Source organism: Delphinapterus leucas, chromosome 11, assembly GCF_059928025.1.
Source record: "Delphinapterus leucas isolate spDelLeu-1000000601 "Yukka" chromosome 11, BTC_Dleu_Yukka2, whole genome shotgun sequence".
Classification (NCBI taxonomy): Eukaryota; Metazoa; Chordata; class Mammalia; order Artiodactyla; family Monodontidae; genus Delphinapterus; species Delphinapterus leucas.
The window spans coordinates 84,045,692-84,189,870 of NC_143139.1; the positions used below are offsets into that span (position 1 = coordinate 84,045,692).

A 144,179-nucleotide genomic window follows, 5' to 3' on the forward strand; every position below is an offset into this window, starting at 1 on the left:
TGTTATATATCACACAGAAAAAAAGGATTAAAAATGACTTTTATTTCTCATGGAAGGAGGGAAATATTTCTGATTTAAATGAAGTGTAATATTTGAAAACAGTTTCCCCTAGGTTCTTTGTGGATTGTTTTTTCCTATTTTCCACAACAATTATTTGGCTGTGACATATATTCTTCAGCCATGTTGTGATGATCCCGGAGCTTTCTCTGCATTGGAGCATCTCCATCAGGTCTCTGGAGGCAGGACTTCTGCCTCACGGTGTCACTGAAAGGAATCAAATTCCCTCCCCTTACATATAGGGAAAGTAAGGGCTCCTGGAGATTGTATCACTGTGCCTCCAAGCTGTCCTGTTTCCTTCCAATGGAATGCTTATCTTTCTCCACCCCATGGATAAAAAAAATTAGGTCTGTGACATGATCTGGCTGAGGAAATGTGAGCGGAGGAGACACATATCTCTGTAAACAGAGATTTTAAGAGTCATTGCATGCTTTGCCATTCTCCCACTTCCCTCTGCCATGACACAAGCAATGTCCCAGACAAAGGCTGCTCCATCCACCAAGGTCCCAGCTCAGAGCACAGCTGGCCCAACTCTTACTCAGCTTGGGCTGCTACAATGAATACCAGGGACTGTGTGGCTTAAACAATAAACATTCATTCCTCATAGTTCTGGAGGCTGGGAAGTCCAAGATCAAGGTGCCGGCATATTTGATGTCTGGTGAGAGCTCTCTCCTTGGTTTGCGGATGGCTGTCTTCTGGCTGAATCCTCACATTAGAGGCAGAGAGAGAGGAGTGGGGGCGGGGGGGAAACTGCGGTCTCTTCATCCCCTTATAAGGTCACCAATTCCATCATGGGGGTGGAACCCTCATGACTTCATCTAAACTTAATTACCTCCCAAAGGCCCACCTCCAAATACCATCGCTTGGAGACTAGGGCTTCAACATATGGATTTGTTGGAGGGGGAGACACAAACATTGAGCCTATAGCAAACACAGAACACGGGCAACAAATCATCCTTTGTTGTTGTAAATCACTGAAATTTTAGACGTATTTGTTATCAAGACATAACCCAGACTATTCTGACTGATACAGAGTCCTAGCAAGGGATCCTGAAATCCCAAGCACCACATATCTCAGCAACTGTGCAGATCCTTGTGCAATATGCTCCTCGGAAGCCGCAGTGCCTCCCTTCATTTTACGTTGAAATGCACACGCACGTGTGCACACACACATGGACGTGAGGAGCCATCGCTGATAAACAGACACCACTTCTAAGTTAAGCTTTTCTGGATAAAAGAAAAAAAATAAAACCCAAGAGGAGAAAAACTTATATGAAATGACAGCCATGGATTTGATCTTGCTTAAAAACGACTCTGCTTTGAAGGGCTCATCGTGGCCCCTCTGCAACCAAGCTGAGAAATTCCGATTAAACCACACTTCTTGCTTCCACACCTGAAAATGGTCTGTGGCTACTGTGTAAAGCCAGAGTCTGCCTTTTCATCCCGGTCTATCACTTAAGACAGCTCCCTAGCACAGCTGACACACCTTGAATACCCAGTGTTCACCACCACCACATAAAAAAGCTAAGAAAGAGGGAGATTTTCATCACTGGTACCCAGAGGCAAGCTTAGCAGAGTCAAAGAGATGCTCATGGGCTTCATTTTGAACTTGCTCCAACTCCACGAGACAGCTGGCAAAACCTTGATCGAATCAAATCTTCAGAGGCTCGTGACTGTCACATTGGGGCAGAACGGAAAAGCTTTTGTTTCAGCCGAATCCAGGCCTTATCACCTCATTCTGTCACTTATATTTTCTCAGTCCACCCACAAATCCTCCAGGATTTACTGCAGATGTAGCAAGCTTGCTGGAAATAATGGTACAAGCAAAGAGGCCAGTCACCTATCGACTCCAAGCTCTGGGAAATACCAATGGGAAATGATTTCCACAAAAGGGGCGCTGGGGTGACGAATGAAGAGAGGGCTGGCTCATTGAAGATGCTCGGACTTAGACAAAGCTAACATCCTAATACCAAGCCACTAGCTTTATCTGATTACATTCGGGGCTGAGGGCTTCCCACACCCCCATTCCAGCCCTCTCCTCCCCACACACACTTTTGCATGAAAGACACAGGTTGCTTGCTTTGGTGTGTGGTGTACCATGAAATGGTAATCTAGAGAATGACTGCAGTTACATAAACCACAGTGTTTTTCTGCCCTATACACACACATACACACACACACACACACACAAAGAAAACAGTTTTCAGATCTGCAAGAAATATGTTTTTACATTGTTGACTAAAGAAAAATGTAACAGAGGCAAGTATTAAATTATGACAAAGGGGAATTAAGCCTGATTTTTTTTCCCCAGAAAGAGTCATTCTGGGGCCTTCTCTTAGACACATTTTGGACTCTGGTCAGATTTGATTTAGGAAGACGTTCAGCATAATAGCAATATCATTCTTCACCCATATGTTTGCAAAGGAAAAATGTGTTTTTATTTTCCCACTTTGACCTTCGAGCAGGCCCATTTTGGGGTAACGCCTTGCGTTCATTTCTGTTATTTTTACTCAGTGTGCTCTGACTCTAAACGGGTGGCAACGCTGGATTCCGTGCGATGCAAAACGGGCTCAGCGGCCCTCCTTAGAAAAGCCTTCAGCTCTTCAAGTGAGGAAGAATTATCCTCATGAACACTTTCTCCCGTTGTCTAATCTCCTCATTTTCACAGAAACAAAGTGAAATCTTTTTTATCTGAGTTGCAATGGACTGTTAATGCTTCCAACTGATTTAGTCAAGATGTACTGTTTCCTTCCATTTCTTTGCCGCAGTGCTTCTCCTCAAGTTTGGTAAAAAGCATAGTAAAATGGACAAACGATGAAAATTCGAGGATCATTAATACAACCCCCTAATGTCGTTTCAGGGTGAGAGGTTACCGACAGAATTTGAAATGTTGATTTTAAAAACGAACTTTCTTCAGACCGTACTCAATACATCTGTATTTTATGGAATGATGCAGCTTCAATAATTGGTAATAAGATATATTTGAATACACAGGCTGTTTACCTCACTCAGAAACGCAAAAATTCCTTATAATCCAACAGTTTCCAATTCATTCGTTCCATTAGGTGGAATGATACCCATTATATCTCCATTTAACCATTATGTGTTGTAATTTTAACATGCTCTAAGAGACATAGCGGAGAACAAAACAGACTCCACCTTCAATCTTTAATATATATATAATTCATTAAAAAGCTGTGTATGTAAGCACCTCTCCTACAAAGTTTCTATCTCTGGTCTCCATTTGTTAGCTTATGTCACACAATCCTCAGGACATAAGATTAATAAAAGATGACTTGCAAGCCAAAAAATTCTACCAGTGTCATTTATTCTTAAAATGCCCGGAATCTGATTCATACTGACGCAAGAGCCGGTACTGAGTCACAGAATTGGGACTGTTTTTCAAAGGCGAGGTCTCAGAGGGCAATCTTTGGAGAAACTCTCATTCCTAAAATTACCTCCCAGCAGATTCGAGGGGCTCAGCCTTTCACTTGTTCCCGATCATCCCTTGTGTCGCTTTTCCTCAGTTACCACTCGTATAAACATGGGATGTAAAGAAGTGTTTTCTCTCTTTTTGATTTTCAGTTTTTCTGCTCCAAACAATTTCTTTCCCAATGAGATTAAATTTTGCTTTTATCCAAGAACAGCATACACACAGTTTACTGAGATAAATATTCAATAGAACAAGTGCGTTAAAAAAAAAAACCCAGCCCCGCTCTATAAAGGCAACTCCTTCTTGGCCTATTAGCCTTTTCTTCCATATTTCTAAACGATATGCCTCCGCAGCTATGTCAATTTTGACATTTTCTATTGTCTTCCTAATTCAAAAGATGACGATCTATATAACTTTTATGTTCCTCCTACCTATCTTTCCTCTCTCGTTATTTCAAATTATAGTATTATCACAATTTTTGGTTAAATCAGTACCAAATATTCACGCCACTCTGTCTGGGTAAATGTTGTTCTTTGCCGAGTCAAGTCAGGAACTACAGTTCTATTTTTTCCCCTTGCCCAACTTCTACCTTGAGTCAACCACTTCATTTTCCAGTTGTATAATTTTCTATATTTGTGATACTCCCAAACTCACCAACTAAACTCTGAGTCCCTTCTCCATGGTCTTTCCCACAGTCAGACACTTAGGTAATTCTACCACTTCCACTTCTCACCTAGAATCTCCTTCCTCTTTTAATCTGCAGAACCGTCATCCTGAGATTTCCAAGTGCTGTTGCCTGAGAAATAAATCTCTTTGCCTCTTTTATGTGCTCTATCCCACTGCATGAATTCCATGCTTCCTCTATCACAGTTTATATACTCATCTTGGTGTTACCCTGTATGCCTAAAAAACGGTGCACTAAAAGCTGTGTGCACTAATACACCAGCTCTTTGTCAAATACACGTTTTGCAAATATTCTTCTGTCTGTAACTTGCCTCTTTTGCTTCCTTAACTGTGTCTTTTAAAGAGTATTTTTTATCCATTCATCTGATGATGGACACTTAGGTTGCTTCCATCTCCTGGCTATTGTAAATAGAGCTGCAATGAACATTTTGGTACATGACTCTTCTTGAATTATGGTTTTCTCAGGTATATGCCCAGTAGTGGGATTGCTGGGTCGTGTATGTGTGTGTGTGAGTGTGTATATTATCTGAAAATGTCTAGTAAATTAATATGTTATCCACCTACAGGCTATGCTTCCCAGCCTCTCTTGCAAGCAGGTACAAGGTTAAGTTCTCCCCAGTGGAATGTGAGTAGTAGCAATGTTTGAAAAGAGTATTTCTTGCCTTTCACTCTCTTTCTTCTTTCCCATTGGCTGACACGGTGCTGGTTGTGTCAGTTTTAACCATTAAAAGTAACATCCTGGAGGAGGCAAAGGAACAAGATAGAAGGAACTTGGGCCCCCAAAGGACCCTATGGAGCAGATTCTCCTCCTCAGCCTAGGTTGCCCACTTAGTTCTGGAAGAGTTAACGAGTGACAAATAAAGACATCAACTTCTATCTTGTTCAATCTACATAGTTTATAGAGTCTTTTTGTTACAACTCTAATTAATATAGCTACGCTTTCACCTTTCTGCTTGTTCAAGATGCATGATTCAATGGCTGCCTGGAGAGACTCAAAGGGTCTGAATAAGCACGATTCAGATATAATTAATCAGTGTGATTGGTTTTGCTTTTGTTTCAAAAATTTTTATTGTGGAGACCTTTTTTAAACTATGAAAATAACATAAGAAACCTCCATGTACTCATCATTTGGCTTCAACACATGTCGACTCAAGACGAGTCTTGCTTCCATATATCTCTTATTTATCATCCTGGACTCAGTATTATTTTGAAGCAAATTTGAAACATCCTGTCTTTCCATCTGTAAATATTTCAGCATGTCTCTAAAAATAACTATCTGTTAATAGCTCTACTGAGGTATAATTTACACAGAATAAAATTCATTCATTTTTGGTATTCAGCTTGTTGATTTTTGATCATTATTTACAGTTGTGTAAGCTCTACCACAATCAAAATAGAAAACATTTACATCACCCCCAAACGGTCCTTCATACCCTTGGTAGACAATCCTCTCCTCCATCCTTTGGCCCCAGCTGATCTGCTTTCTGTAACTATAGTTTTTCCTTTTGTGTTACATAGTCTTTTGTGGTTGACTTTTTTCACTCCACATACTGTTTTTGAGAATCACCCGTGTGACTGTGCGCATTAACAATTTAGTCTCGTTTATCACTGAAAGTGTTTACAGTATGAATGCACCAGAGTGTGTTCATCCACTCACCAGCTAATGGACATTTGGTTGTCTCCAGGCTGGGGCTTTTATGAATGATGCTGCTATGAATATTTGCACACAGTCTTTGTATGGACATAGAACTCCATTTCTCTTAGAAAATATTTAAGAATGAGATTGCCAGGTTACATGGAAAGTACACGTTTAACTTTATATGAAAATGGTCAAACTCTTTACCAAAGTGACTGTACCATTATGTATTCCTACAAACAGTATATGACAGCTTCAGATGGTCACCAGCACTTGGCATTGTCATTCTTTTTACTCTAAACATTCTGGTGAGTATACAGTGGTATTTCTTTGTTGTTGTTGTTGTAATTTAATATTTTCCTGATGACTGAGAAGCCCTGATGACAGCTTTCCTGCAATCGTGTGAAAGGTCTCTGAGCCAGAGCAAAGCAGCTAAGGCGTTCCTAGATTTCCAGACCTCAGTAACAGTGGGAAATAAAAAAATGTTTGTTTAAGCTGCCAAGTTTGGGGGATAATTTGTTACACTGTAATAGATAACTAACACACCAGTTCTTTGTCAAATACACGTTTTGCAAATATTCTTCTGTCTGTAACTTGCCTCTTTTGCTTCCTTAACTGTGTCTTTTAATGAGTAGTTTTTATCCATTCATCCGATGATGGACACTTAGGTTGCTTCCATCTCCTGGCTATTGTAAATAGAGCTGCAATGAACATTTTGGTACATGACTCTTTTTGAATTATGGTTTTCTCAGGGTATATGCCCAGTAGTGGGGTTGCTGGGTCATATGGTAGTTCTATTTGTAGTTTTTTAAGGAACCTCCATACTGCTCTCCATAGTGGCTGTGTGGCACATATATACAATGGAATATTACTCAGCCATAAAAAGAAACGAAATTGAGCTATTTGTAGTGAGGTGATGGACCTAGAGTCTGTCATACAGAGTGAAGTAAGTCAGAAAGAGAAAAACAAATACCATATGCTAACACATATATATGGAATCTAAGAAGAAAAAAAAAGGTCATGAAGAACCTGGGGTAAGATGGAAATAAAGACACAGACCTACTAGAGAATGGACTTGAGGATATGGGGAGGGAGAAGGGTTAAGCTGTGACAAAGCGAGAGAGTGGCATGGACATATATACACTACCAAACGTAAAATAGCTAGCTAGTGGGAAGCAGCCGCATAGCACAGGGAGATCAGCTCGGTGCTTTGTGATCACCTAGAGGGGTGGGATAGGGAGGGTGGGACAGAGGGAGACGCAAGAGGGAAGAGATATGGGAACATAAGTATATGTATAACTGATTCACTTTGTTATAAAGCAGAAACTAGCACACCATTGTAAAGCAATTATACTCCAATAAAGATGTTAAAAAAAAAAATGCAACATATGATCCTGGGGTGGATTCTGGGCCACACCAAAGACATTCTGGAACAACTGGGAAAATTCAAATAAGGTCTACAATTTGAATAATAACACTGTATCAATATTAATTACTTGATTTTTATCATTGTACTGTGTGTATGATGTTAACACTTGGGAAATCTGGATTAAAGGTTCATGGAAATAAAAAAAAAGTATTTTTTAAAATTTATAAAGTACATTTTATAATTGTTTTTTATGGAGTATACTTTTTACATCCTGTTTAAGAAGTTTTTGCCTATAACCCAATGTTTCTCCTATGTTTTCTTCTAGAAGTTTAATAGTTTTAGCTCTTACAACTAAGCATTTGATAAATTTTTTTTTTTTTTTTTTTGGCGGTACGCGGGCCTCTCACTGTTGTGGCCTCTCCCGTTGTGGAGCACAGGCTCCGGACGCGCAGGCTCAGCGGCCATGGCTCACGGGCCCAGCCGCTCCGCGGCATGTGGGATCTTCCTGGACCGGGGCACGAACCCGTGTCCCCTGCATCGGCAGGCAGACTCTCAACAGCTGCGCCACCAGGGAAGCCCCATTTGATTAATTTTGATTAAAGTTTGTGCACGGTGTGAGGTAAGGATGAATGTTTATTTTCTTTTTTTTTCATACAGGTAACCATTTGTTACTATTGAATATTTCTCCATGAATTCTTTGGAAACTTTGACCTTATGATGTGAATCTATTTCTGGACTCTCTATTCTGTTCCACTTATCTATACATCTGACCTTATGCCAATATAACCATGTCTTGATTATTCTAGCCTTATAGTAAGCCTTGAAACCTGGTAGTACAAGCCCTTCAACCTTGTGGTTTTTAAGACTGTTTTGGCTATTCTAAATACTTTGCTCTTCTTATGCACGTTAGAATCAGCCTATCAATTTAGTTTACTTTTAAAGCATGCTAGGATTATCATCTGGATTGCATTTCATCTATAGGCCAATTTGAGGAGAATTGCCATCCTCACAATTTTGCGTCTTCCAATCCATGGACATGATGTATCTCTCCATTTTTTAGATCTTCTTTAAATTCCCTTCGCAATGTTTTAAAGTTTTAAGCATTTAGGTAAAAGAAAAGAGTATTTGACCTGACTCTTTTTAAAACATAATTTCAATATCATTAATACCCACCAAATTTAATCAATTTTCCTTAATATAATCAACTATGCAGTGTTCATATTTGATTGTTTTATAAACTTGCTTTTCTCTTTTTACTGTTTATTTATTCAAATTTGGACTTAAAAGTGACTCCATACAATGCAGTAGTTGGTAGATTTCTTTTCTCTTTTAATTGCATGCTCTTCCTTTACCTTTCTTCTTATAATGTTTTCAGTGTTGTCAAATAAACAAGTTATTTGTCCTGTAATGTCTTAAACAGTCTGAGTTTTGCTGACTGCACCTCTCTGGTGTTTTTGACTGTGTTCCTCAGTCCTCAGTAGTACTTGGCTGACCAGATTCAGGTTCACTTCTGGCGGACAGGACAAGAGTGTCTCATGGATGGTGCTGTACACAGAACATACACAATATCTGATTGTCTTTTTGTGATGCTAGCAGCCACCAACACTCATTGCCTATATTCATTACATCATCAGGCATTAATGCTATTATTCTGTCTTCATTTATTAGCTGGAATACTTCTACATAGGAAGACATTTGGCTTTACTATCTATTTGGATAACCTGAAGCATAATTTGTGTAGGCATTCTCCTGACACTAATTGTCCCCAGAGATGCTTGTAGGTCTTTGGTAACATATTACATATGTATACGTACTCATATACTCACACACACTCACATATACATGTAAGCATCTATATAATTAAGATAACCTATAATATTTTTCATTATATGACTCAAGCTATACAAGTTTTCACCAAATCTCAAGGTAGGGTCCCAACTTAAAATGGTTAAAAGAGGGGGCCTGGCTACTCTCAAGGCAGTATTGCTCAAATAACTGAAGCACACTTAGGCTTTGCCATTGCTAGGTACTAGGCTAAGTGCTTTACAAAAGAGATCTCATTTCATCCTCTAAACAACAGCACAGTGCTATTCTCATTCCCACTTTACGGAAGAGGAAACTGGTGCACAGAGAACTACTTGCCCAAGTTCCAGTAAGTGGTGAGGCCAGGACTGGAACCCAGGAGGTCTACCTCCAGAGCCCATCTAAGACTATCTTTGCCTACAATCATACAGAATTTTTGGAAAAATCTATCTACTGAAAAGAGGTTCAGCAACTTGCCCCAAATTGACTAGTTAGAGTCCAGAAGAGATTGAATTGATTTGGGGACATGTATTTGCATGTCCAAAGGGAAGTCTGGGTGTTTAAAGCATATATGCGCCAATGTAGCAAAGCAGATGGCCTTAGTGTCAGCAAAATGGAAGCCATGCTAGGAAGACTGATCAGTACTTCCTCATCTTCCCTCAATCTTCTGTGGTTGTGCCGTCTTTAGAGACTTCTCTAGGGGCTTTAACACACTGATGTGAAAAGTCAAAGTGAAAAATCAAATAGGAAAAATGTCAAGAGGAATGTAGGGAGCTGAGACAAAAAGCTCACCAGTAAGTCTCAGATTGCTGCAGTGCTACTGGCTCATTTTTTAACAAGGATACAAGTCCCACAGCGTTCCTAGCCCCACAATGTGCACTAAAGAGCTGAGTTCTCGCCTTTGGGATTGAGTCTGGAATGGCCAACAGGACTCTGGACTGGTATCAGACCACAACATTGCATGAGTCTCAGTTTTCATGAGTCAATTTACAACACACGAGCCAATGAAAGCAGACCAGCTTATTTTTCAGTCCCGTCCGCTTGCCATGATCAGACGAAAGGACGATGATCATGATAACAATGATGGCGATAGCACTCATTAAGTACTTCCTTAACAGGGCTTGACGCTGGTCTCAGCACCCTATATATAATATCTCATTTAATACGCAGGTGACTTAAGTCACACAACTGATAAATCATATGACTTGAACTTGGACCCACATGGTTTGACTGAGGAGCCTGTATTCTGAACAACTGCACCTGAGCTGCTGTGACTGGATGCTTAGGCTTCAGAATATTAGTTCTCCCTGATATCACAGAACATAAGTGGGAAAATCACACTGTACAGTCTATTGGTACAAATCTGTGATCGCTCTCTTTTTCTTTTTGTCTTGGTGGGACTTAGGGATCACTGAAGATGTGTCATGAAGGCTTGTTGAATGACACCTAACTTTCTGAGGGAGGTACCATGGCATGTAACAATGATCTAAAGATCCCCTTTTCCAAAACACCTATAAATGCAGTTTCTACAGACTGTGTCCCTCTTCATTTCAGCGTTAACGTCTCAGTTCCTCCCACACAAAGGTCTAGTTTATCTAGCAAGGGGTGATTTACATTTAACAAAGTAGGTTGACGAGCTGTTACTGGAAAAATGTATCCAGAGTAATAAGATTGCTCATGGAAAAACATCAAAATCAAAGACACTTGCTCCCACCAACTCTTCTGAAATGCCTATCCACTCTCTCTGTAGTGTCTCTGCAAGGCTGGCCACTGGGGAGAAGGAGTCCAAGTTCATGCCTGCCACCCACGACTCCGACCTCTCAATCATCTCTCCCAGACCAAACCTTACAGAAACTGTCAAAAGAGGGTCTCTTCTCCATCGGGGGCTCCTCCATGTTCCCCAAGAATGAATCTACTATTCAAAGTTCTTCTCAACCAAAAATCTCTATACACCAAAGTCAATACTCTGCAGTGACAGTTCATTTGACTCCATAAAATGTTTCTCAATAAGTATTTATCATACAGAAGAGAAATGATCAATCTTTCTCCAGAACAAAAGGAGAAATTTCAGTGAAAGGAAGAGTGAAGGTGAAGGAAATAAACCTTTCTTGACCCTACTTGTGCCAAGACATGGTCCTAGATATTTTATTATATTAATACTAACACCAATACCAGTGTTAACACTGACAAATACCAACACTGATACTGATAATGTTGACACCAATACTCGTGCAAATACTAATACAAATACTATCTACTGATACCAATACTAATGCAAATGCTGATATTAATACTGATACTAATGAAACATTTCTCAGGTTTTAATCCACATGGAGGGATCTCCAGTAGAGTAGAACTCCTGGCTTCTTAATGTCTCCCTTACCTATTCCTCTCCGTGGAGAAGGAATGAGTGACCTAACAGATGAGTAGCAGCCACTGATCAATTAAAAGGCTGTAATCCCTAGAGATTTAGTCTTTTTTTTTCATCTCTGTCTGTCCAAGCATTGCCCACAAGAGGCAGTAATCCTGGATAAGAGTGTCTATAGAACCCAACGTCCTTCAGGTCCCATCTAAAGGCCTGCATTTGAGGGCTGGTGGTACAGAGAGCAAGTTGGCCCATTTGACGACCTAGCTATGTGACCCCTCCAACCAAGCTCTATCCACCACGAAGTTGATGTTTTCATGTCCACTCTGGAGCATGACGAAAATATCCAAGACCTGGAACACAGGACTCAAAAGAGAAATGGAAATTAGAGTTTTTGAACATGTTGGATGGGAAAAAAAAGACCGATTTGGGACTGGAACTGTCTACACTGAAAATTTCTAAATTTCGTTAAGACGACAAATATCTCAAAAGCCTCCCTCTGACAGAGGAGGTAATAAAGAGAGTCCTTCCTTCCATACAACCTGTTATGGACTGAACTGTGTCCCTCACAAATTCATATGCTGAAGTTCTAACTTTCAGTACCTCAGAATGTAACTACATTTGGAGATGAGGACTTTATAGAGATAATTAAGTTAAATGCGGTCATTAGGGAGGCCTCAGATCCAATATGACTGGTGTCCTTATAACAAGAGGAAATTTGGACTCAGACATTCATGTGCAGAGGGAAGGCCATGTGAAAGCACAAGAAGAAGACAGCCATCTGCGAGCCAAGGCGAGAGGCCTCAGGAGAAACCAACCCTGCCAATACCTTTGTTTTGAACTTCTAACCTCCAGAACTGTGAGGAAATAATTTTCTGTTGTTTAATTAAGCCACCTAGCCTTTGTACTTTGTTTATTTTGTTATGGCAGCCCTAGCAAGCTAATATACCACCTACCATGCCAAAGTGATAAAAATGCTGTTGAATTAATCTCTTGTTGGGAGAGTTCTCCCAGTTGTGTTTTAAGTTCACAGATCATGGGCTCTAAGTGACAAGCATGGACTCACTGGCATCCTGGCAGACATCAAGACATTTTTCTCTGTTTCTCCTCCTTCCCTCTGATCTGAGCCTTTGTTACGGTCGATGGCAACACTAACACTTGATTCTAGAAATGTGATTCTTCTTGAGGTTAACAGCTGCTCTTGTTTCATACTAAAAAAATAATAATAAAATGAAATCTACGCACTGTTATTTTTAATTTCCCTTGGACTTGAACTTATTCCCACAAGGGAGCAACAAAACCTCCTTAGTTGTTCCTCTGTACAGAACACTTTTCTCCAGAGCCCAGTTGTTTCAGGTTAAATGTCACTTCCTCAAAGATGCCTAGTCTGACCCCCAAGATGATATTAGGCACCTCTGTTGAACATTCTCATTACATCCTACATTTTCCTTCACGTGCCTTATGACAATGGGAGTTAAGTACTTATTACCTGTGATTACTTTTTCAAAATATTTTTATTGCAGTATAGTTGATTTATAATGTTGTCTTAATTTCTGCTGTACAGCAAAGTGAATCAGTTATACGTATACATATATGAACTCTCTTTTTAAGATTCTTTCCCCACATAGGTCATTATAGAGTATTGAGTAGAGTTCCCTGTGCTATACAGTAGGTCCTTATTAGTTATCTATTTTATATATAGTAGTGTGTATATGTCAATGTCTCTGTCCCTCCTGATACACCATAACCTTCATGAGCACATGGGCTGTGTCTATTTTCTTCTGCTTGTATCCCCAGGACCTCGCCTATTTCCCAGCACTTTGTAGGCCCTCAAGACACATTTGTTAAATGCATGAATAAACCAGTCCTACCAGATAAAGTATGTATAACTCTCATTTTCTCTTGGACTCTGTTTTATTCAAGGCTGAAAAAAATGTGGTAAGAGCTATACTTTCCTGACATCTGAAGGAAGAGTTCAGGGGGTGATTTCAATTTAGGGTGGCCAGATAACACACAGGATGCCTGGTTAAATGTGAATCTCAGATAAAAAATGAGTAATTTTTTTAGTCTAAGTATATTCAAAATATTGCATAATTATTATTTATTGTTCTGAATTTCACATGTAAGTGGGCATCCTGTGTTTTTATTTGCTAAATCCAGCAACTGTACATTCAGAGCATCTTACTAATAGGAAATAAGAAAGTAAGCCAACAAGAGACATGAAAAATACAAAGTCCTTGAGAATAGGAAGCAGGAACTCACCTTAGTATCTGTGCCACCTATTCACACACACACAGACACACACATACACCATGAGGTACCCAGCATGGTGCCTTCCACAAAAGCACCAATAATCAGTTGTTGAATTGAACTAAAGTTTTAAAATTCCAAGTGTCTCCATTCACAAAAGACCATGAAGGGCAAAATGCTACTAAAAAGAGTAAATTAAAAAATAAGTCAATAATTACATGATCCTAAAGCTGAAAGGAGGTAAGGACCACCTTTCTACTGCCTCATTCCCTGGGGGTGTGGGGGGAATTGTGGCCCAGAGTGCTTCCATGGCTTATATAAGACCTTACAATTGGCAGTGGCATATCTGGGGCTATAACCAGACCACCCTAGGTTCCCAATGCTCCTTCCACACCCCCTCACTAAAGATATTTCTGACAAAGGCAAACATTTTCTGGCATAGAAAATTCCATGTCTACCTTCTCAACCAGCTGCCTCAGCTGTGTAACCAACCAACATCCACCAAGCTATTATGCATATTCTTTAAAGAAATCCAAGTAAGAGCTTTGCCCTTTCTTAAGCTAATAAACCGTACTCTTATAGATGGGTGGAACAAAATGATAAGTCAAAAATAAATATAATTGTTCAAAAATATTTAAGGCCTTTTACATGAAACTGCTTTTCATTTATAGACACATCAGATTATACCAAAGAGCTCTTTATACATTTTTTTAAAGGGTGGCAGCTTCAGTTCAATAGTGTTAGTGAGACAATCCCTTAAGCTGTGTCAAAATGCCAGTTATCCTCGATGCCACCCAGATTTGAATAATTTAGAGAGAGACAAAACACACACAGAAAGAAGGAATCATCTTTTGACTACCGCTGCTTTTGACGAGGCTGCTTCCCCCTGCCCCCTCCCTTTTTCCTGAAGCATCTTTCTCTATCAGTGGTGACAAGTGTCAATCAAACCTTCTGTGGCTGAGGAAGGGGGAGGAATGGGCAGTGAAGCCAAGGGGAGGAGAGGGGGAAGAAACATGAAACGTTCTCAAACAATTGCTCAAGGAAGATTCCCTATCAGTGTGTGGTCTGGGGGAAAGAAGTCTTTTCCTTTTTTTGCTTCTAATCTCTAACCGACTATTTACCTCTTTTTATAAATTTGAATCTCTCTATTGCTCCAAAGGCTCCAAAACAAATCGCTGGTCAGCCAGGATTAAGCTGCTTTGTTGCCAACGATTAGCAGGTTTGCCTGTAGTTTTAACATCTTCAGCAACAGCTGAACGTCAAATGATTCAGGAAATACTGGTCTTATTTTGACCAAAGCCATATGAATGCTTGAAATATACTGGGGGAAAAGTACCACATAGAGAGGATTCCACGCTTAACGTGGACAGAATGAGAACTCTATTGACATTTGCATTTCTTTTTTTTTAATGCAGCCATGATTTTGAAAAATATTACATACCAGCAACCTCCTATCTCAAAGAAAAGTATCTAAAACATCCAGTTTACGTCCCAGACTCTAGGAGATGTTTAATTCAAACACATTTACACACAAGAACATTTACAAAAAAAAAAAAACAACAACTCATTAAATATTTTGTGGTTCAAAATCGATGTAGCATTCATTTTCTGAACACTTACTATGTGCCGGGTACTGTACTGGAATAGGAAGAAGTAAAATGAATAAAACCCACTCCCAGTTTTCAAGAATTGTCTTTTGCATTCACTTCTATACACTTTAATCACTAAAAAATCCTCAATAATATAATTATCTGAGACCCTGCTATGTTATTTACGCAGCCTTGAAGGTCAAGGACTATGCCTTCATCCTCCACATCCCCTACTACACTTCACAATTATCTTCCAAATAGCAGTTTCTCAAGGTAGCATCACGGTATAGGGAAAGGTACTAATCAAGAGTCAGAGGCTCTGGCTCTCATTGATTTTGTGTGTGGACACAGACAAACCCCTTAATCAGTAGGTCCTTTTGGCTTTCTGCATTTGTAATGAGGGAAACCCCTTTCCGTCATCTTTTACAATGCCAATGTCTGTGATTCCTTGACCTTGCGACAAGGAGACTGACTAGCAGGGTTTAAGGGTCCTTATCTGATTTTAAGCAACTTGAGGGTAGAATTTATCTCTCTCATTGAATCCCCAAGGACACAGTGTCCTGCAGTAAAGATTGACATACTTGAAATCCACACCAAGAGTCTGTGAAACAGAAAGCAACTAGGGTAGCTTAAGCAAGGTCCTAGGGCTCAAGCTATAGAAAGACCTACAGCAGACCCAACTTTATATATGGTAATTTTTGAGGCAACCAGCAGCCATCAGTGCCATGGGGCTTGCAGACAGGAGGGGATAATCTGTCAGGGGCTTCCAGGTAATAATGTACGACAGGAAGTGGGACTGGGGATGAAGGGAAGGCCACACCTTGGCAGAGCTTGAAATACTAGCTATGTAAATGAAACTTTACCCATTTCCCTTGTATATTTTGCCTGCAAGGACAAGTTCTCCCACCCCTGTGTGGATCTATTTCCTGTCCCTACCTGGATGTTCCACCTCAAATCAGGAACACAATAGTAAACTTACCTTGTGTGAGGTACAAGGAGGGGGCTAGATCAAGCCCAGGAGACTTACCTCTCCTGCTTCTCTCTCATCATTTCTCTCATCTTCTCCTGTACCACCAGTCTCCTTCTCTGCGTCATCTTCTTCCATTCAGTCTACAAACATATTCAACTTATTTTTATTCATTCATTCATAAATTGTAACTTATTTTGGATTTTATTTAAATACTATCTAGGAATAATATGTTTTTCCTTTCCCATTTTTTTTTTGCAGTATGCGGGCCTCTCACTGTTGTGGCCTCTCCTGTTGTGGAGCACAGGCTCCGGACGCACAGGCTCAGCGGCCATGGCTCACGGGCCTAGCTGCCCTGCGGCATGTGGGATCCTCCCGGACTGGGGCACGAACCCGTGTCCCCTGCATCGGCAGGCGGACTCTCAACCACTGAGCCACCAGGGAAGCCCTCCTTTCCCATTTTTATAATTTCAATTCTTTTTCTTGTCTTATTGCTCTTTCTAGAGCCTCTGATATAGAATTGATTAGAAGTGGTGATAGTAAGTATCTTTGCCTTATTTCACAGTTTAAAGGGAATGATTTTAGTGTTTCTAGGAAATGTTTATTAGATATTGCCAGGTGAAGCATATTTCTTCTAATTCCAGTTTGCTAAGAGTTGTTTTTTGTAAATGTGCTTTAATTGTATTAATTTTTCTGTATCTCTTTACATGATGAATTACAATAACAGATTTTCTAATGTTGATCCATTACATCCATTTCTGGAATAAGCTCAAATTATGTAGTTCATTTCGAATTAGCTTTGCTAATAATTTTTGTTATTTTTTATCTACATTCATGAGTGACTTATACTTAATTTTCTTCTCTCATAGTTTCCTTACCTGTTGGTATCAAGCTTACACTAGCTCCTAAAATAAGCTGGGGAGTAAAACCTTTTACTTTTTCCCTTGGGGAAAAATTTAAGATTGGGATTAGCTATTTGTTGACTATTTTCTAGAGCCTATAGAAATCATCTGGGCATGGTGTTTTTACTGTGGGAAGATTTTAAGTTATGGATATAATTTCTCTAATGGTTATAAGACTACTCAGATTTCTATATAATTTTGAGTCTACTTTGGTTATTTGTAATAATTTTCTAGGGATTTGTTTTCAAAATATTTGGTATAAAGATATTTGTAATGTTCTCTTATTATCTTTTAAATTTCTATTGTGTTTATAATTATGTCCCTGTTTTCATTCCTAATATCACTGAAGTTTTCTTCTCTAACTTCCTCTACTGATTCTGCCAGAGGCAAAAATATTGGTATTCTAAAATAATTAACTTTTAGCTCTGTTGATTTCCCTGTTCTATGTTTATTTGATTTTTCATTTATTTTTGCTGTTATATTAATGTATCAGTTTTCTTTTGTAATTTCTTTGGATTTCTTATGCTGTTCTTTTTATAACTTAAGTTAGATATTTACTTCATTAGCTTTTGGCCTTTTTTTCCCTAGATATAAGCATTCAAGGCTATGAATGTCCCTGGCTGTGTCCCACAAGTTTATAAGTAATTTTTTAATTATTCACATATTTATAGTATAATTCCCAGTATAATATCTTCTATAATTCATGAATCATTTAGATATATGCTTTAAATTTCCAAATGTATGAGTTTTTAAAAATTATCTTTTCAATATCAATCCTTAATTTAATTGTGCCTTATATACACTACTTCTTAAATTTGTTGATGCATTCTTTATGATATATGTGGTCCATCTTTATAACTTTCATGTGCTTAGTCAGTGTTCCATACTTGCCTATCAGAATAAGCTCATTAGTTTTATTCTTCAAATCTTCTATATAATTTTTGTGTTTGTTACTGTTCTAGAGAGATTGTCATGGTAAGGTTTTGTGGACTGTGGCTGTTGAGGACATGGTAAGACTGAGGAAAGAGTACTTGATATTATGCTTATATCACCCTGTGATGTGTGTGTGTGGTACATCACATCCCGCTTATTGCTTGGTGTGCTAGAAGATCACAGGTCTCTGTACAACTCTACATTTAATTTATTTTCTTGAACCTTTCCCTCAAATCTCTCATGCATTTAATACTGCTGAAACATTAGATCACTTAATTTATTTCCCTGCCATGGCTTGCCTTTGCTCCTGCTGTTCCCTCCTCTTAGAATGACCTTCCTCAACCCACATACACATATTAAAATCCCCACGTCCCTTGACACATTATATAGAAAACTCTAAAGTCTCCAACCAAAAACTATCAGACCTAAAAATGAATTCAGCAATGTTGCAGGATACAATATTAACGTACAGAAATCTGTTGTGTTTCTGTATCTAACAATGAAATATTAGAAAAAGAAATTTTTAAAAAATCCTGTTTAAAATTTCACCAAAAAGAATACCTAGGAATAAACTTGACCAAGAAGCTGAAAGACATATACTCTGAAAACTATAATACACTGATGAAGGAAACTGAAGATGATACAAAGAAATGGAAAGATATACTGTGCTCTGGAATTGGAAATATTAATATTGTTAAAATAGCCATGCTCCCCAAAGCAAACTAAAGATTTAATGCAATCCCTATCAAAACACCCAGGATATTTTTCACAGAACTAAAACAAATAATCCTAAAATTCATACAGAACCACAAAAGACCCTGAATTGCCAAAGCAATCTTGAGAAAAAGAACAAAGCTGGGGGTATAATCCTCCAAGACTTCAGACTATACTACAAAGCTACAGTAATCAAAACAGCATGGTACAGGCACAAAAACAGACACATAGATCAACGGAACAGAATGGAGAGCACAGAAATAAACCCACGCACCTATGGTCAACTAACCTAGAAGAAACGAGGCAAGAATATATACAATGAAGAAAAGACAGTTTTTTCAACAAGTGGTGCTGGGAAAACTGAAAAGCCACATGTAAAACAATGATATTAGAAATTCCCTTACATCATATACAAAAATTAACTCAAAACGCTTTAAAGACCTACATGTAAGACTGGAAAACATAAAATCCTTGAAGAGAACATAGAGCATAATTTGACATAAGCCATAGCAATATTTTTTTGGATCAGTGTCCTAAGGCAAAAGAAATAAAAGCAAAAATAAACAAATGGGGCCTAATTAAACTTAAAGCTTATGTTATGGGAGAAAATACTTGCAAATGATGTGACTAATAAGAGTTAATATCCAAATTATATAAACAGCTCTTATAATTCAATATCAAAAAACCCCCCAAACAACCCAATCAAAAACTGGGCAGAAGATCTGAATAGAAATTTTTCCAAAGAAGACATACAGATGGCTAACAGGCACATGAAAAGATGTTCAACATCACAAATTATTAGAGAAATACAAATCAAAACAATGAGATATCACCTCACACCCGTCACAATGGCTATCATCAAAAAGTCTACAAATAACAAATGCTGAAGAGGATGTAGAAAAAAAGGAACCCTTGTACATGGTGGGGATGTAAATTGGTGCAGCCGCTATGGAAAACAGTATGTAGGTTCCTCAAAAAACTAAAAATAGAACTAACATATGATCCAGCAATTCCACTCCTGGGTAGTAAATCTGGGAAAACAAAAACACTAATTCAAAAATATACATGCACCCCAATGTTTATAGCAGCACTCTTTACAATAGCCAAGACATGGAAGCAATGCCCATCAACAGAAAATTGGATTAATAAGAGGTGGTATGTATATATACAATGAAATATTACTCAGCCAGAAAAAAAGAATGAAATTATGTCATTTACAGCAATATGGATGGACCTAGAGAATATTATGCTCAGTGAAATAAGTCAGAGAGAGAAAGACAAAACCTCATGATATCACTTATACATGGGATCAAAAAATAATACAAATGAATGTATATGCAAAACAGAAACAGACTCACAGATATGGAAAACAAACTTGTGGTTACCAAAGGGGAGAGGAGGAGGGGAGGGACAAATTAGGAGTAAGGGATTAACAGATACAAACTACTATGTATAAAATATATAAGCAACAAGGCTTTACTATATAGCACAGGGAATTATAGCCATTATCTTGTAATAATTTATAATGGAGTATAATCTGAAAAAATACCGAATCAATATTCTATACACTATGTTATACACTATGCTATACACCTATCCTAATATAATGTTGCAAACCGACTATACTTTAATCAAAAATAATAAAATAAACCCCCTATGTCCTTTAAGAACCTTCTCAGACTCCTCCTTCCTGTGAACCTCTATAGCACTGACAATATTTCTCCATCATGAATTGTCCTATTTTGTATTGCATGATATATTTCGCGAACATTCTTTCTCCCACTGGATCACTAAGGAGCTTGAAGTCTAGAACTTAATCTTGGTCACTTTTGTAGCCCAACTCTACCTAGGAAGGAATCAATATGTAAATACTGAAAGAACATGCTTTCAAATGCAGGAACTTTCATGGCTATAACTTCACTAATTAAAAATCAGTTTGAAAGAATCTGTCTGCCTAAACATCATAAATGTTCTGGGATAGAGCAAACTAATTATAGGATCTGAATACACTTCCATAAATACTACTGACATTTTTGCACTAATTGTTGTGTAATTCAAGACCCAGATGTTCCAGACTTGTTGTACTAAAACAACTTGAATCAATTTGGCAGCCCATTTCACACCCCTGGCAGGCTTTGTGACAAGTCACATCACATTCCCTACTTAGTTGGATTTGTTCCCATTTTCTCCAATATGGTAACTTGAATGGCTAAAAGTAGAAGCATCAAGAGAGGCTCAATGTGAGGGTCAAGAAAACAAAAAGATACCGATTATTTTAGAAGTTGCTTTCAAATTTGAACTTTTCATGGAACTGTTAATAATTAAGATGACATTTCTTTAGACAAAATTATGTTTATAACAATTTTCAGGAGAACCTTTTTTTCTGCAGAAGTCTAGGTAGACAGGTGCACCTTTTAATAGTATTGAGGCAGTAGACGTCTGAGTACAGGGTGAGTCACAGTACCTGGGTCTAAATTCTAACTTCACCACTTAGTAGCATGGGCTCTTGAGCAAGTTATGTAACTTCCCTGTACTTCAATTTCCTCATCATTAAGGTGGCTTTAATCCTAGTACTTGTCTAATAGTATTGATGCAAGCATTAAGAGAGTTCATACACACAAAGCTTCTAGAGGAATGCCTTTCACACATGGCTAGTGAATTCCTATAATATTAATATTGTGCATGGAGATCCAGCTACAACTGCCTCTCATTTACATGACAAATCTATGTGTTTTTTTAAAAAAAAATACAGCAATGAAGAAATTCGAACTTAAAATATATATATGCACTAACTTTGGAATAATTTGTTTAAAATTCTTGCCAATTCTGGTGGTGCCTTATGTCAGCAAAGCAGTTCAGAAATGCTCCTGGTGGCCCTCGAAACAGAGTAAGAAAACTCTTTTCGGTCAAACGCAAGACAGTTTCTCTGGAAGTACCCACCTCCCAGTTGCCATTGTTGAAGGGCTTTGAGATTATACGTTATGAAATCCTGTATTTTCCAAGTGTTTTATTGCTTTTCTTCATTTTATGAACAAATGCATTTGATTTAAACATTTAAATTAACCACCACTTTGCAACAACTTAGTCAACCATTTTATGCATTTGTGAGCCGGGTCTGTATTCTAACTCCACATCTGGTTTTACCCTTTCATGTCAATGCTATTTTAGTACGGGGATTCTCAGTGTACACTGAGATAATAAATTACTGCGTCAGATTTTGCCAGATGAATAGACACTTTCAAGTACAACTGGAAACCTAGCTCCTCTAACGGCTTGAAAAATTGAACACGCCTCTAACAACACTTACCCTGAAGTCCGTGAGTTGTTGATTTGCCCCATGGGATCTGCTGGATTTTTTTTTTATCACCTGAAAGTGTCTTCTTTAATAATGGTTGAAATGTACATTTGCACTTGGATGGTATCTGTGATTATCTCAGTTCACTAAACTGCAAACCTGATTATTCTCCCAATTAAAACAGCAGTGGTTGCCTATTTCTCAGCAAGACACATGGAGCCGCGACAGGGTCTTGAATGACCAAGATTTCATTTCTTTCTCAGAATATTTTATACGATTCAGTAATCAGTAAAATTGGTTCTTCTACAATGGGCCTCCTCTGTCATTAGTGAGAATTAGCAAAGTTCTATTGCCTTAAAAAAAAAAATAAAGTGGTCTATTACTGTGAATGAACCTGCTCTTTTTTGTGTGTGAAGACTCCTTTTAATTTTAAGGAGGGCTTTCATGCTTTTGTGTTGTGAATTAAATCACCATTTCATGAGGTTTATCTTTGTCCAGGAAGGAAGAAAATCAATCTTTCATTAAATCTATGAGACCAAAAATCATGCTTACCAAAAGGGCTACAGACCTGGAAGATGCAGCACCATGTCCAATGTAGAGCGTCCAGGGACACGTCACTCCTCATCCAATGCCCACATGCTGCAAAATGTACATTATTTCTTCTAAGGAAATACCATACAATTTTTAGTTTGCAACAGGTGCACCGATGTCAATATTCCTTAAGTAGCTTGTTGGCTTGTGGGTTTGGATATATTTGGAGTTAAATCTTGTGTGCTCTGAAGTGCAACACATGCAACTTGTCCTGAGAGCAATCACACAGGCTGTAGAGTTGTTATGACAGAACCCCCACAGCAAGCATGTTAGCTGGTGTTTCCTGGTGGGCTGGACATGAATTTCAAATGTCAAGTCTTTTACAATGCTGCGTGTGCGTGCGCACGTGTGTGCATGTGTATGTGTGTGTGTGTGTAGATGTTGGGGTTTTGGGTGGAGATGAAAAGGGGGATCAAACCAAACTGAGATGGCAGACAACGCTGGTACAGTGACAAGAGCCCAGGTCCTGGAACCAGTTCCAATCCAGCTTTGTCTCTTACCCACTGTGCTCCCTTGGAAAGGTTCACTAGCTGAACCTTGGTTCCTTATTTGTAAAATGGACATGATGCTTAATTCATGTGGTAGTTGGAAGTATTCTTGATAATGTATGTGTTTATCCCACAGCAGGTGTCTCAGTTAGTTGTCACTGTGTAACAAACCAATCCAAACTCAGCAATTTCACCTGGCTTAGCTGGGCCATTCTGGTCTTGGCTGGACCCCCCAGGCATCTGCCAACAGCTCTGCCTCTGCCATTTTCAGGGTGACTTGGCTCTCCTCCTCATGCTTTCTCCACCTCCATTGTTTAGCAGAGACTTGTTCCTTTGGTAGAGGCAGGGCTACAAGAGAGCAGAAATACAGAAGGTCTCTTGAGAACTGAGCTTATAACACATAATGTTACTTCCATCATGTTCCATCGACCAAAGCAAGTCATGTGGAAAGCCTAAATTCAAGGAAAGGGGAAATAAATTCCACCTCTTGAAAAAAAGGATCTGAAAAGTTATATTGCAAAGGGCTTAGGAAGACCATTAATTGAGGCCATCAATGTAATCAATATACTACAGCAGGCATGTGATAGATTGTGACTATAGCACTAGAGAGACAAATCTAGGGAGGGGGGTGGCTACTGCTTGTTTTTGTAAATAAAATTCAATAGGGATACAGCCACACCCATTTGTTGACATTGTCTACCGTATTTTCATACTACAACAGCACAGTTAAGTACCTGCAATACAAATGACATGGCCTACAGAGTCCTACTCTCAAGTTCTTTACCAAAAAATTCTGCTCTAGAGCTTTGCTATTCCAAATGTTGTCTGTGGACCAGCAGATTTGGCATCACCTGAGAGCTTGTCAGAAATGCAGAATCTCAGGTCTACTGTATCAGAATTCACATTTTAACACGATTCCCCAGGTAATGCACAGTAACGTTTGAGCAATGCTGGGCTAGAGAGCAGCTCAACTGCTTAGACACAGTTTGAGCGTAAGGGTCCCAGTGATAGCTCTTGAAGAGACAGGCTCCAGTTGTAAAGCCCAGCAACTGTTGTTTATTTGGGAGCCAAGTTGGCTGCTACGCTAGTTCCAGGAGTTCTGTCCATCTTTGGCAGCGATTACATCCTTGATCCAGGGATACAAAGCAGCGTGGATATCCCATGAGTGCAGACTGGTGAGGATGAGGCTATGGGGTGCCCCAGTCAAATCAGCTAGTTGGGACTAGACTCTGATTTCTGGAGACCAGAAAAAGAGGGACCTGAGAATAGCTAGAAGCATGGACTGAGTCAGTGTGGTAGAAGCCAGTGCTGTAAGCTGGGTGGAGTCAAGGAGGGATAAAGGAGGCAGGCAATGCAGGGACCAGCCCTAGTTACTGCAGATGTTGGGCATGGCTGGCTGAGATCTAGAGGGCGATTGAGACTGGGCCGCTGTGCTTGCAGTTGGGACCGTGGTTGAGTCCCTGCTCTAGTTGTCTCCTTCAGCTTTTAGCTTTTTTCTCAAAAATATCTGGATAAGTGCACATGAGGGGCTTCTATGAGGCTACAAATGTGCACCCTATAAAAGTGAAATAAAATAAAACCTTCCTTGCGAATTTCTTGTGAGCACGAGTTATTTCATATAAATGCTTAAAATATCGCCTAAGGCAAACAAAATGCTTGAGAAATGCTATAGATTATTATCATCATTGTCATCAGAACAGGACCAAAACATCATCAGGGTCCCAGGCAGCTTTGAAGTGCGAATATCCTTGGCTTGCCGTGCTAAGGGACAGCCCTCACCCTCAACTACACTGCCAACTGGAACTGGAGACAAAATGCACCTGAACTTCCAATGGGATGCTGGTTGAGGTTCCAGCTCGGAGGAACTGCGGAAAGAAATCAGGAGAAGTAAAGAAGAGGCTATATTACGAGTAAATACAGCTCCAAAAACTAGGCATTCAACCCACAGTTATGGATCTTCCATCATGTGCAAAAGCCCTTATTGAGATACTTCCTTATTCAAAGTTATCTAACACCACTCGGCATTTACTATGTAACATGTTACTTAAAATAATAATCATTGTAATTATTATAAAAGAATCAACATTTACTTGGTGTTACCTTGTGCCGGGCACTAAGATAAGTCCTAAAGATGCATTTCCTATTTAGATCTCACAACAACTCTGGGTCAGATAGACCCTCAAAATGCCTTGCAGCCTCTGTGGCCCAGACACAAAGCAACCTGAACAGACGCCAACCAGAAACAACTGGTAAGACCATGCAGGGTTTAACATCACCTCTAGATGTAGCTTCTGTTATTATCACCATTAGTAAATGGAAAACTAAGACCCAGAATGAAAGACATGCCGGGAAGTCTGGGTGCCGGGTATTTGAAACGGGGCATCTAATTCCAGAGTTCTCATATCCTTACCTACAAAATCTGGAGCTCAGAAGAGTAACACATGTTCCTGAATTAACCAGAGTTGAAGGAATGGTACATCCGCCAGGTACAGTAGTAGATGGACCCTGTGTAGAGGCGTACAGCAGGAGTCTTTATTCAATGCCAGGACCACTGATTTAACAGGAATGCTAACCAGTTCCTACTTCAGGATTCACTCCAAACATAACTTTCTGCTTGCAGCCTTTCCTGAGTTTCCCCACCCTGCTCCATACACAGAACGAGAGGCACGTCTTCCTTGGTACAGGAGCACTTCGTACACAGCTCTATCAAAGCATTTCTTACATTGCATTGAAATTACATATACGTACATTTCTCCAGGAAGACAGTGAGCTCCTTGATGTCAAGGATTATAGCTTTTTGTGACTCTGTGTCTGGAGTATCTAATATAACATTTGGGACAGAGCAGATGCCTTATACATGCTGCTGAGTTGTTGAAAGAATGAATGAATGGCTGACATAACCAATTGCTCATGGTAGAATGCTGTTCTTGCATCATTCAATCATTGTGAAGAGACAAAGTCACTTAAAAAATATATCTAATAAGATTTCTATTACATTTATTTATGTATTATTTATTCACCTACTTATTATTACATTCTATTACACTTTTGGAAACAGCGATCAAATTTATTGGCAAGAAAGATTATAAAAATCATTTGTCCTCAAAATACACAATGGCATTGTTGTTTTTTTTTTTTTTATGAATTCAACATGAATACATATATTTGTCACATGAGTGGGTGTTAATCTTTCCTGATATGCAGGAGGATAAACTGGTTTACTGAAAGGATATATATATGGGGAGATATTTCCAAAATACCATTTCCAACACAGAGTTTACTTATATTTCATATACTGTTAGCTTCTTTTTTGTATTCTGAAAATTTTTTTGAAAGAATTATTTTTAAATTCTTTGGGAATTTAGTTAATGTACCAATCAATGCAGTGTGAAAAATAGAAAAGTACCTTCTGTTTTCGTTAACTAGAAACTCCTAGTTTTCTGGGGTTTTTTTTTTTGCTTTTTAATCAGTTATTTCAGAAAAAAGTTCTGAGATAAAATGTATATAAAAAAACTAGGTCCATTTCAGAAGTCTTTTATATTCTTAAAAATTTAATTTACCCTAATTATTGGATAGCAATTATATTTTAGACTCTGACAATATAAAATTAATAGTCATGTACAATGGCATTATTTTTAAATCTCTTTGAAAAACATAGATGTTTTGCTTTAAAAAATTTTTTTATTAGGTGTTTCTTCCTGTGTCCTCCTTCCCTTGTCCCAGCTTTCCCTTTCCCCACCTCTTGACATCACCCAGCACTGAGACGCCACTTCATTTATTTAGATTCCATTTTAGAGGATTAGTCACTCACCTAATGGATCTGGCCTCTCTAGCTCGGAAAGCAAACATACTGAAAAGTAAATACAACTGAACAGATCAAGCGACCACTTCCGGTGGCTGCACCTGCCATTTGGACCACTTTCCACACGCACTTTGAAAAACATCTAGCAGATTTCTCTACCTGATGAAGGTGGGGTGGGAAGAGCACTGGAACATGAGTCTGGGAATCTCGGTCCCCGCCAGGGCTTTGATCTTCAGAGCAATGTGACCGTTGGCTGATCACTTTCCTCTCTGGGTCTCACTTTCCTGGTCTTTAAAGAGAGGGTTGGACCAAGTTACCTCTAAAAGTCTTTCCCATCTTGAAATTCTATATTCACTCATTTAATAAATGTTCACTCAAGCTCCACTCTGAGTGAGGCACTCTGCATGGCATCGTGGGGACAGGCAGGTGCAGACAGCATGGCTTCTGCCTTCAGGGCTTGAAACTAACAGGAGCGTTCACACAGGATCAAAAACAAGCCTGAAACATGTGCTAAGCTATTTCTTTCAAGGCTAGTTAGCCTGTGTTATAAATCCTTTTCAAGGAATGGTCTTCATGATTAAGTCCTACAGATGTATACTTATATATTTACTTAACTAAACACCTGCTGAATCTTAAGTAATCTGGAAAGCTCTTCCAAGGACAATTAAAGATGAAAGCCAGAAGTGAGGGAAACACATTCTCTTGGTGGATGTGTTTTTTCTCGTCCTTCTCCTTCACTTGGCTCATGGAGTTGAACTACTATTCCATGTCTTAGAATTTGAATCACACAGATTCTCCAACCTCTTGACTCCAATAAGCCAACAAAGGAACTAACTGTTAACCTTCTCAGGAGCCTTCCAAATTCAGCACTGGAACTCAGCTCTGAGACCCACCTGTTCTGGGATGGGAAAATGTAAGGACACTGTAGATTGCGTTTGTGCTTAACCTAAATTTATTTCCTCTCAGTTGCGGTATGAGGTATGTCTCCAGACTTCCTAGCAGTCTTAATTTTTAAAGCAGAAACTTTAGAAAATAGCTAGGTTGTGTTTTCTACACTGATATAACCATGGCCATATCTTTTTTTACAGTAGTTTGCACAGAAAAGTTAATCAAATAGCCTATGAAATATTACTTTTAATATATTGCCATACTTTGTCTTTAAAATGTTGTTTATGACAGTTTCCAAATTGCTTCTTTTTTCTGCTAAAAAAAAAGTCTTAAAAAGTCACTAAACACCAAAATTCTAATTTCTGTGAAGTCATTTTATCCCACTAACCATCTGCTATAATAAAGCAAGCATCAGATGTGTACTCGCAAGCTATTGCCACCCTAACATCTGGAGTAGAAATACATGGCAATCAATTTGGGTTAGGTGACTAAACATCTTTTTTAAGAAATGAAAAACAATACTTTAGTAGCTACTTGGGAAAAAAACCAACATATGGAAATCCAAAGACATACCAAAAATATATTTGTGAAAATTCACTTTACAAAAAGATTCACCATAAAGTTACATTTAATACTAAATTTTTCTAATACACTGAAAGAAAGTTTATTAATATAAATTCTACTTACATCCAATTTGAGTGGCACTCATCTATTATGGAAATCATGATCTCTGGCATTATTACATTATAACACTCTTACTTTACTACTTATCATTTACTGGCATATAATCATAATTAAACTCTGGATTTCAATGGGAAATCATTAAGTCTCTGAATGTTATGAAAAATCTTACTTCATTATGTATTTGAAATTAAGTAAAGATGAGGAAATAAAATTTTTAAGAAGACAAGTAGTTGGCAAATGTCCCCGTGCTGTACATGCCCCAATCTCTGCGAAAATGTTCACAATATCTTTTGTAATCATTAAAATAATTCCAATTAGATGTTCAGGAAAAAATGCCCTGTTTTATTCAGTGTCCTACCATCTGCAATTTTAAAATCTGCCTGCAAGGCATATTAATATCATAATTACACATTTAATGATTTATCATGCCCTTCTGATAAATAGGAAATGTTTCTTTTTGTTAGCAAAACTCTAGCCACGATAAGCTTAACAGTATATTGGTAATTATTCTCAGTCACTAGATTAAATTCTATGAAAGTACTTAGGCTTGTCCCTTTTTCACAGCTATAGAGGACAAGGTGAAGTTACCAGTGTTTTGTTAGAAACATGGATGTTACCTATGGCAGTGCCAGATAAAGAAGTAAAATAAAGGCATTATAGCAGCAAGAAAGGGGTACTTTAGAGCAGAGTCTTTCAATGTTGGTTGTACAACAGAATTACCTGGGAAGATTTTAAAAATCCCATTCCATAGGCTACATTTATTCCAATTAGAGATATTGTGGGTTCATTTCCAGATCACTGCAATAAAGCAATATTTGCTTTATTGCACACGAGTTTTGGGGTTTCCCAATGCATATAAAAGTCAGGTTTAGGGCTTCCCTGGTGGCGCGGTGGTTGGGAGTCCGCCTGCCGATGCAGGGGACATGGGTTCGTGCCCTGGTCCGGGAGGATCCCACGTGCCGCGGAGTGGCTGGGCCCGTGAGCCATGGCCGCTGAGCCTGTGCGTCCAGAGCTTGTGCTCCGCAACGGGAGAGGCCACAGCAGTGAGAGGCCCGTGTACCAAAAAAAAAAAAAAAAAAAGTCAGGTTTACACTACACTGTGGTCTATTAAGTGTGCAATAGCAGTATGTTGAAAAAATGTGGGTACCTTAATTGAAAAATACTTCATTGCTAAAAAATGCTAACATCTGAGCGTTCGGTGAGTCAGAATCTTTTTGCTGGTGGAGGGTCTCGCTTCTATATTGGTGGCTGCTGACTGATCAGGGTGGTGGGTGATGAAGGCTGGGGTGGCCGTGACAATTTCTTAACATAAGACAAGAGTGAAGTTTGCCCCATCAGTTGACTCTTCTTCCATGAACAATTTCTCTGTAGCAGGCAGTGCTGTCTGATAGCTTTTTATTCACAGAACTTCTTTCAAAATTGGAGTCTTCTCAAACCCTGCCACTGCTTTATCAACTAAGTTTATGTAATATTCTAAATCTTTCGTTGTCATTTCAACAATCTTTGCAGCATCTTCACCAGGAGTAGATTCCATCCCAAGAAACCACTTTCTTTGCTCATCCATAAGAAGCAACTCCTCATCTGTTAAAGTTTTATCATGAGATTGTAGCTATTCAGTCGTATCTTTAGGCTCCACTTCTAATTCTGGTTCTCTTGCTACTTCTACCACATCTTCAGTTACTTCCTACACTGAAGTCTTGAACCCCTTAAAGTCATCCATGAGGGTTGGAATCAACTTCTTCCAAACTCCTGTTAATGTTGATATTTTGACCTTTTACCATGAATCACAGATATTCTTAATGGCACTTAGAACGGTGAATTTTTTTCCTTTCCAGCTGACTTTTAATTTACTCTACCCAGATCCATCAGAGAAATCACCATCTATGGCACCTATAGCCTTGCAAAATGTATTTCGTAAATAATAAGACCTGAAATTTGAAATCACTCATTGATCCACGGGACACAGAATGGATGTTTTATTAGCAGGCATGAAAACAACATTCATCTCATTGTACACCTCCATCAGAGCTCTTGGGTGACAGGTGTATTGTCAACGAGCAGTAATATTTTGAAGGAAATCTTTTTTTCTGAGCAGTAGATCTCAACCATGGTCTTAAAATATTCAGTAAACCATGTTGTAAATAGATGTGCTACCATTCAGGCTTTGTTGTTCCATTAATAGAACACAGGAAGAGTAGACTTAATGTAATTCTTAAGGGCCCTAAGATTTTTCAGAATGGTAAATGAACATTGGTTTCAACTTAAAGGGTCAGCCTGTCCTTTGAAACCAGGCATGATTTCTACTCTCTAGTGATGGAAGTCTTAGCTGGCACCTCCTTCCAACAGAAGGCTGTTTTGTCTACACTGAAAATCTGTTATTTATTGTAACCACCTTCATTAATTATCTTGGCTGGATCTTCCGGATAACTTGCTGAAGCTTCTACATCAGCACTTGCTGCTTCACCTTGCACTTTGATGTTATGGAGACGGCTTCTTTCCTTCAACCTCATGAACCAACCTCTGCTAGTTTCAAACTTTTCTTCTACAGCTTCCTCCCCTCTCTTAGGCTTCATAGAATTGAAAAGAATTAGGATCTTACCCTGGATTAGTCTTTGAGTTAAGGGACTGTTGTGGCTGGTTTGATCTTCCATCCAGACCACTCAAACTTTCTCCATATCGGCAGTGAAGTTGTTTCACTTTCTTGTCATGCGTGTGAACACTTTTAATTTCCTTCAAGAAATTTTCTTTACATTCACAACTTGGCTAACTGGTGCAAGAGGCCTAGCTTTTGGCTTATGTCAGCTTTCAACATGCCTTCCTCACTAAGCTTAATCATTTCTAGGTTTTGCTTTAAAGTGAGAGATGGGTGACTCTTCCTTTCACTTGAACACTTAGAGGCCATTGTAGGGTTATCCACTGGCCTGATTTCAATATTGTTGTGTCTCAGGGAAGAGGGGAGCCCAAGGAGAGGGACAGAGAGGGGAGATGGCCAGTCAGTGGAGCAGTCAGCACATACACAGCATTCATTGATTAAGTTCACTGTCTTATATGGGTGAAGTTCATGGCACCCCCAAACAATTACAATGGTAACATCGAGGATCACTGATCACAGGTCACCATAACAAATGTAATAATATTGAAAAAGCTTGAAATATTGCTCGAATTACCAAAATGGGACATAGAGACATGAAGTGAGCAAATGCTGTTGGAAAAATGGCACCGACAGACTTGCTCAACGCAGTGTTGCCACTAACCTTCAATTTATAAAAAACTCAGTATCTATGAAGCACCATAAAGTGAAGCACAATGAAGGAGGGATACCTGTAAATCAGAATCTCTGGGGGTACAGCCCAATTATCAGTATTCACTAAAGCTCCCGGAGTTGATTCCAACATGCAGCCAAGGTAAGAACTGGGGCTATAGAACAGAGAAGAGGAGGAAAGAATCTAAGCTCAGATTGTCTTCATATCTCTCATTTCCAGTAGATCACATCTATGATGTTATCAAATGAAACATTCAGCCACCTAAATTTTTTGATCTTGAAAGTTGTAGTTTCATAGCAGGCAAGGGACCCAATTGCTGGCCTGCGGGGTGTTTGGGCTGATGTCAACCTAAGAAGGGCTCTTCCAGGAAAGAGCTGATGCCCTCTGAGAAGATGAGGACTCTGCTCCAAGCACCCACACCAGAAGCATGGCACCCCCTCTGAGGTCATCGCTTAGTGTGGCTCGGTCCATGGGTAGCTTGGCTCATGTACAGACGCTTAGACAAGTGTGGGAATGGTATTCATTCCACAGACTATACAGGAATCTTCCCATACGTTTATTCTCAGCCCCTGAAGACTTGCTCTGATAACTGTCAATTCTAGTACAGTTGACCCTTGAACATTCGGGTTGGGAGGGAGGGGTGTTAGGGGCACCAACCCTCCAAATAGCCCCAATTCCAGGCATAATTTATAGTCAGCCCTCCATATATTTGGTGCCTCCTCATCTGCCATTCCGCACCAGCAGATTCAACACACCAGGGATCGTGTAGTGCTGTAGTATTTCTGAGTGAAAAAAAATCATGTATAAGTGGACCTGTGCAATTTAAATGCCTGTTGTTCAAGGGTCAACTGTATATCTCTTCACCTAAGCAATGCCTGGCATCCTATGAAAGAAGAAAATAGAAGTGAAAAATCCCTAAGTTAGTGTCAAGCCAGAATTGATCAACAACGGTGCTACAGACATGTAAAACTATACTATAAATAACTTCACACAAAATGTCCTACTTTGTTACCTTGACTCCAAGGCTATAAATGTAACTTATTTTTGACTTGGACATAACTTACTTTTCACTTTCTTTTCTGACTTCCCTCCCCATCCCCTTTCATGTCATTAACAATCTCTCCATTTACTTCTAGAGATTTATCCAGTGAGTCAGGATACACCATCTTTAAACTAATATTCCTGCTAAATAAGCAACGATCATTCCAAAATACATGGACATCTCTGTAGGTCTTTATTTGAGGTGATTTCAGAAGTTAATATATTATTTCATCTCTTAAAAGAACATATTTAATGGTAAGCAGTAAACAGAAGAAAAGAAAAAAAAGGAAAGTGGTATTATTGTATTATCCTATTTCCACCAAATGTCAGGGGAAAATGTAATCAATAAATGTCTGAAATGAATAGAATTGTTTAAGTAATCCCAGAGGATTGATAAAAAGTGTGTTTTTCAAAACTTGAACCCTACTCCAACAATATAAAAAGCGTCTAATACTATTACCTTGAGATAAGAAAAATTAATCAGAAACAGACATTGGAACACCCACCTACTAGAGAAATTTCAGCAGTGGTTATTTGTTATATAGCCTTAGGCAAGATTATTAAACTCTCTTAACTCCAGTGTTCTTACCTGTCCAATGATAATAATTTCTCAAGGACATAATTGCTTCACAGAAGAGCACAAGCTATGGAGTCAGAAAGATGTGTCATTGAATTCCACTCTGTCAAACAGTAGCTGAGCAATCATAGCCAAGTTAATTAACCTTTCTGAGCTTCACATTTTTCACGTGAAAAAAAGAGCAAAAACAATCCCTAATGTAGAGAGTTATATAAAAGGTTAATGAGATAGCATGAGTTAAGAGCCTAGTTAAATGCTGGGAGCAGTCTAAGCACTTTAAAATTGATAGAGCTGATTATTTCTCATAAAGTTGGAATCACTGCTAAAATTAGTAATTGTAAGAGCCAAATACTGAGCCCCAAATTCCTAATTTGTTCCGTAAATATTTATTGAGCCTTGATGCATAGAAGCCACTGTAGAGAAATCTATAAAAATAAACATTGCCCTCAATCAGTAATTTAGATGAGACATAGGGCACATATAAAAACAACTATTGGATCAGGCAGTATGTTGACAGCTCAGTGCCTAACATCTGCCCAGATCAAGTTCTTTAAGACAGTAGGAGTCCAGCTAGAGCAATTCGGAGACTAGAGGGAAAGTGGCGGTCTTTGAGTCGGATCTTGAAGGAGCCGCATGGGACAAAATGTGAGTGAAGGACATCCAGGTGGGACAGATGGGAATCAGTCAATAAAGCAGCCAAAATAATGGACAGAGTTTACTTAATTTGGCAATATTTTTGACACAACAGAAATGATCAGCGGTAATCCAATTGCTAACCAATCACCGTGAGCCATTCTAAAATGATCAATTTGATTTCAAGCTTACAGAGTCAGTCAAAGTAAATCCAAAATAAGCTAATATTTTAAAAGCCAAAACGTGGAAGCATTCCTTGTAACTTTAAGAAATGGTCACTTAAGAACTCCGAGGTAGAAAGATGCCATGTGATTGAGGATATCAGCTCGCTCGATATCAGATGAAATCAGTTTGTCAGTTTCTTTTAAGAGAACATAACTGGAAGTTGGAGTGATTTTACTGAGGGAAATTTCACTGGATAAACATTTGCCATACATTAACTTACCTCTTTAGCAATTAATTCTATGTTAAGAGGGCAGGATTTAAAGGATTTGGAAGAATATCAGAGTATATTCTAATGATTTTATGCCATATGACTCTGTACCATATGTGACCAAACTTAATTAAACTGATTTTTTTAAAAAGATGTCATTGTTTGCCAACAGTGTGGATATAACCCTTGGAACCTAAACATTCCAACTATTGGAAATGAAGTCATAAAAGTAGTTCAACCGTGCAAAGATTTAATATCTTTTTAAAGACATAGACCTGGGAGAAAGGGATTATCTGTTCATACAGTCAAAGTAAACAACCCATTTTTGAGCCCAACAGATGGAGGCTTTGAATCTGGGGAAGAGGAAGCAGAGAAGAATAAAAGTGCAGAGCTTAAAGTGACCACTTAGACAATGTTTTAAAAAACCTTCTTCCCTACTCAGTGTGAGCCCAGAGGCTCATTATTACAAGTGTAAGAAAACACAAAAATCCTCTGGGTCTGAAATTTCTCAGTCTATATTTTTCATTCATCAATATGTTTGCTCAAGTTTTACTATGCATAGTTAATTTTGTAAAAACTGAATTAAGTTTGATAAGACTATCATATTTTGGTAAGTCAATACGATAAGACTATCATATTTTGCTCTATTTTCAATAATTTATTTCAGTTCCTTTAATATTTTATCTTGGTAAAACTATGCTTTGCAAGAAACAAAAAAATCGTGATCTTTAAAAAAGAACCAACTATAAAATCAATATTTGATAGCAATTTCAAGTCATGACTTCTTAATTTGGTCAGATTAAGGCCTCTTTTTCACTGTAACAAGTACCATTTTCTACAACCACGAAAAAACTGTTATCAACAGTCTCATCATGCTGATATTTTGAGTTAATATTTAATCAAATGACAATGAGAAAATATATTAGAAATGTAAGTACTGAAACACAACATAACAGAGCTAGGTGACTTGCAGTTTCTCAGACTCATTCTTGCTTGAAAAGTAAAGCAAAAATTAAACATTTCATTTGTTCTAGACACCATATAACAATTTGGGCCCTGGTGAAGCAATCTGCCTAATATTCTATTCACTTAACGTCAAAGAAAATTTTATGTTATGAGCCTATAATTTATAAAATCAATATTTCTTGTACAATTCCAAAAATTAACTATTCATTATTCCATTCAGGGATAAAATGTTTGAATGCTATGAGTTTGAAATGAGAAAAGCAGAAGTGAAACTCTGACCCTCCACTTCCTATGAATAGTCCCAGGCCAGTTTGTCCTCCTGACACCCATCCCAATCCTTTTCTCCTTTCCCATGAGTTTCCCCCACTTCAAGATTAATCTAACCCATCACTTTCTCTATGGGACCTTCCCTGATTGCCTCTAGTCCAGCTGGGCCAAGCTTCTTCACCACCTGTATATATCTCTCTCTAGCAGTTGGATTTGACTATACCAGTTAGAAATGTAAAGCTTGTGTTAAAATGATCATGTAGCTATAACTGAACTAAACAAGACAGTTTAAAAGAGGAAAAATAGCTAATAGCTCTTAAGTGTTCATTGGGTTCCAGGCTCTGTGTTCAGCCCTTTCATGTGTATCATCATTCCAGTCTCCCAACAATTCTCTCTGGCATGCACTATTATTAGCCCCATCTTATAGATAAGGTGACTGAGCCTTGAAAAAATTTAAGTAATATTCCCAAGGTCATACTGCAAATAATCTGCGGTGAGAGAGCACTTCAACCCAGGTCTTTCTGACTTCAAAATCTGTTCTTTTAATTGCTATGGTGTACATTCTTTCCTTAGGGTTTTGTTTTTTTGTTTGTTTTTTTTGTTTGTTTTTGCGGTACGCGGGCCTCGCACTGTTGTGGCCTCTACCGTTGTGGAGCACAGGCTCCGGACGCACAGGCTCAGCAGCCATGGCTCACGGGCCCAGCCGCTCCGTGGCATGTGGGTTCCTCCCGGACCGGGGCGCGAACCCGTGTCCCCTGCATCGGCAGGCGGACTCTCAACCACTGTGCCACCAGGGAAGCCCTTTCCTTAGGGTTTTATCCTATGTTTAAGACCTAAAACTCCTTTGAGCTGTAAATTCAGAATTTATAAGAAGAAGTATTTATGAGAAGAAAACAACTTCGCTGTCATTTTAAAACAATGTGTTGGCTTTTCTTATCAAATGTTTAACCATTATATAATGAATTTTCAGCATACACTGCCACTGTTCATTTACATCTATGGAGATCAACATGATGATGTTTTACACTCGCTATTCAAACATCATGACCTGATATTACAGTAAGTAAACAATAAGGTACCCAAAATAATTTGATTTAAACTCTTTCTGGCAGAGTCTTCATAGCTAAATGATAATTCAAGCCAAGGCAAGGCAATTATTCATTTAAGGGCTCCATATGAACAAAGCATTTTTAAGTTGAAAATCAAATTGTCTTACAAATGTTTATATACAGACATATAAATGTTTCAGATGTACATATGTACATATTTTGATACATGTAAGGGGTCTCCTCATCCCTTTGAGAAACATAAGTATGTAAGAGTGATCTAGAAAATTTCAAAGATTAAGGAAGTCATGAAGGAGGTGAATTTTCAACTGCTTTGAGGCAACCTCTTTGGAGGCAAATATAAATGGAATGGGATTCTGGTCTGACACCCTCTAGTTGTGGGATCTTACACAAACCACTTAACTTCTTTATCTCTTAATATCTCCATCTGTGAAAATGATGTATTGAAAGAATTAAATGTAATTATGTGTGTGAAAGTGTCTAACAGTGTTCAGTACAAAGCTGACTTTAAAAAAGTTGTTCCTTTTCTCTCTTTTAACATTTTTACATGCACTTACTGAGCCCCTACTAATGTTCTAGACATGGTTCATCCCTTGGGAATACAGAGTTGGAAGACAACTGAGCCTCCAAAACAGTCCACAGTTTAGTGGATAAAAATGATCAGAAAACTTACAAATAAACACAACATACCTTGTGCTGAACCAAAATAAGCACAGACTGGAGGGAGGACCAGGTTGGGGTGGGGACTGATGGGGGGATGGGCTTAAGGGAGCCCTTTGTGGGAGCGTGATACAGTCTGGTAAATACTCGTGGAGATTGACAGTGAGGTTCTATAATTTTTTTTCTGATTTCAACCTCACAACAAACCTGCAAGTTATATATGAATATTCCCATTTTTCAGGTGATGAAACAGCAGACCCTAGAGAGTGCTTACCAATGTTTACGAGCATGAATACCAGAGAATAAATAAGGATGACAATCATATGATACCATGATTCAAAGACACAGCAAAAGGGCTTCCCCTGGTGGCGCAGTGGTTGAGAGTCTGCCTGCCGATGCAGGGGACACGGGTTCGTGCCCTGGTCCGGGAGGATCCCACGTGCCACGGATCGTCTGGGCCCGTGAGCCATGGCCGCTGAGCCTGCGCGTCCGGAGCCTGTGCTCCGCAACGGGAGAGGCCACAACAGTGAGAGGCCCGCGTACCGCAAAAAAAAAAAAAAAAAAAAAAAAAAAAAAGACACAGCAAAAGAGCGTCGTTGACTAAAACCAGCTGGGCCAGAATCTCAACATAAGTGAAGCAACAGACTAACATCAACTCTATTCCAGGCCGGAGTGACTAGATTTCTAAAGATATCAAAGGTCCTTTTGGAGGTCCTTCCTTGGAGTGGTGAAAAGTTTGGGAGTGTCCATTTTGCTAAGAAAACCTCCTCACATTATCCTGCGTCTATCATTTCCCTGGTCCAACTCAATCCAGGAGAGAAGGCAGGCACTCATAAGAGGCTGCTGAACAAATAGAGACTACCCAGTTTCAGTACAGCTCGTATTAAATAAGAGAAGAACAAACTGAAACACACAGGGTGGACAATACCCCGTGATGCAAATCGGTCGGCTTTATGTTATCATACTGAAAGACTAATATTACCTGTTCGTTAGGAAACAAAAGGCAGGGTGAATGAGCAAACCAGTCAACCTTCAGATTTTCTTGCCTTCCAGGAAAGAGTTACATATGTCAACATTGACTCAGCGGGGCTGGTTGCTATTTAGAAAGAAAGTCGTGTTACACCCACTGAGGTTTTTGTTCAAGCTCTGACAATATTCCCTATAGAACATCAGCTTCTGCATAGTTAGGGTCATAATCTGGGGTTGAGGTAAATGAAAAATTTTCCCTACTTTTACAAAAATCAAATATATCTAAATGTATGTGTGCTTAATTTTATAAAGGATTCATATTTAACTTCTTAGAATGTCAGTTTAAGAGTCTTTGAGATAAAGATGCAAAGAGGTTTACCAGCTCACAGAAAAGAAACAGGGCTTGCTTTAGACACACCACAGTTAGGGGCTCAAAGGTCACCAGGCCCTGGTTTTCCTGTCTCTCCTTTCTTCTCTTTTCCACACATCTCGCCTTCACATGCAGTAGGAAAGGCAAGGCTTTTTCCCAAGAGCACCTACCTAAGCTTCTGAGATACGATCCAATTGGTATAGATATGGACTGTACCCATCCCGGAAGAAACCAATCATTACGGCCACAGAAATGCAATATGTTGATAATTCAGGGAAGCGAGAGGCCAATAATAAATACTGTTTCTGTTCATGAAATATGGCTCAAGAGTTTTCCAAAGGAGAAAAGGGGGAGACTAAAAGCAAATCAAGCTGGTCTTCAAGGGATGTTAGGTGAGAGAGAGGGTCACCATCCCTGTAGATGTTGATTTATAGCAGATAATCACATTACTTCAATAACAAGCTATATTTATTTATTTATTTTACACTTTTTAGGTCGCGCGGCATGTGGGACCTTAGTTCCCCGACCAGGGATCGAACCCGTGCCCCCTGCATTGGGAGCACAGAGTCTTAACCACTGTTCTGCCAGGGAAGTCCCAGCAAGCTATATTTTAAAATGCTGTCTTTCCTGTTTTCTCCCGTGCTCACATGGATTCCTAATGCCCAGAATCATCTTCACAACTCATCCTGCCTTCCGCCCTTTTTACCTCAAACTTTTTCATGGTTATCTTTTCCTCTAATCACTTCTTCTCAGAGTCCTTCACCAGCTTTTTCTTCTCTGCCATTCCTTTGAGTGTGAGTGTCCTTTCAGGGCCTGCCCTGGGGATTCTTTTATCACTGTGTATATATCCCTGAATAAGTCCATCTACTTCATGGCTTCAAGCACTATTCAGATCCATATCTCAAATTCTGACCCCTCTTTGGTGCTCCCAAAAGCACCCCTTTCTTGGTCTCTTAAGTTGCATTAACCTAATATTTATCAAGCACCTGCAACATGCCATTCACTGCTTGATATGCTAGGGTAACAACAAAGCACAAGCAAGGCGTGGTTCCAGCCCTCAAAGAGTAGTCATTCTGGCATGGAGGGTAGGTGTTAAAATGAGTAATTGCAAATGTAATTAATGCTAAGAAAAGAGAAGAACAGGATAGACTGGTGGTCTCTGGACCCACACTGTGAACTGCTTACTGGATGCTTCCACCTCCATGATTTGCAATACCTCAATATCTACAGATTCTAATTCAACATATTCTCCCCAAATCATGTTCTGTACTCCATGTCACGTTAGTGAAATCACCAACTACGTAATCCCTCACACTGGCAGCTTCGTCTCTTGCCTCTCCTCTTCTCCTACCGTTCACTAAATCCTATTGGTTTTCATTTCCTGAATACCTCCTGCCATTATTGCTCTCTATGTGCTATACACTTCAATGAACTTTAGGCTCCTTGAATTTAATACACTCTCTCACATGCGATTCCTCATGCCTGGAGTCATCTTCGCAATTCATTCTGCCTTTCTCCCTTTCTACCTCCAAGACCCTTTGCATGTACCCATTAACCCACTTTTGTAGAAATAGGACTTTACTCAGTATCATGGGTCACAGTTTTCTCTATTCCCTAGCCAAAAAAACAGTGCTTGGAACACAGCAGATTATCATTAAATACAAAATGGATAAATGAATGAATACATAAATAAAGATATCTGCTGTACCATGACCTCCACTGGATTCAAGTAGTATTTTTGGTAAGCACTTCACATCAGGTTAAGACCACATGTCCACTATGCAGTATGGTGGTTTTGTATTGCATCAACTTGGCAAAGCCGGAATTACATTTCTCAGGATAGCTTTTCTATATGGTTCTGGGTTAGAGATGGTCAAAAAGGAACCTGTGGGCAGAAATGAGGCAGTAACCACTATATTCTTTTCTCTCTCTCTTTTTTTTTTTTTTTTGCGCAGGCCTCTCACCATCGCGGTCTCTCCCGCTGCGGAGCACAGGCTCCAGACGCGCAGGCTCAGAAGCCGTGGCCCACGGGCCCGGCCGCTCCGCGGCATGTGGGATCTTCCCGGACCGGGGCACGAACCCGCGTCCCCTGCACTGGCAGGCGGATTCCCAACCACTGCGCCACCAGAGAAGCCCAACCACTATATTCGTGAAGGTCATTGTGGTTAGAGGTGGTGAAACACAGTTACACAGGTATCAGCAAATTCCAGTTTGTTCGCCTCTTAACCAGTCTGCGTTCTTTTCTTTCAGACAGCTTGGTTTGCTGACCAAAGGCAAACCTAAGCCCATCACCAGACACCTGGCTTCAAACTCACCGAGCGGGCACACCGAGCTTCCAGGGTTCTCTGCAAGCTTTGATTTGTCCATGGCACCTGTGCTTTATGATGGCTGATTAGTGTCTCTGCTCTAAGCCTCCAATTCCCCTTTATAGACCTTCAAGCCCCAGCTCTTTCCACACTGTGTAGTCCATGCTTATAACTTATTCCTTAATCCATATCATTCATATAGTGTTCTGCTTTTTTAAAACAGATGTAAACTATTTATTGAATATTTGCCACCAAATATTGTTAAATACATCATCTGGCAGCATATCGCTTCCAAGTTAAAATGTCAGAAACAAATACGAATATTTACAATTCTTTTAAGGAATGTTATATGAGACATTAGACTGTAAATTTTTTGGCTTATAATTCTTAAATAAATGATAATAGCAAATAAAATCTTCAGTGCGAGATTGTGATCAAGAGACATTTTACAAAAACACAAAGTGGCAATAATACCACTCAACATCCTGGGTTAGATCCCTTCAGGAGAGACTCATAATTTATACAGTCAAACTTGAAAACTTACAGATAAAGGTAGTTCAACACTGCCACTGAGAAGCACATCTCTTAACGTGTACAGCCTTGAGGGCACAGTTTTGAAGGTCTGAAATACCAAGTTGGTTTGATGATTTAGTCGGTTGGCACCTAGGAATACATTGATTGCCCTGCCATTTCAAAATAGCTTTTCAGAGTATGTCTGAAACTTTTGGAATACTTTAAAAATTCTTTATTTTTGGCACTCAAGTGCTATGCGGTTCTGGTATTAGTATTTCTTGAAGACATTACTCACTGCATCAAAGAGTTCTTTAATTGTACTAGGGATATCCTTGATTGCTTGCAGGAATCTCACTCTGGTATTGACCTCTGCTGGGATCTTACTGGGACTTTGTTTAGGCGCTCCTGCCTTTTCAGGTGGGTCCTGGAATTCTGCCTCTGGTTGTTTAATCACATATTCTTCCACATCAGCAACTGCCATTCGAAGGAGGGACTTAGTGAAGTTAACGTCTACACTGTTTTCCTCTAAAAGTTTCATAATGACGTCTTACGTGAAACCTGTATTTTCTTCCTGTCCTGATATGTGCAGTCTTTGTGCTGAGCCCAAGGATTTTACTTTAGTTTGTGTTATACCTCCTACTCTACCTTCTTTAGAAAGGAAAGGTTTCTCAAACAAAGAAATAGGAGCTTGACCATGTACTGTCCCAACTGCTTTTGAACATGGTCTGAATAGTATAACATCTACTAGGACTTAAGGCACTAGCACTGATAATGAGGATCCTTCACATGGACAGTGTGTTACAGTTTTTAAGTGCTTTTATATATATCAGTTAATCTTCATAACTTCCACTGTTGATGTTTATTTGCTCCCTACTGGGTACCCAGCACTGTACTGGACCTTTATTAGCCTATCTGATCCTCACAATGCAATGAATAAAGTTTTCTCTTGTGATGAAATAAAAATGTACGTTTTTAAAACAGTGGCCATCAAAATGCCTTTTAGGACAAAAATTGTCTTGGGAGGAAAAGGGGAATATCTTGATAAACAACTGGGAATAGAAGTTGGAATCCTAGAAGCTTGGCTATCAGCAGGAACCCAAGGAAAACAGAGAGAGATGGTCAAGAAGATGGGCGTAAATGCGCATGGGGGGTGAAGTTTAAATGTAGGAAGGGCATTCAGGGAAACCTCACTGATGAGGCCATGAGGAAGAAGCATCTTAAGGGATTCTCAGAAAGCCAGGGGAGGATCTGAAACTTTTATGTTTGAGCTAATTTTTTTTTGTAGTTCAAGGAACAGGGACTCTCTAGCTGTCATATTAGTATTTATAGAGAGATAGGGAAATTGAGGCTAAAAAGAGGGGCAATTTGAGATCATAAGAGTCAGATACAAGTTTATCTTACTTGAGCTGCCGAGATGGGTCTGAGGTCACAAGCTTAGGCTCCACCCCAGACATACTTGACTCCACATCCCCTCTTTTGGCTAGACCCCCTGCAGCCTCTGACGATGCGGAGAACTCTCCAGAGCTAAAGAAGGGTTAGCCAACCTTTTCCCTGTGTCAAAGCAGAGCCCAGAGCAGGGGCGGCCCTGTACATGCCACAGGCGAGCTTCGCGCTGAAGGAGTCTAAGCAACTGACGACAGCAATGCCTGACCTTCCCGGCTCCCAAGCTAAAGAGGGGCGTCTGGATGTTGGGTTGAGAGGGGTGCCTGAGAAATATTTCCAGAATGTAAGAGGTGGGGCAAAGGTCCTGGCAAACGCTGGAAAGAAACAGGTCATGGGCTCACTGCCTTTTTCAGCCAAAGGAATTCCTAAAGGAGAGACACAGAGAAACTTCAGCCTATAGGAATAATTGCAGACGACAATGTCCCCGAAGGTACCCAACACAGGTAACTTCTATTCTTAATGATGGGTGTTTTATTCCCCAAGCATCCAGGTTCACACAACAGGGGATGGTGGACATGCCAGACGCTTGAGTGGGACACACTGCCTGCTGACTTCAGGGGTCCATCCAGCCAAAGAGAGTTCCCATGGTGTCCCTGCGGGTCCTCAGCAATGAATAAAACCAGAGGCAGCTCCCTTTGGGGACACAGCAATTTTTCAAGCGTTATCTCATTTACTCCTCATAACACATCTATGAGGCAGGTCACAGTATCATACCGATTCTACAGATGAATAAGTGGAGAATAAAAGGAGTAAAATAACTTGTCAGAGGCCACACAGCCAGTCAGGTGAATCAGATCTGATCTCAAAATCCATGTCCTGGAGTAGTTTGAGAGGATGATGAACTTTCAAAAGCTCCTCACTAGAATATGAGCTCTTGAAGGAGACAGGTGGGGTCTTACTAACCTTTACAACTTTATCACTCCCCAAAGCACAGTGCCTAGCACACTGGTACCCTGTCAACTCATTCATTCATTCATTCATCAGACTCACGAACGGCCATGAAAAACGGTTGAAAGTTACCACCTTCGAGACTGCGCTCAGCAGATGCAACTACTCCCCCTGCTCCCTGGCTGACTATACCACAGGTTAAGAGCGGCGTCAGCAAAGAGGGAGATGTATCCCAAACCAGGACGGAGATGAAAAGAGCGAGGTCCACAGAGCTCAAAACTGAAGAAAGCACTCAGGCGGACGATCATGCAAGTGCATCTGTCCATGGCTTTAAGGAGAAAAGCTGCAGGGATAGGATTTCAGCATTTGAATTACTGCTGCGTGTACAGTTTATAGAAGAGTAGTTTATTTTCTAGACAAGTTGTATTCCTCAAAAGTTCTAAAAATTGAACTATAGCTTAAAAATACTAGGGGAACTTGCTACTTAAGGGCATTAACTTGTGAATGCATTTGTAGAACCAAGAATCCATTAGAGAATAACTTATTATTAATCAGAAACTGGACTGTCCCATGTTATGTTTGGCTGCACTTTCTTTCTAAAAATTGTCATGCGTTATGCATGTGATATTTGTTTTCCTGATAGCAGAAGAAGTAAATTCATGTAAGGAAATCTTTGTGCAAGAGAAATGCAGCCTTGAGGGAAGTAAAGCATCAAAAGGTCTCAAGGAACTGCCATGGATTTCTGTACATTGTTGTACAGTAGGTACAAAATAAAATCTTTAAAAGGTGCAGCAGAGTTGTGTGAACTCTACAAGAATTATGGTCTTGCTAGGTTTTGGCCACTTGATAATTCTCCTCAAAGAAATATCTTTTATCTTTTTAAAACTTACTCTCGTTTTTATTATTTTGTGAATATGCATTATTGTCAAAATATTCTCTTTTTCCTTCTTGAGTTCACTCTGTGGTTCTCTTTTTTAACTTCTTGAGTTGAACACTTAGCTCATTAATTTTCTCTTTCTTTTGGATATATGCATTTCAGATTACAGCTTTAGCTGCATCCTGTAAGTTTTGAAATAAGTTTTCCTTCTCAAGTTCTAAATATTTTAAACTTTCATTAGATTTCTTCCTTGTTTCATGACACACTATGGGTGTTTCTAAAATTTCCAAGCATGCAGATCTGGGGAGAGAGAGAATCTTTTTTTCTAATTATTTTGCTTTGTGGTTGAAGAATGTGGTCTGTGTAATTTCAGTTCTGGTATTTACTGAGTTTTCATTTGTGACCTTCAACAGACTCTGATTTTGTAAATTTCCATGTATCTTTGGGAAAAAATGTATTTCGTAATTGTTTTATGCATGATTCTAAATATATCAATATTTTCATCAGATCAACTTCATCATTGCTTTGTATATGGGAGTAATATGTTACAAATTCCCATTTAAATTACATATTGGTCAATTTCTCCTTGTAATTCATTCAGTTTTTACTCTCTGTATTTTTGAGAATTCTTTTCTTAAAAGAATACAGGTTTCTGATTATATATTCCTGGTGAATATTTTCTATGTAATGATACTGTTTTGTTTTTTTGTTTCCTTTGCTAATAATGCTTTTTGTCTTATGGGTTATTTAATTTAAAGTAATATCATTATATCAGTTATATTTTGATTTATAACTGCATGGTATATCTTTTTCTATCCTTTTATGTTAAAAAAATTCCTTATAAATATGTCTCAGGTATACCTATTATAAAAAAAACATATTACTGAATTTGTTGTTGTAGTTGTCATTTTTGCTTTTAATGTCCAATCTAGAGATTCTAGGAAGATAGCAGTGACAGTGACATTGTAGCTTTCCATCTTAGTGAATCCCCACATTAAAGCAAACACAGCAATTAAATAGCAAAACCAAAGATCCATGGACAACATTTACCACAAAACTAGGCAACAAGGTATCTCCCCTAGTATAAGCACATGGGGACAAACCAGCAACAGCCATGAGACTCACATGGTATTGGCATCTGTGCAGGAGAAAGTAGAGGGAAGTACACAGGGTTGTGTCAACTGGTGAACAGAACCCCAAAAGAGCCAATAGTTATTTACTGGGGAGCACAGTGGGTCAATTTGAGTACATCAGATGAAACTGAGAATGAATTCTCTCTCTAATACCAAGTGAGTTCAAGGAGCACGAAGTAAGGACTGAAAGGGTTGAAGCAGTTTAATCCTTATGAACTCTCAAAACTTAAACGGATTTTCTTCCAATTAAGGAACCATACTGTGAAGAAACTACTAGAAGTAGAATAAAATTGAGCAATTAGGGAAAAGTAAGATTAAAAAAGAGAAGATTCCCACCCAAGTGGAGAAAGGAAGACAGTCAGGAAATCTTGGGAAGCAAGTGGCCATATTTTTAAACATTACATAAAAATAACAGAAAAAGGAGCTTTGTGACATTAGAAAAGCTTTACTAAATCCTGCCTCAATCTAAAAGGTCAGGAAAACTAATTTCACATAAAAGTGAGCAACAGAGAAGCATCAAGTTCAAATCTCATATGAAGTTATAATAAGAAATGAAGTAACAGGGAGCATGGTAATATTTTTAGAGATGATGAAAGCATCCCAGAAAAGTATGCCCACAAACAGACCAAAATGCAACTTACTATTTAAAAATTAGTTATGACATCCTACCAGGATACCTGTACTGGACACAATTTAGAAGAAGAGAGCTTGCACTTAGCATCAGACAGGCATCATGCTGCAGTGATACCTGTTATCATCCTGCCTGTAAAGAAGAGGACATGAACTGAGGAGTGTAGCAGGTAGCCTATTTTGAATATTAAAGAACTAGTGAAGCCAGATGCAGCCCTCAAAATTCACCTCTGTTCTTTCAGCGCCCATCAAGTTTGTGGGGCTTAATGCCTTATAATCAAAACTAATCCACATCACTTATTGACTCCTTTCCAAATTAAAAAGAAAAATGTTTCATGTCAAAAAAATTTTTTTAATTTTAAAATAAAAATGAGTTAAAAGACATTAAGAAGGTTACACAGAATATGAAACAATAACATATATCAAAATTTTTAAAGCTGGGAACTTAAATTCTAGAACTCAGAAAAGAATTAGAAATAAAATATCCTTTAAGAAATCAAGACAAAAATAGAAGGATACAGTGTGGAAAAAACACTCAGCTAACGAGCTAAAGGATAGAAGGCGGAAAAGGAATTTTTTTTTTTATTCAAACAAGAAGTCACAAAAATTATAATCATCCTCAACAGTTCACTCAGTCCCATGGAATTAATTTTTTTCCTGTTGATCTTTTGTTAGCACTTTTATGAATTCATCAGTTTTCCATTAGAGTTCTGAAAATGCTTATTCATTCAGTTCAGCAGTATAGTCAGTTACCAGAAACCTGTACTTGTCAGAGTCTTTTCCACGAATTCCCTGAAGATGAAACCCTTTTATAGGAACATTTTTGCAAAAGCATCAGAGTCCACCCAGAACTGTCTCTAAATGACAAAAGACTTAAAAATGACCACGGTTAAAGAGTTGATGAAAGTTCATGATAATGCAATTGACAAGGAAATTTAGTTATTTCTGAGATATACATTTTAAAATAATAATGAGAATTATGACATAACATTATACCAGAATATATAAGATGCTTAGGAATTTCATGTAATGTCTGAAACATTTATATTAATATATTTCCAAACAAATAACCCAAAGAAAGTTTCCTATTAGTTTCTTTTTTTCTTGAATTTTATTTATTTTTTTATATAGCAGGCTGTTATTAGTCATCAATTTTATACACGTCAGGGTATACAGGTCAATCCCAATCTCCCAATTCATCACACCACCATCCCCAACACCCACAGCTTTCCCCCCTTGGTGTCCATACGTTTGTTCTCTACATCTGTGTCTCAACTTCTGCCCTGCAAACCGGTTCATCTGTACCATTTTTCTAGGTTCCACATATATGTGTTAATACACAATATTTGTTTTTCTCTTTCTGACTTACTTCACTCTGTATGACAGTCTCTAGATCCATCCACGTCTCAACAAATGACCCAATTTCGTTCCTTTTTATGGCCGAGTAATATTCCACTGTATATATGCACCACGTCTTCTTTATCCATTCATCTGTCGATGGGCATTTAGGTTGCTTCCATGACCTGGCTATTGTAAATAGTGCTGCAATGAACATTGGGGTGCATGTGTCTTTCTGAATTATGGTTTTCTCTGGGTATATGCCCAGTAGTGGGATTGCTGGATTATATGGCAATTCTATTTTTAGTTTTTTAAGGAACCTCCATACTGTTCTCCATAGTGGCTGTATGAATTTACATTCCCACCAACAGTGCAAGAGGGTTCCCCTTTTCTCCAGACTCTCTCCAGTATCTGTTGATTGTAGATTTTCTGATGATGCCCATTCTAACTGGTGTGAGGTGATACCTCATTGTAGTTTTGATTTGCATTTCTCTAATAATTAGTGATGTTGAGCAGCTTTTCATGTGCTTCTTGGCCATCTGTATGTCTTCTTTGGAGAAATATCTATTTAGCTCTTCTGCCCATTTTTGGATTGGGTTGTTTCTTTCTTTAATATTGAGCTGCATGAGCAGTTTATATATTTTGGATATTAATCCTTTGTCCATTGATTCGTTTGCAAATATTTTCTCCCATTCTGAGGGTTGTCTTTTCGTCTTGTTTATTGTTTCCTTTGCTGTGCAAAAGCTTTTAGTTTCATTAGCTACCATTTGTTTATTTTTGTTTTTATTTCCATTACTCTAAGAGGTGGATCAAAAAAGATCTTGCTGTGATTAATGTCAAAGAGTGCTCTTCCTATGTTTTCCTCTAAGAGTTTTATAGTGTCCAATCTTACATTTAGGTCTCAAATCCGTTTTGAGCTTATTTTTGTGTATGATGTTAGGAAGTGTTCTAATTTCATTCTTTTACATGTAGCTGTCCAGTTTTCCCAGCACTACTTATTGAAGAGGCTGTCTTTTCTCCATTGTATATCCTTGCCTCCTTTGTCATACATTAGTTGACCATAGGTGCGTGGGTTTACCTCTGGGCTTTCTATCTTGTTCCATTGATATATGTTTCTGTTTTTTGTGCCAGTACCATATGATCTTGATTACTGTAGCTTTGTAGTATAGTCTGAAGTCAGGGAGTCTGATTCCTCCAGCTCCGTTTATTTCCCTCAAGGCTGCTTTGGCTATTTGGGGTCCTTTGTGTCTCCATAAAAATTTTAAGAATTTTTGTTCCAGTTCTGTAAAAAATTCCATGGGTAATTTGATAGGGATTGCATTGAATCTGTAGATTACTTTGGGTAGTATAGTCATTTTCACAATACTGATTCTTCCAATCCAAGAACATGGTATATCTCTCCATCTGTTGGTATCACCTTTAATTTCTTTCATCAGTGTCTTATAGGTTTCTACATACAGGTCTTTTGTCTCCCTAGGTAGGTTTATTCCTAGGTATTTTATTCTTTTTGTCACAATGGTAAATGGGAGTGTTTCCTTAATTTCTCTTTCAGATTTTTCATCATTAGTAGATAGGAATGCCAGAGATTTCTGTGCATTAATTTTGTATCCTGCAACTTTACCAAATTCATTGATTAGCTCTAGTAGTTTTCTGGTGGCATTTTTAGGATTCTCTATGTATAGTATGTCATCTGCACACAGTGACAGTTTTACTTCTTCTTTTCCAATTTGTATTCCTTTTCTTTTTCTTCTCTGATTGCCATGGCTAGGACTTCCAAAACTATGTTAAATAATAGTGGTGAGAGTGGACATCCTTGTCTTGTTCCTGATCTTAGAGGAAATGCTTTCAGTTTCTCACCATTGAGAATGATGATTGCTGTGGGTTTGTCATATATGGCCTTTATTATGTTGAGGTAGTTTCCCTCTATGCCCACTTTCTGAAGAGTTTTTATCATAAATGGCTGTTGAATTTTGTCAAAAGCTTTTTCTGCATCTATTGAGATGATCATATGGTTTTTCTTCTTCAATTTGTTAATATGGTGTATCACAATGATTGATTTGTGTATATTGAAGAATCCTTGCATCCCTGGGATAAATCCCACTTGATCATGGTGTATGATCCTTTTAATGTGTTGTTGGATTCTGTTTGCTAGTATTTTCTTGAGGATTTTTGCATCTATATTAATCAGTGATATTGGTCTGTAATTTTCTTTGTTTGTAGTATCTTTGTCTGGTTTTGGTATCAGGGTAATGGTGGCCTCATAGAATGAGTTTGGGAGTGTTCCTTTCTCTGCAATTTTTTGGAAGAGTTTGAGATGGATGGGTGTCAGCTCTTGTCTACACGTTTGATAGAATGTACCTGTGAAGCCATCTGGTCTTGGACTTTTGTTTGTTGGAAGATTTTTAATCACAGTTTCCATTTCATTACTTGTGATTGGTCTGTTCATATTTTCTATTTCTTCCTGGTTCAGTCTTGGAAGGTTATACCTTTCTAAGAATTTTTCCATTTCTTCCAGGTTGTCCATATTATTGGCATAGAGTTGCTTGTAGTAGTCTCTTAGGATGCTTTGTGTTTCTGCGGTGTCTGTTGTAACTTCTCCTTTCCCATTTCTAATTTTATTGATTTGAGTCCTCTCCCTCTTTTTCTTGATGAGTCTGGATAATGGTTTATCAATTTTGTTTCTCTTCTCAAAGAACCAGCTCTTAGTTTTATTGATCTTTGCTATTGTTTTCTTCATTTCTCTTTCATTTATTTCTGCTCTGATCTTTATGATTTCTTTCCTTCTGCTAACTTTGGGTTTTGTTTGTTCCTCTTTCTCTAGTTCCTTTAGGTGTAAGGTTAGATTGTTTGAGATTTTTCTTGTGTCTTGAAGTAGGTTTGTAGTGCTATAAACTTCCCTCTTAGAACTGCTTTTGCTGCAGCCCATAGGTTTTGGATCATCGTGTTTTCGTTGTCATTTGTCTCTAGGTATTTTTTGATTTCCTCTTTGATTTCTTCAGTGATCTCTTGGTTATTTAGTAATGTATTGTTTAGCCTCCATGTGTTTGTGTTTTTTACGTTTTTTTCCCTGTAATTCACTTCTAATCTCATAATGTTGTGGTCAGAAAAGATGCTTGATATGATTTCAATTTTCTTAAATTTGCTGAGGCTTGGTTTGTGACCCAAGATATGATATATCCTGGAGAATGTTCCATGTGCACTTGAGAAGAAAGTGTAAACTGCTGTTTTTGGATGGAATGTCCTATAAATATCAATTAAATCTATCTGGTCTATTGTGTCATTTAAAGTTTCTGTTTCCTTATTTATTTTCATTTTGGATGATCTGTCCATTGCTGTAAGTGAGGTGTTAAAGTCCCCCACTGTTATTGTGTTACTGTCGATTTCCTCTTTTATAGCTGTTAGCAGTTGCCTTATGTATTGAGGTGCTCCTATGTTGGCTGCATATATAATTGTTGTATCTTCTGGGATTGATCCCTTGATCATTATGTAGTGTCCTTCCTTGTCACTTGTAACATTCTTTATTTTAAAGTCTATTTTATCAGATATGAGTATTGCTACTCCAGCTCTCTTCTGATTTCCATTTGCATGGAATACCTTTTTCCAAGCCCTCACTTTCAGTCTGTATGTGTCCCTAGGTCTGAAGTGGGTCTCTTGTAGACAGCATATATATGGGTCTTGTTTTTGTATCCATTCAGCCAATCTGTGTCTTTTGGTTGGAGCATTTAATCCATTCACATTTAAGGTAATTATCGATATGTATGTTCCTATGACCATTTCCTTAATTGTTTTGGGTTTGTTTTTGCAAGTCCTTTTCTTCTCTTGTGTTTCCCACTTAGAGAAGTTCCTTTAGCATTTGTTGTAGAGCTGGTTTGGTGGTGCTGAATTCTCTGAGCTTTTGCTTGTCTTTAAAGCTTTTGATTTCTCCATCGAATCTGAATGAGATCCTTGCTGGGTAGAGTAATCTTGGTTGTAGGTTCTTCCCTTTCATCACTTTAAGTATATCATTCCACTCCCTTCTGGCTTGTAGACTTTCTGCTGAGAAATCAGCTGTTAACCTTATGGGAGTTCCCTTGTATGTTATTTGTCATTTTTCCCTTGCTGCTTTCAATAATTTTTCTTAGTCTTTAATTTTTGCCAATTTGATTACTATGTGTCTTGGCATGTTTCTCCTTGGGTTTATCCTGTATGGGACTCGCTGCACTTCCCGGACTCGGATGGCTATTTCCTTTCCCATGTTAGGGAAGTTTTCTACTATAATCTGTTCAAATATTTTCTCTGGTCCTTTCTCTCTCTCTTCTCCTTCTGGGACCCGTATAATGTGAATGTTGTTGCGTTTAATGTTGTCCCAGAGGTCTCTTAGGCTGTCTTCATTTCTTTTCATTCTTTTTTCTTTATTCTGTTCCACAGCAGTGAATTCCACCATTTTCTCTTCCAGGTCACTTATCCGTTCTTCTGCCTCAGTTATTCTGCTACTGATTCTTTCTAGCTTAGTTTTCATTTCAGTTATTGTATTGTTCATCTCTGTTTGTTTGTTCTTTAATTCTTCTAGGTCTTTGTTAAACATTTCTTGCATCTTTCTTGATCTTTGCCTCCATTCTTTTTCCAAGGTCCTGGATAATCTTCACTATCATTATTCTGAATTCTTTTTCTGGAAGGTTGCCTATCTCCACTTCATTTAGTTGTTTTTCTGGGGTTTTATCTCGTTGCTTCATCTGGTACATAGCCCTCTGCCTTTTCATCTTGTCTGTCTTTCTGTGAATGTGGTTTTTGTTCCACAGGCTGCAGGATTGTAGTTCTTCTTGCTTCTGATGTCTGCCCTCTGGTGGATGAGGCTTATCTAAAAGGCTTGTGTAAGTTTCCTGATGGGAGGGACTGGTGGTGGTAGAGCTGACTGTTGCTCTGGTGGGCAGAGCTCAGTAAAACTTTAATCCGCTTGACTGCTGATGGGTGGGGCTGGGTTCCCTCCCTGTTGGTTGTTTGGCCTGAGGAAACCCAACACTGGAGCCTACCTGGGCTCTTTGGTGGGGCTAATGACAGACTCTGGGAGGGCTCATGCCAAGGAGTACTTCCCAGAACTTCTGCTGCCAATGTCCTTGTCCCCACGGTGAGCCACAGTCACCCCCTGCCTCTGCAGGAGACCCTCCACCACTGGCAGGTAGGTCTGGTTCTGTCTCTCCTGGGGTCACTGCTCCTTCCCCTGGGTCCCGATGCACACACTACTGTGTGTGTGCCCTCCAAGAGTGGAGTCTCTGTTTCCCCCAGTCCTGTCGAAGTCCTGCAATCAAATCCCACTAGGCTTCAAAGTCTGATTCTCTAGGAATTCCTCCTCCCATTGCAGGACCCACAGGTTGGGAAGCCTGACGTGGGGCTCAGAACCTTCACTCCAATGGGTGGACTTCTGTGGTATAAGTGTTCTTCAGTCTGTGAGTCACCCACCCAGCTGTTATGGGATTTGATTTTACTGTGATTGCGCCCCTCCTACCGTCTCATTGTGGCTTCTCCTTTGTCTTTGGATGTGGGGTATCATTTTGGTGAGTTCCAGTGTCTTCCTGTCGATGGTTGTCCAGCAGCTAGTTGTGATTCTGGTGTCCTCACAAGAGGGAGTGAGAGCACATCCTTCTACTGTGTCATTTTGGTTCCTCCGTCAGGAATTTTTTTAAATCAAAGGAAATATGGGCCTTTTTAAAGTTTCAAGAGAAAGTGACAAATACAAAGATGGGCAAAGATAATCTAACATACAGATATTAGGAGTCCCTTAGGAATAAAACCAAAGCCAAGAAACAGAACAGAAAACTTTCTTAAAATTAAAAAAAAAGTAGAAGAAGAAGATTTGAAAGTATCTATTGAAACATCATACTGGGCCTTTCCTGAGGAACTTACTAGAGAGTAAGTTTCAAGCAACTGAAATGAAAAAATGACTAAAATTAAATAAAAGCTTGAAGGAAAGACTACAACGTGTAGTAGATAAATGTTCTGATAATGTAAACATCGTAAACTACTTTTAAAATATGATATGGATTCAGATTGAGATATGTTATGTATCAAAAACCTAGAGCAAATGTATATTTCGTGATCAAGCATTCAATTTAAAATTATGAACAAGTCAAAGATGTCCCATCACCACTTCTATTCAACATTATATCAGTGTTCCAAGCCAGTACAAAGTGCAAGGGAAAGAAATATACTAATTGAAAAGTAAGAAAAATGTTATAATTCAGACATGATAGTCTAAGAGGTGATATAAACTATTAGAACTAATAAGGATGCAGAAAGTTCTGGATATAAAAATCAATATTCAAAAAATTTGTGTTTCCATATATCAACAAAAACAATAGAATATATAATTTTTTCAAGATACCTTTGAAGATAGCATTGAAACCTATATGATACCTAGGAACAAATATAAGTGAAAATATGCAAGGATTTAATGAAGAAAAAAATCATAAAACTTTGTTCAAAGACCCAAAAAGTGATTGAAATAAAAGGAGAGATATACTGTGTTCATGGATGAGAAGATTCAACATCATAAAAATATCATCTCCTCAAATTAATCTATAAATTTGACATAATTTCAATTCAAACCTGACAAAAAGCTGATCCTAAAATTCACATGAGAGATCAAATGGTCAAGCAATTTTGAAAAACAAGATAGTATCCAAACCCTAGCAGACATCAAGATTCCTAAGAAAGTTGTAGCAATTAGGATAGTGTCGTTTTGGTAGCAGGACAGACCAAGAGACCAATTGAATAGGTCAAAGAATCCAGAAACAGAAACACGTAGATGAGAATTTGAACCCTGAGTCATAACTGTTTTAGTCGATTCTGTTCTAGAGTCTGGAATCAAGTATTTTGTCAGGACTCAGATTTCACTACTGTAAGATCTTGAACTGGAATTGGATCTATTCTCCTGGAATCATAACCTTGTTATACATACGATGAATTTAAATTTCAGACTGTTCAGTTTCCATATAGGCTTTTTTAAGACTATCCATTAAGGCAGAGTAGAAAAATGTTGGCATAGAAGGCAGATGTTAATTGCAGTGTTGTTCTTTGTCAGTGGCTCATTGTTAGCAACTCCACCTTTCTTTTCTCACTTGAGGATAAAATGCAATAATATTCACAAAAGCACTTCAAAAATTCTCAGGTATCCCTCTGTCTCAGGGCCAAATGTAATAATAATAGCTGTTGGAGGCTTTATCATGATCCAGACACTCTAATGAACATGTTATATGAATTATACTAGTTAATCCTCGAAACAACCTTATGAAGAAAGTGCAGTTATCATCCTCATTTTATGGTTGGCACATTGAGGGTAGGAGGAATTAAATAATTTACCCAAGATCAAGGTCAATTAGCTGGGAAGTAATGGAGCTGGGACTTATATCTATGTCTGTTGAACAGCAGCACCTGGTCTCTTAGTTACTCCTCCACAGTCTTTCTGTAAAATATTGTCATCGCCCTGTTTGAAACTGAACTGGTACATTTTCAGTCTTAAAATCAGAGTAAAGGGAAAACTGCATAATCTGAATTAATTAAAACCAACCAATCATCTCTCCCCAAAACATCTTTACAGAACTAAGTCAACCTTATTTTCTAATATAATTTTTAGTCTTCTGACAAGAAATGCACAGGTGACAAGCAGGCACTGCTAAAAAACAAACAAAATTTTAAAAGTGTGAGAAACTTGGAGAGGATGCTGTTTCCTGAAACAAGAGTCAACTCCTAATGCCCCATTTATGGACCAGGTCTTACACTGACACATGAAGAAGCTCTTTTAATTAACTGGTTAGGAATTTAATATCTTCACATATGCAAGGCAAGTCGACTTGCCCAGGCAACCAGATACACCAAGCTTTGTATATTAGTTCTGCTCTTTTGGCTTTTGAATGAACCTTCTAAGTCACGGGCATTAAGGCTGTCTTAAGTAAGTGTTTTTTTTACACCAGTGTTCTTTGGGAAAATGAGGATATGCTAACCAGTGGCGGAGAGTACAAGGTGACCGAGCAAATTAAAACTTAACAATAATAATATTAAGCGACAAGAGCCCAAATAAAAAGATCCAGGAGATTAATTTGCTGAATATCATGTGGTTCTCACTAAATGTGAACAAAGAGATCTTCAGAGCCTTGCCAAAATATGAAGATAGCGATTAGGCAAAGTACCCAAATGCATATCTGCCTTTGCATGGCTTTTTCAGAAACCATTTCCAAGAAGTTAAGGTGAGTTTTGCCACCTTACTAGAGTGGTAAATTTGAAGGCATGTCTTTGGTCTTAGTAACACTGCCAAACTCAGGTATTTTTTGTATTTGTCTTAGTGGTCCCCTGAACTCTCTTACCTTAACAAAACTGTGGGTAGTTTTCCTAAAAATAGAATATTATTTCTTCTGATATCTGCCTTCAAGAAATTTAAGAATTGCACTTGGGATAAGCATAACACTTTCTTACACAATTTCTTAGCTGTATCATTTACACCTTTAACTTTTTCTTAACCATTTTATTTGAGCTATGTCACCTGGGTCCACAAACTATCTCTATGAGATTATAATCACCTTAAGAGTAAGTGCTATAGTAAGTCCTATTTATTTTTAAATTCTCCCATCAAAATTCATAAGTGATTCTTCATGTAAAAGTTCTACAAAGTTTTTCTGTTTGTATTTCTTGTCTCCCATAAAATTTAACATGGATTATTACCCAGAGGAGACAGGCAGTAATTTATTCTTTGAGCGAAATTAAATTTGTTTAATTAAAAATTTTAAAGATTTTACTCTACTTTATATACCATATTTTGTAACTTTAATTTTTCCCCTCACTCAACAAATATGTATTGATTTGTACTATGTGCCAGAAACATATTATTACTATATTTCTCTTAAAACAATTTTTTTCCACAGAATAAGATCATAGAATTTGACAGCCAGAAGGAGCCTTGAGGGTTACTGATTCAATACACTGATTTTAGAGACGATGAGGGAATTTTTCGAGAGTTTGCAAAAGTAGTGTCAGACCTAAGGAAAATAGCTGGTTGGTGCCTCAGTGGGAAGTAACACCCAGGTCTCTTGACTTTGGTGCCAGGACTTTCCCTTGTCAGAAGTTACTTTTAAATTTTCTAGTATGTTTATAGATGAGAAATTCATCGGAATATGCCATTTATTGTACCTGAAAATGGTTACTGGTTGCTGCTTGTCCCAGTGACCCTACTGTAATAGAAGAGAAATGAGCCTATATTAAGAATGTTTATAATCACAGTCAAGAAACATAAAAGTATTTGTACCCTTTGATTCAATAATTCTACTTTTAAGGATTTATCCTGGGGAAATCATGAGAGATACAAACAAAGATTCAGGTACAAGACTCTACTTCACGCTTTTTATCAAAAGTCTAACCATAAACTACGTGACACCTCATGGCAGAATATTATACAGCTTCAAAGGATGTGTAGTCATGCAACAAAACTTAGTATAATGTTAAGTTTTAAAAAGGTAAAATTTCACACAGTCTAATTTCAGTTTAGTAAAATGAAATTAGATGTGTGTGGTAGTGCATTCTAGTCTGAACAAAATAGGCTTAAACTCATAACTGTGGTTATTTTGGAGTAATAAGATTATCAGTGATTTTAATTTTCTTTTGTTACTTTTTCTGCATATCCAATTTTATAAAACAAATTTGTATGCATGTATACTAAGGAGAGTGAAAAGGAGTACTGTCATAAAAAGAATACCTATAGTCAAGGCACGCCCAGCAGGTGGCCAAACTGAACAGACACCGACAGGGAGAAAAAAAAAAGTTGATTTAAGTGAATCCATAATACCTCTCTATTTTTTTTTTTTTTTACTTTTTAAAAAGTTAGTAAACTTTATTTTTGGAACATTTTAGGTTCACAGCAAAATTGAGCAGAAAGTACAGAGAATTTCCATCTACCCTCTGTCCCTACACATGCACCACCTCTCCAATTGTAAATTACCACTCTATTTTAAACTTTTTAATGATCTCCTCACTTCTGGCTTGCCACAGTTATCATTCTTTTCTGGACTGAACTTGAACACCCTTGGTAGTCTACTCACATATTCCTAGCAAGGAGTCCCCTGCCACACACTCTCAGCCTTACCACCCTAACCTGCATTTGAGATCATAAGGTGAACCCCATCATGCCCCTACATAACTATTTATAATCCCAGGTCATCCCATATAATCCAGACTCTGCTCCCTATGTGTCTCTGTACACCCCCTAGTCTGACCCAATCTCTCACACCCCTTCATGGCTCCAAACCCTTCCACTGTAGCCTGGTGGGGAGGCTGCTTGGTCAGCAGCAAAATATTCTACAAGGCCAACCTCTTCTTCGAGCATCTCCTTCACTTTGTCCTTTAACTGAAACCTGTCTCCTGGGGCCATTCCTTGTTAGGGAGGAATGGGAATTTCTCTCCCATCCTCTACCACCTGGCGTGAAGTGGGTTACATGTCCTCTGTGTTTTTCACTTGCAAAACATGTGTTTTTCGCTTGCAAAACATTGTCCTCCCCTTCTCCATAAAAACCAGTTTTTGTGAAGCTCATACCACCAGAACATACCCTATCTTGGAAATATATTTATTTAATGTTCTGCTTTGTTAGCTTCACACCTGAGACTGATGATGCTTCTAAAACGTATACCTAGAGTAAACCCACACTTAAAAGGTTCACCTGGCTTTAAGTCACAGATGTGCTGCAGCACTGCAGCTGTAAAATGAATTGTCATTGGTATCCATTGTAAAATGAACCAAATGTTCTCCATAGATGATGCTGAAATGGTCAGAAGAGAGAGAGGTTTAATTCAGAGTGCACTGCCCATTTGATTACTGTGTCCTAGAGGGTTAAGGAAGGAAATGAGCCACCATCCAGTTAGGACAACGGAAAAGCCCTATGGACTGTGGCAGCCACAGTCCCCAGCACCGTCCAGGCACAGAGTAGACCCTCTGTACATATTTATTAGCTGACTGACTAATGGGTTTTAATGCCATTCCACACATTCCAAACTAGTTTAGCCTATAAATTCCTGTAGCCTGACATTTCCCATCCAACAATCCACAACTTATCATGTTATCTGATCTTTTGATTTGACTGGTTTACTTAAAGACTGGAATTTGTAGGGCCTGACCCATAGAAAAATAGAAAACGAGTGGACTTAAGAGCAAAAAAAAAATGTTTATTTATAACTCCAAAATTAAAGTCTGAAGCTAAAGCACACTCTGATCATATAGGGCTTTTGTTTGATTGGATGATTAGTTTCATCTCCTATGGTTTCTCCTGCCCCCCCTCTTATTTATGCGGCTACCTATGCAAACGGCTCCAAGCAACACTGTCACTCATTCTTTGAAACATTTGTTTTCCTTCAGCAAGTATTTATCTAGTGCCTACTACGCACTGTGCACTATGCTAGGTGCTAGACTAGCACAAACAAGACTGATAATGTCCCTGCCCTGTATGCCTTCTACCAAAGTGGCAGGTAAGGGCCTTATATATTTTGATTCTACTTCATTCTATTCTATTCTAATAGACTTAGACTTACATAATAAAATAATAACAAATATTATTTCAGTAGCAATTTTTAATTAACAAAGTATTTTCACAACCACTATCTTATTTGATGCTCAGAAAAAGCTCCATGGGAGGGTGTAGAGAAAAGGGAATCCTCCTACACTGTTGGTGGGAATGTAAATTGGTACAGCCACTATGGAGAACAGTATGGAGGTTCCTGAAAAAACTAAAAATAGAACTACCATATGACCCAGCAATCCCACTACTGGGCATATATCCAGACAAAACTATAATTCAAAAAGATACATGCACTCCTATGTTCATAGCACCACTATTCATAATAGTCAAGACATGGAAACAACCTAAATGTCCATCCACAGATGAATGGATAAAGAAGATGTGGTACACATATGCAAGGAATGCTACTCAGCCATAAAAAAGAATGAAATAGTGCCATTTGCAGCAATATGGATGGAACTAGAGATTGTCATACTAAGCGAAGTAAGCCAGAAAGAGAAAGACAAATACCATATGATATCAATTATATGTGGAATCTAAAATATGACACAAATGAACTTACCTATGAAATAGAAACAGATTCGCAGACATAGAGAACAGACTTGTGGTTGCCACGGGGGAGGGATGGAGTGGGAGTTCGGGGTTAACGGAGGCAAACTATTACATATAGAATGGATAACAATAAGGTTCTACAGTATAGCAAAGGGAACTATATTCTGTCATGAACCATAATAGAAAAGAATATTAAAAAAAATAATGTATATGTATGTATAACTGAATCAATTTGCTGTACAGCAGAAATTAACACAACATTGTAAATCAACTATACTTCAAATTTTAAAAAAAAGCTCTATGGGGTAGGAAAAGGGGACTAGTTTTAACTGATGTTATTTTACAGATGACACCGTCAAGACACTGAATGTAATGACATTAGCGGACATTATTCCTAAGGGACTGAGACTCACATGGGGTGGGGAACCTGGGACAGAGAGAGCACGAGCTAGCATCCAGTGGAGAAAAGACAGTCCATACACTACCCACCATCACTGTTTGGAAATCTCTTAGGCTGGTTTATTTGTTCATTTTTAACTTTTACAGGACACATGCTGCTGCAACAGTTTTATTTATCACCATGCCTGAACCTCTTGCCTTGGGAGGTCTGTTGATCAAGGCTACCGTGGTCATCTTAAACAGATATCCTTCTCACTGGCATTTGGTGGGAACACCTCTCTCACCAGGTAACTTACCAGCCTTGCAAGCAAAGGACACGATCTTTGCCCAGACAAATTTACCAACATCACCTGCAGTAGTGTTTACACACCTCAAATACAGACACTGTGGCTTCCTTTTATGAACTTCTATGAAAAGCTTCTAAGAGCATTAAACAAGTGCATTATTGAAGAGGTCTCTTTAAGATCAAATCACGATAATTACACAGAAGAATATATTTTCATTTGGAAAGGATACCAAAGTCCTGAACACTAGATACCCAAAACAGAAGGAGGAAATCCCATGAAACAAAATCCTCAGGACTGATTGTATTTCTGTCTGTATCTTTATATTAGGCAACTGGCCCAGCCCTGGACTGTTCAGCCGAGGGCTACCATTCAAGAGGACGTGTAGGCACTCTGCTCCCCAATAAGTCAGAGTGGGAGATTTCTACTAGGTTATCTAGTCTGATCAGCCCCTTATGCAAGACTTTTTTCCTCTTCGGTTAAAGGAGCGATATTTGTATCCCTTTGTGGTTTTTAAATTCTGAAGAAATCCAAAGAAATAACAGAAAAACAAACAAAATAAAACACCAAAGCAAGGGAGTGTCAACTTGGTCAAGATAAGCATGTGCAAAAGCAGGGGCTGTCGCTTCCATTTCCTCTCTAGATCTGGCGGTGAACAAAAGCAGCCGTCAGATGGAGCCCAGGTTAATCTTGAATGTTTCTTGCTTAATTTGACTATTTAAACTTTTTAATTTGTTTTTTTTTTCTTTTCTACATCTTAAAAGAAGAGTAGAGTATTTTTAGTTTAAAGAAATACCATATTTTGTGAGCAGGTGGAGAGCTAGAAAATTCTAGTCACCAGGTGTCACACTATCAAACAGCACACCAGGTATAAAAAGTGGAAAAATAGGGCTTCCCTGGTGGCGCAGTGGTTGAAAGTCCACCTGCCGAGGCAGGGGACACGGGTCCGTGCCCCGGTCCGGGAAGATCCCACATGCCGCGGAGCGGCTGCGCCCGTGAGCCATGGCCGCTGAGCCTGCGCATCCGGAGCCTGTGCTCCGCAACGGGAGAGGACACAACAGTGAGAGGCCCGCGTACCGCAAAAAAAAAAAAAAAAAAAAAAAAGGCCCATGGTATAGCAAGGACAGCTAGTTTTAATGACGTTATTTTACAGATGACAAAAGCCCATGGAGTAAGCGAGTGGGGTATACTTAGAAACACTTGAACTGAACTAGAAACACTAAGTTCAGGAAGGGGTTGTTACCTTTAGAGATCCAGGAAGGTAAGGAGTAGGGTGGGAAAAGGGAACTGAGGTGACTTTAAGTTTATCTGCAACATTCTATTTATGTTATTTAAATAAAATACAAGGTAGAAGGGGCAAAAGGTGAACTTTAATTAATTCTTTCTGATGAATAAACAGTTTTTCCTCTATTAGACTCTGCTTTTCTGCATTTTGAAGTATCTTTTCAAAAAAACAAAGGAGAAATATGCAACAAAAAAGGAACTAATAGTCTTTAAGAATATTTATACTCCCCTCTGTTTTCATGACATTACAAAAATCAAATGTGATCATCGAAGTGGAGACTCTAGCCTAATAGTAGCAACAAGCATGTATAAACTATCCATTCCTTTTATTTTCTTTTTCGTTCTTTTCCTTTGCTTTTTTTCTTTCTTCTCTTTGCCCCTATACTCAGCAATGAAATTATTCTAAATTATTCTGTTATTTTATATAACAGTTAGAGCAAGTTGTTTAAATGTCTTCATCCTTTCATAGATTAGAGTGTCCTGACGGCAGAGCCTTTGTCTCAGTCACCCTTGCATATTTCAGGGACTGGCATCACATCTAACAGGTACATAATAACTGTTTGCTACAGAACACACACACACACAAACACAAACACACAGGGGACTTAATTCTAAATGGTAGTAGCAGTACCTATTTCATTTATTTTTTAGTGTCCTGCTCTGTCGTTAGGATTCAGTAATTTAAAAAAAGAAGTAATTTTAAAAAGAAACACCACCACTCACGATCAAGTCACAATGTCTTTTAAGTGTGGTTGTCTGAATTACAAGTCCTCCTGAACTTGTAAGCAAGATTTGGTTGCATTATACTTGGAGAAAAATGAGGACTTGGTATTGATTTTTTTCCGCCTTGATCCAAAGAGAGTGCAGGTGTTTAAGCACTTATGAAATTGATTGACTCCCCTCTAGCAGCCAATTGATAATAAGTTTAAGCTTCAGAGTGAGGTTGTAAAAGGTTTGATTATAGTAACAATACTAATAGTCATGGGTTCATAAATCTTAAGAGAAAGGATGCATATGTCACATATAATGCATGAAAAAGTTGTTCTTTTATCATGGATAACTCACCATTGTGCGGAGACCTAGTTGATCAGCTATTCCATTATTTGAATAAGTATCTGATGTCTTGTTTTCTTTCAAGAAGGCAGGTGCAGGATGAAGCAGGAAGCCTGCCAAGAAAGATGATAAATTACCATTGGTGCTGGCGACCAGAGCTCTACGATTGCAGGGCTGCCAAGAATTAAGAGGGAGAGTAACCAGAAACGCGGAGGGAAATGACTTCTGACTACAACTTCAGAGGTGTTTACTTTTTGCCCTCATTATCTTGGTGGTATTTTAAGGGTCTCTGTTAGTTTTGTAAACTGCAACATGAAGTGCTGTTTTAAAACAACCGTACACAACCTCAAAATATTTTATTACACCTGCTGAGGTCAAATACTAAATCGTAGTTGAGGGTGAACTGATCAGTGGAAGCAAATAAATGGCCTAAGTAGACAAATGACATGGTAACGCAAAGGTGCAGTGTGGCTGCAGCTTTGTTTGGGAGGGACCTGAACTTTGTAGCATAACTTTGGGCTGAACTCCCAGGAAGCATTCTTCCCCAAGCCAAATTGAACAGAGGTGTGCTCGGATTGTGTTTCACCCTCCAAAACTCTGAAGAATTAAAAACTAACAATAGTAATGATCATAATCACGGTTTTTAGAATAAGTCTGTTCCGTGAACATCTCCTGCCTACAGGTTATCTTTTCTGCTATCCAAGTTTATAATTCAGTGTTTAATATTCACGCAATGACAACTGGAATCACCATTGGCCATGGCTGCTCTTAATTTATGAAATTCAACCAGGATTTATTGAGCAACTAAAAAGTCCCTGGCACTCAGCTGGGTGTTACAGATATACAGATAGAAGACCCAGCCCCTCTGAAGTCATGGTCTAGTTGGGGAGAAGCAAATCCAGGGCAGTGTGCTCAGCAATATGGTAATGATACAGGGAGTGTAATGGAGGTCCCCTGGGGAGCCAGGCAGGCTCAGGAAAGGGCTTCCAGGAGTGGTGACATCTGAACTGGGAAAGAGTCGGAGGTGGGTAGTTACTCGAGGCACTGGGGAAAGAATGAGCTAGAGATGTAGAGGTGAGCAACATAGCCCTTTTCAACACTCCAGTTTTCTGAATGAAAGTGTGGATGGCAAGATGTGAAAGTAGAGGTTCTCAGGAGAGGCTCTCCACAAAGGATTCTGGATTTCAGATTAAGGAGTTTGGAATTTATTCTGAAATGAATGAGATATCCCTAAAGGACTCTGACCAGGGGAGCCATGTGATCCATTAGCATTTGGCAACAAATGTTTACAATACAATGTGGTGGGCACTCTGACAGAAACATGATCTAAGTACTATGTGAACACAGAAAAGCAGCTCTTCACTGTGGGTATGGATTGGGGTAAGTCCAAGATGGGTTTTAGAGGATCAGTAGGAGTTCACCATACAAAAAGGGAATAGATAGCATCTCTACTAGATGACAGTGGTGGGGGAGAGATTGACAGAGAGAGAAGGAAAGAAAGAGAAAAAGAAAGAGAAAAGGAGAGAAAGAACAAGAAAAATAAGAGAGAGAAAAAGAAAAAAATTTCAACAGAGTTTTGAAAACTTAAAGAGAACCTCAGATTAGATTTTGATTATCGGTTTTCTGTTAATAATCATTCAGCAACATCTAGATCTTACCAATGAAAAGAAATCCGAAACATGTCAGATGATAAATAAAAGGAGTTGTAACCATTTCTCACTTTATCAAAACTAAACTTGTTACCATTCTTCAGTTATGGCAATATCTGAGTGAGATAATTTTGACAGTTTCCCAGAGCAAGGTAACAAAGAATTATGAAACAGAAGACAAAAACAAGGACCCAGAAATATGATTTGTATTACTTGCTTGGCCAGGGACAAAGCAGTAATTCTGGAAATATTTATCTGTTTGTTTGTCTTCTTTCTCAGCTCTAAACAGCAGGACGGCACCTTATTATGTGTCACAGAAGAGCTATGTAACTTTATGCAAGCCACAGTGGCCTGCCCTGAAAGGCTGGGTGCTGGGTGGGCTCCTCTCCATTTGGGGTTCAGCACCTACACCTGTCATTTGCACTCTAAATTGATAATCAGTTGTTGCCCCACTTTAAGTACAACCATAGATTAACGACAACCACCAGACAAATAAGCCACATTGAAATAGTCGTTCTTGGGAAGATACAATGCTTAGATGTAATTTCCCACAGAGGTGAGACCAAATCCACTCTTTACATTTCCCTTGTGTCAGCCCTAGACTGTGGCTTTGAATCACAGTGAGAACAGAAAAGTGCAACAGAGAGGAAAGAGACCCATCTGCTGGGCAGCTAGGTCTGCCCCTTACCACTTGGGTGACTCCAGAAAGACACTGTCTCTGAGCCTTGGTTTACTCATCTGTGAGATGGAGACAATAATGCCTATTTCACTGGATTTTTATGAGAGAAAAGGAGATAGAGTAAGTAAAGCACTTAGAACTGTGACTAGTGCTTAGAAAGGGTTAAGTAAACTGAAGCTCTAATAGAATGACCACGAGGCTGGATTGCTCTGACCACGATGAAGAGAAAGGACACTGGAGGATGTGGGCACTCATGACCTATGGATCCCCACTCAAATTCTGTGCCTGACACTTATCACCAGGACGTGCATTGCAATGGTCTGATTTGTTTCCACCATGCCAATACCTTTTGATAACTTTTTCAAAATAATTCTTTCAATAATAAACACAGCACTGAATGCTGGCCACACGGTGCTATACCTGCCACCCTAATGCTGGAGGGCATGTCTTAACAACATAATTTCAGCTCCACCAGCAAGTCTGTGTTGTTCTGGGCTCGTCACTTAACTGTCTTGGCACATTCTCCCACCTATGAAGTGAAAGGTGTGGACTCTCTAATTTCATGATTGTACCTCTGTTGAACTTATTAATATTCAGGAGGCAGTGTCTAGAAATCTAAGAGGTGAGAATAGGAGTTGGTATGGGAATAGGACGACTCGTTTGAGCATGGCTTTAGACAGTGCCGTGGAACAAACACAGGCAGGAAGAGGAACACACTCTTCTGGGACAAAACACTGACCGTGACTGTGTTATATCTAGTTTCCCAGCCTCATAACTGTGTTGACCTTAAAAGAGACACAGCCAGTCTGCTCAGTTTAACCACGTTTAAACCAAGGAAGGGGTTGCCAAGAACACTGAGTGCTTACTATGTGCCGAGTGCTGTGTTGAATCATTTCATCCCCACAGCAGCCCACTGGACAAACAGGCCCAGGAGCCATCTCTCACATTCCTAAAGATCACCCAGCTCGTCAGCAACGATCCCAGGCGTCTGCCTCTGAGGCCTGTGCAGCCAGCCATTAGGTTGAACTGCCCCTCGTGAGAAACTGTTCTGAAAACTTGATCTCATTTAATGCATTTTCAATAAAAAGCACCCTTATATTCTAATGCACTGCCTCTGACACCTGACACAGAGACTGCATGCAGTGGGGTTCATTTTCCTACAGCAAATCGACTCATAGGAAATAATGTAAGGTCAAGACGAGATAGAACTGCAGACCTTGAATCACTGAAAGTCTCTTTCTCTAAAGAGAGTTTAGAGACCCGTGAGTCTGAACTCCTCCTTATATACAGGAGAAAAGTAAAGCCCAGGGAGGTAAGTAACTTAGTTCCGCGGACACAGCTAATGAGAGGCCACAGTGAGAAGGACGGTGCAGGCCTCCTGATCAGCTTAGCGTGTGACCTGCCTTCTCCGTCTCCTGACTGTCACCCAAGCGTGCCTTCTCTTTAAGTACTTTTCCAGGCTCTCTGCTTCCAATAAATCACAAGTTCATTATATGCACACGTAAAGTCTCGTTTGCTCATTCGTTCCAGTGTACTTTTATGCTACCTGCGTGTTCCCGGCAGACAGGAAGCAGAGGAATATTTTTAACACAGGTTGTTTTGCTCCACCTCCAACACCTGATGGTGTTTAGCTGTTAGGACATTAGTCATTCCTTCTGTGCTGGTGTGACTCAGTCTCTGACCATCTGGGAGCTGGAATTCATGTTTCCAGCTTAGATCCACCAGCGACCCATTGGGTGACCACTGGGAAGCCTTGCCCAGGTTCAGTTTGATAAGACAAAGAGTATGACTCTCCTCTTCCACTTAGGGTCACTAAGGTGTAAAAAAGAGGTACTAACAGAAGAATAAGAATATGCTTTGTGTACATAATATACTATCTAACTAAAACTATAAATATTTAATGGACATCAATGATTGCTTTTAATAGTTTAAAAATAAACACCGCATTACATATTGGGCATACTCTACTGTAATGGAGAGTGTGCCACTCTGCTAGAGGACACATCCTAACTGTAATTTTAACTCCATCACCAACCCTGCAATCTTGAGCACATCATTTAACTCTCCTGGCATATTTTCTCCTCTATGAAATGAAAAGTCTGGATTCCTTGATACCTAATGTCATGACTAAAAATCTGTCTAGTTTATTAATATACAGGATGCTGTGTCTAAAGGTCTAAGACTAAGAATAAGGAGGTGGTATGGGAATAGGATAATTAAATTACTTTAAGGAACCAGAAATTAGGGAAAAGAAGAAGAAAGAAAATGAGGAGGGGAGGGGGAAGGGGAAGGGGAAGAGAAGCCCTTGTGTCCTACATGATAATTTCATGGGTCTGAAGCAGCATTAACATATCTGCAGTTTCAGACTAACACACTTGCAGAATTCCTCCGGATACTGGCTCTCTGAACTAGGAAAGTTAAAGTCTGGAAAGCAGAAAGAAATGATATTTTTTACACCCTCATGGTGAGTATTCAATATGCTGTCCAGGGTCAAGAAAAATCCTCCCAGACTCAGGATAAGATATTCCTCACAGTTTACTCAGGGCCAGAAAACACTCTACATGCTTTATCATGTATTCAATTATTTAATGCTCACAAGGACCCTAGGAGGTAGGTACCGTTAGTAGTCCTATTTTATAGGAACATAATTTGAGACACAGGGATATTAAGTAATATACCCACGGCCACACAGCTGTCAAACAGCCGAGCAGGATTCTAGCTTAGAGAACTTGCAATGTCTGTGCTGTTAAGCACATACTCGACTGTCTCCAATGAGATGCTCTTGTGTCCTTCACATATGAGATAGTTAATCTCGGATTCATTTAGACTGAGTCTTATCTTTAAACTGAGGACCAAAAAATCCTACCTCCCTGGGTTGTAGTGAGTATTAAATTTGTTTAATACCTGGTATATACGAAGGGCTCAATACTTTTTTTCTTTCCCCTAAAATGCTCAAGTTAGGGCTCTCCATTTCTCAGCTTACAGAGCTATCATTCTTCTTGTGTGCCATTTGCTATCCTTTCTCATTGTGGCTGATTTGGAACCTGGTTTTTCATACATTCGTTCTTCTGGGCATAGAAAAAGATGTTTGTTTTCCTGGTGTGTGTGTGTGTGTGTGTGTGTGTGTGCATGAGTTTGTTTCAAACCATATATTCATCTGGATGGAGTAAATGAATCCTTCTCAAGGTTTAGCATTTGCGGTCTGAAAAAACAGAATTAGAGCCTTTTCAAATCTGATAAACGGAAGTTTCCAGCTGCTATTCTTTCGATCTAGCCAAACACTTTATGCTCAGTTTGAAATTGGTCTCCTTTAGTTTCCAAGCTCCTAACTGATACACCAAGATTGAACTCTCTTTCCTCCTGATATCTTAACTGCTCAGTTCTAAATTAACTGCTCTGTTCCATTTAGCATATTTTAGAGTTTTCTTTCATGTGAAAAGAGATGATCTCTGGAGAAAAAATAATCACTTTTTTCCCATCTATAGTTTATTTTTTTAAATTTAAAGTAAATGCCTTACCTAAGTTCATTTGGATTTCAATCCTTAAATTCCAAGTCTATATTTTTATCAGCATCTTCTACATTTCCATTTTCCTGTGGCTGATAATCCAAAAAGAAGAAACTTGTTTCTATGGTTATTTCATCCAGAAGCTTCAGGAATAATTATTGTATTGGAAAGTTTGACAAAAAAGAAAGAAAACAAGTTAACAGAATTAGAAAAGAAGACATATCTTTCAAACTATACAAGAATATCATGAATAACCATATACCAATAATTTTGAAACCTATATTAAACACATTAAGTTTTTTGGAAAATAATGTAAAGAGCAAATACTGATGCAAGAAGAAAAAGAAAACTAATGCACCAACATGTTAAAGATATTGAAATTATATGCCTAAGATCCTTTCCCTCCCCTACAAAACAGCCCTAAGCTCAGAGAGTTTTATGCCAAAACTTCAAAAGAATCAATAATCCTGATCTTAAATAAACTGTTCCAAAGCACAAAACAATATGGAAAGCAGCCCAATTCGTTTCGTGAGGCTATGAGTTTATACCAAAAATGAGGTAAAGACATAGAAGAAGAAAAAAATTAATTTTATTTAATAAAATAGATGCAAAAATCCCAAATAATAAAAATGTTAAAAAATAAAAAATGTATCATGGGCTTCCCTGGTGGCGCAGTGGTTGAGAGTCCGCCTGCCGATGCAGGGGACACGGGTTCGTGCCCGGTCCAGGAAGATCCCACATGCCGCGGAGCGGCTGGGCCCTTGAGCCATGGCCGCTGAGCCTGCGCGTCCGGAGCCTGTGCTCCGCAACGGGAGAGGCCACAGCAGTGAGAGGCCCACGTACCGCAAAAAAAAAAAATATATATATATATATATCATGATCAAGTAGTTTTTTTTCCAAAAGTGAAGATAAATAGACATTTAAAAAAATCCATTCCATTCATGTTAATGGACTACAGGAGAAAAATTACATGTTCACCTCAGTATATATTGGAAAAAAATTTAATGAATTTCAATACCAAGCCAATATTTTAAAAAAGTTAAAACTACAAATAGGAGAGAACTTCTATAACATGGTAACAAGCTACCTACCAAAAACCTATAGCAAGCATTATATTTAATGAAAAAAATTTCAGTCATTTTCTTAAGTGTTGGAAAAAGACAAGGGTGACTACTCTCATTATCATTCTCCCTAGTGTCTGTGGAAGCTTATAATACCTTTCCTAATTATCCCCTGTCCTCTGTACCAAGTCCATCTCTAGACAGCTCTCCCCTGGGACCCTCCCCTTAGCAGAGTAGACTTCCCAGGTCATGGCTATCAAGTTTGCCCATGCCATATCCAACAGAAGCTCTAAGAGTTACCATGTGGTTCTGCAATTGCTCTTTTCCTTCTGCCATCAGAAGGCCATTTCTCAGACAGGGGCTGCTTCTTCCACTGGATCGCAGAAGAAAGGAGATAGGACTGCAGCCAACCATAGTCAACTGTCACCAATGGGTAGGTGCAATTAAGAAGTTAAGACTTGATCTTGGAAACCTCTGAGATTTGAGAGTGTTTCTTATCATAGCGTAACGTAATGAGAGCTGACCAATACAGTCCTGAAGGTCTTATCCAACAAGAACATTTTTAAAAAATTAGATATAAGGGCTGCAAGAGAAAAGGCAAAAAATTCATAATTAGATGATATGATTTATGATAAAAACCCAATACATTCAAAAAACTACTAGAACTCATAAATTTCAAACAGGTTGTTGCATATAAAATCAATTAAAACATCAGTAACTTACACCAGTAAAAACATAAAAATGACAATCATCCCAAAACAGTGGACCATAAATTCCCATCTCTTATGTGTGGGCTGCCCATAGTGACTTCTTTCCAAAGGGTACAGTACAAAAAGGGGGATGAAAAGAATAACTTCACAGTGGAGACCCCTGACAAACACTACCTCAGCTGAGTGATCAAGGTCAACCTCCACATTGATAAGTCATGGCGACAGCATCTATTCTTGACATGATGTGATGAGAATGGGACTTTACCTCTGTGATCATCCTCCTCAAAACCCACAACCCCAGTCTAATCATGAACAAAAACATCACACAAACCCTAACGGGGGGATATTCTACAAAAAGCCTGACCAATATTCCTCAAGTTGGTCAAAGTCATCAAAAATAAACCCCGCTTCAGCCCATGTATTAGTCAGGTTTACTGCGACAATTCTGGGTAACAAACAACCCCGCTCACAATGTTTTACAACAATAAGTATTTATTTTTCACTCTCCAGCTTATAGATTGGATTGTGGGTCTGCTGGGCGTGGCTGAGTTCAGCTGGACTTGACTCTGGACTTGTACCCAGGATACACCTTAGGTTTAAGTCAGCTTTTCAGGTGTCTCTCATTCGTTTCACTGGAATGCACCCTTGGCTAGATGATACATTTGTTTACAAAAGAACAAAAATGGGAAAACTTTCTATGGTAAGCCTCAGAAGCATTTTTGATTATTGATTGGGTCTTTTTCTATGGTAAAGGAGAATGAAACTAGCTCACTTCAAAATATGTTTCTAGAAATCATTTTTTCCTCCACTAGATAAAAATATGCTTTTCAAAAATCAACTCTTTTTTTCTCCACTCAGAAAAAAGAGAAACAAAAAAGCCCAAGAACATAATATCACAGACCAAGCATTATGTGATTTGTCAAGATGAGCTCTATCTTCAGACCTTGACAAATCACATATGGAAGGAAGTCATATGGAAGGAAGGGACAGTTTTGATGAATGATGCTGGGATCAGATGTGGATGACTAACCTCTGTCCACATGCTGGGCTCTGACTGGCACCCTGCATCTGTCAGTCAGCATATGCGTGAGCTGCCCTATCTCACCTGTCACATGAAAGAGCAGGCATACTAGGTGTCCCTACTGATGAAAAAACAGAACATGCCCCTCTTTGTCTGTTCACTGTAGCAATGTAGACATGTCACAGAGGCTCTACATGGGGAAACCACCCTGGGGGAGGGCTTAGTAACACCTTAAGACCATATTTTTCAAGTTATTCCATAGAAGTACCTCTTTTCTCAGAGACAAATGCCAAGTGCACACACATATACCCAGGGAAACCAGGAGATAGAGCCCAAAGGATCCTGGCCTAAGTAGAAAATGTCTTCCAAGTCTACTGATTGGGTTTTAAAATGTCATATGAATATTTCATTTGATTTTATATTATCTTTTATTTAACATAAAATAATGCTTTAAATTGCCATCTGGAATTGAAAAAGTCCCCTAGCATTTTAGCCTGTGCCTTGACCTGCAATCAGCATACCACGTGGGCACGGAGTGAGGTGCTGACAAAGAATACGAGAGCTGGCGTCTGATACTAGCGGAATCTGTCCACTTTTCCATTTCCACAACTGCTATCTTAGTCCAAGTTACCACCATCCTTTTCCTGGACCACAGTTTTATGGCCTCCAAGCTGGACTGCTTGCTTCCACTCTGATCTACTCTTCGCTCTGTGTTCAGAGTGTATCCCACTACTGTAAACCCTTCCATGACTTTTCATGACTATCAGTAGAAAATCAAAATCTTTAGCAAGGCCTCCCGGCCCTTGTGGTCTGACCTCCACCAGTTCACGCAATCTCCTCTCTGACCACAGTCTTCTCCCTCTCTGTGCTCCAGACACATGGCCTCAAGCCTGCTAGTCTGTTTCCTCTCCATAGACTTAGAACAACCGATTCTCCTACTTAAACATTCTTCCTTTTACCCTTATTTTTGTTTAGACCCCCTAATAAGTCAATTTTCTCCTATATGACATTCTGACATCATATTTCTCTAATCCACTGGCACTAAGCTTCTTAAGGAGAAAGGTAATGTCTTCTTTCTGTCTGTTCCTGATGCCTGCCTAACACCTTCCCTGAACACATAGTAGCTGCTCAATAAATGTTTTGTAAATGACACGAGAATGAGCTAGTGAAAAGTGCATCTTCTTTCAAGTCCAGAAAACTAAGGCTGAGAGTGCATGAGTAACTTAAAGAATTTTCTAATACAATACATACTTTGTTAAATGTCCATTCTAGCTATCAGGAGGCAAAAAAAGTGAGACTGAAAGCTTTGTTCCAGCTTCGCCTAAGACACCATTTAGGTAACTCTGGGGATGAGAAAGAACTTTTGAGTGGCAGAATCCCGTCAAAGACTTGAGACAGAATTTATGAATCTCTCCTGAGTCCTGACACCTGAGTGCTCTTAATCAAACTGGTCCCCCAAGAACATTAAATGAAATGGCAAGGGCTTCTTACATTTTTGAAATTTCAAAACTGCTATCGATATAAATAATTATTTGGAGTTTTTTTATTTCTTATTCATCATGCCTATTGGGAAACATCAAAAAACAGAATGTTTTGTTAACAAGCACCATCCCTTGATGATGATTCTTGTACTGGCTTGAGGCCAACATGAAAAAGGGGGTAGAATAAACTGGCAGTGAAAAGCAGAGCATTCACTCAGTAATCATTCCACCAGCTTTATGAAGGCCCACCTGCTTCTTAGAGCTACTAGGATACAAGACTGACACTCCTCGACTACAGGTAGCTCAAGGCCTCCTAGGGAAGATGGGTCATCATCAGAGAGTTACTAACAGTCTGTGATTTGGGCGTGGTACATGAGCTCTTTCAACCTGTTTCCTCATCTCTAAAATTAGGAAAAGGACAGTACTTACCTCTTAGAATTGCTGTGAGATTAAACGGGATAATGACCATAAAGGGCTTAACTCAGTGTCTGGCACGTGATTATTTATATCAGTTGGAATGTTTTTGCTTACGAGGGACAGGAAACCTGACCAGTAGTGACTTAAATCATGGATTTATTGTTCTGTTAACAAGCAGCCTGGGGGTGGGCTATCCACTGAACTGTTTAGCAATGATGGGGATCTGGTCCAGCATCTCTGGAATTCTCTTGACCTGACTTCACAGTGTAAAAATGGCTGCCATTGCTCTGATCAGGGACTTCTCAAGTGCCTCTCTCTTGACAGCAGTAGGTACATCTTTCCTAAGAAGCCCAACAGACTTTCTTTTATACTCCACTGGCCAGAAGTATAATATGTATAAAGTGCTTAGCACAGGGCCTGGTACGTACTAACTAGTCAGTACAATTTAGCCATTAGATGACAATGATCGTGATGATGATGGTGGTGGTGATGGTGATGACAGTGGTGATGATGCAACAGAGAGGCAAAACATATGTACTTTCGCCTTATAATCAAGACATCTCTCAACTTCTGGATCCATGTGTCCCTCTTTTCTAAGGTCTGACATAAAGATAAAGAAATGGATCACAGAATACGGAAGCGAATTGGACTAAGTAAAGTTACTGTTTGGGATAGCAAAAAGGAAGGATGGTCACGGATAAACCGAAGTAGATAAAATAGGATGTGGTGTTTACACTAGGGAGGTTGATAAAGTTGGAGAAAGCACGGAATCATAAAGCATGAGCTCTGAAAGTCCTTCTCATCCCCCAAATGAGGAAACCAGGGCCCAGAGAAGTTAAATTATTTATTCAGAAATTCAGTTAGAACTCAGGTCTCCTAAAGCCTACGATTTTTAAAAAATTTTTGTTACAAAAACGCACTCTAAGGGTAACAGAAAGAAATGCCTAAAATAGACTCTAATTATTTGTGGAATCAACTGCTGTCCGTCTGCTATAATTTCACCCTTCCATCCTGGCATAAAAAGAGTTAATAAATAAGAGTTTTCTGGTTACAAACAACAGAGAATTCCAAAGATTCCTTGGTTAGTTGAATGGCACAAAAGCCTGACGGTCAAACCCTGCTTTCAAAAGATTTCATAATCTATAGTGTGTGCTTAGTTATAAGCTGAACTTTTGATTCCTTGCCCCTGGAAACAAAGAGATATCTCTATTTCAGCAATCAAACAAGTGATCTGGGTTCAAATCATGGCGTGTGTCCCTTGAAAAAGTTCAGTTTCTCAGAAATAGACTCACAGACATAGAAAACAAACTTATGGTTAACAAAGGGGAAAGGGGGAAGGGAGGGATAAATTAGGAGTTTGGGATTAACAAATACAAACTACTATATATAAAATAAACAACAATGACCCACTGTATAGCACAGGGAACTATATTCAATATCTTGTAATAACCTATAATGGAAAATAATCTGAAAAAGAATACATACATATAAATATATGTACATATGTATATATAAATATATACTTTGTTATATACCCGAAACTAACACATTGTAAATCAACTATACTTCAATTAAAAAAAAAAAGTCCAGTTTCTTGTCCCTCTGGAAATAGAAACAGCCACTCCAGTCATAATCCCATGATACTGAACAATTTATATCTTACTTTGTTTCTTGATTTAGCAATTTGTCTGTGGACTGGGTACATATGCAACAGATGGGAAATAAGTATGTGTCAAATGCTATCCCAACACTAATACATAGATATCTGATCATCTTTTGGACCTTAAAAAGATGGGGTTAACACAAACATCAGAGAGACCAAACACAGTGGCACATCAGAGGCGATGGCAGTCAGAGCTAAATCCTTACTAACAGTAATACCTAATTTATATCGACACCTTCCACATGTCAGATGTTACGCTAAGACTTTGACATGCATTGCCTGTTGCATTTAATCCTCACAGCAACCCTCTGGGGTAGGGACAGCTATTGTCAACTCTCACTTGGTAGATAAAGAAACAGGTTCAGAGAGCGTCACCCAAGTGGAAAATGATGAAGCCAGGATTTGAACAGCACTGATCAGAGCTGCATTCAATTGTATGCAATAGGAACCAGACTTCAGTGGCTTAACCAAATAAGGGTTTAATTTTTCTTACACACCAAGAAATCCAAGCATAGAGAACTGAGGGCTCATACATCAGCTCAGGAAGTCTTCAAAGACTTAAAGACCCAGTTGCCTTCTCGCTTCCATAGGCACCACCCTTAGCTTGTGGCTGTTGTCAGGAGAGGGCTGCTCCACAGAGGCACTGCACAGAGGCACTGCATCTGTAGTGAAGCAGAAAGAAGCAGAAAAGCAAGGGACAAAGGACATGCTAGCCGAATCTGTTCCTTTTATCAAGAAAATGATAGCTTTTCCAGTGGAACTCCATTTATAAACTAGTTGACCAGGACAGGTTAACACAGCCATTCTAGCTACAAGGAAGTATGGACATGTGAATATTTTTAACCTACCATATTGTTACCCTAAATAAAACTGGGGTTCTGTTACTGAGAAGCAGAGAATGGATATTGGGTAGACAACCAGCAGTGCCTGTCACAAATCCAGGTGGCTATTGGATGTTAAAGCTCAAGAAATAAATGTGCTCATAACCTCTATGCCAGCATGAACATCGGATATTCTACCCCATCCCCCACCATCCCCCGCCAAAAAAATGTTTACGGCCAACTTGTCACTCAAGTGATAGTTTTTTTACTTCGCTTCTTCTAAAAACCCAGTCCTGGAGCATAGAGGAAGGAAGCCTGAATGCTGTCTGGGTTCTATAACCACCACTTGCCTCCCCCGCCCCCCGTTTTCAGTGCAGTAAATGACCATCAAGCCTTCTGCTTCCCGATGACCAAACACCGAAAATAATTTTCTTTGAGAAGATTTTGTTCCACCTAATTTGTGAGTAAAATTTCCTAAGGGCAGTAGTGAAAGGTCTAAGATAATGAGGAAGTCTTCAAACTCAGGGGAACTGATGAGATCTGCTCTCAAAGTTACCATACACCATTAATCAATTGTTACTAGGCAGAGTCATGGAACCCAGATAGAGGTCAATGGATCACATGACCCACCGCAGGCCAAACGGCCAGCATCCTGCTGCTTAAACAAAGCAGAAGTGACTTTGTAACTATTCCCACTTAGCCGAATTCACAACCTATGCTGGTTTTTCATAGCCAGGGTTCAGTTCAGACTGTGGAGAGTCACTGAATAAAATAAAGTCGAAAACCCAGAGGTGGGTGGTAGTGTGTGTGTGTTGAGAGGGGCGATGTCACCAAGTAAACAAGATAAGTTGGCCACATAGTTTACAAGAAAAACAAATTGGAAATAAAAATCACATTTAGCACATTATCCGGTTTAACTTAATGTGTCCTTATTTGAAAATTGCAGGTACTGTTACCCATTATTTTCAATATGCATTGAAATTTAATCTTGTCCTTTTTTTGATCTAAACCACAGAACATGGTACTTTGATTTTTCAGATGCTCTGTAAACTAGCTCCCATTATGTCAGACGTGTGACAGATCCTGCCCTTCTTTGATTTGTTTGTTACTGCTTATGTGCTCTTTGTAAGAGTATCTTTAGATGGTTTTGAAAGGTAGATAAACATCTCAACACCGCCTTTAACTATTTCTTAGCAAAATCCAAAACCCCTTCTCTGTTAGTTCATTCTTCCTCTGATTCTAGAACTTTCTTGGTATTACAGAAAAATATAAATTAAAACAAAAAGTAAAATCACTTATTACAGAGAGCAGGACAATTTTATTTTATAAACAATTCTCTCCTATCTTGGTTCAGCCTGTTCTTTTTAGTCATACTTGGGACAAGATGCTGGGCATAAACCACATTTAATAGAAATACACAAAAGGTGATCCAGAGAAACAAATTGGGCTGTGTTAAGGTTCTCCTTCCATATCCATTTAGATATGGAACAGTTAGTGCTTGGAAGCCCCCAGTTTTAGTTCCTGAAGTAAGAGAAGTCCTCTAATTTGTCAAATAAAAACTTATCCACATTTGTACCAAGGCAGAAAAATCTGTGCGGATCTAATTTACCACAAAAGATGAAGAAGCAAAATGAATCCGTTTAGGATCTCTGGTGTGTATTTTTAGTTTATGCTAAATCTTTTCTAATATTACCAATTCTTTAAGTTCTGGAAGTCAGAGAGCATTCCAATGAAACATTTAGGAATCTTTCTGACAAGGGCAAAAGAGAAGCAAAAGTTAAATCTTACATGCATTTTGACCAGCCTTCCACGTTTAGGAATTTATATTATAAAAATAATCAAAAGAGTACAAATAAGAACATGTAAAATATATTCATCATGTTCATTAGAAAAATACTTGCTAATAGTGAAATTTGCAAGTCACTAAAATGTCCCAAAATAATGGATTGGCGAATTGCATGATGATGCTGCAATGAAATTCTCTGTAGGTATTTGAATTGGTAATGAAGATCACTATTTATTGATATTACAAAGATGTCCACAGTTCAGTGTGATGGGGGGAAAATCAGCTTATAGAACAACATATGCAGTACGAGCTCATTTTTGCACAAAGTGCAAAGATGTAATACGCTAAGAAAAAAGTATTTAAAGGATATGCTCCAAAATGTAAACAATGGTTGTCTTTGGGTTTATTAGGCCATAGACAATTTTCACTTTTTCCACAATAGACAATTCACGTCAAGGTTTTAGCATAATATCTGAATACATAAGGTCCATATGTATTAGGTATTATTCATATTAGGGTTTTAGCTTTATCAGCCATTGCCTCTGATGTGTTTTGTCCCCTTCTAAGTAATTTCCTTTTCTTTTAACAATCATGAGAAAACTATACAAGAAGTGATTTCCATTTTGAGGAAAAAAAAGGCTGGGGGGAAGGTTAACGAGAGGTTCCTGCACCAATGCCTGCCATCCCATCTGGGTTAGTGACATGCGTGTAAAGGGCTAAAAAGAGAGGCGGAGGGAAAGTGAGAAGGAAGGCTTCGCCACACTAAATGAAAGGCAAACAATATGCATATCAGCATCCCAAGATATACCACTCTACTGGGAAAACCCAAGACAAAAGAATTATCGGACACAACAGTTCAAAGCATATTGCACCTGTCAAAACGTCTGTCATCTTCTATAGAAATTCACCATTCTAAGAGAGAAAAGGGAAACTTTCGCAAAGTCACTCAGGAACAACAGCTTACTTTGTCTCCTTCCTCTGGCCAACTCCTCCATCTGAAAGCCATTTAGCTCCATGCTAAAGCTTGCCTGGAAGGACCAGACAATAGGAAGGTCTCTTTCATTGTCAAGGACAGTTACACTTTGAAGATGATGCTCAAAAGAGGTTAAAATGGGTCAACAAGCAATTGTTGGGCCTGAGCAAGGACATGTGAAGAGGACATTGTTCAAGTCACAAATGAAAAAAATCTCGATCTCAAAGAATTTAACTTTAATCTAGAGGAGGTGTGGGAAGGAAGGAAGTAACAGGCAATACTGATTTCATCCCAAAGAAGAATTAGGAGGGGAGGGGATCTACCCCAAGACGATTAATTAATAGACAGTTTGGGGATGATCTCTGCCATCCCAAACACGCACCCACACTATGTATGAGAAAGATAAGTGTAATTTAAGGCAAAGTGAGAAAAACGTGACTTTTCTAAAAATGATGTAAATGCAAGTGGTATTAATTCTATGCTGGCTATTACATTTGTTAAGTTTAATTTTCTGGATGTGCTTCGGGAACTATGTGTGGCATCTAGTCAGATGATAGGTAAGTGGCTGGGTGGGTGGGTATATTTAAACAGTAGTTATTTCTTTTGTGCAATTTCTTAGATATCTTTAAAAGGCAAGTCTCAAAATCCCTCTGAGAAAAGCTGATCTAGAGAGAAGCAACAAGGCAAATCTGTGTCAGCCCACCTAGATGCCTAGGTTTACAGTCTGGGTCTGCCTTGTTCAGGCCACGTGACTCTGGACAAGCACCTTAACCTCACTCCTGTCGGTCACCACCTGTGTAAAGGGGATAACAACAACAGGCCAGCAGGAGTATCGGGAGGATTAAAGGAGAGACTGCATCCAGGAGAAATGAAAATGCATGTCTACACAAAAACTTGTACACGCGAGATTATCACGGCATTATTCATGAGAGCCAAATAGTGGAAACAACCCCAATGGATAAACAAAGTCTGGTCTAGCCACACAATGGAATATTATTCTGCCATAAAAAGGAATAAAATACTGACATGCTACAACATGGATGAATCTTGAAAAACTATCTTAAGGGGAGGAATCCAGTCGCAAAAGACCACATATTATATAATTCCATTCATATTAAATGCCCAGAATAGGGAAATCCATGGAGACAGAAAGTAAATTAGTGATTGTTTGAATGGGCTGAGGGGTGGAGAAGAAGGGGAGGATAGAAAGGTGATAGATAGCTAAAGGGTATAGAGTTTCTATTTGAGTGAGTGAAATGTAAAAGTTACTGTGGTGATGGCTGTACATATCTGTGAATATGCTAAAAACCAGTATATTGTATACTTTAAATGGATGACTTGTATAGTATGTAAATTATATCTCAATAAAGTTGCTAAAAATAAATAAAACAAACCAATCAAGAATGATGGACAAATCTTTGTGGCAAAAAATAAAACAAAATACTTTTTTTAAAGGATGGGGGAGAGATACTACAATAAAGCAATCAGAACAGTGCTTGGCACAGAGTAAGTACTCAATAAACACTGAGTATCAGTAATTCTTTTTGAGAGTAAGTATAAATCATTGTGAAGAGTTTTGGGAAAGCTTTGGAAAAGAGTACTGTTACGTAGTGTGACTAATGGTAAGACTGAAATTTCCATTTTAACCTTAAAATATTCATCTTTAAAGATTTTGCAAACTTCAACCTTATTCCCTGAAATCTAAAGACAATCTATTCCTCAGTAGTCTATTCAAAAGGTAAATTTCAAAATACAGTGCAGCTTTTTCTCTTCCTTAAAGAGTTTGATATTTAAGTACATTAAATTATTTATGATTGTCAGATCTTCTTTAAGCTTTAGAAACTGACTAGCTACAGAATCAAACATCAGAAAAGTGAGAACGTTCATTCATTCTGAAATACACTTACAATTGAAATCATTCTTTAAAAAAAATCTTTGGACTATTTTCCAAAGGCCACACACATTATGCCTAGATAAAAAAAAAAAATAGCTGTTGTCAATTTTCAAAATCTCAAACAATTCAAAAAGATAAAAATGGTAGATTCACTCCTATGCCCCACAAGAACCCAACTCTTCTCTCCTTCCATGTGTCAACATATGTGTCTATTTATAGATCTACAGGTACGTTTCACTTTATAAATTATCCATGCCTTTGGCCTTGCTCAAAGGTGAATTTACTAAGAAACTAATGAAATTTAAGCTTCAGGGCTCCTATTTGCAAAAACCCTTCCAAGGCCCTCTACCTATGTTAATAATTTTGTATTCTTTTTCTTAAAGAGGCCCCCTCAAAATATATAAGCTCAGGCTCCACAAAGTTTGATCTGTCCCTGGTTGCTACTTCCTGCACTACCCATTACTTTGTCCTTTCAAATCCTACCTCTCCAAAATCAAGTTTAAATCCTACTATGGGAGGCCTTCTATGATTACTCCAACCCAAACTGACTTCTTTCTCTAAGTTTTTGCTGCACTTATTCACTAGACAACTTCAAAATCCTTTTGCCAAAACTCTCCAGGTCAATTAAGGTTTTTTTTGTATATTATTGTGTACAAGCTATATATTATGTAATGGTGCATAAATCATGTATTACATAACACTGTCCCATCAGGATCCCAAGTAACACCCCATAGTCAATTATATTAACACATCTTCATCAAAATACATAAATATTCACGCTGAGTTAAAGGCTATAAATAGCCTCACTTCAGTTTGGGTGATACTAACACCAAATGAGTTAGAAAAGAACTTTCAGAGATTTTGGATTTTGGAATTATGGCTAAAGGATCATAGACTTGAACCTTATTGTGTTATTATTTCATGTCTCATCAGTTAGGTTTTACTTGACCAAAACGGCTCTTCACCATTATATCCCCAGTGGAAGGTGTCTGGCATATAAGTGGGTGTTTAACACATTTGATAGAATGAATGAATCAATGAAAGAACTAAGTTTTATACTAGGTTGAGCTTGTCAAGGGGAAGGATTGTGTCCTTTTCAGTTGACATTCACAATGCATGCTGGTGCCCATAGTGTCTGGCACATGGAGAATACTCAATGCATGCTGGTTGAGTTGAATCACACTTCTCAAATCTCCCACAATGACTACCTAGGATATTGATCCCAATATCACTGACTTACAAAATCAGATTGATTCCCGTAGTGGAGGGAAAACACCAGTTGCAGGATACGGAGGTGAGTAGTAAGAGAAGGAGCCTAGACATGGCAAAAATTTGTTGTGGGAAAAGTATTGATGCAGGTGAAAAGACCTTGGACTGTGCAATAGGGAGGCCATATACCTTAAGAATTCTGGAGCATTTTTCTTAAGGAAAAGTAGTCTCCTGAAAACAACTTCTTTCCCGGGTCTCTACATGACAGAATCCTCAACATCACAATGGTATTTACAACATTGCTTTATGCCTCCCCGCCCCCGCTGCCTTGTCTGGGTAGTTTCAGACTTTTATAGATAGTCGGGATAAAAGATTACATGTGATAGTAGACACTGCCCACTGTCATTCTATACTCTACGCTGAACTCTTCTAAACTGGGGGTTCTAAATGGAATATTTTGTTGAGCTGTCAACTGTCTACATTGTTTTTAATAGAGAATGACTGTGAGCTTGTGTGCTGGGGGCAATCACTGAACAAATTGCTGTGTCTCTCTGTGTTTGTTTCCTTGTCAGTAAATGGGATACTGCTGTACTACGTGCCTCATAATGCTGTGATGAAGGTGAAGAATATGGTATATAAAACTTCTCAGAGAGACATGATCACCTGGTTACCAGAAATAATATTCACTGTCAGTGTAAGGCAGCTGGATCTATAAGCCTGAAATTAGCCCTGCATAACTGATGGTAATATTTATGCTAATTGTTGTTGATATTAACATCAAAATAATTATTTGCATTTGCATAGTGATCTTGCTTTTCAAATGCTTTGATTTGATAGCAGACTTGTTCCCCAAGTATCCTTTGCAGTAAACAAAACACGTTATCCCAATTTAACAGTGAAGAAACTGCAGCCAAAGGATGGAGTGACACTAAGTTCAGGTCACGCTTACAGGAACAAATTCTTGGCTCTTCAGACCCAGGTCAGCCCCAGCACCTTAGCTCTTCATTAGTTCTCCCTCTAACAGCCTTCCATCCCTTCCACAAGGCTGATGTGGGTCAGCTCCAATAACCTTGGAAAGTGCTTCCGTCTTTAGTAAAACCTCAAAACCACCTTCCCTTTCTTGAGTTTCTGAGACTTCATTCACAGCGAGGATGTTGCTTCAAACAAAAAGAACGATGTGATGATCATCTCTGACCCCACTCTGCTCTTCAAAGTGTTCGAACATATCATATGTCATCAACTCCCAGCTATCACCTCCTACTCTCCACTTTGTTATAAGGAGGAGACGGCTATAAGTAGAGTTTCTATATTGACCTCACTTAGGCACCAATAGCATGGAATAAAAACTGATTTATATATGATATCTGTATGAGGTGGAATACACACATTCACATGTACATATATTAGCTCTAATGATACAGAATGTAATAACGCAGCTTTATACACAAACAATATTGTATAATATATAACAATACAGTTTGTAACTTATGTATATATAATTATAAGCTTCAATATATACATGTGTATATAAAATTGTTAAAAATAAAGCTTTCTCATCTGTGAAGTAGCGATAATGATATCAGTAACTACTTCATGAAGCCGTTACGAGGACTAAATGAATATATCCTAAATGCTTAGGACAGTCCCTAACATAAAATACATACTCAGTAAATGTTATCTGCCATAATTATTATTTTACAGAGTTCCTCACTTGTAAACATTATTCACTAGAGACTCTCCTAAATATTTCATTTCTTCAATGTACTAATTTTTTAAATTTATCACTATCTATTTTCCAGTGCAACTTTCAGAAAAACATTTTTTTCCCTAAAATGACACATTATCTTCCTTAGAAAACTGTTGTAGTATGTGGTAATAAATGTCCCTTAAGTCAAACCACATATCCCTGAAGAAATAAAAGCAAACTGTAATTCAGAACCTTAGCAACAATTATTTTATACCATAAGACCTCGTTCTAGTCCTCAAGCACACACACATATTATTTATTTCCTAAAATTGATGTGTACCCAATTATAACTGCTTAAATCAGCACTATTTTCAGAAATAATGACATTGGGAAAGATTTAACTATGTTTACCTTGGTGCATTTGTGTCTACGTTCTAGTGTCATTCAGAAAGACTTGGACACCTGTAGCCCATAACTATGACAGTCAAAGCCGAAAAAGCTCTTCATCCATCACTATCTAAGCTATGGTCATGGTTAGACCAACTAAACTCCCAACCATATGCACCCAAAATGAGGAAAATTAAGATAGCTCTTTACATTCCTCCAAGGAAGAATGGACTCCTGGAGGTATTTATGAAGGGCTGCTTTCTTTAGCTCTGATTCTTACTTCACTTTTTTGAAAAGAAATCCTTACCTTGAACCCTACCAGTTTACATGGATTCTAGTACATTAAGAATAGAGTTCTGAGCAATGTTTTCTCAACTGTGTTCCACAGGACACTAGCGCTGCAAGGTATTGATAGGCGTTATATTTTTAAAATACATATACGTGTACACACACACACACACACACACACACACGTCGGTGTTCCCTGATCACATAAAACTGGGATACACTGGGTTAAACAGAGCTTATCAGATTTTTTGCCATGGGATTTTGAGGGATCCTTAATATATTACCATGACTTTCTAAGTGGGAGCATCGTGGCCACATCTCCCAGACATACTCATCTATAGCTTCTCCATCTCACAAAGCATCTTTCTAATTCTAGTGTTCCATAGAACACACTTTGGGAAATTGCTTTAGAATATCATGTATCACATATTTTATATCTGTTGCTTGCATCCCTTTTCTCAAATCTGAGCAGAATTGCTTCTTCTGTACTGTATTTTTTTAGTAAATTCACTATTTTGTATTTCCACAGGTGAGGAAATCCATCTACTATATATCAAAAACATTTTCTATTCCTGCATTTGACCATTATAAAATTTTGGTTGTTTTATAATCACTTAAAGCAATGCTCTCTTGACCTTAAAAAAAAAATCAATTGTGCTAACTCATAATTAACATATCCCAGAATCAAAATTTTACATAAAACCCACGAGTGTGCCCACCCACTTCTCCCTAACCAAATGACATGAAATTGAACTTACGGTTGTCGCAAGAACTCTGGTGAGCAGATGCCATTATATCCTCAGGAAACCATAGCAACCACCATTGATAACCCGTACATTCTTTTATCTAAAATCAGGCTAATAAAAATAAAAAAGCATATTTATTATAAAATCATATTAATCTGGAACAAAAAAAGCGCTAGTTTGGGGATACATTTTTTTTTCTTTTTTTTTTTGCGGTATGCGGGCCTCTAACTGTTGTGGCCTCTCCCATTGCAGAGCACAGGCTCCGGATGCGCAGGCTCAGCGGCCATGGCTCACGGGCCCAACCGCTCCGCGGCATGTGGGATCTTCCCGGACCAGGGCACAAACCCGTGTCCCCTGCATCGGCAGGCGGACTCTCAACCACTGCGCCACCAGGGAAGCCCTGGGGATACATTTTTTAAGTGCATTACTCCTAGGGAATAATATTCAAAAACAATCAAATCGTCCTCAAAGGATTAAACAGACTTCTAAATGTTAAGCAACTATCAGGTATAACATTTCATTTCGATTGAAACTTTGAAACTTTAGACAGGAGGACATCTTAAATATAGACATACTACATATAGTATACACATAGTAGTATATAGGCATTTTATATATATATATATAAATCTCGAACTGAAGGGGAAAGTGCAGTAGGATTTTACATGTATCAAATTCTATGAATCCAAGCCTGTGGGAAAATTGCAAGAAACTTGAGTGCAAAACTGCACATGAATGACTTGGTCACATTGATTTGTGTTTCTCTCTGAATGTTGAAAAAAATAACACATTAAAAAGAAAAAAAAAAAACTAAACCCATAAAATCATTCGATAAATCAGTCTGCATTGCCTCACAGCGAAAAGCTGCCATGTTTAACTGACGTTAGCCAAAATCAAAAATACTGCCTAAAACCACCAGTTTGATAAAACATTCCCTAAGCATCTCTTTTGCATTAAACTTAGTTCCATGTGTTTCAGAGCCTCCAGAGAGGATCCAGCTTCAGGTTTCTGACATAAAAACCTTAATATAGTCTGAAGAAAATTCCCCTAGGCACATTGGGAGTAATCAAATTTCATGTTAACTATTAAATTACAGACATTCAATTATGTTTTCAAAACCTCTGTTTAGAGACTCAGAAGGCCCTTAGAAAACATCCTTAAACTAAAGCCCAAGTTGGCAAGTGAAACCGTTTACCTGCGAGAGCAAAACAAAGCGGGGTCCTGGCCGTCCCTGACGGCGGCACATTGCGAAGTGGCACGCGATGTACCCCATCCCCATTGTGAGGCACAAATTCTTTGTGACACTGGGAGACACCGCAGAACAAAAATACTATTAGAAATCCTTCAAAAGGAACATTTTTGGCTGCGATAGAGACTTTTGACATTATTTATTAGGTTCAAAACTGCTTCTGTGAAGCCTAACAATGGTTCTGTGGAAACCAGTACATCTGAGGCCCTTTCTGTTGTTCAGGGCAGGCATTGATTGGAAGACGGGCAGCGCTCACGGAACAATTCCCTCGCAGTGGTCAGTGTAAGTGAGCATTCACCCCCGGCCTAGGAGGGGCCTGTGAACAAACCGTATGGAAACGCAGGGGTAGGCAGGAGGGCGGAGAGGAGCAAACCTTGATTAACCTCTTGGAGGGGAGATGGGTGGGAGCACGGGCAAGCACAGGAAGGGACGCTCCTGCCAGACCGCCGGGGAGAGAGGCGTCTGCCCCGGGCCCCCTTTCCCCGGGAGGATGAAGATGCCTGGGGAGCATCTCTGGTGCCATGGCAACTGTGCCCCTTCCCACTGCATTCCCGAATGCACCCAGGAGCCAGCTTTGGGAATCTGGGTTTGCCGGTGCGCCTACTGCGGGTGTCATCCTCTCTTCCAGCTCAAGCTCTGACAAACTCCAGGAGACCCTGGACGAGGCAAAGGGGGTCTGGCTTCTCCCGTTGAGGCCGACGGCAGTGTATGGCCTCAGAGTAAGACCTGGAAGGCAAAGAAAAGCCAGGGTGGTGCTCAAGTGTGTGGAATTTACCTGCCCCGCTGGGACTTAAAAAAAAAAAAAAAATCTCCTGATAAGTGGATGTTTGAGAAATCGATGTTTGTAACGTGCTGAGAAAAAATTTTAAATCCCCTGACATTATCCTCACGTGCTTCCCATATTTCTTTAAGAAAATAAAATGCTATCGATTCTTTTCCTATTGTTTGAAAGCACCTCCTCCCCCCAAAATAACTTTTACAGAATCCTCATAAAACTTTTTTTTTTTTTTTTTTTTTGCAGTACGCGGGCCTCTCACTGTTGTGGCCCCTCCCGTTGCGGAGCACAGGCTCCGAACGTGCAGGCTCAGCGGCCGTGGCTCACGGGCCCAGCCACTCCGCGGCATGTGGGATCTTCCCGGACCGGGGCACGAACCCGTGTCCCCTGCATCGGCAGGCGGACTCTCAACCACTGCGCCACCAGGGAAGCCCAATCCTCATAAAACTTTTAATTTCAAGACAAACAGTTCAAAACTTCTAAAGAGAGGGAAACAGAAGAATGGGTGACTAAAATAAATCCTCAAATTGGAAATCTGGGGAAAATTTGTGAATGGAAGTTATTCAGATCTGGAAAAACAAACAGATCCGCGGCGCATTTAGACACACTGCTGACAATTTAAAACTCCAGGAGGCAATTATTTCATGACTTTTATTAGAAATGTCAAACTGGGTGAAAATGAAAACAATCAGTGTTTTAATCTGATGTTGGCTCTACACAACACAAACATACACACTAATAATAGATTTGATGTTTTTTCTTTCTTTGCCCGATCATGAAATCATTGTTTCATGTAAAAGATATACAAAAGATATATATATATATTCCACATGCATTTATATATAAGTATGTATTTATATATATATATATATATATATATAAAATCTTGATATATATCATATGTATACAGTCGTTTGGGGGGTACTTCCCTGGCAATCCAGTGGTTAAGACTCTGCGCTTCCACTGCAGGGGGCACGGGTTTGATCCCTGGTCAAGGAATTAAGATCCGCAATGCCCCGCGCCCTGTGCCCCCCCCCAAAAATCGTTTTTAGGTAAGAAATCCTGCCCACTGACCTACGCAAAATTAAAGTGTAATTCTTCAGTAGTGTATTAAGGTAACTTAGATGATTTAAATCACTTTCTGTAAACTTTTAAAGGGCTTTGAATAGCATGCAGATGTCTGAAATAGTTGGAGCCACCCAAGGGATCATTGGCAAACTCAAAAAATATGTAGAAGATTTCAAATGCACATTGCCTTCCTAACAGTGGGTGTCAAATGGTATAACACTAAGTATTTCAATTTAGTTCATCACACGCTGTTCTATGTTTGGTATGTACTGGGCAGCTCCCACTACACACTTAACATAACCAAGTCAAACTGTGAAAAATTTTCAGTGATCCTGATTTCTCCAACGTGAGAATTACTTCCTGGAAATAAAGGTAGAATGGCATTTCAATATGGCCAGGTAAATAAAAGCTTTCAGAGAGCCAAACACATTGCTTTGTGAAAACTAGATGCTTAATAACTGTGTGGTGATTTAGATTTACAGCCCTGGCATATGACCCATTCATTGCAAGACGACTCCACCTAAGATCATAGATGTGACTCTGGAATTTAGAGAAACAGAATACAACCTAGACAGAATATGCTGTCCTCTGTCTTGGGACAAAGAATAGGAATTCCTTCCCTGAATGTAATTCAATAATGATGCCTTTTGTAACAAACTGTCTTAGAGGGACAGTTTGGTGTAAGGCAATAAACAGGCTTTGGGGGCAGACCATCATAGATTTATATCCCAGCATATCACCTGGCCTAAGTCTCTTTGTCCTTACCTGAAACATGAGGATTGTATTACCTACTTCACAGGGTTGCTAGTGGGATTAAATCTGTCCATTCGTTTTCTTCATTCATTAATATTTGAGTGCCTGTTATGTGTCTGGCAGTATTCTAGACATTGGGAATACAGAAAGGAATAAAGCTGCAATATCCCTGCACTTATGGAGCATGCATTCGAGTTGAGAAGAGAGGGAGTGGAAGAGAAAGCAGGCTAACAGATAAGCAAACAAAGAAATGTATAAGTGTCAGCTGGTAATAAATCTTAAGGAGGAAAATAAAGTGAAAACGGTTAGGAAAGCCCAACCGTGTAGGTGACATTTCAGTAAAGACCTGAAGGAAGCGTAAAAGCAAACTAAGCAAGTATCTGAGGGAAGAACATAATAAAATGTAAAGCATCTCGTACATAATAAGTGCTCAGTACCTATGAGCTATTATTGTCATATCTGGAATCTTAATATAGGAATGCTCTGACCTGGAGTCAGAATGGAGGCTCGAATCCTCGCTCCGTCCCTAAAGTTACAGAATCTCTGTGGGCCACCAAATCGCCATCTAAACCATGGGAAGATAACAGTTCTTGTCTCAGAAGGTAGCCGTATGGACCATAATTGAAGATGTATGTTCAGATTTTAGCACATTGCCTTATACATAAGACTCAAAATGTGTTAACCTGCCAGCATCCTCAGCATGCCATCATCAAGCCCATCCTCCCAGCAAAGAAGAATCTCTGACTCAGCATCTTGGGCAGAAAGTCTCCCAGCCTCTACTTTACCATTTACAGTCCAGGCAGGACATTATCCTCTAGTTCAAAGAAGGTTCTCCTTTGGATTGTGTCAAAATTTCTCTTTCTTCTATTGGTCAATTCCAACAAACTGTATAAATATGTGCAACAAAATCTACCCAAAAACTTACCTAAAAAAAAAAAAAAGCATCAAATCAGTCTAATCCTTCTCCTTCTACATGACACTTCCTAGAATATTTGGAGGTATGCATTGTCTCCTGACATTTCCTCTCCTGCAGTCAGAATATCAGCACCATAAACACCATCATCACAACCGCCATTTAGTCGGCCCTGCTGTGTTCAGGGAATTTTATATCAACAACATCTCTTCAAGGTAGTAATTGTCAGTTTACAGAAAATACTGGGCTCAAAGAACATTTATGGGACTTGATCATGGCGACAGAACTCAATGAAACAGCAGAAAGCAGAAATTTGAGCCCAAGTATTTCTGGTTCTGGGCTCAGGTTTCCCTGATGTCAAAGCTCATTCCTTCTGGTCCATCTTCTTACCTTTAAACCACTCCTCCTGTTACACAGTTTTGAGATACTTCATTTTTATACACATTATTCTGTGCTACGAATTCACACCTTCCTTAATGGGGATAATAACATTATCTGCCTAAGAGGGTTATATGAGGATTTCATAAAATAAAGTGCTCAGCACAGTATCTGAGAGCATCATAAATGGGGGTTGGGATGCTAATGATAATACTTGTCATTATTATTATTATCAGGTGTAATACCTGAATCATTAAACTCTTGTCATCAGCTCACACCTGTGCTCTCCTCCAATACAATACAAAGCAACAAGTAGACTTCCATTAAAGACTGACAACTACAGTTCTTATAGAATGTTCTAGAATAGGACTTACCGTTGGGTCAAATAATTTTGCTGTTTCTATTGAAGTTAAAAATGAAATGTGGCCAACTGAAAAGAGGAAGAAAGAGTTAGGAACCACAAAGTGGTACTCACCAGATGGGACAGAATCTCCCTTGGAATTACAAGGGGGCTGGCTCTGAAATCTCAAGTGCCTGTTGATATGTGTGCCTGTGGCCTCCAGGTGCACAGGATTTACTGAGTGGACCTGAATAGGCGTTTTTGTCATTCCCTGTTCCAGAAATGAACTGCCCCAGGCCTGCCTGGGTGATCCTCTGGCTCCCATATTCATTTCTTGTCTGACTGTGAAGATCAGTGGGGTCTCCTCCCATTCACTGGATGGTGTTGGAGAGGGATTTGCTTCTCCGTGGCTTTCTTTATCGAAAGAAGCTATACTTACAGCAGGAGGCCTGGGGATGCTGGACTGGAGAGCACAGAGCAGTCTTCTATATGTCACTGGAGTCTGAATCCTTTCTGGAAATACTGTATAAGGTAAACACATTATTTTGAAGGAAGGCACTTAAATATCACCTACGAAATTAATGGCAGGAAGGATAAAATCAGGCAACGGATGGATGTTTTTGTTTGTTTCATGTTTCTATCCTGAGCGAACAAAATGACAGAGAAGTCAAGGACCCGGGTGCCCAAGTAGGAGAAGAAGAGGAGGACAAAGGTGTGGAAGGGGAGGGAAAGGGCTGGAAATGCTTTTGTTGAGTTCAAGCTATATTGCAGGCACCGTGTGAGGGCCCAGACATGTTGGTCATTTAGTCCTCACGGGAACCTCATCTAACAAATAGAATTATTATCTCCATATTTTCAGGTCAGAAAGCTAGTTTGAAGCTTATGGGTTGAGTTGTGTCCCCCAAGAAGATATGTTGAAGTCCTAACCTTCTGTAGCTGTGAATGTGACCTTATTTGGTAATAGGGTCTTCGTAACTGCAGTCAAGTCAGGATGAGGTTGCTAGGGTAAGGCCTTAGTCCAATATGACTAGTGTCCTTATAAGAAGAAAAAACTGACACAGACACACAGGAAGAATGCCATGTGATGACAGAGGCAGAGAGTGGAGTGATGTATCTACAAACCAAGGTACCTCACGGACTGCAGCACTCACCAGAAGCTAAGAGAAAGGCATGAACTCTCCCTTAGAACCTCCAGAAGGTGCCAAGCCTGCTGATACTTGGTATCCTGCTGATACGTGGATTTCCAACTTCTGCCTCCAGAACTGTGAGATAATAATCTTGTTTTAAGCATCCAGTTTGGGGTTCTTTGTTATGACAGTCCTTGGAAACTAATATACCCACAATGGTTCAAACTCACACATGTTATCCCAGAATAGTTATTAACAGTATCCCTTTTCACTAAAAGAAAAATTGTTCAGACTTGGGGGATAGAAAAGAAGAAAAACCAGGAGGTGGGGAGGTATGGAATGGGGGGAGGAACGAAGTGGATTTCTTGAGTTCTACTATGTGGCAGAAACCGTGCCAGGACGCAGCAACTCTTAGCAAGACTCGTATTCCCTGCGGTCAAGGTTCAGTCAAGTGGCAAAGATGCCGGCCATGTTAGGTAACAGGACACACTACTCCTAAATCACAGCTTTGCCTGCAGGAGGGGAAATCAAAAGAAATGCCTCCAGGGGCCCCAAAGATAACAGAAATGAGAGAAGAGGTCAAGTAGAAGCAGCTATCAGAAGGGGCCAGCCACAACTCAGTTCTTTTATTGCCCTGAGGGGATGTGGGCCCCATGAAGACAGATTTTTCTGGATTCTCAGGAGAAGCAGACATATGTTTTTTCAATATATGTAAAAACTTCTAATTTTTAAATGTTGGTAACTCACTCGATTTAAAAAAATCTATGGTATGGATGCCACAAAACACATCTGTTCTCTGAATCACCATGGGCCACCAGTTTGCATCTTTGGCCTACGGCCAGCCCTATAAAAGTTACACTACCGGGCTTCCCTGGTGGCGCAGTGGTTGAGAGTCCGCCTGCCGATGCAGGGGACACGGGTTCGTGCCCCGGTCCGGGAAGATCCCACATGCCGTGGAGTGGCTGGGCCCGTGAGCCATGGCCGCTGAGCCTGTGCGTCCGGAGCCTGTGCTCCGCAACAGGAGAGGCCACAACAGTGAGAGGTCCGCATACCGCAAAAAAAAAAAAAAAAAGTTACACTATCATTTACCTCCTTTCATACCATCTTCATCTCAGAAGATGATTTTCTTAAGTATTCTGCTTGGAGTCATGGGGATGTATTTGCAAGCTCTGTGCATAAGCAGGTTACAGAGTTCTAGAAGTCTCGTCTTCCTCCTGCACTTTAGGAAGACTGAGCTTTTCATTTTAATCTTAACTGCCTGCCCCTTTTCATCATAAATCCCAGAATTTGAAATGGTAGACAAATGTATCAGTCTTTCCCAAATGCAGAGAAACTCCTAGAATCTTTCAAAACAGTAGCTCTGGGACTCTTGGTCCCAAAGGAAAGTCTACAGCCTTAGAACCAATGGCATTTGATGTGCCTTCATTCTGTTGTTCAGATATCAAGAACAGGACGGAAGGGCTGAAGGCACTTTACACACCTTCACATTCCACAAGTTATGGGTTGAAAGAGACCTTAAAGGTCATCTGAGGCTGACCCTCACCACCTTCTTCATCCATCTCTGTTTAAATGCCTCCAGGGCCCCGAATCTCACTACCTCTGCCTCAGAGATTTCATTGCTTATCAGAAAGGCAAATAGGTAACTTTGTAATTGCCATATAAGAGGCACATTTAGATAGATAGACAGAAAGAAAGGTAATACTTTATATAGGTAATATTTATCAAGGTCACCTTATATGATGTTGAGACGGCTGGTGACTATGTCTGTTTATTAGTTATTCAACCAATATTCATTAAGCTCCTACCATATACTAGGTACTGCAACAATGACAAAATCTTACTCAGGTCAACAGAACCCATCATCTTGAGGCTAAATTGACCGGCTGATTTTTGGCAAAATGGAATTCAGCACAGCAACCCAGGAGCCTCCCAGTTTCACAGACCCCTGCATGGATTTCAGGTTTCCTCTATGATACAGCTGCCAGGTTGCCTGAATTGAATAGAACAACCAGTAGTTTGGGCATCAAACAGAGACTGTTGTTAGAAATGCAAGGGCCGTTTCCAATCTCCAATGGCTTTCAGTCTTTTTTTTTTTTTTTTTTCAAATTTTCAAATCTCCCCACCAAGACAGTGGCAGAACTTGAGCCCAAGTCCACTGCTCATGATTCAAAGTCCAGGGCTCTTTGTTACATTACCGGGCTGTTGAGTCTACTTCAGTGTTTCCCATTCTTGGCTGCACCCTCACCAATGTCTGGCAGGCTTTGAAAAAATACAGGCACGTGGTCCCGGGGCCCCAGTCTCTGTGGTTTGTTAAGCCCCTTGGGTATTACGATGTGTAATTAGGGAGACACTGGTCTAACTCACTCATCAGAGATGTCAGGTGCTCTTATAAATTGTATGTAGTCCAAACACTCATGAACAATCTAGAGCCACGACCTCAGGTATGTCTTTCTCCTCCAAGCATTATCTCTCTGTGAACAGTCTTCATTTCAGATACCAGCAATACCAGCCACTTGACAACTGGTCTACCCCTTATTTTATTTGTTTTCACACCAGTAAACCCACTTGAGCCAGACCACGACCCTTCAGCTTATTCACTCAGGAGGGGCCTGAGGTCAGAGGGTAAGCATCTGTCCACACCACGAATCAAGCACCAGAGAAGCTGGGGTTGGGACTCAGGTCTTAGATTTCGAAGGAGTTTGGTTTTTCTACTGCCCAATCAATGCCAGTGGCGTCATAAGAAACGTGTGACTATCATGAACTGGGCTTGACGAAGGGAGGGATGCCAATGTCCACAACAACAGCTAGCAAAGAGTGGGTGCTGACCACCCTCCTGGCCATGCCTTAGCCCGCCATCAGTGCCACCAGCATGACTTCTATTGTGCAGAAGACAGGGCACCTTAGACTGCGTACTCTGCCTGAGGCCCAGTGACTGACATCAGCTCCCAGGAAAGCCCACATTCTAACCCCGCCTCCAGACAACCTCTCCCAGTGCTCACTTACCGATGCAACAGGCCAACTTTTCTCAACTACCTGTTTTTGGGCGTTTCTCATCTTTTTTTTTTTTTTTTTTTTTTGGCGGTACGCGGGCCTCTCACTGTTGTGGCCTCTCCCGTTGCAGAGCAAAGGCTGCAGACGCGCAGGCTCAGCGGCCATGGCTCACGGGCCCATCCGCTCCGCGGCATGTGGGATCTTCCCGGACCGGGGCGCGAACCCGCGTCCCCTGCATCGGCAGGCGGACTCTCAACCACTGGCCCATCAGGGAAGCCCGGGTATTTCTCATCTTAAGAAATTCTTCCTGACATTCAAGTTTTGCAGGTTCTTTCAATGTGTAGACAACTCTGACTCTTATTTTGCAGCACAGGTCTTCCATCTGTTGCTAATTTCTTTTGAAATAATATTGTGGCAGACAGGAGATTTCAAGGAACAATAAGATAACCCTCAGAGCTGAATGTACTTCACAAAAACAATTTATCTTTCTCTTGAGCTGCAAAATAGCTCATGATAAATCATGACAGATGCAGATTTATTCATCTTCTATTCATTAGAAAAAGACAAATATGGTAACCCCTGCATATTCAGCCCCTCTGGGCTACCAGGGAGCAGGACGGTGCACCCCATCACACCTGCTTCTGGCAGCTCTCCCTCAATGTATAACTTCTATGTGTTTGATCCCCGCCCTATCTCTTCTGCTCCCTCGGGCTTCTAACTCCAGCATGTTCATGTTACAAAAAAACTAGAGGCACCTGTCCTAGAAGGAGAAATGAAACCCAGAGACAATTAATTCCCCAGAGCTCATCTTGCCCTTAACTGTAGGCATAAATAGAGGCTAAAGCTAATTAATATCATCTCCTGCATATCTAAAATCAAACTTAAACTTTAAATAGGTCTTCAATTAATACTGAAAACCCCAAGGACACACTTTTAAAGGAAAAAAAGCTAAAAAAACACTTGTTAAGGTCACAGCCAGAGACACAGACCCACTAAAAGACCGAGATTAATCATAAGATTATAGAATGTTTCCCTTCCCCCACACCCTATCAGCACACCAACAGGTGTCCAGTATAATAACAGTGGATTCCAGCTGGGAGAGCTACAAGATACAGACTCTCTCAGGAGGAGTAGTCAGGGCAGCCCAAAGTCTGGAAAGGGGACAAAAGTGAGAACACCGGAGAAACCTGAAGCCTCTCGTTCTTACAGCTACAACAAACATTAAACACATCCCAGTACCGAGTCGGGTCCACACAAAAACCCACAGCAAAGATCTGTTTACTTCAGTTCCTATTACCTGATGTATCATGCTTGGCTTTCAACAAAAAGTTATGAGGCATGTCAAAAGGCAAGAAAAAAAAAAACAAACCCAATCTGGAGAGACAAAGCAAGCATAAGAACTCAGCTATGGCACAGACATCAGAATTATCAGAGAAGGAATCTCAAATACTGTGATTAATATGCTAAGGGCGTTAATGGAGAAAGTAGACAACATGAAAGAACAGTTGAGTAAGGTAAGCAGAGAGATGGAAACTCTAAGAATCAAAAAGAAACGCTCCACGATTTCACTTACATGTGGAAACTAAAATGAATACATAGGAGCAGAGAGTAGAACAGGAGTTACCAAGGACAGGGAGGTGGGGGAAATGGGAAGGTGTTAAGTCAAAGGGTACAAAGTTGCAGTTATGGAAGATGAATAAATCTAGAGATCTAATTTCCAGCATAAAGACTGCAGTAAATAATACTCTACTGAACACTGGAAATTTGCTAGAGAGTAGACTTCAGGTTCTCTCATCACACAAAAAATGGTTAAAAACTACATGAGGAGATAACAGGTTAATCAGTTTGACTATAGTAATCATTGCACTATGTACACGTGTATCAAATCATCACGTTGTACACTTCAAATATATACAATTTTTATTAAAAGTAAAACACAATCCGAAAATGCTAGAAATACAAAATGCTGTAACAGAAATGAAGAATGTCCTTGACGGGCTCATCAATAAACTGAACATGGCCAAGGAAAGAATCAGCAAAAGCATGAAGACAGGTCGATAAAAACTCCTCAACTGAAATGCAAAGAGAGAAAGAAATGGGGGGAAAAAGAACAAAACATACAAGAGCTCTGGGACAATTTTATAAGATATAACTATGCATCATAATTGGAATACCAGTAGAAGAGAAAATGGGCAGAAGAAATGTTTAAAGTAACAATGGCTGAGAACTTTCCAAACCAAAAATTCAGGCAGCTCAGAGAACATACGGCAAGATAAATGCAAAAACAAAACAAAAACAAAAGACCTACTACTTATAGGCATAGCATATTAAAATTACAGAAAACCAAACACAGAAAGAAAATCTTGAAAGAACCTGGGGGGCTGAGAAACAAGCAGAGAACGCTTTTTAATAAGTGTCTATAAGTTTAATAAGAAGAACTCAGGAGGACTGCTCTTCAGCGTTATAGCTTACCGTTCTCCATGTCCACCTCATACCCTCCCTCCTCCCTTTCTGCAGACTTGCCTGGGGATAACCACTTCTCTTGCCTCAGGGATTAGTCCATGTTGCTCAGTTCACCATAATCAGTCATTCCAGCTCTAATGTCTTGTCTCCTACTAAGGATGGCAAACAGCTTTCTTCTTGAACACCAGTACCCATTGGGACATCAATTTTTAAGAGTCCCAGGGCTGTGTCTCAGTTCATGGGGAAATGACTGATATCTGCCATGGATGTGGGAGAATGAAGTGGCCACAAGAGGGGCAGGAACTTGTCCCAGCTCAGGTACTCTGCTAAGTATGAGGGTGACTTCCCTGCCTCTGGGGGAGGGATGTTCCTTCTTCCAATATTACTCAACCACCTCCCTTCCACTAGTAAAAGGACACATGGAGTTGGTGTCTCACCAGGCACCAGAAGGTAACCCAAGTGCATTCAGATGCACTTCACCCTCCTTCCATGACACCACCTCTTCCCCATGACACCATCCGCCTTACTCAGTTGCATTTGAATCACAGAAAGTCTCCAGCCCAGGGACATGGATGTGTATTGAAATGTTTTGTTTTTAAATTTCCTGACTAGACTGTGAATTGTTTTAAACATGAGCTATAATTTGAGAGCCACTGTATTTGGTTTCTGGTGGATTCATTGAATGAGTGTCTGAAGGCCTTGATTTCTTCATCTATGGAAGAATTTAAATGATCTCTACAATATTCCCCAGCCCTAATAATCCTGTGAGTCTCTGAGGTTATTTTTTTTAATTGTGCAAAACATTTTTCATTTAATTACCTTATTTATTTTTGGAAGCATTATGTTACCATATGAAATTGCTGTTTTGTAGGACAAAAACTGTCAAATGTAGGCAATTTCACATGTTACAACTTAATATGATGCTTATAAGAGTATAGATGACATATACACATTGTTTAAAAGAAACAGCCACACACCAACCTAATTTCATTACGTGAATATCTACAAATTATTCATCCATTCTCTTATTGACGGGAGTGTGCGTGAAATCCATTTTCGTTTTTTTTTTTAATATTACAAACAAGGTGCTATGAACATTCTTGTACACATCCTCTGTTGCATGTACTCTACTTTCTCTAGGAGTGGAATAGCCAAGTCCTAGGGTATCCATGTCTTCAATATTATACAATATCCATAGTTTTTCAGAGTGTTTTTACCAACTGACACTCCCACCAGCAGTGTATAAGGCTTCCTGTTATTCCACATCCTTGCCAACACTTACTATTACTTGACTGAGTTTTTCAATTTTTGCCATTCTGGTGGGTATAAAACAGTACTCCATTGTGGTTTTAATTTTTTCATTTTCCCAATAAATAATGAGCTTAACATCCCTCCTCCCACCACATCTTTAATCTGAATTGCTTACAAGCTATATGATTATGGGTTGAGTTTCCACCCCTTTCCTTTCTTCTGCCCTTCATATTCTAACCAGCTGGTACATAGTGGCACAGCCCTGGAGGACACAGTGGGGAACACTTAGATAATCCACAAACTCCATAATCTGCCTCTAAATAAATAACCAGGAGTTGACCCTCGGGGATTGTACTCATGCAATTCAACTGCCATGACCCAGTGCAATATTTCATGTCTTGCTAAAACTCTGGCCAGGCACTGTTTTGCATGCAACCAAGTACTTGGACAATTCTTTCATCTGAATGATGAGCTTATTTCAACCACAGCTTGCTTGAGACACAAAGGGCTTCCACTACCTGCCTGTAGTATCACTCCAGATGGCCCCTTACTTAGCCTTCTTACACGAAATGGTTTTCAAGTTGCTCACCTTTCTGCCTTGAGGATGTGTGGTTTCTCAGTCACCCTTTTAAAATGTGATACTAAGACTGGAAAACATTTTAAATCACATCATTCAAGTGCACATATTCAGGAAAGCAACACTTCATTATATTTATTCTATAAGAAAAAAATCAAAAGTGTTTTCCCTTCAAGCTAGAGAATGCACCAGGAATGCTGATCTTTCTTAAATGATGCTGATGAATAAAATTTAGGAGAAGGCTGGAAGAAAGAGTCACACACAGAATCGGAAACAACTTTAAAAGGAATCCAGGCTACCCCCAACCCCGGCCTTTGTTGAAGGGATCACCAGAGATCTGTGTAGATATTATTTCGAAATTTAGAGTTCCAACTTGTATGAACATGAATGCCCATGCTGAGTTTTTGCATGCCTCTGTGAAACAGCAAAAAGAACCCAACGGACCCTATTCTTGCCTTAAAGCAACACACTGTGGAAAGCCTGAAAATAAACCATCTATGCTTGATTAATTAGGTTTGTAAGTATTGTTTCAGAACCAAACAATATTTCTAAAGATTTCAATAGTTCAAAGATTGCCCTATGGCCGTCTGGCCAATACATCTTCTAACACATGCAGTTTACAAGCATTTTTCTTCCCAATATGTTGTCTTTGGTTGGTGCGACATTGTTTGAGTGCAGGGCTATTTGGGTCATAGTGGTTTTCTCCCCTGCACAGCAGTGGTGCTAAGCACAGCACTTCCACCATACATCTTCCATGTCATTTCCATCAAAGGCACATGATACTTCCTAGTGACCAATCAGGAGTGGTCCAACATCCTAACAGAGGGCATATTGGCAAACCCAGCTTTCTTAATGACAGCCATTGTTTGAGGCCAACAAAAGGGAGGTACTGAATATTAACATGTGGCCTTGTGTAAAGGTCACCGGTATGGCACATCCATCATATTCCACAACCGAGAAAGGGAACTTTATAAGTTCTGTCAGAACCTACTGTTGTCCAAATAAATGTATTAGCCTGACAGCTGACACCAACGAGGCAATGGTCTTGAGTGATGATCTCCTCTTTTAACAAACATCCTTTCACTTCTTTGAAGCAGGAGCAGACATTATGGCTAGAGATCATGTTTAAGGAACATACCTCGAGGCCACGGTGGGTGAGAATAACCAGGCAACCCAATTAAAATATTAATTTAATAACATGTAATCGTTAGACCAAATGGCATCTCCTTCTAATAGGCGTAACTTTCCACACTGAAAAGAGAAATCATATTTTAACAGCTCAGAGTCTTGAATGGTCTTCTTAATGGTAAAGACCAACAAGTTCGTGACAATTCTATCAATAAGGTTTAATACAATTGGTGTAAAAGAACTCAAAGGCCTGGGTCTGTAGACCATACTGCATCTTGGCTAAAGGGTACATAAAGTAAAGTATGATGGCAGAATTGAATGAAGCTAGATGGTAGCACATGCATTTAACACTAAACCTAAGAGCAGGTAGCAAGCTTTCTTACTTGACGATCTTGATCAGAAGCAGTTCTATGGTCAGTATTAGAAATACGGGGTTCTTGTTATTAAACAGCATTTTAAAGTAAAAGTTGAAATTTATTTTTATTTAAGAGATCAGAAAGAATACAGTCAATGAAATGATTAGTGAATAAGCATGTATCTCAGCTCCCTCACTCTGACCTTACTGTCGTAGTCCTGGAGGGGGTTGGGGAGGGAATAAAAGAGGGAAAGAGAAAGAAGAGAGAGAATGCTGTTCAGTTCCTTGGATACCTCATACTCTCAAACTCTCTCTTGACGTTTAGACAGTTTCTTTCTATCTGGCATATTTCCCACAGCCCCGTTCCTCTGACCAATTTCTACTCCTTCCATTCTTTTTCCCAAACCCCTGAACTGCTTAGATCCTTCTGGTTTTTGGACTTGCTTTATCATGACACTCAATACTTGAAATTGCTTATTGAATCATCTTGTCTTCTAAATTACTCCAAACTCCATGAGGAGAGAGACGGGATATGTCAGTTTCATCCTTGTAGGTGCTCCATAAACCTTTGTACATAAATAGTAACTTTCAATAATAAAACTGGATCAAAACTTGACTTATAACAAGTTTCTGTTAAATAAAAGAAATTCTTGTGCACATGAAGGAAGGGTTCAGCACTGGAGCAATTTGCCTTTATCGTACTATAGAGAAGGTACTAAGCCAATATAATGCAGCTTCACCAATTCATATCCTATTATTTCAGAGCAAGCCATAACCAGATAAGAGATAGGAGGGAGTCAGTTTTCAACCACCTGTGAAAAGGGTGCTTGCTAGGCAAAACAACTGCATACATAACATACCAGGGGCAACTCAGCCACTTGTCTTGGCATTGAGTCCTTCTGCCCCCTCTGTACATTGACTCCACTTGGAATGTCCTCCGCTTGGAATGCTGTCCACTTGTCTACAGCGTATTAGCCTTCAAGGCCCAGGGTAAGAGCCACTCCTTTTATGCAGCCTTCTCCTGCTGTTCATACTCACAACCCTCTCCCTGAGTTCTGAATACCTCTAGTTCTTCCCATATTCCCACTGGACACGAACCACATTGCAGCTGAAAGTCTTAGATGAGTGTGCATTTTTTAACAAAAAAAATTGTAAATTATTTGAGGGAAGAATCTGTATATTTGTACTTTTCTGAATCCAACCCAGTGCCTAGCACGTTGCACTCTGTGGGTGTTCAATGACTATTTTCGAAATAAATGCATTAACATATAAAAAAATCATTTAAATATTTAAGCAAATTCCAAAAAGAAAAATCTCTGTTGGCAATGCTTTATTAAACATAGATAATAATTGTGTTTTAGTCTGTCTGCTTAGACAACCACATGAGTCAATGATCCTGTGATTCTAAGTGGTTTGAATGAGAGCCTCCTGATTATTAGATTCTCCCTTCTTCAGCTACAATGGGAAAATCACTCAAGATGATACCCTACTTCCTGTTCACAATTGATGGGTCCAGGTTCCTGCAACTGACCCAAGCTTGGACAATCAGACTCTTTCAATGGATTTTTGTCCTCAGGACCTAAGAAACTACATCTCAGTTCCTTTCCGGAGGGGATGCTGTGACATATGAACTGAAAGTTATTGGAGGCCATGTTTTTAGTTTTCATTGAAGAATCTGCTCTGAGAAAATAAAGGTGACACTGCAGAGAGAAGGAGAGGCACAAGATGGAGGGTCCTAAGGATGCTCATATCCCCTGGTTCAGAACTGCCCTGAGGCCCGACTCACCGCAAATTCCATTTATTTCAGATATATAAGACGCCTCTCTTTCTGACCAATGTAATTCCGATTGATCTCCATGATGTCAAAACTAGTCGCTATTATTGTATTATATTAACTGAAACTGCACTTCTTTACAAGTTTAAACTTGTCTCTCCACCACAAATGTCTAAATTCATAAGAATGCTATTAGGTTCATCTCACCACATCAATCCTGAATACTATAGGGATTCCTGAAGCTGAATTCTACAACCTCCCTTTCTGACTTAGGGCAGCCCTTAAGCCTCTCTGCCTCTGTTTCCCATCAGAAAGAAAGACAGAAATAGTTATTATGTTCATCCAACAAAAAGGAAATTATTGGTTGATTAGATGCCTGTTCAACACACTGAGGATGAAAACCAGTCTTCATGGTGAATTATTGAATTAGGGGGCCAACTTACAGTGAGGCTGTGTCTACACAAAGCCAAACATCCAGTCAATTGAGCCAAAAAAAAAAAAATACAGTTTAGCAACAGGAAAAATGAAATTAGTTGATCGGGACTGTGCAGACAAAATAAAATGAAGAAACGAAGGTCAATACAATAGCACGGTAAAAGTCCTGGTGGAGATTACAGACTTAAAAGGGAGAGTAAGTAAGGAGATTTTTGATGCTCACTGTCAGAAATACAGAGGTGCTACTGAACATACTAAAACAGATTCATTAATTTTGTGTGGGGTTATATGTTTCTCTCTCTCTCTTTCCTCTTGATTCTATTTCATTTTCAGAATTCAAGTTTAAGATGTAAATCTAGAAAAAACAAAGCAGGTGTCCAAAGATCTGAGTTATACCCCGGCTCAGGATATGAAAAAGAAGCACTCTCTTTTGCTCAGTCTGGCATATGACAGATTTTGATGTGATCATTCCATGTGGCTTAGTTTCATATTTGATAAATCAAATATTATCTTCATTTTCTACAGGGCAAAAAGCATATTGAGATGCATACTATCTATGGAGAATTCTAAATAACAAAACTTCTTGGATGTTCACTGATTTCCCCAAGTCATTTATAACACTATGGCAAAAATCTGAACATCCTCTATAAGTTGTGTAACGTTTCTGGTTGACTCTTTAGATAGTAGTTGTTGGCTAGCATTAATGGTGTATGTCAACTGTGCTTTTAGGAGATGTCCTTTTAATGTCCTGTATCATTTTTAGATTGATGTTTCAGTTACAAGCCCTGCAATATTACTATGCTGTAATATTTAGAGTCCGTAAGCTCTAAACAGGCTCTAAAACTGCATGAGGTTTTCATAACTATTGACTCATAACTATTTCATTAGCTATTGACTTTTAAGTAGGGAAGGAGGAGAAATGATGGTGACTTAGGAGTAATGTATCACTTCATTATGAGTGAAATACAATTAATTAAAATTGAAGATCTTAATTAATAACTTATTAATGTAACTCTCCCCCTAACCCTAAAAGAATTAGCCCCAGGAGCGAGACAAAGGAAGCCTTCTTCAAGACAAAGTGGAAAGTACAGTTTCGTGAACTGAGTCCTGAACCCCAGGAATGAACGTTTGCAGCTGTGCCATGAACTGTTTTCTGTTACCTTAAATACCGCTGGGACATATGGAGCATTTCTGAGGACCTTCTATTTTAAAACGTTCTGTTCATATCTTATGCTTTTCCATATGTCTCATCCTTATTTCAGAGCTTCTATTCATTTCCATAAAAATAAGACCTTTGTTTTCCGAGAGTTCATTTTCCTCTCTCCCCTCATCTCTATTATGGTCACAAACCTCTACTCGGGTTATTGCAGCCACTCTAGGACCAGCCAATTGTGAAAAGATGAATAGAGAATTATCTGGAAGAAAAACAGCAGCCACAGATGATCCGTGGAGCTGCAGAGCTCCTGTTTCTTTGCTCCTTCCAACCGACCCAGCGTGGAGGATAATAAACCTGACACTGGTGGTGAACTGCTTCAAAGGGAGAAAATGTTTACAGAAATGGTCGCTGAGACCCTGAAGGAGGTGCTGAAGGAAGATATAATTTGGTTAACGGAAAATTAACCAAAACGTGCTTTCTGCAAAAGAAAACTCCCTGTAGTTTGGGGTGGACTTGGAGCAATTATCCAAACAAAACAGTTGGCGCCTGTGTTGGCGACAAAACTGTGTTTGCATAAAGTAGAGGGAGATGACAAATATGCATGAAAATTAAATTTAGGCCTCTGGGACTCCCCTTTTGGGGCCATAGAAGAGCTGATTACATGTTCACAGCTGGAACTGGTGTTGGCAGGCAGGCCTTATTCATGGGCAGAGTGGGGAACTCCCTTTTTGAGCAACACTCTGTGGCAAAGCAAGAAGGGCGGCATTAAAAGCGTCTGATGTTTACAGACCTCAAGCCCCGTGGCCCCAAGCTTTGGCATCCAACTGCAGTTGTCTCCACTGAGAAATCATTAAGTGGCTCAAAGTGTGTGTCGGAGTACAGGTCCTCCCCCACATGCCTCATCACACTCTCAGCCGCCCAGACTGCTTTTTGCAACACTTTTCCTTTAGAAGGTAGCAAATACAGCCAAGAGAACAGCCAGCACTCTGGACGGCAGGGAAGCTGGTTCTTGTGATACCACCGGCGGAGATCACAACATGAGGCTGAAGCTGTCTTGGAACAGGGTCCTTGGGGTACTTAAATGACCCAAAGTGTGTGTTTTAGCAGCATGTGGCAATGGTTCTCTTGGCATCTGTGGTGGCAGCTTCCAAAAATGGCCCTAATTCTCCACCCTTCCTTTGCAATGCAACTTTGCCCCATCACAAGACAGAGTGTTTCCCTACATTAATCAGGGCTTGCCTTGTGACTTATTTTGTCCAACAAAGTGGGGCAGAGGTGATAGGGGAGACTTCCTGTGACAATTTAAAGCACAAAGGATGAGCAGAAATTAGCCTAATGAATAGGGGGAAATGGACAATATTGTCCTAAGGCAAGAAAGAGCATGCTATGCTGAATAATAATAGTATCTAACATTTACTGGGCACTCCTGATATGCCAGAAACTGTTCAAAGCAGTTCGCTTGTATTTACTAATTTAATTTACCTCAACAACCTGATGAAGTAGGTGTAATTATTACCCTCATTTTCTTCAAATTAAGAAAACAAGGCCCTGGGTAGTTAAGAATCTTGGCCAATATCCCACACATAGTAATTGGCAGAGTTGGCCAAGGCCATTAGGCTTCAGAGCTCATATCCTTCCACCATTATACTATGGGGCTCTTGAAAGGACTGGGAGAAAATCAGCAAGACAAGAACACATTGAGGAGCATTCTCTCATGTGTTCACTGGCAGTCTGTATGTCTTCTTTGGAGAAATGTCTATTTAGGTCTTCTGCCCATTTTTGGATTGGAGAAATGCAAATCAAAACTACAATGAGATATCATCTCACACCAGTCAGAATAGCCATCATCAAAAAATCTAGAAACAATAAATGCGGGAGAGGATGTGGAGAAAAGGGAACACTCTGGCACTGCTGGTGGGAATGTGAATTGGTACAGCCACTGTGGAGAACAGTATGGAGGTTCCTTAAGAAACTACAAATAGAACTACCATATGACCCAGCAATCCCACTACTGAGCATATACCCTGAGAAAACCAAAATTCAAAAAGAGTCATGTACCACAATGTTCATTGCAGCACTATTTACAATAGCCAGGACATGGAAGCAACCTAAGTGTCCATCATCCGATGAATGGATGAAGAAGATGTGGCACATATATACAATGGAATATTACTCAGCCATAAAAAGAAATGAAATTGAGATATTTGTAGTGAGGTGGATGGACCTAGAGTCTGTCATACAGAGTGAAGTAAGTCAGAAAGAGAAAGACAAATACCGTATGCTAACACATATATATGGAATCTAAGAAAAAAAAAATGTCATGAAGAACCTAGGGGTAAGACAAGAATAAAGACACAGACCTACTAGAGAATGGACTTGAGGATATGGGGAGGGGGAAGGGTAAGCTGGGACAAAGTGAGAGAGTGGCATGGACATATATACACTACCAAACGTAAGGTAGATAGCTAGTGGGAAGCAGCCGCATAGCACAGGGAGATCAGCTTGGTGCTTTGTGACCACCTAGAGGGGTGGGATAGGGAGGGTGGGAGGGAGGGAGACGCAAGAGGGAAGAGATATGGGAACATATGTATATGTATAACTGATTCACTTTGTTATAAAGCAGAAACTAACACACCATTGTAAAGCAAAAATAATAATAAAGATTAAAAAAAAAAACAAAAACAAAAACACATTGTCAAAGGCAGGAACCAAGACTCTGCAACAGCCTCACCATCAGGGTCCAGTGTCTATCCCTGTGCTCTTCAGCCTATTCTCCGTGGAGCCACCAGACGGATCCTTTTAAAGATTAAGTCAGATTCTGCGGCTTCCTCGTTCAAACTCTTCCAATGACTTCCCATTGTACTTACAGAAAAATTAAAACTTCTTATCATGGTCACAAGGCCTGACATGGTCTACCCCCTTCCTACCTCCATACCTACCTACCACCTTACTACACGCCATCTTTTTCACTCCATTCCAGCCTCTTGACCTCCCCAAGCTTGTTCCCGCCCAGGTTCCATGTCTTTGCTCTTACCTCTGCTTAGAATGTTATTTCCCCTAGACGTTGGCATTGGCTCAACCTCTTGCCCCCTTCAGACTCTGCACATATCTCACCTCCTCAGAGAGGCCTTCCTTGATCACCTTATCTAAAATAGCACCTCTCCATCTCACTGCTCTTTCCCTACCCTGACTTGAAGAAATGTGACATGAAGAAAACTTCACAGGACTTACACTGCCTGAAATGAAATAATGACATATCTGTTTGTTTACTTGTTTACTACCTGGCTCTCCCACTGGAATGTACATCCCATAAGGCAGGGCCCTAGGTATTCTTGTTCACTGCCTAGACCAGTGTCTGGCATATAAAAAGCACTCGATACATTTCACAAAATATCCCAGAGCCTTGATGTTGCTTAAGATTGCTTTACTGTTGAACATTTCAAAAATGTGGAACATAATCCAAGAAGAGCAGGCCTGAAGTAGGACAAGCAGGAGTGTGAGAAATAGTTAAAGAAGTGGTTCTCAAGCTTCAGTGAACAAGTATACACCTTTTGTGTCAGGACCTCTGGGGTGGGGAGCTCCCAGGTGATTCTGATCCAGATGCTCTGTGGATAAGGTTGTCCCATTTAGCAAATAAAACTCTAGGATGTCGAGTTAAGCCTGAATTTCAGATAAACAACATATATATTGCATGGGATGTGCTTATGCTACTAAAAATGATCTGAAGGATAAACTGAGGGTCCTATACTCTATCTGAAAACACTGCAGACCACACTCAGAGAAAAACCCTGTATTAAAGGGAGAGATGACATTTAGTCTGAAGAAAATAAGTTAGATTGAGAGAGGGACCTGATTCGCAGTGATATTCAAATAGCCGAAGGGAAAGGACCTCTAGCCTCTGTTACTCTAGAGGGCAGATGAAGACCAGATGTTGAAGTCACCTTTCCAATAAATACAGGTGGGCAATAGTGGAATGGCTTACCTCTCCCGGCACTGGTTTTCCACCCCCAGGAGTATGCAGGCCACATTGTTGAAAGAATTGAATGAATGTTGAGAAAGGTGGTCTGTTCTGGGTGAGGGTAGATCAATTCCAAAGACTCTTCCAATGCTAGGACTTCAGTCCCACAGAAGGCATGAGAACAGACCTCTGTATTAGATGGGACTCCATTTGTTGCACATAACTAGAATCCAAATCAAATGGCCTTAAGCAAAAAAAAAAAAAAATGAACTTATTACTTTGCACTGAAAGAAAATACCCAGGAGGATCCTGACTCAGGAATGACTGAATTCAGGTGTGAAGCAATGATGTTCTCAGGATTCAGATTCATCTCTTGCCAATACTTTTCCTGCATTGACTCCATTCTCCGGCAGCCTCCTCTTTCAAGGTGATAAAGCCGTCACCTGGGCTCAAGGCCGATATCCTAATGGGTTAGCAATCTCATCAGGGGGCAAGCAGTCCTCTTTCTCAACAGTTTCAGCAAAATCACAAGGATACAACGTCATAGCCTCTCCTTGGGTCAGATGCCAATCCCCAAACCAGTATCACAGTGCCCAGGAGAATTAAATGTTCTGATGAGACTCATTTAGATCACAGATTCATTCATTCCTGGAAATTGGGAGTAGGGTCAGCCCCACCCAAGTTATAGGAACTGCAACTAGGGGAGGAGGGTGATGTTCCCAGAGAAAAAAGGATATCAGATGCTGAGCAGATAAAAATACCAGAGAGTGCTATATTCCAAATTCAGTCTATGCCAGCTGTATAAATAGTATCATACACGCCAATGTGCTTTTATTAAAGTCATCTTCTTCTAACTATGCTTTCATTATTTCTTCAGCGATAGCAGGCTGCCTCTCTCCCCGTCCCCCAAACCCAATCCTTTGCCCACTATTCAGTTCCATTGAGTGAAAACATTTCTCCAGACGAAAATATTTCAATTCTTTAGAAAGACCAGCTTTTCAATAAATACAGACAGACCACGGTGGAATGGGTTCCCTTTGCAGCACTGGTTTCCCATCCCCGGAGTCCGCAAGCCATGGCGCTGACAGAACTGAGAGAACGTGGAGAGGCAGCCTGTCCTGGGTGAGGGGAGGTCAATGCCAAAGACACTTCCAAACACTAGGACTTCAGGACCTTGGAAGGAGGGGAGATGGGCCTCCTCAGTATTTCTTGACCATTTCTGAATTGAAAAGAGTTACTGAGCACTTAGTATGCTCTAGCTACCATGCCCCAAACTAGGAATACAAAGACAGCTAAAGCATGGTCCGTGCCCTTCAGAATATCCTGACCTAGTGAGGAAGGAGAAAATACGCAGAGGAGATCATGAAGTGATGGGACGAGTACAGTGAGGCAGAGAAGCATTCGGGGCTAAGGCAGCACAGGAGGTGGCACTTAACGCAGCGGGGACACGTGGAGGGCGCTTGTTACCACCCTTTCACAATACAGGGGCCATAGGTCTGTATGTAAGAATTTTTAACATCTTTCAGTTTGTCACCTTGCTTTCTCAGCAGTTACGAAGATAGTCCAGAAGAGACTAAACTAAATAATGCCACTGCTCTTTACAAAACACAAAGACTTTCAGTTTACTAATCATGACAGCATACATATTCATTGTACAAAATCTGGCAAGACATAAAAAAGGAAAAGATATACAACCACTATTAGCATTTTCGTGCTATTTTTATTCTGGTCTTTCTCCTTTCTCTCTCTACAAATGGACAAATAGATAATTGTAATATATATGTAGTAACATATGTAAAATGTGTAATGTATATGTGTATCCATGGAGATTTATATATAAAACACCTATAGCAATACAGATAATTTTATATTGTGTTTTTAACCTAACCCCCACTGTTAGACATTTCCTGTGCCAATTAATATTCTTTGAAGACTTTTTTATGACTCTATAATATTGCTGTATGAGAATATCCCTGTTCCTTTTGGACAGCCTTTTTGACAGAGGCAATAAAAAGAAATTGTCAAGTGAAATGACTCGTTTTGGCAGGCAAAGATGTCAAACTTCAAAACAGACTGAGATTTACAACTCCAAAAGTTTGAGAAAATTCAAGTGCCATAAACTTTAAGGGAGGTAAAATGTTGTTGTACTTCCTTTCGAATTATGGAAGCAATTATGAAATGTAACAAATAACTCTCATGTGATTTTATAATATCTTCCTTCACATTCAGACCAACATCAAAGCATTCTCTGCTCTATTTATAGTGTTGGGTTGGGATGAATATCAGTTACTTTTAATACTCCATTTAAAAGAATTTAATGAGTCAATCCTATTGCAGATGGAGCTATATACAGAGGATGTGGATCTTGACTTTACAGCCTTACATCTGTGTTAAATGTCACTAGTGATTTTCAGATTGTCTTATCTTATTCTGTAAATTCAAGGGTGAGGAGGTAGTTCCACTGGCGGGTGAAGGAATTACTGCAAGGAACGCACAGGGAGTTCTAATAGGATTAGACCCATTAGTGTCAATAAATCCCTTGGTGTCAAAGTCTGGATAACCTGTAACCATTAACTTTAACCTGAAGTGGTCGGCTGCTCAGGCCCACAGAACAGAGGCACAATATGGGTCTGAATTTATTTCAGATAGTTGGCCAGGACAAGCATGACTCGGTGGGGAAGGATGAAGGTCATTTGTCCACTATCACTACTGGTCCTAAATTCTCACCTTTTGTTTCCAATTGTATCCTTTTGCATCATTTTTTCTCTGTTCTAACCCCCCTTGGGCTTTATTTCTCACCACCTGTATCACCTTGAATTATAGTTATCTGTGTTCCTTACTGGACTCCTTTGTTTGCAAGGGCTGCCTATGTATTCCTCATCTATTTGCTTCCATGTGTCTATATTTAAGTGTAGGAGGAACTCAATGTCCAGGTCTCATCAGTCCTTTCTCCCACCCCCAAGCTTACTCCTCTCCCCAGGACAGGACTGGCCAGGTTATCAGCTATAGGAATCACTGTTCCCCAAAGCAGGAAAGCAGAATGTATGCATTCTGTCACGCTCCTGTTTTCACACATGCCTGCTCTTGTGCAGGACACCCTCACCTAGTGCTTCCAATGCTCATTCTGTGAGCACACCAAGCAAAACTGCCACACCCTCCCATCCAGCTTTACCATCAGCTGGTGAAATTGAGGTCTGATTCTATTCTGCCTTCTTGTGCCTACTCTCAGTTGGATGGGGAAGGGTTAGCAGCTACCTCCCTCCAAACCTCCAGCACCCTCATTCCTATGGAGTGCACAAAGGCAGACATGGCTGGGTATGCTTCAGTGAAAGTGCAACGAGACACACCCACCACCTCCTGGAAAGGCCTTTCCTCCATGCATCATTCACTCTCAAAGAGGACTTACAATTTCCACCGAACAACTCATCTGTTACCATCTACTCTGTGCAAGGCATCGTGCTAAACACTGGTCTTACAGCAATAAATAAATGAAGCCCAATCTCCACCTTCTAGAGGCTCCAGTCCAGAAGGAGCAAGATAAGCAAACAGACTGTCACCACACAGTGTAACAATAGCTGTCATGGAAGCCTGCACTGATGAAATAGGAGCATCTCGCAGTAGCCCTGGGATGTAGAGTCAGCAGACACTAATATTCCCATTTTACAGATGAGATACCTGGCTCAGAAACACCAGGTTACTGAAGGTTAAAATGGCACAAGAAAAAAATTACAGCCAGAAAAGTCTCTGGTCCATTGCATTTCTGCTACAGCATGGCACCTCTGCAGAATCATAGAACCTCATTTAGTCTAGAAGGGGAGGGAAGCTAAGATGATTAAAGAAGTCATCCATTATTGCCTTAGGATTACGACTGATTGCTCCAGCCCATATAGATATTATGATTATATGAACCACTCTTCTAGGCCATACTGCTGATGGGAGATTATCTAGCACCTGATTTCAAGCTATATTTATGAGTCAGTTTAAAACTAGCTTTGGGCTTCCCTGGGGGCGCAGTGGCTGAGAGTCCGCCTGCCGATTGGGGGGACGCGGGTTCGTGCCCCGGTCGGGGAGGATCCCACATGCCGCGGAGCGGCTGGGCCCGTGAGCCATGGCCGCTGGGCCTGCGCGTCCGGAGCCTGTGCTCCGCAACGGGAGAGGCCACAGCAGTGAGAGGCCCGCGTACCGCAAAAAAAAAAAAAAAAGCAACAAAAAACTAGCTTACACTGCAATAACAAACAACTGCCTAATCTTAGTGGTTAACAAAACAAAGAATCATTGTCAATCCCTGTTCACCGGCAAGTTGGCATTAGCTCTGCTCCACATCACCTTCATCCTGGGCCTCGTGCAGAGGAGCAGTCTACATGTGGGACACTGCTTGTATCACAGCAGAAGAAAAGAGGACATGCCCTCATAGCTTCTGCTTAGAAGTGACAAAATTCTGTTCATACCTTACTGGCCAAAACAAGTCACATGGCCAACCCTCCTGTCAATGAGGCAGAGAAGTAAAATCCTCCCATAATCCAGGGCAGCAAATGTTTTGAACAATAACCCACTGTCTCTATCCATGACTACAGAGGTGCAACTGAATGTAGAGACAGAAGATTTGGGGGTGAATACTAGCTCATTCACGACAGGTGAATGGAAATCAAATGCTTTGAACCTTAGTAATATCACCCATAAAACAAGGATAACTATTTCCCTCTATTTCAGGAACTTGACATGAGATTCAAGTACAATGTGTAAGAAAGTTCCTTATAAATCATGGAACACATTGCTCTTGCTCTCACATGTTGATTCATGTTCAAATACCATGCCCCTACCTGTAGACCAGGTGTTGCAAATTCAAATATCTACAGAGCCAAGTAGATAACACAAACATAAACATGTAGGTTTCTTGTTCTGAAAGCAAAAACAAAAAACCTTAATACCCACCTACTTACATTTTTTTCTGGTGTTTTTTTTTTTTGGGGGGGGGCGCTTATTTCTTTCTTTCTTTTTAATCTACTTTCCAGAGAAAACCATGCATACCTGAAGGCTAGATTTGGCCTGTAAAAACACTGACATAGACTGTGCCTTCCTCAGGAAAAGAGAATAAGCATATGTCCAACCCACAGTTTCAAATACAGTTCTAACCCTCAGCAAATCTGAGATGAGGTTAATAAAATTCAAGTCCATTATCAAATAAGTATTGATCTTAGAAAAGAAGTATGAACAGCCAAACATAAAGAAACTAGAATGATATTTAAGGCTCACACCTGCTAACTGGCAGCTCTTTTTTAATAAAACAAGCAAATTCTCAATGTAAAAGATGTAATACTTCATGTCCAACCCTGATAAAATCATCAGCTACCTTAACTGCAAGGAAACATTCAATCGTCTCTTCATTCTCTCATCGAATGTTTGAGTGACTATTATGTGGCAGGAACTGTGCCAAGTCTCTGCTCCTGTTTACAGTATGGCGGAAAGACAGCCACTCTCACGGAAAGCGTGAGGATAAGATAAGTCCAGGGAGATAAAAGGGAACATAGGAGGAGCCAGTGGCTCAGTTCATGGGTGTAAAGAAGAGGAAAACAGTCAATTTACAGGAGAAACTGCACTGTGAAAGACTGAAACAAGAGAAGTGGTGTGGCATTGCGAGGGGAGCACAGCATGGGACTGAGACTTGGAAAACAAGGATGCTGGTGGAGGGGAGCAGGTTTAAATTATCCGGGGCTGTGGCGAATGTGTCAGCAGCTTCAACACATGGAATTAAATAAATGAGTTGGATGCAGGAATAGTCCTTGCCAACCAGGGGAGGCGGGTTAGGACATAGCACAGCAGTGTAGGCTTCAAGGGGTGAAGCCCTACAGAGAGTTTGAATGGGGATGGGTTCTAACCTTCCCACTCTATGCAGTGGGGAGATGCATAGTCTTTTAAATGGGCTCTGGAAAATGGTGAGGATTTCAATTAACAGAAATTGGGAGGGAGGAGATCTAGGAAATACATAGATGTAGAAATGAAGAGAATGATGATGAAAGCAATTTGTGCAAAAGAAGTATAAAGAAAGGAGGAGTAAAAGAAGAAAATGAAAAACCCCACACATTGGAGCAATTGCTTATCAAGGATCTGTGTGCTGGGCTCTGAGCTTAGTACCGTCCACAAAACTAGCTCAATTAACTCTCACAATAACCCCATTTCACTGATAACTACACTGAATTTTTCTTCTAAAGTGACTTTCATCGAGGTCGTAAAGTAAGTGGTGGCCTCTGTGGCTCACCCACTATACCAGTGTATTCCAGAGGCAGTAAGTCAGAGTGGCGAAAACAGTGTTTGGAGCAAATTCCTTGGACAATGAAATGGAAGACTAAGAACAGCGCTGGGAGGTTGCTGACATAGCCATTTAAAAGTCCTTAACTATCAAAAATCTCCCAGTGAAGAAAAGCCCCAGACCAGATGGTGAATTCTACCAAACATTTAAAGAGTTAATACCAATCCTCCTCAAACTCTTCCCAAAAATTGAGGAGGAGGAAACACTTCTAAACTCGCTTTTTGAAGCCAGCATTACTCTGTTACGAAAACCAGACAAGGATACTACAGGAAAAGAAAATCACAGGCCAAGATCCCTGATGAACACAGATGCAAAAATCCTCAAAAAATACTAGCAAACTGAATTCAACAGCACATTAAATGGATCATACACCATGATCAAATGTGATGTAGCCCTGGGATGCAAGGATGGTTCAACATGCACAAATCAGTAAATGTGATATTCCACGTTAATATAATGAGGGATAAAAATCATATGATCATCTCAGTAGATGCAGAAGAAAAGATCTGACAAACTTCAACATTCTTTCATGATAAAAATTTTCAATAAATTAGGTATAGAAGGAATGTACCTCAACATAACAGGGTCCACATATGACAAACCCACAGCTAACATCATACACAATGGCTTTCAGCTTTTCCTCTAAGATCAGGAACAAGACAAGAGTACCTACTGGAAGTTTTAGCCACAACAATTAGGCAAGAAAAAGAAATAAAAGGAATCCAAATCAGAAAAGAAGTAAAATTGTCTCCATTTGCAGATTATATGATCTTATATAAACAATCCTAAAGGCTCCACCAAAAAACTAGTAGAACTAATAGATGAGTTCAGTAAAGTTATAGGACAGAAGATCAACATACAAAATTCCACTGTGTTCTTATTTACTAACAATGAACTATCCAAAAAAAATTTAGAAAGCAATCCCATTTACAAAAGCATTTAAAAAATTAAATACTTATGAATAAATTTAACCAAGGAGGTTAAAGATCTGTACACTGAAAACTATAGAACACTGATGAAAGAAAATAAAGAGGACACAAATAAATGAAAAGATATATCCATGTTCATGGCTTAGATTTAATATTGTCAAAATGTCCTTATTACCCAAAGTGATCTTCAGATTCACTGCAATCCCTATCAAAAGTTCAATGGCATCTTTTACAGAAATAGAAAAAAAATTCCTAAAATTTGTATGGAACTACCAAAGACCCTGCATAGCTAAAGTGATCTTGAGCAAGAAGAACAGAGCTGGAGGCATCACATTTCCTAATTTCAAATTATATTACAATGCTATAGTAATCAAAACAGTATGGTATTGGCATAAAACAGACATATAGGCCAATGAAACAGAATTGAGAGCACAGAAAGAAATAAAACCATGCACATCTAATCAATTTACCTTCAACAAAGGCACCAGGATACACAATGGAGATAGGAAAGTCTCTCCAACAAATAGTGTTGGGAAAACTGAATTCCCAAGTGCAAAAGAATGAAATTGAACCCATATTTTACACCATATACAAAAACCAACTCAACATTGATTAGACTTAAATGTTAAGACCTGAAGCAATAAAACTCCTAGAAAAAAACAGGAGAAGCTCCTTGACATTGGCCTTGGCAATTATTTTTTGGATATTACATGAGAAGCACAGGCAACAGAAGCAAAAATAAACAAGTTGGACTATGTCAAACAAAAAACCTCTGCATAGCAAAGGAAACACTCAACAAAATGAAAATGTAACCTACAGAATGATAAAATATATCTGCAAACCATATATCTGAAAAGTGGCTAATATCTAATATGTATAAGGAACTGATATGACTTAACAGCAAAAAAAAAAAAAAAAAAAAACCTGATTAAAAACTGGGTAGAGGACCTGAATAGACATTTTTCTAAAGAAGACATATAAATGGCCAACAGGTATATGAAAAGGTGCTCAATATCACTGATCATCAGGAAAATGCAAATCAAAACCACAGTGAGATATCACCCCACACCTGGTAGTATGGCTATTATCAAAAAGTCAAAAGATCACAAGTGTTGGCAAGGATGTAGAGAAAAGGGAACACTTAAACACTGTTGGTGGTAATGTAAATTGATATGGCTGTTATGGAAAACAATATGGATGATCCTCAAAAAAATTAAAAATGGAACTACCATGTGATCCAGCAATCCCACTTCTGGGTATATATCCAAAGATGATGAGACGACTATCTCAAAGAGATATCTGCACTCCCAGGTTTAGTGAAGCATTGTTCACAATAGCTAAAATATGGAAACAAGTGTTCATCAACAGATGAATGATATAAATACTATTCAGCTTAAAAAAGAAGGAAATCTGCCATCTGCAGCAACATAGATGAACCTGGAAGCCTGGAGAACATTATGCGGAGTGAAATAAGCCGGATACAGAAAGACAAATACTGCGCGATCTCACTTACATATGGAATCTAAAAAGTTGAACTCACAGAAACAGAGAGTAGAAAAGTGGTTTCAGGGGCTGCGGGGTGGGAGAAAAGGGGTGATGTTGGTCCAAGGGTACAAACTTTTAGTTATAAGATAAATAAATTATGGAGACCTAATGGTGACTATAGTTAACAATATTGCATTGTATACTTGAAAATTGCTACAGGAGTAGGTCTTAAGTGCCCTCACTACAAAAAACTAAATAAACGTATGGTAACTATGTGAAGTGATGAATATGTTAATTAGCGTGAATTTGGGAATCATTTCATAATGTGTACATGTATCAAAACATCATCTTGTACCTCATAAGTATATACAGTTTTTATTTATTAAATCATATCTCAATAAATCTGAGGGAAAAAAGAAGTCCTTAACAGACTTCCCCAGCTAAAAAAAGCCATCTGAGTTTTCATATTGTTATCCTCTTTGATTTTCTAAATAGCACTCATCCCTACCTGAAAATATTGCATGTGCTTGCCTTTCTGTCTATTCCATGGAGCCTCCTTAGAGGGAGGATTGTGTCTATCTGGTTATCACTGTCTCCTCAGCAATGTCCGTCCCATGCTAGGCACCTGTTGTAGGTTGAATTTTGTCCCCAGAAAAAGATATGTTAAAGTCCTAACTGCTGGTACCTGTAAATGTGACCTATCTGAAAGAGTCTTTAGGAATGTAATTTAGATGTAAGTTAAGATGAGGTCATACTAGAGTTGGGTGGGCCCTTAATTTACTATGACCAACGTCCTTATAAGAAAGGGAGAAGAGACCCAGCGACACATAGTGAGGTCATTTGATGACAGAAGCAGAGATTAGGAAGAAGGACACAGATGCAAACTAAGAACACCAAGAATTGCTGACAAATACCAAAAACACCAGAAGGAGCAAGGGAGAACCCTCCCTTAGAGAATGTGGCCCTGCCGACAGGTTGATTTCAGACTTCTAGCTTCCAGAACTGTGAGAAAATAAATTTCTGTCGTTTAAGCCACCTGGTTTGTGGTATTTTTTTATGGCAGCCCTAAGAAACAAATATAGTGCTCAACAAATATCTATTTATTTATTTATTTATTGAAATACAGTTGATTTAAAATGTGTTAGTTTCTGGTGTGCAGCAAAGTGATTCAGTTACACACATATATATTCCATTGTGGTTTATCTCAGGGTATTGAATACAGCTCCCTGTGCTCTACAGTAGGACCTTGTTGTTGATCTATTTTATATATAGCAGTTTGTATCTGCTAATCACCAACTCCTAAGTTATTCCTCCCTCACTCCCTTTCCTCTTTGGTACTTATTCACTTAGTATGATAACCTCTACTTCCATCCATATTGCTGCAAATGGCACTATTTCATTCTTTTTTTATGGCTGAGTAGCATTCCTTGCATATGTGTACCACATCTTCTTTATCCATTCATCTGTGGATGGACATTCAGGTTGTTTCCATGTCTTGACTATCATGAATAGCGCTGCTATGAACATAGGGGTGCATGTATCTTTTTGAATTATAGTTTTGTCTGGATATATGCCCAGGAGTGGGATTGCTGGATCATATGACAACTCTATTTTTAGTTTTTTTAAGGACCCTCCATACTGTTTTCCATAGTGGCTGCACCAATGAATATCCTTTAAATGAATAAAGTGTGAGGTGATACAAGTTTAAATCAGTAAGAGTTGAAAGTAGAAATGCATAGAAAGAATAGGATTGTGGTTCATGGGGAAGCATCAATAGGACTCGATGTCAGGAATGACCCAGTTTGAGTTTCCATTTGGTCAGCTGAAAAGGTCATTCTTGGAAGAATTCACTCTGACTTGGCAACATCCTTGCTGCAGATTGTCAAGCTCTAGAGCTCTAGGCCTATTGGCAGTATACCAGCATGGTTAAAGATAAGTTCAGCACTGAACGAGACAGACCTGGCGGAGGTGGGGGGGTGGGGAATCTGGGCTTGGTATCTTACTGGCTGTGTGACCTTGGGTGGTTACGTGACATCTCTGAGCTCTGAGCAAGCTCTGTAGTTTAGCCCAGTGTTTCCTCTTTAAAACGCAGATTCTGTTTTAGGAGGTCTGGGGTGGGGCCTGTGATTCTGCATTCCTAATAAGCTCCCGAGTGATACACAGGCTGTTGGTCCTCAGACCACACTCTGAGCAGCAAGCGGCAAGAGAACATTGGCTTTTCAGAGAAGCTGAAGAACAGATTCAACAGAACCAAAAGAGGCTAAGATGAAAAATGACCTGACTAGAAATATGTTAACACCTGTCTTGAGATAAATAGAACACTTGTTCAGCAACACTGCGTAAGTCAGCAATCTACTGTCCCAGACCATATCCGGCCCACCTATATCCTGCAAAACCTAAAGTATTTACTATCTTGACCTTTACAGAAAAAGTCCGCTGACTCTGGATTAACAGGTCTGCCTCTCTGTTTTGAGAATCAAAGAAATATTTAGGAAGCCACTCCAAACTACCTAACACATAAGCCGAAGACTCAGTACACCAAAGAGAGGAATTGCAGATGGGAAAGAATAAAAATATAAAATGTCGATCATGCTTGCCTCATAGGGAATAAAGGAAAACTACACAAGTTTGAGAACAGAGTGATGGGCTTTTGCCTAATACCTTACCGAAAGTTAAAAATAAATATCAGGAACAAAAAAAGAAACCTAAAGAAGAATTAAAACCATTTTTCCTTTTTCAGCACTAGCAGGTAAACTGTGGTCTGGCTCTAAAAAACTCAGAAAATCACATCTGAGATGTGAGATGAGATGAAAAACTCTCAGGGTCCTCTTTCAATATCGTCTTGGTGTACTAGGATCAAATTTTCAATGATAAAATTTCAAAATATAGAAAGACAAGAAGAAAAGTCCTGTAATTCTTTTAAGAGACTCCTCTCTCTGTGAGGAGTCAGCTTTGGAAATCAATCTCCAGAATTAAGACCAAGAACAATGCCCCATATTTAGTACGAGTTCCAGGGCTATAATTGCAAAGCAAGAATGGCAGCTAAGTACCTTCCCAGGGCTGTAACTTGTAGGCCCTAACTGCAAGTGCTTCTTAATTAAAATTGAAGTTGCTAAGTGAACAATTTCAGCTTAATCTGTTTTTATGCATATTAATGCCCAGCTTACGTCTACTTGGTAACTTTTCCCTCCTTCTTCTATCTTGTTTCTTTTGGACAATGTAAGATCCAGAAAGCACCCAAGTTGTGCCTATTCAACGTCCATCTTACTCTCAAGCATTGCTGCATCGGCTCTTCTGAAGGGGAAAAAAAATAACCCACACTAACTCGTTTCAGGAGGTTTGAGTATCCTGAATCTGAACCAGCTCTTATCTTAACCTGCTTATGTGAGATTTACAAATGGGACGAGAACAAATAAGGAGTAATTTAAATTTTAATTTAAAAAACCCTCTATTTTCTTATCCCTTATCAAACCGCCAGCATTTCTCCTGCTGACAATGAGCAAGTGTCATTGGCATAGGCCAGACCCTACCCACAACCAAGGAATCCCTTTCATCTAAAACCCTGATCCCTTTAATAAACAAAATACGAAAAGGCAGTCAAAATTACGCTGTGGCTTTATAAAAGAAGGCAGGGAAATCCTCCGAGTACAATCCCCTACTTGTTATTTTCGCATGCCATGTGACTCCAAGTCATTCTGAAGGATAAAGAGACAGGGGCTGCCACCAGATCCCAGCCACTATTTCTCCCTGGTTCCCAGCCCTGGCCCATCTGTTCTCCAGAGGCCACATGAATGGCATATGTCAAGAGAGTCAGAGCTGTGCAAACTGCCCAAAGAAATCGCTCAGCCAACCTCCCTTTGCTTCCACGACTTCAGCGATTGTTGCTGCGCTAACCACCATATGGTGAATAATTAGTTTTTCGACCCCACTCAAGAAAAATGTCCGCTTCATTGCCAAACGTTAGTAATATGTGTGTTAATGAACAGTGGGAGTTGAATGCCTATACATTAACAAAAGTTGAGTTGTTTTTTTTTTTTCTTTTCCAGCTTCAAGCTCTGTCCCTTTTGCTTTGCCTCCTTTCAAATAGGTGATGACTGGGAGTCCAGAGCATTTTAAAGAAAACTGTAAATTTTGTTTTTCTTTTTATGAAAGGCTGCAACCCAATGGGAGATGCCCAGTTTTCACAACCCAATGTCTTTCTTTTAATAAAATGGCTTTAATCTTCTTTTTCTCACAATGATGAATTCAGTCCATGTGAAGATGGTACGTCAAAGCCGAGTACCAGGACGGCTCTCTGCCCTTGATGTGTAAGAGGTGAGCATAAATTTATAGTGAGTATCATTAGCGCTGTCTCAAGCAGGATGCACTTTTTGGCCTCTTTAAATAAACACTGACCTCCTCATTCCAACAGAAAATACACTTGATGCTCTTAGCATGAAGATTTAAGAACCCAGTTGAGATTTCAAGTTCACTATCCCCAAAGTAGAAGCCTTAATCAGCAGATCATTTCTCTCAAAAGAGGGAAAGATCTTTGTGTAGTCAGAAAATAAACATTTATTCCACATATACAGCACAAGATAAAAATACCTAAGTTTGCATCCATTTCTGCATTTTCTAGGGTAAGGCAACACTGATGTGCTCCTGATAGGTTTTAAATCGAACTGCTTTCTGACCTTGGTCTCCATGTTCTTTGTGTACAAACATATGAACCCTGAGGAAAAGAGATAGAGAATTGAAATATTCTCTAATACAATTCTCAGAGCCTTTCTATATAGGTCAGTGGTTCCCAAATACCTTTAGTTTGCAGACCATCATATCATGGCAGAAGTCCCCCAAGATCCTCCCTCCTATTTATGGCTGAAAAAGAAATGCCCCGCCAGAATAAATCAGCAGAGCGGTGATAATTTAATGAGACAGTCAAGAGAAATCTCACAAGCAAAATGTGAATCAGGGCTTCCCTGGTGGCGCAGTGGTTGAGAGTCCGCCTGCGGATGCCGGGGACATGGGTTCGTGCCCCGGTCCGGGAAGATCCCACATGCCGCGGAGCGGCTGGGCCCGTGAGCCAGGGCCACTGAGCCTGCGCATCCGGAGCCTGTGCTCCACAACGGGAGAGGCCGCAACAGTGAGAGGCCCGTGTACCGCAAAAAAAAAAAAAAAAAAAAAAAAATGTGAATCAGTGCCATAAAATGACAACTGTCATTTTCTTTTTATATTTGTAGTCAATTAGGATAATACCTATGTCACCCTCTAGACTATAAACTTATTGAGGACGTTGATGGCTTCTATTTGCTCTTCACTATATCCTCAGTACCTAGAGCTCAGCGCCAACTAGATGGTTCGAGCTACAGGGTATAAATTCTCAACATGCATTTGTTGAGTAAATACTTTAAATAATCTTGAATATTACACAAAAGCAGCCTAGGAACCACGAGCATTTGGTTGATCATAGTTTGAGAATCCCTGCCAGCAGGAACTGGAGGTTGATATTGAACATAGCACCTAGGGGAATCTTCCATTTCATCTAATTTGCATTATCCCTCTGACTACCGCTGGCCTATAATTATAGTCTTTCATCTTTCTACTCTAAAATTCCAATTGCAGGAAAAACATGTTCCATTTTTGGTCAAAGAGCACCTGCTATGGTGTTTCCTGTGTACTTTTGGTCAGAAAATGTAGGGGCAACAGTATAGTTTGGAAGCCATACATCTCGAGCTTCGTGCCAGCTTTCACCACTGACTAGTTCCCGCTTAGTTCCTTTAAGCCTCAGTTTCCTCATGTGTTTATAAATGGTGAAGAGAAAGGGAGAGGATAATACTTCCTCTGCATCATTTTGTGGATTAAAAAGTAAGTTTATCATCTACGAAAGGTGGTTATTCTTAGATACAATCAATGACTAAATCCTCAAAGTATCAAATCTACTTAATCCTGGGGCTTCATATTTGAAGGAACCATTAATAAACACTAACATGAAACATGAGGGGAGTTGACTATGGATCTACCCTCTTATTTTGAGTGAAATCTTTTTTTGCTCAAAATAAAGCACTAAAAATGCATCACTCGGAAAAATAAACAGCCTAAAGTGACTCTCTTCTTGGCTTAAACTATGTATTAGAAACAAGTTTCCTTTTGCTCCCTGTTCTGAGGGGAAAAAGGATTCTCAAGTCTCTGGCATCCTACCTTCATCTTGCTGGTGGGCATCAAAACTGATCCAAGGTGTAGCCCTTGAGGGAAGGATGGGGGTGCTTCACCAAGAAACTGTTCTTAAGGGAAGTACTTCTGCTGCATAACCAAAAATGATTTCCTACAAAGTTACAGTTAAGTGAGCTGGAAACCTCAATATTAAAGCAGAGTTGTTGTTCTGATCGGTCTATAGTCAAGACATATGTTCAACGAGAGGCCAAAAGGGAAAAGTCAACTGTTGTAAATGAAGAGGTAACTGCCTACAGGGATGGTCTGTCCCAGTGCCATCGACCCCTCTGTACACGTCTGAAAAGTTTGCTCCCACCCGGCAGCTTGTAAGTCCCAGCTGTAGGGCTGGGGACAACGGTCTGAGACTGTGAGGGGGAGCCCATAGTAAACTAGGAGGGGCAGGGAGCTTGAAAATAAGACATGGCGTATCACTCGGGACCACATCCCTCGTGCTGGGGAACCTCTCATACACCACACACACCCTGGCACCCTGGTACCAAGCTAAGACAGTGCTCTCCTCCTCCTTTCCATGTTCACCTTACCCAGCCTCCCTAATCAACGGTTAAGTGACTGCTTTGTTAAAATGATTTTCTAAATATCCCCCTGAAAAAAGCTGCCCTGCTTCAAATGAGCTGGTTGGGCAAACAGGAAGTGACAATCAGGGTTAAGTCTATGGAGGGCGGAGTAGACCCCTACCCATGGGAGGTGAGCTGAGGTGTGCTACAGAGTCTCCCCTCCTTTCCCAATTTAGGACTTTACTAGGTTACCCTGAAATTCTTATCCTTTCTTGAAGTCATGGTTTGGGGTTAAGATGTTGTCTCCAGAAGTTCTCCGTTTAAAATCCTATGTTGTATTTGGAAGGGGATACCACATTAATTTCTTAGCATTCACTTCTTCACCTCTGTGGACTTGCCATGGTAGACATATGAACCTTCTCCAATCTCCTCAGGCCCAGAACCCATTCCCAGCATGACCCTGACACCACTGAGAAGACAAAGCCATCCACCATCGTGTGCCTCTTCTGTCTGTCTCCACCCATCCAACCCTTTCCTGTCCTCTTTTCTTTGTTAAGTCTCAGTCAAGCCTCGACCTGGCCTCTTCATTTTGTCCCCTGCCACTTCTCCCTACGCCGTATTGTGTTAATTGTCTGTGTTTCTATTGGGAATTTCTATCTCTTCTTCTATACCTGTAAATGACTCAGATCTTTTAGCTCTAATGTTGCTATCTTATCTTTCTCTTTCCCTTTACAGCCAGACTTTTGGAAAAACAGGGGATGGTTTACTCTGATTGCCTCCATTTTCTCGCCCCCAACTTACTCCTTAATCCTCCTATTCGAATTCTGCCTCCACTACTGAAAATGCTCCCCAGACGGTCATCACCAAACCTTAAGCACTGAATCCAGTGACCGCCTCTGTGTCCTCTTCCACCTTGCCCACCAGGCAGCATTTCCCGATTTCGTATATTCCCTACTTCCGTAACTCTTCTTGTCTCTTTAGACGTTGCCCTCTCTGGCTCTCCATCCATATTTCTGATCTTCTTACTTTCTGCCTACTGGTTCTCCTTCCATCCCTAACCATCCACCTCTCTAAAATGTAAACATCCCCGTAAACAGCACTGGACAAAAGCTTTCGGCACAGATGGAAATGTCCTATATTTGTGTTATGGCCGTGGCCATCAGCCAGATGTAGCTAGTAAATATTTGAAATGTGGCTAGTGCAACTGAAGAACTAAATTTAATATTTTATTTTATTTTAATTAATTTACATTTGAGTTGCTGCATGGGACTGGTGCCTAGCATATTAAGCAGTGCAGCCATAAAGTTCTGTCTCTTCTTGTGTTCATCCTCTCTCAGGGAACTCACTCTCTCCCAGAGCTCTCCCTACCTTGTCTATGCAGAGAATAACCAAAGCTTTCTCACAGGGCAAAGAAACAGACCCATGTTTCCAGGTTCCTTTTGAAAATCGATACCAGTTCTTTCTCCAACACCTGGAACTCGACATTTGGGATTCTGCATTTTACTGCTGTACTGATGCACTGGAAACAGAAGTCATCCCGGGAAAGCTCAGAGCAGTATCTGGCTTCTGAAAGCTTCTCTAAGGAGGTCCAAAGGAGTGTTTCCTGGTCACTCGCAATGGCTCTGTTGTATTCAATCTTTACAATCCTCTCCTCCCAGACTAGATTTCTCTGTAAAGCCCCTTCTCAAGGTACGAGCTTCCAAAAGTGTTTTTATTTTTCCCCCAACACTTTTATCCTTTTCAATTTTCAGACCACAGCTTCATCCTGTTGCCTATAGTTCCCGGATCCCCAACATTTGTCAAATAGGAGAGATGCTCTGTGGAGTCTCTAGCTGATTCTTGGTTCACAAATGCTGGCTATGCGTGCACTGGCAGAAAGGGGTACGAATGGGAAGCAGTGCAGCGGGACGAGGGCACGAGGCATTCGGACTGATTTCAGCACTTTTTCCAACGTATTAGCTAAATCCGAGTCTGTCCAGACACAGCCACCTAGCCTCAAGGGATGAGCCTACCTCTCTTCTGTGGGAAAGATACATAGAAAAGCACACTTTTATAAAAACAATCGGGATATTCATTCATATTCAACATAAACATGCCCATGTTTCATCATTTGACTGATTTTTAAACTACAAATAGATTAGATTTAGAAGACTTCTCTTTTCTTAACCTTCACGATAAAAACAATTCAAGACACAAACGTTACAGTTGACCCTTGAATAACACAAGTTTGGACTGCACGGGTCCGCTTACACACAGATATGTTTTCTACAGTAAATATTACAGTACTACGCGGTTCTTGGTTGGTTGAATCTATGGATTAGGAACTGCGGATATGAAGGAACCATGGATACGGAGGGCTGACTATAAGTCGTTCGTGGATTTTAGACTGTGAGGAAGGGTTGGCACCCTTTACCCTGAATAGTTCAAGGGTCAGCTGTATTTGCATTTGGGGTCTCTAAGGCAGGATGACATATTAAGATACATATATTATTGGGTAAATTCAAAGACTTGAATTCATATTTCATTTATGTGCCACTTGTACTCTAGTACGGTCATGGTATTTCAGAACTTCTGGTGATATTCAGATCATCTGCACTCAAATAATTCACTCAGAATTTAAATAAAATAGACTATTATGAAATGCGTTTAACAGTGTTTCTCGGAAAGAGGGGAAGACTTCTTAAAATTTGCTAGGAAAGAAGTAACGTGGAAATCAAAAAGGACAGTCAACCTAGAGAGATGCGAGAACGAGGTGATCACTAAGATTGTCTAGCTTCCCACCTTCCAAGAGCTTCCAGGCCACGGCAGGGAAGTGGAACCCTGGCAAAAGATGTGAACAGACATTTCACCGAAGAAGATATGTCAACAGCAAGTTGGAATGTAAAAAGATTCTCAACATTGGTCATTAACATGCAAATTAAAACCATTACACACCTATCAGAATGGCTAATTAAAACAACCGAACTGTTGGCGAGATGGGGAGCAAATGGAACTCTCAGACACTGCTGATGGGAACTTAAAACAGACCAACCACAATGGCAACAATTTGGCAGGTTCTTAAAAAGTTAAAGTTGTTAAGAAGAAAGTTAAACTATGGGGTGATCTAACCATTTCCATCTTAGGTATTTATCCAAGAGAAATGAAAACGTATGTCCATATGAAGCCTTGTACACAAATGTTTGTACCAACCTTATTTACAATATAATGAGGAAACTTTGGGAGGTGATGGATATGTTCAATATCGTGAATGTGGTGAAGGTTTCATAGGTGTGTATGTATATGTCAAAACTTATATTTGTGCCCTTAAATATGAGCGGTTTATTTTATGCCCATTACGCCTTGATTAAAGAGTTGCCTGGCTAAAGTCTATTTTACATTTTTAAATGAAAGGAAGATCCCTTAGACTAGGGGGAAAGTACTTTGATGTTATAGGCCCCTCATCTCTCAGTTTTTTCCTGTTCTATAATATTCTCTACCTACAATGCATCCATTGGCTATGTTGTATAATCAATATTTCAAATAAATAAATAAATAGGTGATGATGATGTTGATGAAGAAGGAGAAGAAAGATAGGGATAGATGGATGGATGGATGGACTATTTACCCAAGCTGATCACTTTGCAGGCATGTCTGCCTTTCTACAGATCTCCAAGGTAGAGGGGTACTGGGTTGGATACCTCTGGTACATGATGAGCCTCAAAGACTCAGCAGATGCTCAAACTACTTGATGGGCCTCCTCAACCTTTTCCTTTTAACAGAAGAGCCAACTTTCTAAGACCAAAAGTGTTGTAAAGATATCAACTGACAGTGACAGACTTTATCTCTCATCCCATTAAGTCTGGGACATGTTATTCTACTCTAATAGAGATCTAGGCAAGGAATGATCCCTTATTGGATCCCATTACAAAGTGTTCACATAAAGAGAGGTGGCGGGGAAAAATGAATGTGCGTTGAGTTCCTACGGTGTGCCAGGCACTGTACGAGGTATTCTGTAGACACAATCTCTAGTCCTCAGATCTGTCCAAGTGTAGTGTAATGACCTTATAATATAGACGCCTTAAGAATTTTAAGCAAAGTTAATCAGAGAGCTTGTAAATGAGAAAACATCCTACTCTTTTAAGGTAAAAAAAAAAATCCAAATTTAAAGATTATATATGCATTTTCCCCCTCTCTTTCTATGAAAACAAGTCTACCCTTAAACAAAACTCCTTGACAGGAGCTACAACACGCACAGACGACTGGACTGAATTAAATTAGAGAGATGACGTCGGTTTCTGAGGATCAGCATTGATAGGAAAACCTCATTGTCCTGTCACCAGGTCTCTGCTACCCTCCCAGATGTCAGAAAGAAAATAACCAGGCAAGTGCAGGGGGCAAATTCAAGGGTACGTGTTTAAGAACCCTTTGCCTGTTTACCCTGCTTACAACTTAACACTCTGCATCCAGGACACAGAGGGTTGTAAGGACCTGTCAGAGATGTTGTGACATTGAAAAAAAGAAAATGTGCACATGTTAGAGTTTTAGTACAAATCCAAATGGAATGATCCATTTTCAAAATATCAATGTTTGCTGCCAGTGTGATTTAACAAAATGTTTAAATTCTAATGTTCACAAATGAAAGCAAAACTCTTCTATACCCAAGCACACACAAAGTGATTCCCCTACATGTCTTCCCACAAAAATTGAGATATTTAATATCTTCTTTTAATTTATTTCTACATAGGCACTTGAATCACAAAAATCAATTCAGTTTGACTTCTTTTTACCCTGAGAAAAACATAATTCAAGGCGGTGAAATTAAAGCATTGCTTTAAAAAGAGAAACATGCTGAAATCAAAGATTTTTTTTAAAATTAGACTGTGGACACAGTTCTCCATTTCCTAAAGAATATTTATAAAAGGAATTACGTAGTTGAACAACCTTAAAGGAAGCAATAAAGTCAGCCGAGGGATACCTCCTGACATGCCTTTTAATGGCATTTCAAAAGCCAGAATTTTTAGTAATGCTTGAATTGAAACATGAGGAGAAAGTCCATTGTTTTTCTCCAGGGCTGCTAGTTTTAAGGGTACAAATTTATTGAATCGGCACCATAATAAGTGCTACCAATTAGTGTATCCATGAGCCCTAAATGTATATATCCAGAAGGAAAGATTTTTATCTTTGTCATCTTTGAACCCAGACAAGAAGCAGTAGCCAAGCTCAGGCATGTTACCAGAGGTCAGCTGATGTGATCAAAACAGGCAAAAGCCACGCATCTGAAAGCCTTGTTATATTTGTGTAAAATTAAGTTGTTTTCAGCCATTTTCATCTTTGTTATACAATAAAGTGGGAGGGCAGCTGGATCTTGGATCAAGATAAAGAAGTCTTCCTCACTCATCCACAAACATGAAAGTTAATCTAATTCAAACTTCTTGAAGCTGTGTTTTCATGGCACAAAGGGAGCAGCTGCTCAAACGGCCATGATGATGCCAGAAGGGTAGCCAGTGGACACTGAATCTCTCCGTGCAGAATTCTACTTGAGAATTCTGAAGAATTCTGTGCATGGGCTGATCATCCAAGGCTTTAGAAGGTGGCAAGGACCACACCGTTCCTTTCCTCTACTGGCAAAGCTCAGGTTTTTGCCTATCTCGTTCCAATCAATAAGAAATATGACAACCCCTGCATTACTGCCTATATCCCCTACTTAGAGAGAAAGGGGACCACCCACAGCCTGGTACCATGTCTCTCTCACACACACCCAACACAGGTGATTGGATAAACCCTGGGGCCAAGCAGGACTCATCAGACACTCCATTCTCCGAAATCTGAAATCCGGACACGGAGTAAATCAAATGGCTGGAAAAGTCTGGTGGACCTAGGGGATGAGGGCGCATCCGGGGAGGCCCATGATAGTCCAAGGGCAAATAGAGAGAGGAAGCTGGTTTACAGGAAAAGAAGAGCGAAGGAGATGCACATAGTAGAGTAAGAAGGGGACCAGGTACCCAGAGGGAGAGAGAAAGAGAAAGGTACCACAGCGCATTGGAAAGGGCACTGGGCTAGGAGAAAGGAAACGGATTCCAGTCTAGGATTGGCTACTGCTCTTGAGGTAGCTCTAGGTAAATCTTTAACTTCACTCAGTTTTGGTTCCATGATTTCTGTAGAGCTCATATTAAGACTTTAGCCACTTTGGGCTCAGGCAGAGTTGGGTCTGAGTCTGTGTTCTGATCTTTGCAAGCCCTGTGAACTTAGTCGCCTGCCTGAAGCCTCTTTGGCTTCAAATACATCACGTGTAAAATCAGAGTAATAATTATACTCCCTCATAAGGATTTTGGGAGAATTAAATAAAGGATGCATGTAGAGCATAAGGCATCCAAGAAGTATCAGCTCTGAAATAATAAAGAATTATTAACCTTTCTAGGAATGTTTCCTCTTCTATAAAATAGAGATAATAATAGTATCTTACTCATAGAGTTGCTGTGAGAATTAAATGAGTTAATACACATAAGGCATTTAGAAGAGTGCCTGGTACATAGTAAGGGCTCAGTCAATTTCGGTTGCTATTATTATCTCTATTATTACTGTTGACATGATGATGATGTTATTACGATTATTATGATTATCATCCCAGTGCCTTGCAGGACCTGGCGGCACTTTTAACATCATCACCTTTGCAGATTAAGCTAGTTAATCAGAAAATTACGGAATTATGTTTGCCTTTGTGCACAACTTTGTAAATCTTGGATGCTTTCTTAGGGCTATTTTTACTGGCACCACCCCTATTAAATATGCAGCAAGAGTGACGATAGTTCGTTTTAATGTGATTCTTGTATTTTATCTAGGCAAGCATTTCAAAGTTATTTGTGAATGGGAAAAAAAATAAGCAAAAGCAACCTAAATGTCTCACAAGGCGGAAATGACTAATTCGATCAAAGTAAGTCAGCTGGGTATAATACTGTTGAGCCTTGCTGAACGAACTATGAAGCAATACAGAGAATGATGTAGTGGTAAGTTAAAGCAGATTATAAAATTGTACCTATTCCATGACTGAAACTCTGTGATAATACCTGTATACATGGGGAAAGTCTAGATAACTCTTTGAAGCAGTGATAAGTTTTGTCAAGCTAGAGGACCTGAGGACTCTCACTCCATTGGCCATACCTCCTGTAATGAATGTTTCATAATAACTGCATCATACCCTATTAATTAGATTACTCCAATGTTAAGTGATAAGAAAAGTCACAGAAAACAGGTCCTGCTGTTTTTAAACACAGAGGAAGCACATGACAATCCTCCAAAGCTTGACTGTGATCACTTTCCTTAATTACATGAGGGTTTGGTCAGCCCCTCCCAGAGATGACATCCAAGCATCACTGACAGTCTGCACCATGTTTTGTAATTACCACTTTTATGGACGCTGTGAACTACAAATAAAGTTACATGACAAAAATTCGATAATCTCAATAATACCATGTGAAAATCCATTATTAAGAGAATAATGTGAATGTCAAAAATAAATAAATAAATAAACAAATAAAAAAGAATAATGTGAATGCCTAGCCATCATTCCAGGTGTGACCTCTCCTCACTTTTTGTTAAACTCTAAGCCTGAGAGACACCCTAGGCTGGATTCTAAGAGGCATTTACATCCAGATCAGACGGAATGAGAACAGCCGTCAGTGCCATACCAATCTATGGATAATTGACAAAGGAGTCCCAGCTGATCAGAAAATAGGAGGTAGACATTTTGCTCCACCCAATGGTCCATCTCCTGGCCCAGAGAACAAGGGTTTGTGGCCAAAAATAGAAACAGAAAATTTTAAAAAGCAGAGCCTCCTCTATGTATTGCACACACTGATTTCTGAGGCAAGGCATGTACTCCACTCCCTGCCCTAGATCCCTGCCTGGATGCACAGGGAGAGAGGAGGGTGGCAGTCGTACAGTCTATCCCAGAAGATACAGACCCTACACGTCAAGTGTCAGGTCAGAGAAAAGCTTCATGGTAACAATGCTTGATGGAGTTTTAACCCCTCTTGTGATCCATGAGTACCAGGTAGTCAGGCAGTGAGAGGGAGGGACCACCGTATCAGGGGAGAGCAGCACCAAGTGGAGGTGGGGTAGGGGTAGGGTTAGGATTAGGGTTAGGGTTAGGGTTGGGATTAGGATGTAGGTTATTCCCTGGGAGCAGGTCTGGCCCTGTACCCATTGACCTACTTTCCAGCATCAGTCCTGAAAAGGATCAAGTAACTTCCAAGTAGATAATGAAGAGAGACAAGTGACTGCTGTGTTTTCTAGAAAGCCCCGAGGAAAAGACACTACTACTGCTCACTCAAAGATGGCAAATATGAACTTGTATAATGCTATGTATGGACGGATATGTAGTCACAGAGGGCAAAATGAGGAAGAGAGTGCCTCATCCTGAACGCTCAGAAAAACCTCCTGCAAACAATTACTTTGGGGCTTTTAGAAAACAGAGTTTGGCATCCTTAACGGGTATAAGACATAGCCTTACCGAAAAGGAACCTGCAGAAGAACAGGATAAGATGAAAGGACAAGAGCATTAGAGGACTGAAAAACACCAGGATGACCAGCAAAGACCAATAAGCAGAGACGAAACAGAGCAGGGTGAGATAAGGAACAATTCCACGGGAATTAAATGTCCGATAGCGATATCAAGATCTTCTTTGTATGAGTAAATAAAATAAGCAACACTGCAAGAAAATCAAATCAACAGTAAGGAAGATGCAGCAGACACTGTTGGTACAAATAGAAACTATATTTTCTGCAAACAGAAGCCACCATTTGTTCAAGTATCCACAGCTCAGAGAAGTAGCCCAATTCTCAGTTAAGGCGGAAATCCCTGTGAATGAGAACCGCATTCCTTTTACCACGACTGGTTTAGGGGAGGGCATGTGACTTAGGTAAACTCAATGAAACCTGAGGGGAAGTCTGCTGGGGACTTCTGCGAAGAGTCTGCTCGTGAAGGTGACAACACACAGATAGACTGCTCTTATGGAACGTGAGGCTACTTTGCTCACATGAAGGAAACTAACTTGCGGGCACGGTCCCCACACTGGGCATGGCTTCTCTTAGTCATATCTGAAAGAATCCTGATATGCCGGGCAAATGTGACAAGTTCACCCATTCTCAAGAAAAGAAAAAAAAAATGGACGAAGAAATGAAAACCAACAGAGAGTAGAAAATAGGGAGGATACGGACAAGTAAAAACAAATTAAACCTAAGAAATACAGGAGTGTCCAGATAAAAACAGAGAGAACAACTGAAATTCAAGCAATAGCAAAGATATAATTTAAGAAAAATGATAGGGGATGAAAATATCCTGATAATTCAAACCAAAGCATTCACTGTATTTTAAGTAAAATTAATTTGAAAGGGTGTTACATAGGTTTATAATAGCAATTTTTGGTTTTCCTTTCAAGGATAAAGAAAAATCATGCAAGTATTTGGGTAGAAAAAGAAAGGATGTCCACCTCTGTATATAAATAAAGTTTGCATCTGCTTCTTTTTATACAATTTTAAATACCAATGACAATGAGCCAACGTCTACAAACACCAAGCAATTTTACTTCTAGTTAAGTTTTCATTCACGTGAGAAGACAATAGAAAAATGCTGTCTTAAGATATGCAAGGGATCAGAAAATACACCAAGTAAATGTGTTTCTTTAAAATTTTACTTTAAAATGTCCTTAATAAACTGAAAGATTAATCAGGCTTAAAGGCTGGGGACTTCCCTGGTGGTGCAGTGGTTAAGAATCCGCCTGCCAGTGCAGGGGACACGGGTTCGATCTCTGGTCCGGGAAGATCCCACATGCCCTAGAGCAACTAAGCCCGTGAACCACAATAACTGAGCCCACGTGCCACAGCTACTGAAACCCGCCGTGCCTAGAGCCCATGCTCCACAACAAGAGAAGCCACCGCAATGAGAAGCCCATGCACTGCGACGAAGAGTAGACCCCGCTCGCCGCAACCAGAGAAAGCCTGCGCGCAGCAACAAAGACCCAACGCAGCCAAAAAATAATTAATTAATTTAAAAAAAACGATTAAAGGCTGGTGGTGAACACAGAAGAAATTTAAACATAGATTAGCCTGAAATGATTGTTGTAAATAATGTGATTCCAATACATGAAAGGAGCTAAATAATTAAAGTCAATTGATTTATGATTAATTAAATCAAATATTTACTAAAAATAACATCCCAAATTCTAAATTACATAAACAAAGATTGGGAAGTTAAGGGCGCTGTAAGCATAGCTTGCTAAATTCCTTGTTTCTAAAGGAAGGAGTCAAAATACATTTTTTTCATAAATTTTCTGAACATACAAATACGGATCAAAGAATATTTTTGAAAATATTAAAGGTAGCCCTAAGATAATGACCCTATTATTATTCCCATGTTATGGTGGGAGGAAAAGTTACAAAGAGATTAATACCTACCTTTAAAAGAAAACATAAATAAATGCATCATTGATCTCAAGATGGGCAAGACTTGCCAGATGTGAAAACTGTGGATTTTGAATAAAGTCTTCTTGATCACATCCTTCTGAAAAGCTAAGTGTCTTTGGGGGCTGTACAGAATGGTCGAGCACATCATGTGCCACATTTGCTGAAGGTAGTAGTATAGTGTTTGGTTGAGAGAAGGTTTTGAGATCAAACTCCAGTTTGAAAAGTTAGCTCTGCAGTTGTGTGTTGTGTGACTAGATGTGTGTTGTTTAAAGGAAATAACATATCAAAGCGCTGAGCAGAGTTAATGACACCATTAAATGTTTGATAAATGTTACCTATTATTTCTTCTATCTAATCTTTCCAATACTGGAATAAATTGTCGCCCACCAGATGTAGCTTACAGCCCCTGTGGCCTCTCCCGTTGCGGAGCACAGGCTACCTCACATAAAAGTGAAGAATTCTCCAATATGTAGGTTGGCCAAAAAATGTAATAACACTATTTTGCTATTAATACCTTGTAGAATAAGAAATTAATTTCTCCCTGAAAAGCATAATCTATGAAGCAGATGGATCGTGGTAAACATTTAAATATCACTCGAATTCTTCAAATAGGGCCTGTTACAACGTGCGTTTCTGTAAAGCAAATTAGCTCATTTGTCATTGGTAAATAAGGGATGAGGTCAATATCATGCAGTCGTTTGAAACTCACATTTTTTCATACCTAATTTTCCCAGTGTGTTCATGTTTGAACCATCGGTAAGAGCAGCCGAATACAACTTCAGCTATGTTAGGATATAGCTGAACACAGCAAGTTACAGAGGATTCACCATCACACACTTCTTACTCAGTCTGACCAACAGCTCGGTCCTGCAAAGCTAATTGTGCAAATCTCCTAAATCTTTATGCATTTGCCCTTGCCTAAAAAACTTAGCAGCCTCCACACTTCCTTATATTTCTCTACATTAAACTACCTTAAGATATTTTTAAAAGCTATATTTAGCAATAAAAAGGGTATGTACTGATGTGGAAAGATCTTCAAGATAGATTATGAACTGAAAAATGCAAGATGCAGACACTTTGTGCAATCTACTCTCTTTTGCATTAGAAAAGGAGAGAAAAGATAAAACTTATGCTTGCTTTTCATAAAAAAATAACTGTAAAAATGACACAAAAAGCTGTTAAAAGGGACTACCTTGCTGGTGGGTCTGGAGACTTGCTTTTTTTTACTAAATGTTTTTTGTACTCTTTGGCCATTTAAGTCATTTGCTGTATTTTGGGAATACAATAAACAAAAGTTAAAAGGTTTTTAAAAAGTTGTATTTACTGCTCTCGTTCTTTATAAGAATTCAACACATCCTTTTAACAGCATCACTATTTTTGTTAGGATTGTTATTATTTTTGTAACTTTTCAAAGTTGCATATGCTTTGAGTGATCAGCCCAACATTATTTTTTCCATTTTTGTACATGACTTTGCAGAACATGGGGTTTCTTAGAAAACCATAAATAGCAATGACTGTAATTTCTGAACTACCCACAGCTCTTTCCTTCTCCCACATTCTCCCTCTCCCTTCCAGTCCCCTATCAAACCCAGTTTTACATCAATCGTCTCCGATAGTCTACATTGTGGAAAGACAGGTCTTAGAGATCTTCTAACATCTATTAACTTCCAAGGGAGATAGCAGAGTGTATTTGACATTTGAAGTGACAAATGGCATGACAAAGCAATGATATGTCTCCAAATGAGCTGCCAGGTATCAAACAAAGGACTTTAGTTCTCATACCCACTGAAAATAAATTAAGGACTATTCCTCAAAAGAGTTCTTTTTAAAAGCACATGTCCGTCAAGGAAGCCAGAGAATTTCAACTCAGGTGATAACAGCAAGTTGTTCAATAGCAAATGTCATTCCATTTCGTAGAAGTTTCTGAGGAATAAGTAACTTGTACCTCGAGGCCACCCAGCATTTCCTGGATAAGCACAGATTCACAATCTTAAGACATAATGCATTAGTGCCAAAGAAAACGGTTTAGGTTTAATATAACAAGATACTAGCTCAGACTCAGAAGTTATTAACTACCTCACAGGCTATGGAGTCTTAACGCACACGATGCTGTTTTTAGTGGGTTATGAAGCAAGCTTAGCAGCCGTTACTTCTTGTAGAAGAAAAACATGCGAAAGCTCAGAATAGTACAAGCCTTCTTACACGATTTGATTATGTCCAACAAATGGTCAGTTAATCAAAAAAAAGCAAGGAATCAAAATATTCTTCCTTTATCTTAAGTTTTTATTTTTTATTTTATTTTTTTTTACTGTAAAACATACGTCTGCACATTTTTAACCAAACTTTTGATGTAGGGCCAAGGCCTTTTCTTTGAGCATGGGCCTAAGAGCTGACAGAGTGTCGACTTTCCTTTCTTTTTTTTTTTTCCGGTACGCGGGCCTCTCACTGCTGTGGCCTCTCCCGTTGCGGAGCACAGGCTCCAGACGCGCAGGCTCAGTGGCCCTGGCTCACGGGCCCAGCCGCTCCACGGCATGTGGGATCTTCCCAGACCGCGGCACGAACCCGTGTCCCCTACACTGGCAGGCGGACTCTCAACCACTGCGCCACCAGGGAAGCCCGACTTTCCTTTCTTGCATACGTTGCATTCACAATACATGTCTGCAGTCACCTACCTGCAGTTTCTGGTTTCCAACTCCTGAAGTACAGTGGGATGCTTCCAAAATGATCTGAATTCAAATTCATTCTAGATTTAGTAATTTCCTCCTAAATTCTTCAACTATTAATAATTTTAAGCCTAACTTAAAACTACCGTATTTCTGAAGCACTTAGTTTTTAAAGAAACAACTCTTTGCCCTCATATAAGACTTAATTGTTATATAATCATAATACATGTACAACTGGCATCAACAGGGTAGAGAATAGACAACTTGGCAAACGGTACTCGATGGTGATAGGATTGGATGGGTAAAATGAAGAGTAGCACATGAGCAATACGCTGTGGGTGTCAGAATGTTCTATAAAGGAGACAGAGAACATTGGTGAACCTGGAGAAAGTAGAGGGTCAATTAATTTGGGGGTTGTAAGAGAATAGTTACTGTAGTCTGGGAGTATTTAAGCCTTAAATACTTCAGTTCTGGAATAACTGAAACCCAGATGGCATGTACCAGCAGCATCGACACAGAACGTCTACAGAGGACACTGCATGGAGTTGAAAGATAATATTCAAGATGATCTAATTGCATGCCTTTATGTAACAGAGAAGTACATTTTAGCCCAAAGGATACAGGTGACTTCCCCGAAGTCCCACAGCTGATTAACAGCGAAAACACACTGCCTCACTCCTGAGTCAACACACAGGGTGCTGGTTATTCTCCATTTGCCACTGTCCCTCCTACTCTCTTCTCTGCTCTGGCAACATCTGTGCCCAGAAGCCTTGTCTCCACTGAATGCGCTACCTGGTCTTCCTCTCCCTTTGGCTCCCAGATGGGTCTGGATCACCGGAGGCACTGAGAGACTAAAGCGCTGGAAGAGAGAAAGAGAAAGGAGTCTAATTCTCCCTCCTTGTCTCACCACTGTTCAAGCACGTTCTTCTGTGTTGTAATTCCTGTCAGTAGACGGCTCCGACTTCCACCAGGCGCTGGTGACAACACCTAGAAATAGTCACGGCCTCCCATCATGCTTATCACAAGTCCTGTGTGCCTCACCTTACAGAACCGAAACCCTGCCCATCTCTCTGTGTATTGTCCCTTTGCTAAATTATTTTCTGTGAGATCCTTGTAAGTGTGCCAAATATTTCCTTCCGGATCCTACTGATGTAACCAGTTATCACTATGTAATTCTCCAATCATATTTTTTCCCTGCCCTGGAAACACTAAATCTTCGCTTTTTAAAATTTACACCAGCCACTTAAGGGTAACTAACAGAATATCTCGATTTTATCTTGAGTTTTCAGAAGTTTCATTTGCAAGTGTCTACTTTTCTTCCCAGAGCTCTTTCGTATAACTAGGTCCTTCTTATGTTTCCGATCCTGATTTAACTGTCGCTTTTGCAGGGAGTTGCTCCAACTTTACCTCCTTTATAGTTCTTTTCACAATCTGTAATGATGTGGCTCTATGTTTAGTGGTTTCTTTTCTGCTTCCTCCCCTGGAAGCTTTAAAGGGCAGGGACCGTGTCTTGTTCACTACAGGTTTGCACAGAGTATGCACTCTGCAAACATCGTTATGGACAAAAAGTGAATAAATAGATCCCATATATGTCCAAAGAGAAACAACCGGCATGTCCCACGTATTTTAGTGATGGGGTTTAGATTCACACACACAACAAATTCCTTGGAAGCCTCTTTCTCCAACTCCCTTCCTCCTTTTCTCCCCCGCCCTCCCCCTTCTCCTTCTTCCTCTTCCCCTCCCACTCTCTCCTATATAACAGTAGTCCCCCATTTCTCCCCATGTACCGCCCCCCAACAAGCCCCCGAGAGCTCTCCTTCACCCCGGTTGGCACCACAGGCTCCCTCCTCACCCTTTCCCCTTTGCCCCCATTGACATTATTATGTTTCTTCTACTCTTGCTCTGCATACTTTTTGGGTTCTTCATTTTTTTCTGGTTCTTCGCTCCCCTATTACCCTTCTCTGATATCAAGGCCAAGGAGCTCACTAGGGAGGGCAGAATCTTCCTTGCTGGTCAGTCTGAAGATGAGACCAAGTGGGGAGAGGCAAAAGAAAAGATGCTCACCCTGGAGGGAAGGTGAGGGAGAAGGATGGCGCGCAGAAGAGAGATGACGAAAGACAAAAATGAGTCCCTTCCCCCATCACAGTGACACTCAGACAGATAAGGACAAGATGCCAAAGTGTCTGTACATGTTGGTGCATTTCATGACGTTGCTTTTTCTCCCCTTACTAGCCACTCCCTTGTCCTTCATGCATTTCTCCCTCTATGTTGTTTTGCCCTACAAGGTTTCAATCAGGGTTTTCCAACTTATGAATGATAAGAACTATGCACTGTGGGCTGAGAAAGGAAACTGACATTTTATTTCCTCACTTTGAAGAAGGCATAATTCATTAAGAAACTTAAAACACAGCCTGGAAGTATCTACCTCATCGCTGAAGGCATGGTTTAAATAGGTTAAGAAAACTGGGGCTTCCCTGGTGGCGCAGTGGTTGAGAGTCCGCCTGCCGATGCCGGGGACACGGGTTCGTGCCCCGGTCCGGGAAGATCCCACATGCCACGGAGCGGTTAGGCCCGTGAGCCATGGCCACTGAGCCTGCGCATCCGGAGCCTGTGCTCCGCAACGGGAGAGGCCACAACAGTGAGAGGCCCGTGTACCGAAAAAAAAAGGTTAAGAAAACTTAAACAAACTGGCTTTAGGCCAGGAAGAAGAAACAGCAGCAAAGGTTAGGATCCCAGGCTCTGCAGAGTGCCAGGACTGAGCTGTTTCAGCACCTCCACTGAGCAGTGACATAAGCCCCGGTCCAGATACTAAGCATCCCTGATGCCAGCTCCTCTGTCAGAAAATGGAAATGATAATACCACTGCCCGCATAAGGGTTCTATGAGGATGAAATGAGTACTTCAGGTGAAGTGTTAAATCAATGTCAGGCAGACAAGTTCAATGAACCTTAGCTGTTGTTATGGCTTTTGTTGAATCAGACATAGGCAGATGGATCTCATCCCAGAAAACAGGGAGGTGAGAGTTTATGAAAGTTAAACAGGCCAAAAAGAGTTGAGACCAACACATGCGTATCTATCTAACCAAGGCCCTTATCTAATACCCCTCAACATGTACTAGTTGGCTTTCACTTAGTCTTTGCTGTGGTTTACATGTAAAGGACAGCAATGTGCTACTTTTCACTCACAGCAAAGCACGCAGAATGTAGGGTCCAAAAGACACTGTGAGTTTTCCCCAAGACACAGGGGTACAAACAAGAGCTTTGCACACTGAGAGATTCTGGGAGCCTACCTTCCAGAGGGGCTAGGCCAAGGGACCAATGGCCGTGGCACTCATAGAAAATGCTGGTCCTTTTGTTCCCTCAGAGTTCCATAGACTTTAAAAAGGGGTGGGGGTCGGGAGGGTGGCAAGTACAAAGGCTAGGAGGCACACTGAGTAAAGATGACTGTGTCGTATTAATCCATTTGATTAATCCAGCATGCTAAGGAAGATTCTTTACAGAATCCAAACTTGCCTGGTTTTGATCCAGGGAGATTAGAAAACACTGTTGCTTTCTCTTGCCAGTGCCTCCTTGGCTTTGTGCTAGAGCTGTATTCTTCAGAGTCCAGTAGGAACAAAGGAGAAAGTTCATTTATGTGAGGACAGGGGAGCACAGGCACTTTGACAAACATCCTTCTTCCCCCACCGCTTCTGGGAGACGCTTCCTGAATTTCCCAAGAACTAAACCCTGGGTTTGTGTTTGCATCATTTCCCTCCAAAAGCCAAACAACTGGAAATTGTCCCCCTGCCCCCAGTGCAGATTTCTGTCAACCCATGAAAAGTGGTTTTCACCGAGGCCTGGGTGGATGGCAGGTTCCACCCCAAGCTCTTTGCAAGACAGTAGCGAGAACAGCACAGAAGCATTTAAGGTTCCAATGGGAACCACCATTCCTTCACGAGGGTAAGTAGCTTGAAAGACTCCTGCCAGAATCCAAGAGTTTTCTCACAAGTTCTAGTGTGAAAGGAATAAGAGTCTTTGGAAATGGCAAAGAAAAGAGCAAGAAAGCCTCAGGGAAATAGTAAGTCATCCAGGCAAGGCCCAATCAGGCTTCACCCGCCTTCAGTTGGCTGTAAGGTAATTGTGAAAACCGACATGAGGTATGTCTGAGCAAACTAAGACGTTTTGAAGCCATTTCATCTCTTCTAACTGTACTTGGGAGGAGCAAAAGTGAGTCTTCTCCAGGAAGCCTCTGGGGTCTATACTACAGGGGTCTCCGGCCTTGGTGAGACTTTTCCAGCCAGTGGATTGTGCTGAGGCTGTGCCAGTGCCAGCAGAATGGTGGTGAGGCGTAGCAATCACGGAAACCTTCCCGGGGCACATTTACGGACCGGGGAAGCAGGTGACTCTCAGTTCTAGAAAGAGAGAACTGTGACTTGCAAGTGAAGTTGGGCGAGTGCAGGAGAACAAGATCCCAGCTCTCCCTCTTGTCTCCCAGGCCCATCTCATAGTTCTCCAGGCCATGATCCCTAACCCTACTGCAAAGACTGAGGTCAGCAGGGGGAGACCTCCCAAGATGAATGCCAAGGTCACTGGGCCGCTCTCGGTCACTGCAGTTCATAAACAAGCTGAAAGTTTATGAGGCCTTCCTGTTAGAAATAATTTTACACTCCCCTGACTTTTCTTTTTTTTCTTTTTTTTTTGTGGTACGCGGGCCTCTCACTGTTGTGGCCTCTCCCGTTGTGGAGCACAGGCTCCGGACGCGCAGGCTCAGCAGCCATGGCTCACGGGCCCAGCCGCTCCACGGCGTGTGGGATCTTCCCGGACCGGGGCACGAACCCGCATCCCCTGAATCGGCAGGCGGACTCTGAACCACTGCGCCACCAGGGAAGCCCTCCCCTGACTTTTCTTACTGCTGTCCCCAGTCCTCAGTGCAGTGCTTGGTGCAGAGTTGGCATTTAATAAATATTTGTTGAACTGTGTCATAGAACTCATTACCAGCCAGCTACCTTGTCCTTTGATAAATTCCCAATCCCTCTATGAACTTATAATATCTTTAAGGACAATCACATTGACAGATTGTCTGTATGCCCCCCCAATACCTAGAAGAACAGCCAGAACATGGTAGGTTTTTAGCAAGTGGTGGTTGAATCTGTGGTCTGTGGCACAATCTGCTTATATGCAGTCTTGTCACAGGGGCCTCTGGACAGCATGACTCGTGTTTGCGTGTGTACGTGTGTGTGCACATGTACATACACATTTTCTTGTCTGCATTTACATCTGTACTGGTATATGTCTCTGGCTCTGAAAGGAACAGCACCAAGGAAAATGAGAAGTGGGAGGCCATAAATTTTGGCTGGTCATCAACCCTCCTCTCTGAAAAAATTTTTTAAAAAAATCATTTCTATAACATTCTGCTGATTGACCCTCCAGGTTCTCATGGTTTGACTGAAGGATATTTAAAAATAGAGAATAGATCATCCAGTCTCCTCCTTCTCTTGCTTTATAGTTCAGGAGACTGATCCAGAGAGGTTAAGCAGCTTGTCTAAAGTCACACAGCAAATGATGGCGCCAGGGCCTCACATCCTCTTACCTCCTTGAGTCTCAGCAGCCTAGTTTGAGCTCTATGACTCTTGAAAAACTACTTTTGCTAATGTTACCAAATCATCCTAGTTGTTAAATCAAATGAGCATTCTTGTTTCTCTTTCTTATTTTGTCTTTCTTTACTATTTTATGCCAACTGGACTCTTTCTCCTTTTAAAACCCATGACCTCCTTTGAATGTTGCTAACAGTAATGCTAACGGCTATTGGCCATTTGATGGGGGACAGGCAGCACTCCAAGAACTTTATTTTGTGACACTTATTCCCCACAATGAACTCTAGGAGTTAGACATGTGATTGTCCCCATTTGAACTTAGGAAAACGAAAGAGAAGAGAGGATGAGTAGCTTGGCTGAGGTCACACCACTCGTCGACGGTTAGCTTGGAATTCAGACTCAAAAATCTGCCTGCAGACTGTGCACTTCTCACCACGGTTGTCAGCTCCTGCCTCTTTCTCCCCTTTCTAGCTCACGTGCCTTCTCAGTTTCCTTCCCTTTCATGCCCCTTTAATAGTATTCCTGGGACTTCCCTTATGGCGCAGTGGATAAGACTCCACGCTCCCAATGCAGGGGGGCCGGGTTCGATCCCTGGTCACCGAACTAGATCCCACATGCATGCCACCACTAAGAGTTCGCATGCCACAACTAAGGAGCCCGCAAGCTTCAACTAAGGAGCCCACCTGTCACAACTAAGACCTGGTGCAACTAAATAAATAAATATTAAAATATATATATATATATATATATATACCCATTAAAAAAAATAGTTTTCCTTTGAGTTCCAGTCTCAACCCCCATTTCTTTTCCCCTCTCTTGATCATCTCATCCACTCCCAAGACTTCCTTACAACCCCCGAATGACTCCATAACCTTTTCCTCAAGCTCAAACCTCTATATTAAAACCTCTATTCTAAGTCACAAACAAATAAAACCTCTATATACACACCCACTTCAATGTCTGTATCTGCTCAGGTCCATTGCACAGATGGTCTCCTTTGCTAACCTCTGCTCAGCTGATAAGAAATTTGGTTTAGCTTTATAATATTCCAGTTTCTCTTCTCCTCATGCCACTTGAGTTTGGTTTATTTAAAGCAAAAATAGCAAACTAATCCTTCCTTGTTAGTTTAACTAAAGGTATATTTGTTCCTTTTAACTGAAGGGTTAGGCATGTTGCAAGAGGAACATTCCACCTGTCTGCTGAAGGCAAGATCCCAGTTGCTCAGGAGGCCAGTCGAGACTCCAAAAACTCCTTCTTTGACCACTGCCATCATACTGGGCCTGGCATCTGACTGCATGATTATAGTCAGAAATGAAAAATCAAAGGCTGATGCTCCACTGATCATGGAGCAATATGGAGTCAATCATGACCAAAAACTCCAGCAAGTTTCTTTCTTTTGTGAATCAGCTTCAACCTCTTTCACTGGCCAGTTTGGCTAGGTGCTGTATTTATTCCACAATCCATTTGCAGATAAGATCAGGTGATCTTATCCATGGACTAAACTTAGACAGAAGTAAGTCTGAGATTGCTAACCACCCCTAAAATTTTGGGTCATGGATCAGTTAGCTTTTGCTGTATAATAAACAATTCCAAAACTTACCGGCTTGCAAAAACGTATAGTATTTCCCATGGTTCTGTGGGTCACCTGGGCAATTCTTCTGGACTGAGCCAGCTCAGCTCGAGCCGGATACTTTAAGATGACCACACTCACATGTCTAACAACTGGCAGACTAGTTAGTCTAGAGGGGTCTCACTCACATGTCTGCTGTCAGCTGGCGTGACAACCTCATGTTTCTCATCACCCAGTAGGATAGCCTGGGCTCATTCATAGCATGAAGAGTTTCCCGCAGTGAGAGAGGGCAAGCCCTATGCACGAGCACTTTTCCATTCTCTATTTACGTCATATTTTCTAATGTCCCACGTGGCCAAAACAAGTCATGTGGCCACGCACAGATTCAAGGAGTGGAGAAATAAACTCTACTTCTTGATAGGAGGATTGAAAATACACATTTCAAAGGGGTTACCTCCAAAGATGCAATGAATTATTGTGGCCATTTTTGTAATGTTCTGGTATTTTTCTCAGTCAAGACATAAGAATAGAAACTAGAAAGATCCTAGGGATGTGAGATTGTTAGACTTATTCAAGAAACAGTGGGTCAAGAGGCAGCATTTGGGAGAAGCCATTTCAAGGATGAGAGCAACTGGGCTAGCCTGACCAAGATGGCAATCTTTAAAAAGCTCCCAAGCTTTGTGACTGAGTCCATTGGGGAAATAGAGTCTTATTCTACTCTTGACTTTCCTCTCTAAAACTAGTCCTCTCTGAATAATTCCCCAACCCACTAAATGGCAGTATCATCATCCAGTTGGTTCAAGCCAAAAACCAAGAATCATCCTGGATTCCTATCTTTCCCTTATCCCCCATACAATAACCATTAGCAAGGCATATTGGTTTTATCCATCTAAAGTTTAGTTCTAACTTCCACCCAC

At 39.9% G+C, this 144,179-nt stretch overlaps 2 protein-coding genes across 2 annotated transcripts; both read right to left on the bottom strand.

The window, feature by feature from the left end:
* Positions 1-41,528: 41,528 nt before the first annotated feature.
* On the bottom strand, positions 41,529-86,181 carry LOC111187863 (programmed cell death protein 10). The gene is given in 4 exon segments (XM_089921593.1): positions 41,529-41,695; positions 41,698-41,749; positions 41,751-42,182; positions 86,098-86,181. Coding segments are annotated over 4 exon segments (735 nt in total).
* A 50-nt stretch (positions 86,182-86,231) lies between these two features.
* C11H12orf42 (chromosome 11 C12orf42 homolog) lies at positions 86,232-91,975 on the bottom strand. Its single transcript, XM_089921594.1, has 2 exons — positions 90,514-91,975; positions 86,232-86,940 (listed from the first exon to the last, which is right to left on the bottom strand). Exons 1-2 carry the CDS (start codon positions 90,917-90,919, stop codon positions 86,429-86,431), a joined length of 918 nt encoding a protein of 305 aa, XP_089777720.1. The 5' UTR covers positions 90,920-91,975; the 3' UTR covers positions 86,232-86,428.
* Positions 91,976-144,179: the final 52,204 nt, after the last annotated feature.

Excerpts from the sequence above, each read along its gene's own strand:
- C11H12orf42 (XM_089921594.1), bottom strand. The coding sequence starts at position 90,919 with ATGTGTTTACCTTATACAGTATTTCCAGAAAGGATTCAGACTCCAGTG. Across the intron at positions 86,941-90,513 it reads GGGAGATTCTGTCCCATCTG|TCCCAGCGGGGCAGGTAAAT; the intron begins GTGAGTACCACT and ends TTTTTTTTTAAG.